The sequence below is a fragment of the Talpa occidentalis genome, unplaced genomic scaffold (assembly GCF_014898055.3).
Source record: "Talpa occidentalis isolate TD23 unplaced genomic scaffold, MPIMG_talOcc4v2.1 talOcc4.8, whole genome shotgun sequence".
NCBI classification, from domain to species: Eukaryota; Metazoa; Chordata; class Mammalia; order Eulipotyphla; family Talpidae; genus Talpa; species Talpa occidentalis.
The window spans coordinates 18,041,781-18,176,913 of record NW_023605194.1 but is presented as its reverse complement, the minus strand read 5'-3'; the positions used below and the strand labels follow the sequence as shown (position 1 = coordinate 18,176,913).

The window sequence follows — 135,133 nt, the reverse complement described above, 5'->3', positions numbered from 1 at the left end:
CAATTTTTACCCTAGAATGCACAAAATGTAGAGATTAAGGCAGAAATCAAAGATGAATGTCATTGGAAGGACATTTGCATTTACTGGTGCTGGATGATCAATGAAACTTAGTAACTCGTTTCAAATCACAACACCTTCTTCTGGAAAGATTCTGGACTTACTGTGGTCCTTGATCCCTGTCATTTTCCACTCTGGCTCCTTGGAGAAATGGACATGCTCCAATTTTGCACTCACACTGCTGAGCTTTTAGGAAATGTGTCATAACATTTAAAAAAAATCAGATGCTATTTTCTCCATCCACCAGCTTTGCCAAAAATCAAGCCTCGAGGCTCTTATAAAAGATTAAAATTTCAAAGCTAGTACTCTGCAGTGGAGGACAGGCATCATTATTTTGTTCTAATCTGCAACCACCTGACAGGCTCAAGAAACAGTCATGGCCATGAACCAGAATCTCAAATATTGTAAAGTCATTGTTGTTTTTCAGTTCTTATTTAATACACTCAAAAATATCAAGTCCGGAAATTTGAGTGATATAATGTTGTATGAAAAAAGGGAATTTGCATTAGCATGATTTGTGTGTGTAACATACTTATATGTATACATGTAGGATATTAGGCAAGTTGGTTACAGTCTCTAAGTCTCCATATTCTCTTCTGAAAAATAAAGATAATAATATCTATCTCATAGGATTGTGGTGAGTGTTAAAAGAAATAATTTACACAAAGTTCACAGCACAATGTCTGGTAAGAAAGTCCACAATAATATGTAGCTCATGTAGACAATACATTATTATTTTTTTAAAAAAGATTTTATTTATTTATGCATACAAGTACTGGGGTATAGGCCAGAGGTATGGGGGGGTGGTGAAAGGATTCACCAGAGACAGAGTGGGGAACAGAACAGACAGGTTGACTGAAATACCCTGCTGAGGAGAGCAGAGGGTGAGACAGGAGGGGTCTGCACCCCCCTGGCAGGGGATTGAACTCATGCTGCAGTGGCTGCAGATTGCTTCATAGTGCTGAGTCTTAACCCCTTGTGCCACCAGGGAGGCTAGACTGTACATTATTACCTATATTTTAGAACAAAGACTGGATGGACATATATCTAAATCCTAGCAATAGTTATTTTGGGGTGGCGGGATTATAGGTGATAGTTACATTCTTTTTTTTCCTTTGTTTTGACAATATTTCTAATTTTTATCCCATGAGCTCATTAATTTTTTTAAATAAGAAAAACTCAGGGGGTAATTTCCCTTGACCAGAAGTACTCAGCTGGTTCTCATTGGAATCATGGGAGGTATAAATGGAATAAGCAGCTTTAATGAAGTATGCCCAGCTGCACAAGGTAGATTGCTACAATGGTCCCCAATGAATCCCAGCACCAACTGCCAGACATATGAGAGACATATGAGAGAGACCATCTTGGCCCCTCCAGCTCCAGGCAGGTGGTGAGATGCCTACAGCCACATAAGTGACCTTAGCTGAGTCCGAAAGAGAGGAGCCCAGATTACCAACTCATGGGATTGTGAGATATAATGCAACCTCCATGTTTTTAAATATCATATTTTGGGTGGTTTGTTATATGGGAACAGAAATCTGAACACTGCTCTGAATGATGACCCCAAACAGCTCTTAATTCATAGAGGCTATGGAAAGAAGGGGTTTCTCTCCAAACAGATTAATTTATTGTATAGTCAGTAGAGAGGAATAAAAAATTCTTTCTTTTACTTTTGACTTGTGACCTAGCTTTAAGCTTACACAATTGTCAATCTATATGGTTGTCACTTGATAGGAAAGGAATGGAGGATTTCTTCAGCCACTACCCCAGAGGCAAGACTTATTTCCAAAAGTCCAGTGCTTGAAACCTTGAGAAACAACATCTCATTCTGGCTTCCCTTTTGTATAATCCACATTCTGGGGGTAGCTTGAGTGGGATATTAAGGGCCAAACATTTGTGCATTCATTCATTAACCCATTTCCTAAATGTTTATCCACCACACTCTACCTAAAAATTGGGTTAAACAATGAAGGAGAAATGGACTTTAAAATATGGTTTCAACTCTCCACAACAGAAAGATAAGACATGTGGATAACATCGGTCATCAATGTCATCTGTGTTAAAGTTCTAAATGACTGAATGGGCAACTCATAAACCATTAGAGTTTAGAGAAAGGAGGTTTTCCTAGGAGGACCAAGATTGGGTTTACAGGAAACTTGCAACTTGATCTTAGTCTTAAAGAATGAATTAAGAATTGCAAGGAGGTGAAAGGGAGGATTGGCAAGATAAGGTTAATCTTCAATGGAAAAGGGCAGGAAAGAGACACCAGACACATTGGCGATGTATCTAGAAGACAAAGAGAACTCCAGTGAAGAGTTCATTTACTGATTCATTTATTGATCTACCAAATATTTACTGAGTACCTGCTAGGTGTCAGACACCTGCTAGCCTTTTAAAGTACAGAGACAAATGACACAGGGCCTGCATCTAAGGAATAAGTAATCTATTGTGTGAGCAGCAAATACACCAGTGTAATAAGTGAGATGATAAGTTTGTGGCTGAGTATCAAGAAAGACAAGTCTGGAAAAGTAGGCTAAGGTCAAACTATAGAAGATCTTGAAATTCAGCACTTCCCCCACTATGTTTCATAGGAATTTTCACTTGATAAAATAGAAACTTTTTTCCCATATTGAGTTTTATTTGGAACCACGTAAGACTTAAAGATAAGGGTGGAACCATTCTTTGAGAGGAGGGAGGTGTCTGGCCTTACCTTTCTCTTAGTCCTATTCCCTGTGGTAGCCTCCTCGAGTGCCTCTACAATTCCAAGGATCTCGGTATGAAAAACAATATTATTGTGCTCACAATAGGTAGTGAATCACCACAGTTCATTCATTTGTTTAAATCAGGAGAGTCAAATAATGTATGTATGGTGCCAGTTAACAAAGTTCACAACTGTTGAGAACTCACTAGGGAACAGGGGCCACATTAAGTCCTCTCCACATATTGTAGCTTTTAATCTTTAGCATAATGCTAACAGGAAGGTAATAATTATTGTTATTATTACCATCATTATCATTATCCTCCCCATTTTAGAGGTGAGAAGACTAAGTTTCAGAGAGATTAAGCAAATTCTCCTAGTTGCACAGTTTGTAAGAGGTAGAGCAGAGGTCAGAACAGAGAATGAGACCTTGGAATCTGTGCTGGGGTTAGGCACAGTGAGTGTGAGGGTCCTCCTGGCTATGCTGCCTCCTAAACTGCCCCCCTCAGCTCCCCCCTACCCCCCTTCTATTATATTCACTATGTCTACTGCTCTTAAAAGAGGACATGGATCTAGGAATTGCTTCTTACATTTGGAAACACAATTTTGGTTGAACTACATACTGGCCTAGAATCACAAGTTTAAAGACAACTTGTTTCAATACAATGACGTGCCAATGTTATTATCATTTACCATTCATTTGTTCTATTGAAATATTATAGATTCATGAAAACATCACTTCCATGGGGTTTAAGCTACTCAGGACAACTCTCCATAAAGACAAAAAGAAAAACAAATGGCTAATACAAATACTAAAGGATATATAGACTTAACTCCTAGTTACAGAAATGCAATTTCAAAGAACTAGGCTCCAGGGTTATCTTGTATTGTTGTTCATTTAAGCAAGGAGCAAAAGTGGCTGAACAAGGTGGTGGTGTGTGGAAATGGGGTTCTGAATGGCAAATACTTTTCTGGCATGACCTCTGATAAAGGGCAGGAGTGGAGGAGGGAACTTTTAAAATTATTTACCCAAAGGGATACCTTTTTTAATTTAAATATTTTATTTTATGTAATTCTTACATCTTTTTTCATCTTTGCATAATGTATGCATTTTCATTTTGGTTATATTCCCCATACACCTGCACCCCCCCTTATTTTGACTCTAGTCCTTCCTTTTCCTCACCCCTTCTCCCCCCCCTTCTCGTAGTGTGTCTCTGGTTTATAGTTGCTTGTTGATTTTGATTTTTACTTTGTATTGATTAGTCTTTTTCCTGGTCTCTTATTTAGGTTTTCTAAATTCCTGCTATGAGTGAGACCATCTGGTATTTTTCTTTTTCTTTCTGGCTTATTTCGCTGAGCGTGATCCCTTCCAGCTCCATCCATGTTGCTGCAAACTGCATGTGTTTATCTTTTTTGATTGCTGAGTAATATTCCATTGTGTATATGTACCACATCTTCTTGATCCAGTCATCTATTTTTGGGCATTTGGGTTGCTTCCATAGCTTAGCTATTGTAAATAGTGCTGCTATAAACATAGGGGTGCAGGTGCCCTTTGGAATTACTGTTTCTGTGTGCTTTGGGTAAATACCTAGGAGTGGAATTGCTGGATCTTATGGAAGCTCTATGTTTAGTAGTTCAAGAAATCTCCACACAGCTCTCCATAGTGGTTGGACCAGTTTGCACTCCCACCAGCAGTGCAGAAGAGTTCCTTTTTCTCCACAACCTCGCCAACATTTGTTGTTGCTAGTTTTTTTAATATTTGCCGTTCTCACTGGTGTGAGATGGTATCTCATTGTAGTTTTGATTTGCATTTCCCTGACTGCAAGTGATGTTGAACATTTTTTCATATGCCTGTTGGCCATTTGCATTTCTTCTTCAGAGAGGTTTCTTTTTAGCTCTTCTGCCCATTTTTTGACTGGATTATTTTCTTTGTTTTTGTTGAGTCTCATCAGCTCTTTGTAGATTTTTGTGATCAGTCCTTTATCGTTAGTGTTGTCTGCAAAAATTTTCTCCCAGTCAGTGGGGTTTCTCTTTGTTTTGGTTATTGTCTCTTTTGCTGTGCAGAAGCTCTTTAACTTGATGTAGTCCCAGCTGTTTATCTTTGCCTTCACTATCACTACTTTGGGTGATGTGTCTGTAAAGATGTTTTTGAGGTGCATGTCATGTAGTGTTTCGCCTATATTTTCTTCTATGTATTTTATGGTTTTAGGTCTTATGTCTAGTTCTTTAATCTATTTTGAGTTGGTTTTTGTGTATGGTGTGAGGTAGTGGTCAAGCTTCGTTCTTTTGCATGTAGCGACCCAGTTTTCCCAGCACCATTTATTGAACAAACTTTCTTTGCTCCAATGCATATTCTTTGCTCCTTCGTCAAAAGGGATACCTTTTTTAATATTCACACAAAGACACCCTGTGAAATAATATTTCTGGCCTATTATTATTGGTAAAGTATAGAACATTAAATCCATACCTGATGAAGATGTAAGAAAAGAGGTATTCTCTTGCATCGATTTGGGGAATTTTTGGAATTTAAATTGGGTTTGCTTTTTAGGAAAGTTATCAGACAATGTCTTTTAAAAAAAATTAAAGGGCCTCCCCTGGTGGCTCAGTGGTTGAGCGCTGGGCTGTGAGGCTGCCTGCGGCCTTTGGTCTTTGCAGCGCCAGTTCGTTCCCTGGACACCGGCGAGGGTCCAACAAAAAAATAAATAAATAAATAAAAATGTAAAAAATTAAAAAAATTAGATTCTCATTGCATTCATTATAAGAATTATATATCAGTAAATTGATAATAATCTTTATAATATTTATGAAAGGGAAAAACCAAAAATTACCTACATATTCATGAGTGAAATTATGATTAGAATTTATCTATATACTGGTAAAATGCAGAACTACTATGAAGATATTTGTATATACTGATATGAAAAGATATACAGAATATATTTAAATGAAACAATCAAGTTGCATAACCCTGTACACAGTATATTCTCAACACAGATTCCCTCTGGGAAACTAGTAAGCAGGGGGACAGAGTTTTAATCTTTCACTTTATATCCTGTTTTCTTGCTTATTATTATTATTTTTTTTAAGTGAACCAGTTGGTGGGTAGTAACTGAGCCAAGATGCTGTGGAATCTGCTGGCTCTTCATCAGATTACCCAGAGGATCTAAGTGTTGCTTCATGCTGGCAGATGGAAAAATAAAGCTCCAGAGAAACAAACACTGTTTCAGGAGGATTGTGGAATTCCAGTGCATCTGAAGGAGGGGTAGCTGATACCCTCCAGTTTAGAGCCACTGAGGTTCTCACATCTGGTGGAACAGCATATGCCATATATCAGATGGTTATGGCTTCATGTTCCAAGAAGATGAATTGACTTCAACTTATTATCCCATCAGTCAGCTAGTTCAATAGACTAGTACTCTGATATATATTCTGAGTTCTTTGGGCATTAATATTTATTGACTTGTATTGCTGACAACAAAGCAGTCTTTACCATAAAAAAAATAACATAAAAACAAATGAAAGGATTTTTGTTTCCCTTGTTCATTGCAGCATTAGTTACAATAGCCAAGATATGGAAACCACCTAAGTGCTAATCAACAGATGAATGGATACAGAAACTGTGGTATATAGATACAGTAGAATATTATTCAGTCATTAGAAAGAAGGACATCCTGCCATTTGCCACAGTATAGATAGACTTTGAGGACATTTGTTAAGGGGAATAGATCATACAGAGAAAGACAAACACTGTATGGTATCATTTATATGTAGGATCTGAAAAAGCTGAACTCATGGGCACAGGAACGAGAGTAAAGGTTACCAGGGGCTGGAGGTTGGGGAAGAAGATGAGATGTTGGTCAAAGATTTAAAACTTCGAGTTATAAGATGAATAAGTTTTGGGGAATCTAATGTACTGCATAGTGATTATAGTTAATAATACTGTATTACAAACTTGAAAGTTGCTAAGAGAGTAAATCTTAAATGTTTTCACCACAAAAAGGAAATGGTAACTATGTGAGGTGAAGGAGGTGTTAGCTAGCTGTGGTAATCATTTTGCAACACATCAGTGTATCGCATCAACACATTGTACACCTCAAACATACACCATGTTATATGTCTACTGTATCTCTATAAAGCTGAGGAAAAAATGGGTTTTGGGGGTAGCCAGCTCTGAGACAGAGGTAAGTATGCAGAAAGTTCCTTTCCTGGAGAGCACTCTTGGGTTCAGTACCCATTGAAGGGAAGAGAAAGAAGGAGAATTGGGCAGGGAGAAAGTAACTGTGTGAAACAGTCTCAAGACCTCAGCTAAGGCCCCTGGTGCTCTGAGCTGGGATGGCCTTCAGTGGTGTCTTGCACTGGACAGAGGGCCTGGCCTCCATGCAGCCTGGCATCAACACCGCTCAGTGAATGCGGCTGTCTCAGGATGAGACTGTCTCAGTCCCCTGTCATGACTCTTAAGCCAGGCCAGTTCTGGAGAGGATGGCCCAGAACCAGGGAGAATAAGTCCTGCAATCCTGGTTGGGTGGTCCAGTGATCGTTTTACTGACATAAGTCAGTAAAACCCCACACTATCCTTTCAAAGACCTCAAATGGAGCTAAGAGCAGCACTAGCTTTTGTCTCTTGCTTTACAACTCTTGCTTCTCACATTAAAACATCAACTGATATCATTCAGTTGCAGGTCATCTTGAGGGCTTAACTTCTCATGTTAAGCAAATTGTAAAATATGAAATGTCTTCTATATCAGAAACATCACTGTTTTGGTTTTAAAATCTGGCTTCGACCCACTCATGGTAGAAGACTTTAAGCAGTTTTGAATCCTCTGGTTAATTTGCAACCTCTCTTGGGAATTAAGGAATATTGGATTTTTCCTTCTGCATAGCACACACACACACACACAAAGAATACTTTAGGGGCCTCCCTCCTGGTGCAGGGCTTAAAGTATTAGCTATTAAGCTATCACCTGCCACTATGGCATGAGTTCGATCCCCAGCCAGACAACTAACCCATATGGTGCAGCAGACCTCTCCTGTTTTGCCTGCTGCTCCCCTCAACAGTGTATTTTAGCAAATCCGCCTGTTCTGTTCCCCACTCTGCCTCTGGTGAATCTTCTCACCCCTGGAACCTCTGGACTACACTCCAGTTCTTGTATGCATAAATAAATGACAATAAATCTTTAAAAAAAGAATACTTTAACTGTGCAGAAGCCCTTGTTCCTTAATAAAAAGATGGCTTATTGAAACTGAGGAAGTTCATCCCTTTATAGGGCTTTTATATTAATAATTGAGTTAGCTTGTTTGGCCAGTTCAATAAAGGGGTGAGTAATTTGAAAATAATTCAGTTGGCCTTGTATATAGGAGTGTACTACAGTGTAAATGAGTTTATCTGGAGAATCTGGATGCTATCAAAACGAAATGGAACATAACCTCTGTTTGGAAAGTAGATCTTGCGACTTGAAGAAAAGACAAAGAAAAGCTCTCTGGAGGAAAGTTAGTAACCTCTGAGCTCATTGGTTTTTTTAGCAGGATCAGTTCTGGGTTTGGATGGCAGTAACACTTGGCATCAAAGCAGGCTTTATCCTTTAATAATTCTCTAATCCTTGTTGTTATGTGGGCCAGGAAACATTTGAAAGGCAAAGCTGGAAAGGCAAAGGATGGAATTAGGATGATCTGCTGAGTGAGGCAGAAAATTTCAACAGAAGCAAAAGGACTTGCCGGGCTCCCCCTGAATCCTATGTTTTGAGAATTTAGTTAATACTAATCAGAAACAAAATGTTCTACCAATTTGAGTATAACTGTTGACCCTAATCAAACATATAAAGCCCACCAAAGTGGCTTCCATTTTATGGAAAGTGTCAAAAAAGGAGGCACTCTTTCCAAGTAGAGGCCAGAATTGTGTGTGAGAGAGGCAGGGTGTTTGCTATTGACTTGGAACTGAAGCCTGAGGGCTCACCTTTAAGTGGTGTTAACATAGCATTTTACATAACGTTGGGGAAAACCATATCTACAGCATTTGTTCATTTTAAAGAATGGAGGAGATGGTTGTTGATGGAGATGAGAGGTGTACTAACGCCATGCTACCATTTTTCTTTCCTATGAAAATGATTTTTCAGTAAACAAATTTCCCAGCTAAATACCATTCCTGATTGTTTTGCTTAGGGGCTGTCAGTATAAACTTAAGTTCACTGCACATCAGTGATGTAAACTTGAATGTATTATTATTGTTAAGGCAAACCTATGATTTGACTTTGAATAAGACAAAAGCTTATAATAATTGATAATTATTCATTGATTAGATAACATAATTAAGTTGTGTTTTTCAGTTTCACTAAAGTACAATTGACAAAATAAATTGCATATATTAAAAAAGTACAATTTAGTAAATTTTGCCATGTATATTTATCAGTGAATCCATTACCATTATCAAAATAATGATCATATTTATCATTTATCACCACCCACAAGTTTCCATGTGATCCTGTGATTCCTCTCCTCCCCACCCCCAGGCAACCACTGATTTGCTTTTTATCTTGAAAATTTACTTTGTATTTTAGTCCTCATTTACTGGAAAGTACTTTTTTTTGGTCAAACTTCTTTCACTTAGCACATCATCTGAGATTCACCACTGTTGTTGCATTATTTTAAGTGATGATTTCTTTACATTGATAACAATCTTCTGTTGTTTGGTGTGGTGGTTCATTTTATTTGTCAACTTGACTGGGCTAAGGGATGCCCAGAAGGTTGACAAAACTTTATTTGTGCTTGTGTCTGTGAGGGTGTCCCAGATAAGATTAGCAGTTGAAACAGTAGACTGAGTAGGGAGATCTGTCCTCACCAATGCAGTGAGCATCATCCATCTGTTGAGGGCCTGAATGAAAAAGGTAGAGGAAGGGTGAATTTGCTCTCTGAATCAGGACAGTAATCTTCTGTCCTCTGTAAGGCATATACAAGATGTACAATTATTTTAGATTTTTTTCTGAAAAAGCATCTCATTAGAAAGGGATCATTGTCTTTGACTATTAAAAAAAAGTTGTGACAGAGGTCAGTGGGATTTGCCTTTATCATTTTATCCATGTTTGGGCATCTGTAAAACAGGCTTTATAAAAGGGGATAATGTTTGGGTAGGTCAGGAAGAACTGAAATTTCTGCTGCGGGGGTGGGGAGGCAGCGGGGTAGGTGACAGCCTCTCAAGTGGAGGGAATAAGTCCATAAGAAAAAAGGGAGAAAGAAAGAATATAGAATCATAGAACTTGTGGGCATGAAGTCCTGTAGAAGTTGCTCAGCCAAATCTCACATTTAAAGACATGTCTGAAATACTGTGGACTAGGATGGAGCCTAAGGCAAAAGAATAGGTAGAAAGAGGACATCCTGAGGCTCAAATAATGACCCTGAGATCTATGTAAGATGCCAGAGCTTGTATTACTTTAGAAATCACCTTTGTTAAAACCAGATAAAAGAGTTCTTTGGGCCAACATAGACTCACAGCCATTTAGTCTCACTAGTGAAATGTGGGCTGGATCTGCCTTTCCTAATCCCTTTGGTCGTGGGCTTTTGTGTGATGAACTAAAGTCAAACACAAATGGTCTTTTCACAAGTAAGAGAAATCTAAGTATCAGAATTGTGATAAATATCAGAATGTGAAAGGGAAGCAAGCACTTGGGAAGTTATTTCTTACTGGGAAAATACAGAATCTTTTGGAAGATAGCGCTGATATTGTTCTGAAAATTTCCATGCATTCACAGCCTCCATGCATATAGCAACTTTTCTATTTCAGGCAAATTGACCAAAACACACTGTTGAGGGGAGCAGCAGGCGAGACAGGAGAGGTCTGCCTCACCGTGTGGGTATCTCCTCTGCCAGCTGGGCTCAAACCCTCACTGCAGAGACGGCGGACAGCTTCACAGTGCTGTGCTCAACTGTCTAGGCCAGAGAGGCCCAGTAAGTCAATTTCTTAAGGGTTACCCCAAGAGTGGTTTTTCAGTGGAAACAGGATTCACAATGAATTTTCACACACATTCTTTTTGAAATTCCTAACCTGCATTTATTTACTCCTCAGTCACAGTTGTGTCAGAAAAATGTACACAATAACCTTACTAGCATATGAGGTAACAAAGTTATACAGTTACCAGGACTCTTAAAGATCATATAGTCATCTTGAAGAAGTGAACAACTTCAAGTGAACTACTTCAAGAAGGAAATATTTATTTACTATTAAGGTAAATATTTGGGGTGGGGAGAGGGAATTGCACAAAGGTGGTCAAAAGGTACACATTTCCAGTTAGAAGATAACTACTAGGGATGTAATGCATGACATGATGACTACCAAATGATGTATATTAAAGTTTTTGAGAGTAGATCCTAAAAGAGTGTTCATTACAAGGAGAAAACTATTGTTTTTCCTTTTTGTATACATATAGACAATGGATGTTAGCTAAGCATTTCATGATCAATGTAAGTCAAATATAGTGCTATATACTATAAAAATTTACACAGTGGTATATCTCAATAAAACTGGAAAAATTGAATTGAAAAAAGAATGAATATATAATTTAAAAAATGGTCAGATAAAATTTACTCTTTTTTTTTTTTTTGAGGGATGGCATTCAAAATTGTTTCACCTGAAATGAACTGCCTGAAATGAACTCTGTTAAATGTGAAACTATTTTGTAAGTTTCAAAGTATAGTAACTTGTCCATATGAGTAATTAATAATAGGATAAATAATTTTGAACTAGTGCTTGAAAGCTATCACATTCAACAAACATCTGAAGAAATGAAAGAAATGTAATACATAAAAGTTGAGAATAGCACAAAGGCTCTTATCAACCCCAAGGATTGGTTGCTGGTAATGCTGCAGTTGAGTTACCCTCACTTAGTTATTGTCTTAATGAAATAAATTCAATGTTGACCGCTGAAGTCCTTGAGCTCAAAAGAGGTTACAGTGTCTAGATGTTTAAACTGGAATTTGAATACCACTTGTAAAAAAAATGCCTGCACAGTTTTTATTCTTTAACGTCCCAAGATTTGAATATGTTAAGACTTGTCATTACACTGCCAAGTACTTATGAATCATTTCAGTAGAAGTCACCGGTTTGAGAAAAGGGTGGGAATGTGCGTAACAATTCTGTATGATGCAGACAGAGAGAGGAATAGAAGGGAGAATAATTTTAGATTTCTCTTTTGAAACAAAAACTACTTAAATCAGTGGGCTGGCTTACTTTGAAAATAGGAATAAATGACCAAAAAGTCTGATTTGGAAATTTCTGAGTGATACACAATCTTATTTTGGGAGAATAATTGTCATAATTACAGGTTACTTTCTTAAAATACCTGAAAAATTCCTTCCCAAAAATATAACTCTACAATGAGAGAGTAATGTATTCATGCCACAGAATACTTACACACAAAATAAATTTGTTGCTTCCATGTAACCCCTGGTAGAATTTAAGGAACTTTCCAGTAAACCTACTGTCTAAATCAGAAATTAAGGAAAAGGCATTGACTTGTAATTTGCTTTCACTAGGTGAAAAGCTTTTCATTTTCTTTCATTACTAAACAAAAATTCATGAACTGGGAAGACATTGGGGTAGATGCAGGGAATGCAAGAATGAGAAAGAAACAGTCTCTGCCCTCAAAGTACTCTCAGCCCAGAGGACGAAGCACACACATATCCACATAGACCCCTACATACATATTCACACACATACACACAACATATACACACATGCTCATATACAAACACATATGTATTCTCATATACTTTCACACAATACAATACTCACATACATGCACACTCATGCACATACACATGTGGGAGCTGACAAAGTGAAGATGAGGAGTAGAATATGGTTTCAAGTTAAGAAGGGAAGGAGAAAGAAGTAGCTTTGGAAATAATCTTATGAGATACCTATTACAGAATTTCAGTGAAGCTAAGGAAATAGTCTTAGTGGAGTTGTTAAGTACTTGGGAGTTTAACTTACCAAGATTCAAGTTCAAATCTGCCATTATTACTTGTGAGGCCATGACCATGTTATTTAACTCTGCCTCACTTTTTCTTATTTTTACAAGGAGAGTGTTACAATATCAACTTCACAGTGTTGATATGAATTTTAAAAGAGATGCAGATAAACTTAGCATAGATTAACAAGCAGTAAGCACTAATAATACCATTAAAAATTTTAATTATATCTTTCTAACTACCATCAGTGAAGTTATCATTAGTTACCTGGTAAATTGTGAAGATAACTTTTTCATCCCGAAACTGCTAGTGAGAATGTCCTAAACTGTTTTTAAGATGAGTGGAGCCAAAAAATTGTGCTTTTTGTATATACATGGTCAGCTTAAACTTCACATTTAAAGGTTACAGAATTTAAGAAAGCCAAGCTATGATTTACAAATGACACAGGCATCTAGATATTATGGTCATTACCAGGAAAATTTGAATCTGTCTAAATGACACCTCACCCAGAATGACTAAATAATTTATGTTCCTATAACTTCATGAAGAAAAAATAAGCTATTATTAGTTCTATGATAATTTCATCAGAGTATGTTAGGTTCGATCATTTCATTTATACAATGTAACAACATCATTTGATATCATTCACTGATATGACAAGACAATTCATAAAATAAGAAATAAAAGTGGCCAATATACCTATAAAAAGATCTTACATCACCAATAAACATAGACTTGTAAATGAGATGTTATTTTGGGCTATCATCTTGGCAAAGATAAACAAGATGGGATAATACCTAGGTGTTATTAAGGGTGTGGCAAAACAGGCACTCTCATAAATTGTTAGTAGTAGGAGTATAAATTAATACAACCTTTTCAGAGGCCAATTTGGTAATACAGGTAAAACAATTTTTAATATGGACTTTGACTCAGCAATTCCACTCTTGAATTTTATCTTAAGGAAAATAATCATACAAATACACAAAGTTGCTTGTATATGCATGCTCATGGCAGTGTTGTTTATGATGAGAAAACACTGGAAACCACCTAAATGCCTGCCAAAAAAAAAATGCTTAAATAAATTATGAAACAGCTATACACTGAGACTCGATGCACCTATTAAAAATTATTACATAGATCTATTAGTCCTGGCAAGTAAAGATGGCCATGATCCATATTGGATAACATTTTTATATTAAAAAATGCATGCATAGAAAAAAATAAAGTTACATATTTATATTTATAGACCTATATCTAGCCTTTTAAATACAGTTTACTGTGGTACAATTTATTATCATAAAATTCACCTGTTGTAAATGCATAATCCAATGATTTTTAGCAAATTTATACAGTTGTAAAATCATTACCACAAACCAGTTTTAGAACTTTTTTTTCCACCCACAAAATTTCCTTTATGTTCACAAGTTTAACTTCAGTTTATAGGAAATTGGGTAGAGGAAAGACAGGAGAGAATTACAGATAGCTTTCTAGTTTGTTTTATCTGTATATATGAATTAATTTACTGCAAAGATATATACTAGTTTTTAATTTGAGAAAATAGTAAAGGTTTTCCTATTTTGATAAGAACAAAAAAAATAATAAATAAAGGAAACTGGCTTATACCCTTTGACCTAAATCTACTTCTTGTGATTTGTCTTAAGGAAATCATCAACTGTGTTGAAAAGGCTTTGTGAACAAAGATATTTATCGATGTTTTAATCTAAAACTGAGAATAGTTGTAAATAAACTAAATATCTCCTGCTGGAAGAGAACAATTACTAATCCTATGGAATATGAAAAGTGGGGCATGCAAACTTTCACATGCAGTATAATTCCCTGTAAGTTAATGCATAGACAAAAAATCCTATCCAGAATTATAATAATATCCTGCCAATGGTTACCTCTGGACGGTGGAAACATGTAGTACTTTTATTTTTATTCTTTGTCTTTTTTTTCATATTCCACGATGAATTTGTATTAACTAGCATTACATCTAGCGCCATTTACATAATGATACTAATTAAGAACAGATAATTACGGTATTGTTTTCACAGGTGTATACATTTGTCAAAACAAAAGTGTGTATTTTAAATACGCACAGCTTACTTTACATCAATTATACCTCAATAAAAACAAAAAATAGGGGAATCCTGAGAAATACAATCATCATATCCCTCTTGCTGGAAGAGGGATTTTTAAATACCATTTTGGGACTGAAAGGCAAAAAGTTGGGGAGGAGTATGTGGACACTATATCGATAGCAACATGGCCTCTGCTCCAGATACCTCCATTCATCTGCCTTCCTATTATATGTCAGGAACGTTGCCAGGTACTAGGACTCCACGCTGAGCAACAAGCCAGGGTCCTAAAAGAGCTCCCTTCAGGTGGAGGAGGGGAAGGCAGGTCGCCATCTGACAGACGCCAGTCAACGCCCTCCTCACCCTGCCCACCCCACCCCACGCCCCGTCCCCCACCTTCCCCTAGTGATGTCCAGGGGGCTGAAGGCAGGTCGGGGAGTCGAGACCTTGGCCAGCAGTCCCGAGGCAGCCGGGAGAGGTGGCACCGGGGTTCTGCCTGTGGAAGTGGCTTTCTGGCACGTCTGGTGGCCGACCCTCCAGGGAGCGTCGCGGTCATCACTTGAGAAAGGGCTTCAGCAGTGTTCCCTTCTCTCCGGGGGGCTTCAAGCTCCAGCCTTAACCAAAACTGAGCGTTTGCGGGTTCAGGAACCAGCAAAATTCTCCCTCACACCCTTCGCTTCCTGCCGCCACAGCCCCTGGGGAGACCAGGATCTCCATTTCCCAGCGAAGAAACTGAGGCTCGGAGAAAGCCGAGCGGCCCGCCCCAGGTGGCCCCAAAGCTGCCGCCCCCACACACCGCCCGCCCTCGCGGCGCCCGGGACCCGCGTGGGCGCCCAAAAGTCCAGTTTTGGGCCCCGGACCCGCCAGCTCAGTTTTCATTCTTGACACATTTTTTCCAAATCCAGAATCGGGGCAACGTTCTCAGGCAAACCAACAGGATTTTTGTCACGGGGGCAATTCCACCAAGGCGGGGGACTAACTAAGATTTGGGGCTGGGGGGGACGTCTGGGAACAATCGTCGGGGGGAGACGCGCGCTGTCGCCTCAGGCTCCCGGAGCCCCTGAGGGCCGCCGCCGGGCGGGGCCCAGCGCGCGTGCGCGGGGCCGGAGCGGCGGGCTCGCGCGCGTGCACGGTGCGGGGCGCGTGGCCGGGCGGGCGCGCGCGGGCGCGCTGCGGCGTCGGCGTGGGCGCGCGCTCCAGGCCGAGGCGGTGCGGGCTGAGGGAGACCAGCGGCGGCGGCGCCCCGGAGCCGAGGGGACGCGCGGGCCTCGCGCCGCGGGAGCTGACGGCTGCGGAGGAGCCCCGGGGCTGGCCGCCCGCGGCGGGAGAGCTCGGCCGGCGCCCGTCCGCCCCAGAAGCCGCCGGCCGCGTCCCTCGCCCGGAGTGGCCGCCGCCCCTGGAGACTCGCCGTGACACGGGCCTAAGCCGCGGCGGCGGCGTCCGGACCGCTCGGACCCGTCGGGCCGGGCCGGGGCCGGCGCCCGGCTAGTGCCGCCCCCCGAGGGCCGGCCGCGGGCCGGGAGCCCCCGCGCCCCGCGCGCCCCGCGGGCCGGACTCGGCGGGAGGGGCCGCCCGCGCCGCCCCCCCACCCCGGGCGGGAGCTGGAGCCGCGCCCCGCCTTCCCGGGCCGCAGCGGCGGGAGCCGGCCGAGCCCGCGCCGCGGAGCAGGGCGGAGAAACTTTGCTTTTTATTGTTGCTTTTAGTCCTCAAGTCCGAGGAACTCCGTGAGGAGGAAACATGTCCTTCTTCAATTTCCGTAAGATCTTCAAGTTGGGGGGCGATAAGAAGAAGAAGCAGTATGAGCATGTGAAGAGGGACCTGAACCCCGAGGAGTTTTGGGAAATCATCGGGGAGCTGGGCGACGGCGCCTTCGGGAAAGTGTACAAGGTGAGAGGGAAAACGGGAAGTTGCGCCTGTGACCTGAAACGGCCGGGCCCCGGGGGCCCCAGGACGTCAGGCTCCCGGGGTGCCCGCCCGGCCCCGCGCCTCTCCCTGGCCCGCGCACCCCGGACCTCCCTGCAGCCGCTTGTCTTCCAGGGGGTGGCTCGGTGGGGTCTGAGGTGGGACACAATGGGGCCTGGATGTGGCTGGGAGAGTTGCTGCCGAAGGGAGGCGAGGTTTCTGCAGGACTCTGTCAAACTTGAGAGGAACGAGGGGGTCCTGCAATCTACAGGAGGGGTCTGTCTGCTTGTGGCCCTCAACTATTTTTAAAATCAGAAACTCACTTTTCACTGGGTGTGTATTTCTCTACTAGCTGTTTGCATGTGTACGTGTGTCTGGTAATAGTTCCCTTTTTAGGGTCCCTGGGCATGTATGTGTTCGGTTGGCTCTGAGCTAATATGTTGGGATGGGAGCAAAATGATTGCCACTTGCAGACTGTTCTTGAGTTGGTTGCTTGACAACATGCTTTAAAATGGAATGGATTTTCTGATAGAAAACTTTCCGAAGAAAACCTGCATCTGGTACTAGTTTCTAAATATGATTACAGTAAGCATGGACTCGAAGGCAGTACAGGCGCCCTGGAAATTAAAAATACATATATTGATACATTTTTATTTCAGTCGAAAGCGGTCTGATGTTTCAACTTGAAGGCATTAATGTTAACTGCTGGCTGTCTCAGGGAGTATAGGAATGATGTCATCGGAATATTTTCATCCTGAAGGGTGAGGTTTTTCGGAAACACAGTTTTGGGGGAAGAATCCACAGGGTTGCCTAGAAGTGAAACCATAAATAATGTAGGTTTATACAGGACTTTGTAGTTTTTAAAGCAGTTTCACATCATTTGGGCCTGGCAGAAGTCCTGCAAGGAAGGCAGGTCAGTAGTTTCAACATTTCACCTATGAGGAGGCTGAGACTCAGAAATTGTTCAAAGTCACCAGGTCACAACCTAGATTTGCATGCAGGTCTTCTGACTTCATATTTATTATTGTTGTTGCCTTGAACATCCTTCCGTAGAAGTGATGGCATTTTCCCTCCTGTCTGAGCACCATTACACTTCTGCCTTTGTCCCACCTCAAATGCATCACAGTCCCCTTGCTTTATCTTTACTCAGGCTGAAGGAATATGCAGTCTTAAGTATGCCTTCAAGACACAATGTCCACACCTCTACTGTAGCACTTACCACATACAGTAACTGAGCTTACATTGCTGTGTAAGACCGGGAGCCACAGTGTACCTGTTTAGGTTCATTGAATGCCCTAGCACACAGTGCATCTGTCTCTAGCTGTTGAAATGAAAGAATGTATGTTATTTACCTGTGGGTGCTGGTGAAGCTATTGTAGGGTGTGAAAGTTTGCAAAGTATACTTCAGGGTTTGTGTGCAGAGCGAGTATGGGTTTCAGCAAGACTTACAGTATAGACTTCTGGTAGAAGGGCTTTTAGTGCAGTGGGACGGTCATTCCTGGGAGTCAAGAACTGCGTTTAGTTGCTGGCTGTCATTAACCAGCTTGACGTCTTGGACCAAACAGCCAACGATTCTGGACCTCTGTACTCTTAGCTGGAAAATAATAGATTTCCCTAAATGTTTAATTCTTTAACCCTTTAATGTTCTGTGAAGATATAGGTGTCTAGGAAAGGCAAAAATAAATCCTTTGAGTATCTGGAATCCCTTAGTTATAAGGGAGTAGGTGACTCTGGGCTATTTCCATGGTGTAAATGTTTTATTGAATAAAAACAGGGTAGTCTTAGGACACTGGCTCTGGAATTGGGCTGTATCACAGCCCCCTCATTCACCAGCAGCATGTGACCTCGCACAGGTTACTTAAGTCACTCCATATCTCTTTCCTCATCTGTAAGACATGCTCCTCAGTGTGTGAGAGTTAAAGGAGATGATAAGTATAAGGCATATACTTAGGGCTCAGTAAATGGTCAAAATTACTGTTACCCCATTTTGAGCTTATAGATGCAAAATATTGGGTAAAGCAGGAAAAGGGATATGTGAATATAATACTGTAAACCATTTTCTTTGGTTTCCCATGGCACAGGCAATAGTGTGGACTAACTTTCTGACTTAATTCTTTAATGACTGCAAAGAGAAATGTTATCTTTCTATATAGTAAGACATAAATTGAAAATTTCCTGAAAAGAGACTCCATGTATTTTAACACTGTAAAATTGTGTCAAGGATAATTTTTGTGGTTTTGATGACTGACTGTGTTAGTGTGATAGATGAAAAGCATAAATTCTTTGTCATTTTCATTTCACTGTTCTGTGGTTCCAAGGAATAGGCTGAGTGTTTTTTGTTGATAAATACTATTTTTTTCAAATGAAGTAAGATTGGATTATAACACTAAATAAGATGAGGTTTTTTTGTTTTCTGAAAATCTCTAGTATGGAATTGTTTGCCTAAGAGGAATTTTTATATTTTCCCCTTAAGAATACTGATTTTAGAAAATGCCTATTTCCTGGTCATAAATGTTCCTGAGAGTAAAGCTTAAATTTCGTATTTTAATTAAAATATAAATACTATTTTATTGCCTTTTTAAATGAAGTAAGATTGGATTATAACACTAATTAAGGTGAATTTTTTTAAAAGAAAATTTAAATTTATCTGACTAGTTTTGCCTCTTTTACCTAAAAGGTTTTGTTTTCCAAGATTCTCTAGAAATTTTAGATTTATAAACTTCTTTCTACAGGGGGAAAAAGCTATCAAAACTTATTATGGTATGTAGGAGCTTGCAGTGGAAAACTATTTCTAAAATTGAGTCTATTATTTGTATATGGAAATTAGTAACTGTTAGAAAATGAAATTGTAAATAGGCGATCATCTTGTATAATTTATTTGAATCATTTTTCCATCATGTAGTTGTATTCCCTCCTTACTTCAGCATTACACAACTCTGTAAGTTATTTTCTTGCCTGAGAAATCTTCATTTTACATTTCTTTTCTTTTTTTAAATATTACTTGACTTAAAGTTATGTTTAGAATTGAAGCAAAACTGACTGCCTAAAGAAAATGATTCTTTTTATGGCACTGATGGGTGTGTGTCTTTTGAAAAAATAGTGAAATATGTAATCTTTCTGTTGAAAAGTACAAAAATATCTATGTATATTTAAAAATAATAATCAAGTGAACTCATATTAGAGCTGTCAGGGTCTAGGAATTTTGACAGCACCCCAAATCCTTCCTGCCTCTTTTCTGAATTGATCCCTTTCTTCCTCTAAAGGAAACCACTATCCTATCTTTAGTCATTTATTTATTTGTTGTTCTTTATAGTTTGCCTTGTAGATATCTACTCCTAAACATTATAAACTTAATTTTGTATGCATTTGAACTTTATATTAATGTAATCATATTGATTGTATTCTTTTCTGTCAGCATTGTGTTTGTGAGCTTCATCTTCATTATCACCTAGAAGTGTAGTTAGTATATTTTCATTGTTGCATAGAATTCCATTGTTTGTGTAATTAATTACCATTGTATTGTTAATGGATATATCGGGTATTTCTACATTTTGACTGTTATACACAATGCTGCTGCATATATGCTTTAGTTTTGCTAAGACTTAACTCAGGAGAAGAATTGCTGGGCTGTAGTGTAGTAGGTCTGAATTTTACTAGATAATACCAAACTATACCAAACTATACTATTTCCACTCTCAGGAGCAGCATATGAAAATCTCTGTTCTGCATCCTCATCAACATTTGGTATTGTCAGATTTGACAACCTGATGTTGGTATATTTCTCACTGTGGTTCTTTCTCTGACTACTAATAAATAAGTTTTTTTTTTTTTTTAAGATTGATTTATGCATACGAGAACTGGGGTACAGGCCGGAAGTGTAGGGGGTGAGAGGATTCACCAGGGACAGAGTAGGGAACAGAACAGGCAGATTGACTGAAATACACTGCTGAGGGGAGCAGCGGGCGAGATAGGAGAGGTTTGCTGCGCCTTGTGGGTCACCTCCCTGGCCAGGGATCAAACTTGTGCTGCAGTGGCTGAGGATAGCTTCATAGTGCTGTGACTTAACCCTTTGCGCCATCAGGGAGGCCCTAAATAAGTCTTTTAATAGGTTTATTGGTAATTTGGATTTCTTCTTGTGTTCATGTTCCGATGGATGTCTTTTTTTTTTTTTTTATGTATTTGTAATGCTGTCTGGATGTAGCCATTAGTTGGTTATGGCTATTGCAAATATATTCACATTTTGTGGCTTGTATTTGCATTTTTTTATGGTGTCCTTCTGTGAACAGGAAATTCTTTATTTTAATGTGGTCCAGTTTGTCAGTTTTTTCCTTTTTAGTTAGTACTTTTTGTATTGTGTTTAAGAAGTCCATTACTGATTCAAGATTGTGAAGATAATTCTGTACTGTATTCTGAAAGTGTTATGATTTTGCCTTTTACATTTTTTCCCCATATGTTTACCCAGTTGTCTCAGAACTCAGCATTAGGAGAGAAACTATTTTCCCACTCTTCTACAGTGCCCTATCTATGAAATGACACGTGTTTGTTTTTTCAGTCTATTTTCTTTATTAATCTGTTTCTCTATTTTGTAGCATTATTCCTGTCTTAACTAGAATAGCATTAAAATAAATCTCCGCTACAGTAATACTTCAGTAGTGTTTAGTAATATTCTTGGCCCTTAGTCCTTCTTTATGCATTTTATTTTATTTTATTTTTTTTTTTATAGAGGCATTTTTATTTATTTATTTATTTGTTTGTTTGTTTGTTTTGTTTATACATGCACTGGGTACAGTCAGAAGCGCGGGAGGGTGAGAGAATTCACCAGAGCCAGAGTGGGGAGCAGAGCAGGCAGAAGGACCGAAGTACACTGCTGAGGGGAGCAGCGGGCGGCAGGAGAGGTCTGCGCGCCATGTGGGACCCTCCTCTGGTGGCTGGGAGCAGCCGGGGATCGAACCGACGCTGCAGAGGCCGCGGGCAGCCTCGCAACCCAGCGCTCAACCGCTGTGCCACCGGGGAGGCCCTCTTTATGCATTTTAGATTAGCTTAATTGAGTTTCACAAACTTTTATTGAATTTATATGTTAGTGTTAGAAAATCTAACAAATCTAACATATGATTGAGAATATGATATATATTTAGTTTTTGTTTTCAGCTCTAGGTCTTTTTTTATTATCATCCCTTAATCATGGGTTTTATTTTTCCTCCCCAGAAGTCTTGGGAGCTACTTCAAGTGTGTCTTAATGCTTTGGTTTTCCTGATGGAATTTCCTTTGTTTTGGTTGTTTACAACCTTCAGTGAATCTTCTGAGGAAGGATTCATGGATGGTCCATTTTTCAGGATCTTGCCTTTATGAACATGCAGTTTCATTATAGAATTCTAGTTAAAAAAATAAGCTTTTCTTAGAATTTTAAAGACTTTTCCCCATTCATGATCTTTTGACTTCAAGTGTTGCTGTTGAATGTCCGATGTTACTTGTTTCCTGATCTTTTGTGATCTTTTTCACTTTATAACTTCAAGGATTTTCTTTTTATCCCGTTTGTGGTAATATACTTTGATATATATTTTTAAAGGTTTTTAAAAATTAAAAAGATATTCTTTCATTTTGCTTTACCTTGGTTAGTCCTTTCAATCTGAAGACTCATATCCTTCGGTGAACACTACTATCTTATTTGACTTCTCAGGAACATTTGATCATTTTCCCTTAAAAACTCATCTTTGGCTTTTACTGAAGCAACATTATTTTACACTGTGGAAGTTCTCACAGTATAGTTCTCACCAGCCCACTACCAAGTTTCCAGTCACCATAAACCACCAACCAGTCAGACCCTTCTGTCCATTCTCTCCTACCCTCCTTACCCTTTCATGTAACCACCATTCTGTTGTCAGTGTCTAAAGGTTTGGTTTTTTTCCTTCATAGTATATCATGGTATGAAATCACATGCTGTCTTCCTCCTTCTGATTTATTTCACTTAGCATAATCCCCTCAAGTTCCATCCATGTTGCAAATGGCAAAATTTCATCTTTTTTTTTTTTTTTTAAAATAGCTGAGTAGTTTGGCATTGTGTATATGTACCGCATCTTCTTTATCTACTCATCTGTCATCATTGGGCACTTGGGTTGTTTCCCTTTTTCGGTTATTGTGAATAGTTTTGCAAAAACATAGGGGGTGCATGTCTTTTTGAGTTAGTGTTTTCATATATTTCAGGTAAATTAAGGTCCCCACACTCTCTTGATTTTTCTTCCATCTCTGTGTCTACTCCTCAGACTATTTTCTTGGCTTTTCTTTCTCTTTTTTACTTCTAAGTGTTGGGATTTGGTTGGGCTTGAGTGTAGATCTTTCTTTTCTTCTGAGAGGCCATGCTCTCCTAAGACTTTAATTACTGCCTTAATGCCATTTATGTATTGATCCCATGGTCCCCCTTTTGAAAGTAAGACCCACACATTCAGTTATTAGAGATGTCCATGTGGATATTTCATAGATTCTTTAAACAAGTAGTCCAAAACATGAACTAATTGAGCATGTGATGTCAGCTCCTAATTTAGCACGTGATGTCAGCTCCTAATTTATTGTTTTTCTCCCTTCAGTAATTGACATCTCCATCTACCAGTTGCCTGCACCAGAGACCTTGAGGTCATTCTTAATACTTGCTTCCTTACCCAACAAACCTAGTCAGTCACCAGGGCCTATTAATTCTTTTTATTTTTTTTAAAGATTTATTTATTTATTTATACAAGCACTGGGTATAGTCAGAAGCGCAGGAGGGTGAGAGAATTCACCAGAGACAGCAGAGAGCAGAACAGGCAGAGTGACAAAGTACACTGCTGAGGGGAGCAGCGGGCGGCAGGAGAGGTCTGCGTGCCCCAGGGGCCGGGGATCAAACTGGCACTGCAGAGGCTGTGGGCAGCTTTGCAGCCCAGCGCTCAACCGCTGCACCACCACGGGAGGCCTAGGGCCTATTAATTCTACCTGTAAATGTTTCTTGAACCTGTTGTCTCCTTTCTTTACTGTCACTATACTAGTCATAACTGCTGTTATATCTTACTCAGTCTACTCCAACTTATTAGTGTGTTTCTGGGCTTCACGTAAATGTCCTTGTACACATTGTGCTGGCTTTTTTCAGCATTTCATTGGTGATATTCATTGTTGTTGCATGTTGTAATCATTTGATACTTCTCTTTTGTTCTATAGTATTGTATTTTAGGAAATACTACAATTTATCCATTCTGCTTTGAGTCAACAATTGAATTGTTTCCCTTTTTTTAAGAATTAGATCATGAATATTCCTTTTTTTTTTTTTTAAGATTTATTTATTTATTTATTTATTTATTTATTTATTTATTTATTTATACAAGCACTGGGTACAGTCAGAAGCGCGGGAGGGTGAGAGAATTCACCAGAGCCAGAGCGGGGAGCAGAGCAGGCAGAAGGACCAAAGTACACTGCTGAGGGGAGCAGCAGGCGGCAGGAGAGGTCTACGCGCCATGTGGGACCCTCCTTTGGTAGCCGGGGAGCAGCCCGGGATGGAACCGGCGCTGCAGAGGCTGCGGGCAGCTTCGCATCCCAGCGCTCAACCGCTGAGCCACCAGGGAGGCCCTAGATCATGAATATTCTTACATATTTTGTGTATATATGCTTTCATTTCTGATGGATATATGCCTGGAAATGGACTTCTTAGGTCATTGGGTATATGTATTCTAAACTTCAGAAGATATATATCGCCAGTCTTCCAAAGTGGTTATACTAATTTACATCCCCATCAGTAGGGTATAGGAGTTTCTCAGTTGATCTGTATCCTCACTGATACTTGCTGTTGATATTTGAAACCCTTTATTTTTCTTGAATGTGTGTGTTTGTTTATAACTGTCTGTAAAGTATATGTGTATGTATGTGTGAAAAAGTAAAGTAAATATGACAAACTGTAACAATTGTTGATGCTGGTTGAGAGGTATGTGGATGTTCACTGTTTTGTTCATTCAATTTCTCTATAAGGTTGCATTTTCCAAAATAAAAGCATACTTTAAATACTTTTCTGCACATTATTTTATTTCAGCTATTTTGTAGTTCTTTTTCACATTTTTTCTGTCTCCATATATTCATTCATTTTTCCCTCTCCTTTTGGCTAGGTAACTATTTCTACTCTATGCTGCTAATGTTAGTTGGCATTTATTAAATGCTACACTGTGCTTTGTACTTATTACCACACATAGTCCAAATTCCTAGCACATGCACATCTATGTTTTAAAAGAGTTAACTGACTTGGACTGTAAAAATAACTTTAGCACGCTGGCAGTTCTTTTTTCTTTCCTTTGCAAAAATTTAGTATTTATAATGAGTTCCTTACTTTAACAACTATGCATTTTGGCCCTTTAATTTTATAACTTAGCATAGAAAATGTTTGTATGGACATGATCTTCCTTACAATTTGAAACCTTTTATTTTTCTTGAATTAATTTTCTGAAGTAGTATATTTTTGTCTTATTTTTAATAAAACTTTTTTTGAAAAACATTTTTTTGGTGTGTTTTCACTTTCCATCTTTTCAACTAAGCATTCTATGCACATTTCCTCAGCTTGTCTCTTATACAGTTACCAAGGATGTTTTAGTATATTTATGGTGCTCAGAGTTAGCACGTTCTTTGAAATAAGTAGAAAACTGTGATCCAAGAATTGACAAAACATTTTGGAAATTTCTTTTTTGCAGTAACTTATTACAGACATTCTGTGGTTGGTATTTTGACTGACCACACTAAGGTTTTGAATAAATGCCCAGCATAATACAAATAAAATGTTTGAAAATATAGAGAATATGAAGCATATTCCTTTCCCTGTTGCAGAATCCAGGAAATGACATGAAAATGCTTATTAACAAAAGGATTTCTGTAATACTCTGTAGGCATTATAGGGAGTGTGAGCAGTGGATCTTCATTAGTTGTGAATTCTGTATTTGGGAATTTGTCTACTTGCTAAAATTTATTTATAGCTCCAAATCCATATACACAGTGCTGTCATGTTCATTTGCATACATGTGCAAAACTGCAAAAAATGTGAGTCCCCAGACTCTCACATTCCCAGCTGAGATGAAACAAAGTAATGCTATGTGTTCTTGTTTAAGCTTTCATGCAGAGGTGACCAGAGGATGGAGACTGTGGAGGCCAGTGTAAACTCCATGTATGGCACCTGTTTGGGGGATAATCTCACAGAAGTCATCTGATACTTCCCATTTTCTCTTTTGTAAACTAATATAGAATCTACCAGGATGAGTTGTTACTAAGATTTAAGATTATGACCTATATGAGGAGTGTGTGTGTGAGAGAGTATATGCAGTGGTTGTATAGTATTTACTAATTCAGTATTTGCAGCAACCTTATAGAACATAACTAACATAACATAACTAACATAACTAACACTTGAAAATCAAGTGTATGTCTTTGTTAAGTGATACTGAGTAATTTTACTTATTTTCTTAGTGTTGAATATCCTTATACACTGGGCAATTTGATTCTTATTTTGGTGGGAGGAAGCCCTTACCCTTGAGATTATGTCATCTAAATAAATGAATATTTAAAGTACTCACTCACATCACCCAGGAAATAATCACTGTTAAAATTAGAGTAGTATAAAAATGTAATTTTTACCTTATTTTATTTAGAACCTGAAACCAGGTAAGGAATCTCAGATAAGTTATGTTTCCCTGCAGCCTCCTATTGGGTTACGTAAAGTGACCAAGTTCATTTCATGATTCATTAAAATAAGAGCATTGTGATTTTTAGGTTATTATGGCTGATCTTTGAAAACTTTTTATCAGTAGAAACTATATGTTCTTTAAATCCACATTTGAAAATTTCTTAATTCCATTGCTGTTTTTATATTTGTTTAGTTATTTCTTTAAGTCTTTTTATGAAGGTTTTTTTATGCTTTAGATAATGCAATTTTTAAAAAGATATATTTATTTATTTATGCATACAAGAACAAGAACGGGGTGTAGGCCAGAGGTGTGGGGGGTGAGAGGATTCACCAGAGACGGAGTGGGGAGCAGAACAGGCAGATCTATTGAAATACTCTGCTGAGGGGAGCAGCGGGTGAGGCAGTCTGAGAGGTCTGCTGCCTCATGTGGGTCAGCTCCCTGGCTGAGGATCGAACTAGTTGCAGTGGCTGTCAATAGCTTGATAGTGCTGAGATTTTAACCCCTATACCACCAGCGAGGCCCCTAGAACTTTTAACACTTTATTTTTAAGTTTATTTGTACAGTTTCACACATTTATCAGTGTCTATTTTAGGTTTAGTTAGCAATAGTGTAAGTGGCACTATACTTTCTAATGTAGCATTTTTTACTTATATTAAGCCAAAGGGTAGCATTGTTGGTTTAATCAGTATACGCAGGAGGATGGAATAATAGAATTTGTTACTTTAAAGAATTTGAGAGATTATTTATTTTAATTTTTCCCCTTCGTGCCATTCCATTGACAAGTTAAAGACACATGTTTAAAATCTCTTACACATCGGTAGAAGCATGCAGGAGCAGGATGTCTCTTGACGTCACAGTGTCCTTGGTCCTCTACCTCAGATTTTATAGTGTTCCTTTCAAAGACAGTTTCTTGGTCTCTTTATTCCCAAAGTGTTACATTCAAATGTGAGAAGGATTTATCTCTTACTGGCTTATTTCTTCTAATTTAGGGTAGGATAAATTTTAATTATTGACCCAATTGTCCTATCTTTCTTAGACAAACTTGATATGCCCTATCTCACAAGTTGTGAAAGATTTTCCTTTTGAACATACCTGTGATTGGGCCGTGTTTTATGGAAGGATGCCCAGTGTTGTTGGGTCAGGTGGTGGTCATGCTGCCATTGCCTGTGCATGTCATACAATGACCTTTTAATCATAAACTATTTATGAATCTTTTGAAGAAAGAATGTGAATCCTGGTTGTTACCAAAAAATCTTTTTTTAGCACCTGTGGTAAAATCAAGAAAGTATTATCATTACAATCACAAAATGTGAGTCAGTGGCGTCAAAGAAAATTTTGGAGACAGTGGTGGAGTAGCACAACTGAGAAATGCTGAATCACCAAAGTTTTTAATGGCTGGAGAATGATATTATGTGGAAAGACCATCATTAAATAACTCAGTCATTAGATAATTGTGAGTAAAAATGTGATTCAGAGTCAAATTTAAATAGGGAGTATTTAACTTTTTTTGGTATGCACAGGGATGATAAATATACAGTAACTGTTTTGTTTAACTATATCCAAAAGAACTTAGGTATAACATAAAAATTCTAAATGATAAAGTATTGTCATAGTTTAATTGGTAGTTTTTCTTTCTTAGTAGAATATAAGATAAGGGCTCACCTTAAAAGTCACCCTAGATTTCATCAAATAGGGTAGATTAGAATATTCTTTTAGAGGAGTAGTGTTGACCAGTATAGTTATTTTTTAACCCACAGCATAGGCTCTGAATCCTAAACATTAGTGTTAATTAATTCGTATTTCTTTTCAACAAAATTTTTTCTAAAGAAGAAAAATATAGCAATTAACAACTTAGGAAAAATTCCTAGATACAGGCTGATACCTTGCTTTGTTCATTCTTTTCATCGTCATCTCCAAGGCTAGGTCCCTAAGAAATATCTCATGTACTGATTTTGAGTACTTTATTACTTCTGTAAAAATAATACATGTCCATTAAAAATCAATATGAAAAATACAGAAAAAGTAAAAAGCTTCATCTGCTTCAACTCCACCATTCTCATTATACTTCCCCAGACATTTCTTGTGTCTTATCCATGTGTGAAAATGAAAGTGTAGTTTTTGTAAAATTACATACCATTCATGTTTAGTAACTTGCCTTTTTTCCCCCATTCAGCAATGTGTTGTGGCTTCTGTTCAGTTAGTTTGATTGATTGACTAATTGATTAACCAACTAATTTTAATGGTAACATAATTTTTTCATTGTGTGCTGAATGATATAAGCAGGCTCCTGTTAATGAACATTTAGACAGATTCAATTTTACTTACTGTGAATAGCACTTTAATAAATTGTTTTGTGTATGTTTTTATTTTGTAAAATCTTTTTTTTTTAAAAAGATTTATTTATTTATTTATACAAGCACTGGGTACAGTCAGAAGCGCGGGAGGGTGAGAGAATACACCAGAGCCAAAGCGGGGAACAGAACAGGCAGAAGGACCAAAGTTCACTGCTGAGGGGAGCAGTGGGTGTGGCAGGGAGAGGTCTGTGCGCCATGTGGGACCCTCACCGGCAGCAGGGGATGGAACCGGCGCTGCAGAGGCTGTGGGCAGCTTCGCAGCCCAGCGCTCAACCGCTGTGCCACTGGGGAGGCCCTATTTTGTAAAATCTTCTATTGATAAATTCTAAATGTAGGCTGGGACGCTTGTTGAAACACTACTAACTTGAAAGTTTGATTTATTTTTTTCTTTTAAGATGGTAGCTATAGTTTTGCTAAAGTTATGATAACACATATCAAGCTAAAATGTCTTTAAAAAACTAAATTATTCTTTTATGATCTGCTCCCTAACTTTCAAAAATGATCTTGAATTTTACTGTATACTTGGAAATTTTTTATTTGTAGTAAATGAAAGTGAGAACTTACTCAGTCAAAGAAAGAAAATGGAAAAATCAAAGTATTAAAAACAAAGAAAAATGTACAAATTGATAGGAGCATAGGGAAACAAGAAAGGGGAATGATTAAAGAAAGGACTTTGGAAACAGATCTGGATTTGAATCCTGATTCTGTCTCTTACAAGTTAGGTGACCTTGAGGAATCTTTTTAATCTCTCCAAGTTTATCCTTTAAAGTAGGGGTAGTAATATATCATGGATTTGTTGCAAGGATTAGTAATAGTAATAATTACAGCTAACATTTTTGAATCCTTGCTCTATACAGGAGACATTGAAGTAAATGTTTATATGTAACCTCAAACCCCTTACTTCCACCTCCTTGTTAAATATTTTATTAATTCTCACCAACTTATGAGATGTAGAAAACTTTTACTGAGGAGAAAAGTTAAACAGGGAGAGGTTTTAAGTTGTCCTAAGTAACACAGATTAGTAAGTGGCAAATCAGAATTTGAACCCTGAGGGGAGCCTATCCCTTATGCACTTGGCACAGCATGCATTGGTTAGAATTTATGTTTAGATTGTCTTTTAAAAAAAAGTTTGTCAAGAATATGAGAAAGCAAGTCTTTGGGAGAAAAGTTTAACATAACACCTATCTGACTAGGGCTATTCAAAATATATAAAGAACTCCTAAAAGTCAGCAGTTGATTACAAAATGGGCAAAAGATCTGGATAGACACCTTAACAAAGAAGATATGCAGATGAGCAGTAAACATATTAAAAAGATGCTTGACAACATATGTCATGCAAATTAAAACAAGGAGATACCTCTGCATACCTATTTAGAGTGACAAAACTCCCACAAATGCTGGTGAAAATAAATGTCACTTTGGAAGACTGGGTGGTTAGGGTCTTATAAAACTAAATATGCTCTTTACCACATGATTCAGTGATTACACTAAAAACTTATGTCTACAGAAAAACCTGCATGTGGATATTGATAGCAGTTTTATATGTAATTGCAAAAACTTGGAAACAACCAAAATTTTATTAGGCAAGTGGATAAACTATGGCATATTTATATAATGGACTGTCATTCAGTGCTAGAAAGAAATGAACGAGCACATCATGAAAAGACATAGAGAAACCTAAAATATATGTTACTAAGTAAAACAGGCCAATCTGAAAAGTTCCATTCAGAGAAAGCTGAACTATTGAGGCAGTAAAAAGATCAGTGGTTGCCAAGGGTTAGGAAGAAGGGAGGTATGAATAGTCAGAGCAGAGAGGAGTTTTAAGCCGTGAAGCTGTCCTACATGGATACATGTCATACATTTGTCAGAACTTATAGGATGTACTCCAAGAGTGAATGCTTGTATAAACTGTGACTTTTGGGTGATAATCATGTGTCAGTGTAGGTTCATTAATTGTGGCAAGTACATCCCTCTGATGTGGGATGTTGATAGTAGGGAAGGCTGTGCATGAGTAGGGATGGGAAGTATATGGGAATTATCTGTACTTTTCATTCAGCTTTGCTGTGAACTTAAAATTACTCAAAACAAGTTTATATAAAATAATTTAAAAAAGAGAATGCATTGCAAATGTGATTTCTCTGATATTGTCATTTTTAGGCCCAGAATAAAGAGACCAATGTTTTAGCTGCTGCAAAGGTGATTGACACCAAATCTGAAGAAGAGCTTGAAGATTACATGGTGGAGATAGATATATTAGCGTCTTGTGATCACCCCAATATAGTCAAGCTTCTAGATGCTTTCTACTATGAGAACAATCTTTGGGCAAGTATTTTCAGTTTGTTTATAGGAGTAGCCAGAATGAGTTAATTGTCAGAAAGAGAGATACACTGTGAAAGGTTATTTTATATGTTACATAATCTCTTCACTTATGTTACTTATGAGTAGATCTGCTGATGATAGGGTAATTAACAACATAATTATTCTTGGCCTCAGCGGATGTACAGATGTCTGTTTCAGATTGTACCATATTCTATGGTTTGGCATTGGACAATTTGGCTAGAATATTAAATTTCCTAAATTACGAAATTAAATGGTGACTCTTATTTGTAATTTAAATTTAAGCATATTTATAATTTTTTAAAGTTTTTGTTTTAGAATAATCTCTTATCTTAAACTTTTGTTAATATTGTAGTGAATTATAAAATACTTACTTGAAATGTTAAATATTTATCATATATTATTTGGCTTAACTTTAGTACATCATGTAATGCCTGATGTAGTGCAATGCCATATGTTGAGCAGTAAACATATTAAAAGATGAGGAAATACTAGGCATACATAGATACAGAAATAAAACATTTTTTGATTCTTTTACTGCTACTAGGGACTTGAATAAATAAATTTACCTTTATGAATTTGTTTATTCATCTGTAGGATATGTAATGTTGTACCTCTTAAATTATTTTTCAAATAGTATAATGAATTTGAAAATAATTTGTAATTGGGAACACCTATAAATAAAATAAAGTGGTATTTATTTTATTTTATAAAGTGGCAGAGGGGAAACAAGCAGGAAATTGTGTGACTTGTTATGATATCTAATTGAAAAAAGTTATCTATAGTTATATTTATGATAATATATTTCTTTAGAAATATATTTCTTTAGAAATATATTCTTGCAGAATGCTTCTGGAGAGCATAGTGAAAATTAACTCCTAGGCAGTTAATAAATAAATAAGATTGTTACTTGAGACTATTGCAAAATAAAAATTTCAACAACTGTATGGGGCATTCTAGTGTAGAGAGATATTAATCAAAGAATCAATAAATATTAAAATTATAACTATGATATGGTTAAGAAGGAAAGGTCCTTTGTGGTATGTACCAGCGAAACCCAGGAAGACATCCATCAGGAAATGATGATTGAGCTAGGATCTGAAGTTTATGTGTGTGTATTTTTATGTATTTAAATTTCATTAATTTTTGTTTTTATACATTTAATTTTTACTTTTTTACTTTTAAAAAAGATTTTATTATTTTTGCATAGAAGAACTAGGGTGCAGGCCCCCAGAGGTGTGGCGGGAGGGGGGAATTAGAAGATTCATTAGACACAGAGTGGGGAGCAGAACTGGCAGATCTACTGAAATACACTGCTGAGGGGAGCAGTGGATGAGACAGGAGAGGTCTGCTGTGCCATGTGGGTCAGCTCCCATTGATCTCAGACCTTCATGGTGGTAGTGCTGAGACTTAACCCCTAGGCCACCAGGGAGGCCCATATTTAATTTTTAGCTAAAAAAAGTCTTTTTTCTTATATTTCAGAAGTTTCCATATTTATTCCTGTTACTGAAGTTAAAAAATTGATTTGATGACTTACATCATTACAGTTACTTTAAAAATGTGTAAGAAAATCTTTCAATTTTGATGAAATATGTATATAGTGCTCTCTTGAACAGAAATTCTGTTAATTTTAGAGAAGCAGGGATGCTAAAAATGGTGATTAAAAAAATATACATAAACAAAAAATAAAAATATACTTCCAGTGTGTTCTCTTTGTGCTTTCCTAACTGTGTATCTTTAAGGCTTACAACTATTTTGACATAGAAAATCCTTATGGTCAGCATAATAGTATTTCTGTAATCTAGATTGATGTTTATTCCTTTATCTTTTTTTGTAAATTGAAAAAAAATTATCAAACGCAATGTAGTGTTAGACATGTGGTTTTTTATTTGCCTGCAGATCCTCATTGAATTTTGTGCAGGTGGAGCAGTGGATGCTGTGATGCTTGGTAAATACTTTTTGTTTGTTATATTTTCATCTTAAATTATACTTAATAAAAAACAAAGTATTTCCAACGTTTATACATATATATCTTTCACTTTTAGGTGAAGTCCAATAAATAAGAAATCAGCTTAGTTATTTTTATATTCCTGGATAATTTAATGATTTGAAAAAAGAAATGTTGACTATAATGTAAGGAAAGTAATCTTTGTGGATAGATAGTTCTTCTAAAATAAATTTGCTTAGTAGTGATGCTAAAGGTGTATACTCTGCTGATTTGTTTTCAAGGTATAAATATACAGATTTGTTTTCTTTTCCCTTGTAGAACTTGAGAGACCGTTAACTGAATCTCAAATACAAGTAGTTTGTAAACAGACTTTAGAGGCATTGAACTACTTACATGATAATAAAATCATCCACAGAGATCTAAAGGCTGGCAACATTCTTTTTACCTTAGATGGAGATATTAAATTAGGTAAGTTTAGTCACTTAAACAATACACTTTTGTGCTCTGTGATTTCCCCCTGTATGTATGTGACTTAATATTGTTTTGTTATGACTCAAATTTATGTGCAACACGGAGAATAATTCCATGTTAATTTTTAAAATACTTCCTTAGTGAAATAAGTATTCATTAATTTCCAGATTTCCTAATTAAGGAACATAATATAAAGTCACTTTAAAAGAAAGTAAGAAAGGAAATGTCTTTATTTTCAAGAAGGTGAGCTTTAAAAATTAACTGGTTAATTCTTTTTTTTCCTCGAATTTTTGTGTGTAGACTTAATACTTATGTATATAATACATTTAGAATATGACATAGTCTGTAAAACTGCTAACTTAGCTTTATCTTCATTTCCAAAACTCATATCTATCCATATGATCCAGCAGTTCTACTTCTAGGTATTTTCCTAAATGACACAGAAACATTAATTCTAAAGGGCACCTGTACCCCTATGTTTATAGCAGCACTATTTACAATAGCTAAGCTTTGGAAACAACCCAAATGCCCAAAAATAAATGACCAAGAAGATGTGGTATATATACACCATGGAATATTACTCAGCAATCAAAAAAGATAAACTCATGCCATTCTCAGCAACATGGATGGAGCTAGAAGGGATCATGCTCAGCAAAATAAGCCAGAAAGAAAAAGAAAAATACCGGATGGTCTTACTCATAGCAGTAATTTAGAAAACCTAAATAAGGGACCAGGAAAAAGACTAATTATAACAAAGAAAAAATCAAAATCAACAAGCAACCATAAACCAGAGACACACTTCGGGGGGGGGGCTGGGGAGAGGAAGCATTAGGATCAAAATAAGGGGGGGTGCAATTGTATGGGGAATATAACCAAAATGAAAATGCATACATTATGCAAAAATTAAAAAAAATAAAACTCATGTCTAGTGGCTAGTGGGTTTCTTTTTCAGTGTTTCATTTTATACTGTACTTTTATAGGTAAGTATTTTTTTAAAGTTTGCTGAAATTTATTATTTTCTTATATATATATACACACATATATTTTACATCATTTTTCATTTTTGTGCAATGTATGCTTGTATGCTTTCTCCTTTTAGGTGTAGTCCCTGTAAAATTCCCACCACCACTTCACCCATGCACCATCACCATAGTCCCTTGTGCTCTTCTCTCCTGTTTTGACTCCTCTTCCTCCCCCTCCCTTGCAGAATGTCTCTGATTTATGGTTGTCTGCTCGTTTTGTTTTTTGTTTATTATTATTGTAAATTGTTATTTTTTTCTCCTGAGCTCTTATTTGGTTCCTCTATATTCCTCCTATAAGTCAAACTATCTGATATTTTTCTTTTTCCTTCTGGCTTATTTCACTGAGCATAATCCCTTCTAGCTCCATCCATGTTGCTGAGAATGGCATCAGTTTATCTTTTTTGATAGCTAAATAGTATTCCATTGTGTATATATACTAGATAGGTATTTTGACTAAACAAAGTACGCTTGAAAAGGATGCCTGAAATCAATATAAGAAATAGGATTTTTAGTTTTATGCTTTATACTGAGGGAATAAATGATAACTTTATAAGAAGAAATAGATTTTAGATGGGAAACTAATTGATTTCATATAAACACATACAATGGAACATATAATCCTCTTTAAGAAGACCCATGATATGAATTAAAATAAAGTCTGGTGATGAAGTCCAAATTTGTATATTTTGGAAGGATATTAAAAGGAAAAATATTTTCAAAGGCCACATTGATACCATTGATCATAGTGATTTTACTTTACTTTGTCGTGACACCTGAACTGAATTTTAATCTTTTTATTTTGAAATAAACGTAGATGTAGAAAATCATATAATTGTGTAGCTTACTACTTTTTAACTTTGTAGACATGTTAAACATTAATCTTTCAATATTATATATATTTTATATATTATATATGGTATGAGATGATTTATGCAGCATTAGGATTTTATGGTACAAATGGCTGTTTGAGTTCCGAGTTGAAAAGGTGGGATTAACAACTCATAAAGCTGTAATTTTGCTGTTCTCTGCCCTTTAAGTCAGAAAACATGACTTCCAGTTTTACAAACAGACTTTCTTTGTAATACAATTTTGTGAGGAAGCTGGCAAGACATATGCTGTCATAAATGCTGCTATGGTGTAATTTGTTTTTCACACTTTATGAAAATATTTATGTGTTAATTTAATTAGAGCACATGTACAAGTTTGCATTTTTTTTGAAGTGGACATACTGGTCTATTTTAAAGTTACTATTTTTTTCAATTCTGGAAAATTATGATTTGAAGATGTGTTAAAATGGTGGTATTAAATGTTTTAATGATGACATCTTTTCTTTGGCAGTTTATTTTTTGGGGGGTGGTAGAAAGAGAGTAGTCAAAATTAGGATGGTGGAGATGTTATTTCTCTTTCTGTTTATCCTACCCTTAAATAAGAATGGCCATATTAAGTACTTGTACTGATTTTCCTCTATATTGAACTACAGTGAATCTTGCTTGAAAGTTATCATTAATACTTCTGTGTGATTGTTTATTTTAAGCGGATTTTGGTGTATCAGCTAAAAACACAAGGACGATTCAAAGAAGAGATTCTTTTATTGGCACACCATATTGGTATGTATTCAGTTTTATGGATTTACGGTATTAGATATGTCAGTAATTATTGCTCATTAATTTTGTCTATATAATCAATTATTCTGTATATATTTAATGAGATTTACGATCACTTGTTAAGTTAAACATCTTAACTTTCAATGTCCTGTTTTCATAGGATGGCTCCTGAAGTGGTCATGTGTGAAACGTCTAAGGACAGACCTTATGATTACAAAGCTGATGTTTGGTCCCTGGGTATCACTTTAATAGAAATGGCAGAGATTGAACCACCTCATCATGAATTAAATCCAATGCGAGTGTTGCTAAAAATAGCAAAATCTGAACCACCTACATTAGCGCAGCCATCAAAATGGTAAAATATTCTAAACAAAGCTTTTTAAGAATCAAAACTTGATCTTTTATTCTTCCAGTTTTCCAAGGCTATTTAAATTTAGGTACGTGGTGGGAAGACTGTGAATTAGAAAACTGAATTTTGGTATATTTTCAAGACTTAAATATCATACAACTCTTATGACTAGTTTTCCTAGTGTATTTCAAAGTATCAGTGATTTGAGTTTTGCGTGAAAACAGTTATTTTCTGTACCATGAGAAAGTGAAGCATGTATGTGATTGATCTACATTTGTGGAATTTAATATTATAGAATTTTTGTGATTTGTCACACTTGTGAATATTTCGCTGTATCTCAGTGTCTAAAACTATGAACCTGTTTACATCTGTTTCTAACTTGTATTTTTTAATAACTTACAAAATCTTAATATTCTTATATACAGGTTCTCTTATGTTAAATAAATACTATTATATAATGAAACATAAGACTAATTTATCTGAATTTTGTTTGATTTTAATAATAAGAAAGTAAGATAAAATGTTAAATTTTTATTTTGAAGGTCTTCAAATTTTAAGGATTTTCTAAAGAAATGCTTGGAAAAGAATGTGGATTCTAGGTGGAATACATCTCAACTACTGCAGGTAGGATAAGACTAATATGACAACAGCAAACCATAAAATTGTTTTAACATCTCTTCAAGAAAATACAATCTCAGATTTGTTCAATATACTCTCTTTCTGCTGACTTTCCCTGTGGAAGTTCAAAATACACTGTAGCAGTAAACATTCGCTATACAAACCTATGTGCTGCTGTTACAAGAAGACTTTTATAAATCTTTCTTCCTTTGCCTTTTTTGATTCAGTTTGTGTCCGTTTCATTTTGTTTGTTATTTCTATTTTGTAACTCCAGCTACTAGAAAACAAGTTCCTTTGGGGCAGGTACCATAAGCTAATTAATTTTTTTAATGTCTCTTACAATGAGATAAATGATCAGTAAATATTGCTGACTTTCAAAAAATGGTGGCAAAGTGATTGGATAATTATAAACAGAATCTGTTTGTAATATGTGAAACAAGAATTTGCAAATAATTAACATTATAAGTGGACAAATAGAATGACAAATCTTGAAGCAGTTACTGTTACGTTGAGATGTGGTATAACATCTTAATTTTAGTGTTCTAGATTGATCTGTTTATCTGGGGTATAAAGCAGGAAGAATTGCCACGTTCTTTGTAACAAGCGTATCCCTGGTATACATTTTCTTTTATTGTCTCACTAACCCCACATTTGAAGACTTTGGTCTATGACAGACACTTAAATGCTGTGTATGCAGAGATCTACAGGTCTTCATACTCTTAAGAATGTTAGAAACTATATCATAAAAGCAAGTGTTTGTAGATTCTTTTAACAAAATTTTAAAGCTTTTTGTAATTCTTTTATTGAGGCTTTATACAGGATTTAGATGTATTGTTACTTGTTAGTAAGAACTAGTACTGTACTAACTTAAAATTTGCATTAAATGTTAATTTAATTTTAGATTTTGAAATTTTCAAACATAGACAAGCACCTATACATACTACCCAGAAGTAATGTGTTATCATTTTTGATATATTTTTTTTAAGATTTATTTATTTATTTATACAAGCACTGGGTACAGTCAGAAGCGCGGGAGGGTGAGAGAATTCTCCAGAGCCAGAGCGGGGATGCAGAGCAGGCAGAAGGACCGAAGTACACTGCTGAGGGGAGCAGCGGGTGGCAGGAGAGGTCTGCGCGCCATGTGGGACCCTCCTTCGGTGGCCGGGGAGCAGCCGGGGATCGAACTGGTGCTGCAGAGGCTGCGGGCAGCTTCGCAACCCAGCGCTCAACCACTGCGCCACCGGGGAGGCCCCATTTTTGATATATTTCCTTCATATTCTTTTTTAAAAGGTACACAATGCAGTTTCAGGTCATCCCTACTCCTACTCAGTCTTTTTTCTCCCTTTTTCCAGATTTAACATTATCTGAAATTGTATTTTCCCTACCCATGGATTTGTTTTAATCACATAATAATGTGCATTTTTATGTGTTTGAACTTACTTTGCAAGCAAGCATTTTAACTATTACTGAGTATGTTCTTTTTAATGATCACCAGCATCCCTTTGTTACTGTTGATTCCAACAAACCAATCCGAGAATTGATTGCAGAGGCAAAGGCTGAAGTAACAGAAGAAGTTGAAGATGGTAAAGAGGAAGAGGATGATGAGGAAACAGAAAATTCTCTGGTGAGTATTTAGAATGAATATTTCATTTGGGTATTTTTCAGAATTGGATTTTGAGGTACAATTACACCTATATTGAGGATTAATTAAAGGGTTACCATACAAAATCTAACTTTAGAGTGTTTAATAGCAAGTTTACTCTTTGTTACACATTTTTGTCATATTATGTGGAGATTTATCTGTTCTTTAAGTTATTTTGATAACTTCAGTTAATGATCAAGTTACTACATCATTATATTTATAAAACATTGCATTAGTTACCATCTTGAAACTATGTTTTAACACTAAAAATGTGTAAAATCTTTTTTCAGCCAATACCTACAAGTAAACGTGCCTCCTCTGACCTTAGTATTGCTAGCTCTGAAGAAGATAAACTTTCACAGAACACTTGTATTTTGGAATCTGTCTCTGAAAAATCAGAACATAATACTTCTGAAGATAAATTTAATAGCAAAGTTCTTAATGAAAAACCCATCGTCGATGAATCAGAAAAAGCTATGGAGGGTACTCATGAACATGTTAACAATAATCATTTAGAAACTATGTCTGCACTCCATCAAGAAGGAACAATTATTAAGGAAAATGGGAGAGAGGAGAAGAGACCCAAGCTTGAAAGTCTACCTGTTACAGAAGACCAAGCAACTGTGCACATTAATTCAGTTAATGAAGAAAAAGAGAATAATATAGTGATAACTTTAGAAACAAATATTGAACAGACTCTGAAACCTGAGGAAGAAAGGGATCAGGAAAAGCAAAGGATGTTTGAAAATAAGGTTATAACATCTGAAGAAATTAAAGATACTACTGTCCAAACAGTGGATTTATTTTCTCATGAGACTGGAGAAAAAGAAGCAGATATTCAGGCAATTGGTAATGAAGTGGAGCTTACAAAGGAAGATACCCAAGAGAAATTGGGAGATGACAAAATTCAAAAAGATGTGATCAGGGATGCAAGTGATGCAATAGGAACAAGTGAGGCAGTAAATGTTGCTCAGGAGGCAGCTGAAAATAATGCTGAAGATGCTCAGAGTAGTGATGGGGAAGGAGTGGTTGAAGTAAGTGAGGAATTAGTCAGTAAGTCCATGGAGGGTCCCAAGGTCTGGGGTACTGAGGAAGTTCCTACTAAAGAAATTGTTGAAATTAAGGAGATAGATCAAAAATCTGTAGAAGGTAGAAGTGAGGAACAATTAATCAACAGTTCAGAGAACATTGTGGAGAGCAGTGAGGAACCAGGAACAAATGAAGTTGCGGCAATTACTGAGTCAAGTAGCACTGAAGAAATAGAGGTCAGAAGTGCTGTGATTCATGCTGACCAGAAGGCTGTAGGAAGTGAAACTCTGGATGCTCATAAAGCTACTACTCAGATAGATACAGAGCAAAAAGAAATTCCATGTGAAGTGCCAATTAAAATAGAACCCCAAGTTACTGCTGCTTCACAACCCGGTGAACCTCAGCTTGTTCCAATACCCATTATTAATATCAACCCCGAAGATGCAGAAAATAAAAGGGAAACAAGTGCTTTATCAAAAACTGAAGCCATCTTGCCAGAATCTGAGAATCAAAAGGAAAATGATACTGATTCAGGCACCGGGTCCACTGCTGATAATAGCAGCATTGACTTGAATTTATCCATCTCTAGTTTCCTAAGCAAAACTAAAGACAGTGGATCCATATCTTTACAAGTAAGTATACTTTGACCCTTGTTTGGGTTTTTCTTTGTCATTTTGGAGTTTAAGTGAATCTGATGTTTTGTAAGTAAAACAGCACAAATCAGTATAGTATTAGCTCTATAAAATTCTTAAGGCCTGTGAAAACAATCAGAAAGACCCACCAGGAGAGATTCTGGATGTGATCTTTAAATTTTTTGGTTTTCACCAGCTTAATATAAACAGTATAATATAGTTGCTTAGTATGATATGAATTCACTTCTTGCACATATTTAGATACTATTTTATCAGGAATTAATTATAATGTGAAAGAATTGAGAAATTGAATGAGTGATATCCTTTTAGAACATTTAGGGTATAACTAGTTCTTGGTGACTGCCAGTCTTAACCACTTCGGTCGTAGCCATCAGTCATAACTGCTATGAGAATCATTTTGGGAAAAGAAACAAAACCTAAACCAAAACTTGGAACTCTTAGAGCTTAATTTTTAAATCTTAGTGTGCTTAATAGTTACTAGAAGGAGCTATGTAGAAGTCTAGGGTGGACCCAAGTATTTCGCATTTGTAACAAAAGATTCCATGAATTCTGATACAGTTGAGTGATAAGAGACTCTGGGTTGACAGTAGAAAAGAAGCTAGTGAAAAGCAGAAACAACTTAGGGTAACTGGCCTTTGGGAAAGGACTTTAGGGCATGGCTGATTAATCTGTCCCAAATGTATTGCCTAGATTGTCATCAATTTTCAGTTTTTGTTTCATTGAAATTCCATGAATCCAAAGTTTATTCACTGGCTTAATGGAATTTATAAGAAATCAAATCCTTCTATGAGAATTACGGAGATAATACTTTGGATACTTTTAGAAGCTAAAGAAATGGAAAAATTAGAAGTTATGGGAGGAAGATCTGTTTTTGGAGCATGCTCACTTTAAAATTTAAAGAAGCCTGGATAAGGTGCTATATAGTCTAGGACTTATGGAGAAGCGTATGCATATCTTGGGATCCTGGAGAATGCAATAGTAAGAGGGTGTGGAAAGGTGATTGGAAAGTGTCAAAGACAAATTTTAAAATTTGAATGCATTTTGGGCCTCCCCGGTGGCGCAGCGGTTGAGCGCTGGGTTGCGAAGCTGCCCGCAGCCTCTGCAGCGCCGGTTCGATTCCCGGCTGCTCCCCGGCCACCAGAAGAGGGTCCCACATGGCGCGCAGACCTCTCCTGCCGCCCGCTGCTCCCCTCAGCAGTGTACTTCGGTCCTTCTGCCTGCTCTGCTCCCCGCTCTGGCTCTGGTGAATTCTCTCACCCTCCCGCGCTTCTGACTGTACCCAGTGCATGTATAAACAAAACAAACGAACAAATAAATAAATAAAACATGCCTCTATAAAAAGAAAAAATAAATAAATAAATAAAATAAAAAAAATTTGAATGCATTTTGAGTTTAGCATTTTCATATTCCACTTTTGCTACCTCTGCTTTTTAATCTGTTCCCCCATATTAAAACCCAGTAATTTTCTGTTATCAATACTTATATGTTTACCAAAATGTATTTGTAGTTATGTTATGCTTCTGTTATTTCTGTTTGAATTTAAATATCATTTGGATTGCCAACTGAGGAGTAAAGAGTTTAATCTTGATAAAGAACTACAGGCAGTAACTTGCAGGCAGATATGGTACTTTGGGGATGCAGTAGAGGTGTTGACTTTCTAGTAATTTTAAAATCACACATCCATATCCATACCCCTGAGATGGAGGAAGCCTGGAGAGATTATTGTTGCTGATGAAATGGATTTTGATATCCAGTCTTGGCAGTGTTCAAAAATTGCTTGAGAACTTTTTCAAATACAGATTCCCAGATACCTTCAGTCCTGTTGATTTAGATTCTTTAAGAGATGAACCCTAGGAATTAATTTTTTAGGTTTTGTTATTGGTTCTAAAACTCAAAAGCAGAGGTATCTGAAAACCTACAAGGTGAAGAGAAGTGATTAACACGTAAAAGTTATGCTAGTTAGTCATATATATGAATTGCTCATTACCGCTTCTACCTAATTATGATGTTATCATAAAAATTATACATGTACATCATCAATATGCATAACTTTACTGAAAAAAATTTTGTTTCATCTGTAAAGTCATGTGAAACTCTAATGAGGTTTAAGATCTCATAAGTGGTTTCACAGGGAATTCTTACTATTTTATGTTCATATGTTGTATGTGTAGTTTTAATAATCTTCATGGCTGCTCAAATTTTTTTTTTTAAGAAGAAAATGTATGCTTTCTATCTGTAGTATTCCCCATACAAAGACTAACTAAAATAAAATCTCACTCAGGAAACAAGAAGACAAAAGAAAACATTGAAGAAAACACGCAAATTTGTTGTGGATGGTGTTGAAGTGAGTGTAACAACATCAAAGATAGTTACAGACAGTGATTCCAAAACTGAAGAATTGAGGTTTCTTAGGTAAGTAGAGATATAACATAATTAAAACTGGTTCTGTGACTTCCTTGTCTCTGAAAAGTTTGAAAATTAAGAAACAAGTAAAATCATGGCTACTTTGGGGTGATTCATTTTAAATATTATTTTTAAAGTTTTCTAATAGTTTAAAGTTTAATGATAGTTTCCTCTGTCCTTACCATTAAATGCTATCAGACGTCAGGAACTTCGGGAATTAAGATTTCTTCAAAAAGAAGAGCAAAGAGCCCAACAACAGCTCAATAGCAAACTTCAGCAACAGCGAGAACAAATTTTCCGGCGCTTTGAGCAAGAAATGCTGGTAAAGTCTTAGATTTTTGTACCATTGTTAATAATGAAATTTAGTCCTGTACACTATAACCCACTAGTAAGCTTTTTTCTTGATTACTAGATTTCTGACATAATGATATATTTCTGGCCTTTATCTCTTTGGTGTCTAGATAGTTTTTTTTGGCCTTTTTGTTTCTTTGTTTGAAAGCATCTTCCATCTGTCTTGTGATCACTGATTTACAGTGTAATTGTTGTCTTCATTTTTCTTTAAATAAAAATTGCCTTTTCATGGAGTCAGTAAATGGCTTACAAAGTTCTTAGATGTTGCCTACTGCTGGACAGTTTTTCGGTGTTAAGTTTGACCTTTCTGATTTTGAATCAAAGATTTTAAGCTAGTGTAGAATAGTTTTCTTCTTGTTCCCTGAATATTAGAACCTCTTGGGTTTTTTTAAAAATACATTTACTTCTCTGGCTCTTACAGTTAAGCTTCTGTGTTCCTTTTCATAGCTGCTAGAGAAATTCATAGTACTGACTATTCAAGAGTAATTGTCACTGAGTCTTTTAATTTTTTATCTTTTGTTTAGAGTTGGAAAAGGAATTAATAATGGGATACAAAATTTCAATAACTTATGTTGAGCATTTAGCTTAATGTAGATTAGAAAAAAGATTTGAAATGTTACAGTATTCATGTTTGGATATAGTTCTTTTGCTGTTCTTGTAAATGGTAAGGATTGTTTTGTAGGCATGGCATTGTTGATTTGTTGTATCATAGCAGAATTTGTAAGAAAATAATGAACTTTGTTTTCATTGAGTATTTTTATGGTACTTAAATTCAGTTTCCCTGAACCTTATAAAAACTGTACTTCTTTTTCTCCCTAAACATTTTCCAAAATGTTTTCCTTTCCAAAAATTTTAAAAATACCCTTTACAAATATTTAATTCTACCTATATCCAAAATGACAACATTATTCAGGTATTATATATGCAGGAATCTTTTGTTGAAAGAGTGGATACGAATTTCCAGAAATTTCTTTCAGTGAAATAGGATGTTCATCTTAAGACTCTTTTTTTATTTTTTAAGATTTATTTATTTATCATACAAGAACTGGGGTACAGGCCAGAGATGTGGCGGGTGAGAGGATTCACCAGAGACAGAGCGGGGAACAGAACAGGCAGACTGACGAAATATACTGCTGAGGGGAGCAGTGGGTGAGACAGGAGAGGTCTGCTCGCCATGTGGGTTGCTTCTAGGCTGGCGGGGATCGAACTGGCACTAGAGAGGCTGCTGACAGCTTCACAGCGCTATGTTCAACCGCCTGTGCCACCAGGGAGGTCCCCATCTGAAGACTCTTAATGAAGAGGAATAAATATGAAAATGACAAGTAATGGTACATTAATAATAGACTTCAAGTAAGCCTTTTGCTTTATTAAAATTTTTATTGACAAATATTAAAAGTTTTTTAATGTTACATAGCAACTAGATATTGTTCTGGAATGTCTAATTTTTTTGAACATTCTGTTAGTTATATAAAAATATTTTTTAAGTTAGTAAACAACAAACTCATATTTTTGAAAAATTTCCTAACATTTTAGTGCTTTTGACTTGTTCAGTATTGCAAGTTTTTATCACATCATTAAATTCAAATGTTAATTGTGTGCTCTTAGTAAAAGTCCTTATTATAATGAGTTCATGAGTGATAGAAAAGTTATATGATCTTGAGTTGTTTTACAGAGCAAAAAACGACAATATGACCAAGAAATTGAGAATCTAGAAAAGCAGCAGAAACAGACTATTGAACGTCTAGAACAAGAACACACAAATCGCTTGCGAGATGAAGCAAAACGAATTAAAGGAGAACAGGAGAAAGAATTGTCCAAATTTCAGAATATGTTAAAGAATCGAAAGAAGGAGGTAAGTGTACCTATTGCTTTTAATTCTTAAAGCTACTCTTTTAATGTACACTTAATATTGTCTAAGAAATTAGGAATAATACTTCATAGTTAAACTTAACATTCCTTCATTCTTTTATTTGGTCTTCCCCAAAACCATGCTGGGTAGTAGTTTGGCCAGGTGTTATCTCATTTTGCTGCCAAGAAAGCTAACTATAAGGGGTTTTAATGGCCAGTTCAAATTCATAAACAACCATTAAATGTTTAGCTTAACCTTTAACCAAGTCTTTAAATTGAGTCTAATTCATTTTCCTTCCAGTTTAACACATCTCCTTTACTAATGCAGCATTTAAGGCCTTTATATAGAAATATTTTCATCAAGAATACTTAACTATATTGTGTGTACAGGTAGCAACAGTTGATTTCATTATTTATTTGTAGTTTTTAATTCATAATTAAAATAGTTTTTTCTTTATTAATTTGATTGCCTCTCGGAACATTGTGCCTGCATTAAACTTAGTAACCTGAAATTAAAAATAATATCTATAATTATGTTCATGACATTGTGAGATATTTTGAAGAAGGACAGGCGGAAAATGTCTGAAAAGTCATTTTTTTTAGAATGAATAGTTTTATTTTCCCTGAAACAGTTCCATACTGTTAGAGAATCTGTGGTATCGCTTACTATGAAAGACTGATATTGGTTCAGAAAGATTTACATATTAGTGTGTCTTTTTCTTCTCAAAATAAAGCTAAGACAGCTTAACATACAAGTAGTTTCAGAGATGCTTTTATGATTTATTCTATGCCTTTAGTGTAGGAGGAGAATTTACTTTGTCATGTGCCATGTTATCCAGGTACAATAATTATGATCAGTTCTACTAAGACTGGAAAAAAAGATTTCATCCAAACTAGTAGAATGCATTTTCTCCTTTTTTGCATATAACAAATACCTAGATTCATTGACTTAGCATTTAAATGTTAAGAAAATTGAGCATCTTATTGCTGAACTTGTCAACCTTCTTAACAGGGATAGAATCAAACATTAATAAACAGTATATTCTATGATTTCTTTAGGTAAAAGTGAATGAGATGGTATATAGTTTGATGTAGCCCCCATTTATAAAAATTACACTTTGTTGCATGACTTTACTGAGACTACATGTTAATTTTCTTAAAAATTATTTTTAAGAGGCTTAAGAAGATATTTTTTAATATCAGATTAAATCAAAACATTTACAGGTAAATATATCATTTAATCCTAAATATATAAAATTTTCTAGTTATTTTACTGTTTTGGGGTAGGAGTTTTAGACATGAAGACATGAACATGTTTGAAATTGTGATATGTATATTTTAAATAACTACATTATATTTTTCTCCTTGTTGCTAAACTTCTTGCATTTGAGGTGTCTCTTCCTTTTAATGGTGATTTGGTTTCATGAGCAATTGCTAATGAGAAATTTTAAATGCACTATGTTAAATCAAAATCAGTCTCTCACGGGCCATCAATAGCATGTGGTGATTTGGAATCTGGTTGCTTTTGGTGCTTCTATTTATTGAACACATGGTTGTTTTCCATAGTTCGATTATAGATCTGTTGTTAAATGAAATTCATATCTAGGATTTTGAAATGATTGGAAGGAACTCTAAATTGCACTTTATCTGGTGTAATAAATTCATAGCTTACTAGAACTGTTATATTATGAGTGCTTGTATTAATTGATTTTTATAGTTAGATAATTAAGTTTGACTTAAATTGTTAGCAAAGGAGAATGGTATTCTACTCTAACACAAAATCATAAGATGTATTCATTCTTATAACACCGTATATAAAGTGGTATAAGCAAAATTTAGTGTCCACTTGTTTCTCCTTAGTTTATTCTAAGGCTTGATCTCATTTTTCATTTTTTTTCTCTCATTCAACTGCATGTATTTCATTTAGAATTATTTCTTTGATTTTATCAAGCCAATTATGAAGTTTTGTACTATTATAACCGGTGTTAGCTTTATGTTCAGTTCTTCAAACAGTGTCAATAGATGTGCATATAATTTTATGATCTTTCAAGAAGGTCATTTGTATCATTCATCTTTAATTCAGCATCAGTACTACAAGTATTCTTCACTGATTATCTTTGGATCTTTAAGAGAGAATAATATATAGGGATAATTAAGCAACTAATTAACCTTTACATGGTGGAATGTCCCTTTCTGCGCTGAGATTAAGCATGTTCTGTCCTTTCATTCTTTTTCACCAAACTAACACCTATGCTAATGCATGTAGAAAGGAACTTTTTAACAACTTTAATATCTGGCTTGTAGCTTGTCTGCTCACAACAATGCTTGCTGTGGAGAAAGTATTATTTCCCCACCTCCTGCATGCTTATACACTGTAGGTTATAAATGAAGTGGAGAAAGCACCCAAAGAGCTGAGAAAAGAGCTCATGAAACGCAGGAAAGAGGAGCTTGCACAAAGCCAGCATGCTCAGGTAACAGCAGCAGCTTACTGCTACTAAAAACAGAAAGCAGCATTATTTCCACAGCTCAGTAAACAATGGTTGAAAGGGTAAATTCTAACTGTACTTATTATGTGACATTGACTTCTCATACAAAGGTTCCCAGGATATTCTTTATGTAATACTAAATTCACGCTAATGGTGACATTTAAGTTACTAATATGAAATTAAGTGGAATGTTTGGAAAGCTGACTCCAGATGAAATAAACAAGTATGTTAATGATTCCTACTTTAATCCTGATAAGCTTATATTTTTAAGTAGTAGTGTCAATATTTGATTGAAAACTTCAGAACAGAAAAATACGGAGGGCGAATATATAAGCTGTGTACATGCAAAACCAATGCTTTTTAAAACACCATTATCTCTATAAGTTCAAAGTTAAAAGAAAAATGTTAAGTGGTAGATCAAACATTTATTACTGTTAAACTTAGCAAAATAAGCAACCTAAATCAGATTTTATATATTAAGCTATTGTTAAACATGTTTTTCTTTTTGATTCAGAATTTAGCAATTAAAAAATAGATTATTTTTAGCTAAGTAAACGATTCTAGGTTATAAGGCTGAACCAATTAAGAGGGGTGTGAATTCTTTATAAAACTAGATAAATTAGTATTTTCAAGAGTTTTTATTAGAATTATCTCATGTGACTTTACAAAGTTGTTTACGGCAGGAATCAACCTTCCTTATAACTAAGCTTGCACTTATCCTGCGAGCAAAGAGAAGTGAGCTTGATTATATTACATGTCAGTGCAAGGAAGGATTATATAGTAATTATTGCTTTGAATTATCTTTCTATTTTGTTTTTTTAAAAATATTTTATTTTATATAATTCTTACATCATTTTTCATCTTTGCACAATGTATGCATTTTCATTACGGTTATATTCCCCATACAATTGCACCCACCCCCCTTATTTTGACTCTAGTCCTTCTTCCCCTCGCCCTCTCATCTCCCCCCCCTGCCATTTTGGTTTTATGTAATTTTAAAAGTGCTTCTCAGAGTTTTGATCTTTATAGAGCAATGAAAATAAACATAGAAACAACTAAAATGTATACTTGAGGGTGATGAGAAATGGATTGCCAATAATTTTTTTTTTTTACTTTGCCAAGTAAGTTTATTTAAAAACAAAAATTAGAATTTTTTTTGTGGCTATCATTTCAAAAGAGAGAATATTTTAAATGTAAGAAACATAAGAAGATATAAGAATATTAGAATTATGTAAGAAAAAAATGCCTCAGAATTTACTAAAAATATCCTATTTGAGTAAATTTAGTTGTGTGTGTGTGTGTTTTGTTTTGCTAGTGCCAGTGAAAAATTTTTCTTGACCTGATGTGGGGATTACTAGTTAAGGTGATCATAACAAAAACAGCATTTGCTGTGTGTCAAATACTATTATAAGTGTTTTATCTGTATGAAGTCATATAATCTCACAACATAAATAGTTACTTTTATTACCCCCATTCTAGAGGCGAGGGAGCATGGGACAGTTGACTCTCCCAAGGTCACAGGTTTAGTTAGTGCTAGAGCCAGAATTCTCATCCATGCAGTTTTGGCTTCACATTTCACACAATGAAACCCCATACCATACTTCTTGTCATGTTTAAGCCACCCTTTCTGTGCCTAATATAAACTGTTAGCAGCTTGGCCCAGTAGTTGTTGGCCATCTCTTGTTAATAAATGAAGAGGAAGTCCTTATTGGCCACACATGTGTTTTTGGGTAGATTGAATTTCAAACCAAATAATAACAATGAGTTCACCTTGTAAAGGAAGGAATATAGACTTTTGAATTCTAAATGGTAATATATCAGCCTCTAGAATTGAAATTGAGAATTTAGTGTTCAGTGAATTTGGTGATCCTGTGCTTTTTTTTTTTTTTTTTTTTGATTCAATCCCTAGCATATTTTTTTTTTTTTAATCCTGTGCTTTAATAAAAACTTTGTTGGTAATTTTTCATGTAATTTTGGGGGCTATCCTGTATTTTCCAGCTAAAAGCTGAAAGCTGAGGTAAATTTCTTTCTGTAACTTCAATAAGGAATTTAGTAATGTAACAGATTTCAAAAGTATTTCTTTTTACCTGTTTTTGAAGATGCTAAAACTTGATTTCAGATCATCTAGTCCAGTGGTTTTCAGAAAATGGTGCTTCCAGAAGCTTTTGATTTTGGAAGATACAGCTTGAGAATCCTTCAAAAAGTGAGAGGGCCTGTGAAGCTCTGCACCCGTGCTTCTATTTTAAAGCAATACAACTTCATGTCTGTTTTATAAACTGAGACTTTTTTGCATGAGTTTAAAAAAAAAAAAAGAAGGTTAGATGGGTTTATAAAACAATAGTACTGAATTGGAGTTTGGAAAACACTCAAATCCTTCATTTTACAGGTGAGAAAGAGGCCCTTCTGTTAAATGACTTACTAAGGCCTCAAGGAACTCAGCATTTGTATAATTCTTTCCATTTACAAAAGGTCATTGAGCTATATTCTCACCTGGGAGGTACCTTGTATTCTGATCCACAGGGCGTTGCCCAGGTCATGATTCAGTCTTTTCAGTTGTCATCTTGTGCAGTCTTCAACGCCCAAATGCAGGACGTAAGTCCCGCGTGCTTATGGGAGTATGCCTTCTCCTGTTTTACGTGTTTTTTCTTTGACTCACATGTGCCTTTTCATTGTTAGTTTCGTGTGTTAAAATCTAAAAGACTGATAGACGATAATGTCAGTAATGACAATAACAGTAATAACCTGAGATGAACTTGATGGTATTGTATTCTTCAAAGAGTTTTGACTCTTCAAAGAGTTTTTGATTCTTACTGCCATCACCCTGATACTGGGATACAGTGTATCTGCTATATAGTGAAGAAATTCAGGCAGGGAAGACTAAGTTATCTGCCCTCAGTCACAGAAGAGATTAATGGTAGAGCTGGAAGTCGAACACTCCTAGTACAGTGTTCTTTTTTTCTAGCTACTCTACCAAAGATTTTAATTTGAGATTTTCATCTTTTTCAAGAAATAGTTTCCCAGTGTTTTTTGAGCTTTGCACATGTGAGAAATTGAATGCTGTGATTAAATTTTTATTTTTGTGTGAAGTGACATTTTGATTGCATATGTGTTTATGTAGATGTTTTAATATGGATATGGTCAGAAAAGTCATATTAAAAATGATTTTAGTTTCATTTAACTCTGGATTTTGCTATTCAAAGTATCCATAATGGGGCCTCCCCGGTGGCGCAGCGGTAGAGCGCTGGGTTGCGAAGCTGCCCGCGGCCTCTGCAGCGCCGGTTCGATCCCCGGCTGCTCCCCGGCCACCGGAGGAGGGTCCCACATGGCGCGCAGACCTCTCCTGCCGCCCGCTGCTCCCCTCAGCAGTGTACTTCGGTCCTTCTGCCTGCTCTGCTCCCCGCTCTGGCTCTGGTGAATTCTCTCACCCTCCCGCGCTTCTGACTGTACCCAGTGCATGTATAAAAACAAACAAACAAATAAATTAAAAAAAAAACAAAAAAAAAAAACAAAGTATCCATAATGAATAGTGACTTTCCTGTTCTCTATGCTGTAGTTGTGAATTAAGTCTGGAATTCCAAGCTGTATTCTTTCTCACAGTTTACATAGGAAAGCAGCTAGTTCATTTAACACTAATTTTTGTTTGTGATATTTGATATACACAACTGGAGTAGATAGAATGAATACAGCTTGATTTCAACTTCTATTTTCCCCTCTTCTGAAATTAGACTCTTTATTTTATTTATTTATTTTTTTGGGTATTTTTGGAGCAGTTGGACTCTACAGTTTTATGAAAGAGTAAATTTGAAAACATTAATTTTTTTAATGAGAGGGAGAAATTATGAATTACTATCACTTTTCTGATCATTACCATTTTTAGCTTTTGAGTTAAAATGATGACATTCTGTGTGAGTGGCCCATTATATAATAACCCTTCCTTAGTTTCCTAGAACCTAAAGTTGTATTTTCTTTTTTTTTTTTTAATTTTTTTTATAGAGGCATTTTTTATTTATTTATTTATTTGTTTGTTTGTTTGTTTTGTTTATACATGCACTGGGTACAGTCAGAAGCGCGGCACGGTGAGAGAATTCACCAGAGCCAGAGCGGGGAGCAGAGCAGGCAGAAGGACTGAAATACGCTGCTGGGGGGAGCAGCGGGCGGCAGGAGAGGTCTGCGCGCCATGTGGGACCCTCCTCCGGTGTCCGGGGAGCAGCCGGGGATTGAACCGCGCCGCAGAGGCTGCGGGCAGCTTCGCAACCCAGTGCTCAACCGCTGAGCCACCAGGGAGGCCCTAAAGTTGTATTTTCAATGTTCATCATTATCTGATTAATATAAAATTCCTTGTCAGGAGTTAAACAGGGATACTCATTTTAAAATTTGTGTCCACTTTAAAATTACTTCTAGTAAATTTCAACAAAAGAAAAAAAAATAAAATTACTCCTAGTGATCAAATTCATGTTTTTTTTTTTTGTTTTGTTTTTTTTAAGGTGAATCTTACTTGTGAATCATTTTGGAATGTAGACTGCTTTCTTGTGGATCCTAAGAGTAATTTCTAATGAAAAATTTTATTATGGATGCATTGTATTTGGCTTTAGAAGTTAGGAGATGTTAAGAAAGCTCGGTAATATTAAAATTTCCTTTCAAGCTAACAAAATATGCTCTTATATAAGGGACCTTTCAGGTAATTTTTAACTTTAAGATATCATTTGTGCAGTATCTTTTACCACATAATCGTCCAGACTCTGCTGAATCATGAAAGTCCATCAGTCTCCAGGGTATCTGCTGTCTTTGCTGACTGAGTGTTAGGAAGCACTTCTTACTTCCGCTGCCTTGACTCTTACGTGTCCATCCTTCTTCATACCTTTTGGAGCAGCACAATGCTAGTTCTCCTGTTTAGATATGACAGTCTTCCCTCTTTTGCCTTGATGTATTAGCTCTTCAGGGCATACTTCTGTGGTTCTTTCAGTTGTTCATTTTGTGGCATGTTTTACTTTTGACTTTGAAAGTGTAACGTTAAGGGAAGAGGCCCACTATTCTTTATGTGGGTGATGGACAAAACCAATTTAGGACCAACAGAGTGGCAGCTCTTTGAGGTAATACTGTCTTTTACTAAGTTTAGTAACCTGTAACTAGTATGGTGCTTAGTATTTAGAAAATGCTTTTAAAGAAATACAGAGATTTTCTTTAAACTGAATGCTTATCTTGTTTACTACAGGTAAAAATATAGTAATAGCAAAAATTGTGTTCATAAGAAATTACATTCATGCTAGTGGCATTTCTTCATTCCATCTTGTAATTTTGCACTTGATTTCTTTGTGTGTCAATATTTATATTTACACTAGTTAATTTGAGCCCATTGTTTCTGTTCACACATATATTTTTCAAAAGTCCTTTATGCAAGCCAGTGGTAAAAGTGTTAAACCAGGGAGAATCATTTCATATGTCTACAGGTTATATTGTTTATTAAACAGTTTGCATGTAGAAATTTTACAGTGAAGTTAGAGTAACAATTTTTATTACAAATGATATTTACTGTAGGAAGAAGAAAAACTTGAACAACTTTCTTTGTTATAATTGTTTAAAAGATAGGTATGGAGATTTTGCATCTCTTTAAAACTCAAAAGATCTTATTGTAGATAGTTCAGTGTAAATATTCAGTTTGAGTCAGTTAGCAATTATATTTTATAGAGATGATGCATTAATCTTTCTGCTACTGTCTATTAGTATCTATGTTAAAATACAAGTTATGATGCAGATGAGACAGTAGCATTTATGAGTCCCAAGTTTATGTTATATATTGTATATATATTGTATAATATTGGTGATTTTTTAAATCGAATTAACTTTAGAAACTTGGTTTAGAGAACTTGTTAATCACTAATCTATACAGTCATATGGATAAATGGATGTTTTGCTCAGTAGATACTTGTTTGTTAACTGACGGTTAACAGGATATCATGAATGGTAAGACCTGATACTCACCTCTGGAAACATATTAGTAAGGCAAGCTCCTTGAGGACCACTGTTAGACTCATTCTTTTTGCATTAAAGACCAGGCTGGTAGTGATCTAGTTCCTGTCAGAGTCTGTCCAAGGCCTATAGAATAATTTCCAAATGGATCTTTGGGTTTTGTCTTTTGGCTGTAAGAGGAGGAATTATAGGTGAAGTGCTGCTTCAACCCTGAATTTCTAAATCCATACTGAGATTGATGAGAGTATCCTTTGAGCTAATCATAAACTGCTGTAACTGCTGAGAGAGGGATGGAGATCCATTTACTGACAAAACTTACATTTCTTCAGTTTGGATATTGCTCCTTTTTCTTGGTGTATGTGTGCTCTAATACAAAAACCTTAAGTCATTTTAAAATTTTCTTGCCTTATGCAGTAATTGAAGAGTTTTTTAAAAAAGCTTAATTGGCATTTGGGCAGAAAATTTGTACTTAGTATTTGTTGAATGAATGTGTGAATCTCAAAACATATTGATAGAATTCTCTGTTTTTATGGAATTTTATTTATAGAGTTATAAAATGTAACTCACTTTCCTATTACTGGTTCATGTTTCTCTGGCTATGAATTATTTCTCATTAAGCCCTCAAACTGTTGCTCTTCTTTTTAGGCACAGGCTATCTCTATTAGTATAGCCGTATTATTTCTTCCTTTATTATTATTATTTTTTACAAAAATAGTTTAAAATTCTTGGATGTTTTACTTATTTGCTCTTTATTGTCTTCCTAAAAGGACTTTATTATTCTTGTATCTTATACAAGACAAGAATAGTCTTGTCTGGTATAGTGGAACATAACAATTTTAGAAGCTGTAGATTTATTTTCACAAAGATGTCAGTGTAATAGGACTTTTTAAATATGAGTGGGTTATAGTTTTTTTTTTTTTTTTTTGAGTGTATTCTTGGTAGTGAGTTTAGCATATTTTGTATTATGGTTTTTTTTTTTTTCTTGGCTTGAATTGGATGACTAATACATTTGTGTTATATATTTATATTGTATAATATTGGTGATTTTTTAAATTGAATTTTTAGAAACTTGGTTTAGAGAACTTGTTAATCACTAATATATACAGTCATATGGATAAGTGGATGTTTTGCTCAATAGATACTTGTTTGTTAACTGATGGTTAACTATGTCTAATAGGAACAAGAGTTTGTTCAGAAGCAACAACAAGAATTGGATGGCTCTCTGAAAAAGATCATCCAGCAGCAAAAGGCAGAATTAGCCAATATTGAGAGAGAGTGCCTGAACAACAAACAGCAGCTCATGAGAGGTATATAAAATTACGCAGCATGTGTACATGTAGAAAGTGATAGCCCAAAAACTTTACTGAGATAGACCTTGGATTTATTTGAATGCTTTCCTTTACTAGAGTGGTAGAGGAAAAGATAAAGAAAATTCAGGTAAATAACAGGAAAATACTTCGTAAATTTAGGAAATTCTGCAATATACAGAATTCCTTTTTGACCATAACCATGTAATCTTTGAAACATCTTTTTGTCCAAATAATCCGGAAATATACCTGTGTACTTTGGAATTCTAATTATGTCTTATAATTTTTGGTGTACTTAATGCCTACATGTTAGAAGGGGATCTTAAGTACTTATTTCCCCTAACAAATAATTAAGATATTTTTTCTTTCTGATTAAGATAATTAAATAGAATTTTGGTGCTGGAGTTGGACTTCCTGTCTTTGGTAATATTTCATTTATAACTCAGGACGGCAATATATGTTTAAGTTAGTGTACATAGAACACGTTTTTGGTAAATATTTAAAAATGAAGACCAAAATACATAGTAAAAAGAGCAAAGAGACATTTTGAAAATTGCTTTCTTTTAGCTCGAGAAGCTGCAATTTGGGAACTTGAAGAACGACACTTACAAGAAAAACACCAGTTGCTGAAACAGCAACTTAAAGATCAGTATTTCATGCAAAGACATCAGCTGCTTAAGCGCCATGAGAAGGTGAATGAAAGGAAATTTTGTTCATTTTTTTTTTGTTCATTTTAAAGTTTGCAGAACAATTCACTTTGAAACATGTTTCTTGGAGAATGAATTTTGGATTTCCTTTCTTTTATCCTAAAATTTCCATTAAGTTTTGAGTTATTAATTGTATCTTGATCATGATTATAAACTTCTTTCCTACTGATACCAAGGGAGGTAACCGATTATAATGCTTAAAGGCATCTTACATATTATAATTTTCATCTGGTCTTTCAAATGTATCTTTTTTGGCTCCATTTATGGGTTTAGTTTTATTTATTTTTAAGGATTTATTTTATTTACTTATGCATATAAGATCTGTGGTGTAGGTCAGAGATGGGGGGAGGTGAGAGGATTCACCAGAGACAGAGCGGGGAACAGAACAGGCAGATTGACTGAAATACACTGCTGAGGGGAGCAGCAGGCAAGACAGGAGAGGTCTGCTGCACCATGTCGGTTAGCTCCCTGGCTGGGATTGAACTCATGCTGCAGTGGCTGAGGATAACTTAATAGCACTGAGACTTAACCCCTTGTACCACCTGGGAGGCCCTGGTTTAGTTATTTTTAAAATATGGATTCTGTATACTTAATAAAAGCAAGTTTCAATATAAGACTCTTATTCCTAATAGTTTTATTTTTCTTTAAAATTATTTTTTGCTTAATATTTTGCTGGTCAGTAACAAGGGAGAGTAATTTTGGAAAATAATGAAATGACATATTTGAACATACATGTGTATGAACATACCTGTGTATGAATATTAAATTATGCTGTATTCCTGGATGCTGTTGTTTTCTTAGGAAACGGAACAAATGCAGCGTTATAATCAACGACTTATTGAGGAATTGAAAAACAGACAGACTCAAGAAAGAGCAAGACTGCCTAAGATTCAGCGAAGTGAAGCCAAGACTCGAATGGCCATGTTTAAGAAAAGTTTGAGAATTAACTCAACAGCCTCACCAGACCAGGACCGTGACAAAATTAAACAGGTAAGCGGACAAATTATTTTAGGTTTAAAATATATAAATCCCAGCATTTTAGGAAATGCCCACATGACTGTTGTAAACATTTAGAGGCATCTTGGGCTTATTGAAGTTTCTTTAGTTCTATGACTAGGTCCAGATACATGGCATATACAACTTAGTCTTCCCATGGTGGGGGCCACAGAGGGCAAATCCCTCCGTCCCTCAACCCCCATACCACATCCTGGGATAGACCAGTCCTTAGACCAGCCCTGGGAGTGAGAAGACTTAGAGAGCTTTTTAAGTCAAAATATATGGCCCCACTATATTCTACAGTTCCAACACACAAATGAACTGAGGTCACTAAGCAATTAGGAGAAACAAGGCTAATTAGAAGTATCCCCCTCCTCACCAAAACCATGATGTAGATTCCAGCTTTGAGCCACAGCATATTATTACTTGCCCCTTTAGCTTACCATACTTTTCAGTTTTGTTAAATTCCTTAATTACACTTTTGAAAAATGCAGAAATTAATTTGCTTGTTAACCATTATTTGTCTTTTGTTTTTCTTATTTATAGTTTGCTGCTCAAGAAGAAAAGAGACAGAAAAATGAGAGAATGGCTCAGCATCAAAAACATGAAAATCAAATGCGGGACCTTCAGTTGCAGTGTGAAGCCAACGTGCGAGAGCTACATCAGCTGCAGGTGGTTATAGAGCATGAAAGCAGAGCTGGGGTAGAAGGCAGCATGGGTCTCGGGTTTTCAGGAGATAGTAACTCACCAAAGTACACTGTACTGTACTTATAAAATGCTGGGGTTTAGAGTTTTTTTCCTATGTAGACCCAGATGGAAGTTAGCATAGTAGGCATTTGTTTAGATTTTATATAACTATGCTCAATATAAACATAAAGCTAAATTAAAATCTAAGAAATTGAATCTTTTGCAACATTTGTTTTAAAAATTTTTAGTTTATTTTTAGTACTTTTAGTTTATTTTTCAAAGAAGATGAGCAGTTTTCAAAGTGATAGGCAGCTTTGTTATCAGATTCTGAAATAGTTTATTTTCTTCAAGGTGTTTGAAAAATATAATAAACTATATGAGAATTTTTCTTCTAAGAAAATTAAAGGTTACTTTAGAGAGTACTGTTTTGGGGTTTTACCTAAAGTATCCAGCCTAAAATGTTCAGAGTTTCAGAGTAGTGTATAAATTGTGCGTACATATTTGCTTACCTTACTAGTTCCTAGAATAGTTTCTAATACCTCATTGTTGCAGCAATAGGTAACATGCATGCAAACTGCCCTCTGAAGTGTCAGTTTTATAAGCAGACCCTTTTAGAAAGGAAAAATAGGATCAAACTAATGCTTTAAGTTCTTTTCATGTGGTTAGAGATCTAGCTTCTAGATTGAGGAATGGAGTTCTGACTCTTCCTAGAAGTCTTGTTTCTAGAGGAGAATTCAAGCCTCAGTACTAATTTGATGTTTGATGAGTAATTTATTGTTTTGGAAGATAATTGTATTTGTGAAAAATTGCCAAATCAATGTGATACTTCTTTAATCCAAATGTTACTCTCAGAATGAGAAATGCCACCTGCTGGTTGAACACGAGACTCAGAAGCTAAAGGAGCTGGACGAGGAGCACAGCCAAGAGCTGAAGGACTGGAGAGAGAAGCTGCGGCCCAGGAAGAAGGTGATTTTAAAAGCTTTATTTAAAATATATTTGCATCCGTCCATCCATCCAGCCACCCACCCTTCCACCCAGCTATTGGCTATTTATTTATTTATATAAGCACTGGGTACACTCAAAAGCACGGGAGGGTAAGAGGGCTCACCAGAGCCAGAGCGGGGAACAGAACAGGAAGACTGACGAAATACACTGCTGAGGGGAGCAGCAGGCACGGCAGGAGAGGTCTGCGTGCCTTGTGGGACCCTCGCCGGCAGCCGGGGATCGAGCTGGTGCTGCAGAGGCTGCAGGCAGCCTCGCAGCCCAGCGCCTAACCGCTCCACCACCAGGGGAGGCCCCCAGCTATTGGCTTTTTACGTAATAAAAATGAAGTGTAGTCTCAAGAGTGGGAGATTCTGAGATGAAGAGATAACGTCCCTGTTCCCCCAAAGGTTCAGAATCTAGTAACAACATTTCCAGGTCAGCAGGGTCATTGCTCTGAAAGGGTAAGAGAAGGCACCAGAGAGAGGAGCACACATAAACAGTGAAAGGAGGAATGAGTGAGTTTGCTTGTGCAGGTCATGGAAGCTTGGAGAGAAGATGCCTTGTAATCCCAGTGAGGCGTGAGGGGTGAATGAGGTTTTGCTGGCCAGACAGTTTGAGGGATGGGCAATTTAAATAGAGGAGAAAATGAGTGGAAATGGTGAATCCAAGAATCATCAGTAGCTCCCTATCGTTGGAGCACTAGGGGAAGTGTGTGCCTTTGTAGGCATTAGGGAGGGAAAGGAAGGAAATGATGGCAATTTAGTCTGGACAGATTAACTGGAAACAGATTATAAGGACCTGGTATGCTCTGTTAGCTGGCAGTCTAATAAAAGAGCAGTGGCCTCTCTCCGCCCCTAGCCAACCACCTTCCCTATTTGTACTTTACTCCCTTTTGGCCTGGTCCAGTTGATCAGCCATTTCAACTCTGCTTTTGCTAGCACTTATGATCCTCTTCATTTAATAACTCTCAGATTTAAGCCTTTATTTTCTCTTGGTTTTCCTGTCTGCTGTGTGCACTTTAACCATTCCTTTTTTCCATTCATCTAATCAGACAATCAGTCCAGGAGGTAATATACTTAGCACCAAGTATGTACTAAAGATTTCCAGAGGAAGTGAAATGACTAAATCAATTGATAATGTGACTTTTTCATTTAAAATTTAGTATTAATAGATACAGTTATGTGATTCAGAATACACAAGGTACAGAAAGCTAACAGTGAGAAGTCCCTTTCTTCAGATTCTTCTTTAACTCTTTGTGGTCTGCTCCCTAGTTGAGCTTGTTGACAGTGATGATAAATGAGTTATTAATAACCTAATCCTGTAGCATTATCTGACTGTTCTCATTAAAAATCTTTCTTCATAAAATTGCCTTCTCAGGTGATTTTGATGTTATAACTCTGTTCTTTCTCTACCTTTATTCATGCTTTATCTTCCAGTCACCTGTTGCTATTTTCTTTATCTGGATGATCTTTAGCTAGTCCTGGCTTCAGTGGTTGCATAGTTAAGGACAATTCCAAAACTTGTCTAGTGGGGATTGTATAAAGTGTAAACTCTAAAGTCGTAAAAATCTGGGTTCTCATATTAATGTTGACACTGATTAATTTTGTTACATAACATTACTAAGCCCAGTTGTCTTCATTTGTAAAATGAAGATGGTAACTACCTACCTAATTCATAGTTGTTAAGATAATTAAATGATGTGTGTTTAACCCTTGTCCTCACACCTGGATTATAGACAGAGTTCAACTAAGTGGTTGCTATTATTATTTTTTATTATTATTGACTCATGCTCCAAATGGCCATTTTCCATCTGGATGTTCCCTTCTTCCTCATTTTATCCAGGCCTCTGTTCCAATATCTTCTCATCATGGATTTCTCTTTTTGATTCCCTCATCTTCTGTTTTTCTTCATAACATTCATCATCACAAGACACATTTTGTTACTGTTTGTCTTCTCCCATGAGAACATAAGCTCCTTTAAAGCAAGAGCGCCATCTCTTTGGTCACTGATAAATACTGTTTCTAGAGCAGTTTCTGGTACATAGCAAATGATCAGTACATTGTGAACTACAAAATGTGAACTCAGTGGAAATAAAACTAAATTCAGTATGCTTTTTCCTTCATCTCCATCTCATCTATCCCACCGCTATCCAGTTCCCCCCATATCAGATTTTTTATCCAGTATTCCAGTTCTCTTAGTTGACATCTAGCCTAGAAACTGGAATTATTTTTCATTTCCAATGTACCCCATGTTTAATCAGATGATAAATAATGTTGACTCTTTTCATAATAATCCTCTTTCCAATTACTGTCATCTTATTGCTTAAAATTGTATGTTACTGTTCAGTGGGCCTTCTGGTCTCTGGTTCCCTTTCCTTTCTTTCTACTTGCCTGCCATCTCCAGAGTATTTATCTCAGGAACACCTCTGATACTGTCATAGTGGTGTCGATAAATCTTCAGTTCTACCAGAATAAAATATAAATGCCACGGTTTGACTCAAAGAGGCAGATAATAGTTAATATAATAGGCACCATCTATTGAATGCCTAGTATGTATTAAATACATCATTATGACATTTAATTCTTACATAGCAACCCATTGAAGTAGATGGTATTATTCTTCTTTATAGCAGAAAAAGTAAAAATTCTGTAATAAAGAGAAGTATCAGTAATTGACCCAAGTTTAAAGCTTTCATAGTACTACACAATCCGTAGCCGGTCTTTCTAGCTTTATTTCCCACTAGCCACTTGGTTCCCAATTCATATTTGAGGACTAGGTATAATCACATTACTCACACCAACTCAGGGGTTTCTAGCCTTTGCACATTGTTTCAGCTTCCTGTCAGGTGTGCCTTCCCTATTCTGTTGATCAAATTATCATCTTTCCTTTAAGGCTAAGCTCATGTTTCACCTCTTCTGAAAAACCTTCCTGTGTCTTTCTGTCTTTTCCTGTACTTTGTACCTCTATAGCAGCACTTATTCCTAAATTTCTTGTCTACACAGTCATTGATATTTCAGATATTTATCAAGCACTTACCATATTTGCTTTGTATTGTGGTGATATAAAGCTGAATCTGCTTTAGGTATTACCTCCAAACAGCGTTGAAGAAAAAAATATGCATATCAATAATTGAAATGAAAAGGAAAATGCTAAGTACTGCATGGGAGCTACAGATAATAGTTAATAATAGGTGCCATCTGTTGAGTGCCTAGTCTCTTTTATGTACATCATCACGTTTAACCCTTACATTGTAACCCAGTGAGGTAGGTGGTATGACCACTATTTTACAGCAGAATTAAATAATTTTGTAATATAGAGAAATTAAGTAATTGATCCAAGTTATTCCATTCAGAAGGCTGAACCTAAGGCTGTGCACAGCCTGTGGTCCTAACTGTTGAGTAGTCTGTTTTTTCTTAGGGTAAAATATGGAGAGTGTTTGCTCTGGATTGTCAGAGTAAATTCTCTTTGTAATATCAACACATAATTTCTTTTCCCCTTCCTTTTCAAGACACTGGAAGAAGAGTTTGCCAGGAAGCTGCAGGAACAGGAAGTATTCTTTAAAATGACCGGGGAGTCTGAATGCCTTAACCCATCAACACAGAGCCGGATTTCCAAATTCTATCCTATTCCTAGTTTGCATTCCACGGGATCATAGCAATGGAACAAATGCATTCTGTGGTTGATTTTGGTGTTTGAAATAAGTCATTCTATCCTTTCATCTTCTGCCACAGTCTATGTAAGAGAGCTCATGAAGACAATCACCTCCCTCACCTTTTAGGTGTTTTTTGTTGTTTATTAGCAAAGATGAAGGGAAAGGAACCAAGACAGATGCTGGGCCATGTTGGCAAAAAAGCATCGTGCAGTAATTCCCTAAGGTAATATTGTATATTACTTTTAAAAATTACAGTTCTCTAGAGATTGTTACCTGAAAAACTGTTAGAGATACAATGTTTAAAGTTATTTAAAAAGAAAACTGTTACATTACTAAGTATTACTGAATATCATTTTTATCTGACCTAACTTGTCAATAATGCTTAAATTCTATAATTGAAACTCTGCTGTAAAGAGCTGGAATAATTTTCTTTTGGTGAATCAGCTCTCACGGAAAAGCCATGAGTTGCTCAAAATACGATATTGATTCAGTAAATAAATACAGTTTATCTTTAAATAGCAACAACTTCTTTTAAAAAGAAAAAAGTTATTTCAATAATTTGTCTAAAATAACCACTTGTTTAGGCATGAACTGTAATTATGGTGCTAGTTTTATTAAAATAATGCCTAAAACACTAAATTTCAACCTAGTCTAAAATAGGATTTTCTTTTTTGATTCAGCAGTAACAAAATACCCATAACATTAAGCATTATCATGTTTTTCCTAATCCATTTAATAGAAATTTTTATCCTAAAATATATACAGTATAAAATTGGAAAGATGAAAGAAAAAATAACCTAAAGGTGTCCAAATTGGAAATGAGTCACCAAATTAGTAGTAAAGATTTAGCTGTCCCAGCTTATTTCATAAAATAATACGTGAGTTGGTTAAATGACTATTCACCTGAACAAATTATGTTCATTTAAAATTCTCTCAGGGGCCTACAGGCTCTGACATGTATTTATAAGTGTATTTTCTGAAATTAATCTAAAAGAGTCATTTGTTCAGAATACTTTTTCAAAAAGAATTTAAATATTTAGGCAAATGTCAGAAATCACTGCTGTTTTGAAATAAAATCCTTTATATTTTGGTTTTATTTTGTTCCATGTTTAAATTATTTACTTTGATATGAGTGGGATAAGCCTGAAACCTTTATCATGTGATTGCTGATATGTGTAACTATTAATGAAATGAATGTTCACTTTTAGCCTCTCCTGAGGCTTAGAATTTCAAGCACGTGTCAGGTCAAACAGTATTATAAACTGTACTTTGGTGTGTAAGGTGGCACATTGGTAAATGATTCTTGCTACCTGCCCTTTGCAACTTAGTCTCTTTTAAGAGTACTAGGTACCAACTTGTAGAAGTTTCAGTTTTTAGTAATATTATGTTTGAGATTGGTGAGAATTTAAGTGTAATTTTGTGAGAACACTGATTCATTAAGAAAATGTAAATATCTGTAGCACTTTCTTGCAGTTAATTTGAAAACTTTGGATGCCGAACCTTTTTTGCCAGTCATTTAAATGATTTAAAAATGCATGTGTGATTTTAATTTTGTAATTATTTGACAAATAATTTACTTGGAAAACTTTGTAGGTAGCCTTAACTTTGGTCAAGTTTTTTTTTTTTTAAATATAAATATATATATACACACACATATATATATATATATATATATATATAAAACGTATGGTTGTAAATTCATACACTTATCACATGGCTGTGTTACTGTATACAAGACTCTTAATGCTTTATTCTCAAAAGCTGGGTTGAAAAATGTTTTGAAAGCCCTTTAAAATGTGTATCTTTATAAAGTAATATTCAGGATAATGATGGAAATTGTTTATATTGTTACGATAAAAATACCCAGTGTATTTAATGATTTATTTTAAGAGGGAGAGAAGAGGAATGTTCTCATACCACTTTCTTAGTTGAAATTTTCAGTTTATCAGTTTTTTAAAAATAATGTTTCAAGCAGTAGACAATTTTTCAGTATCATTTAAATGATCTCCTGAATGCTAAATTGTTTGGCACATAATTTGTTCTGAACATTTGATTCTTTTTATTTCTTTCAACTTGACATTCGGAGTACTGAATAAAGGAAGATACTCAGAGTAGTATAGTTGACATTCTGGTAAGTTTATTAGCAAACCTTGCATCTCCCTTAAAACTGCCCTTTGGATTCAGTGTTTGTGCTTGAGTTCTCTTTCAAATATGACCATATTTATGTGGATGCAGGACTACAAAATGATACATATGTAGAGGTGAAATACTCATTTTAATACTTAAAGTTACGTTTTTTCAGCAAGTGTTTTGTTATAGAAAATATGCTGTGTGCCTGTCTCTGCCCACTTCTTGTTAGGCCATATATTCAAATAGGTAATAGTGATCTTGCATGAAATGGGATGGGGAGTAGAGAAGGGGCACAAATTTCTTTGAAATCAGAGTATAGTCAAATCCATTCCTGATTTGGTTGTTTCGTTGCCATGGCAGCATGCAAGAAATGCAGAAAAGAAATTCCCCATATGTGCACCCTAATTACTCAGCCTCCCCTCTTCTCCCTGCATGCTGTGAAAACACCAGACCACCACACTGCAGGTCTAGCTCACAGAGCTTCTTGTACCAGGTTGCCTTTCCTATCCTGTCAATCCATAATTGGGTGTGAATTGCTGAATTAGCTGCTATTCTATATGGAGTCACAATTAAGCTTTTCCTTACCCTTTTCTATGGGGAAGCTGTAGGGTGGGTAAGGAGGAAATTTAGAGTGCTTTTATTTTGCTGATCAGAACTTTCCTTTGACAGGATACAGCAAATTGTAATTAAGTATAAACCAGAACCAGAGCTACCTCTAAGTAGTGTTTCCTCAAGCACAAAGCTCTCAGGCATATGAGACCTTCTTTAATGGAGGGTCTCTGATTTCTTGAGCATCAGCGAGTTTCAGAAGTGACTGTCTTTTATACTCTTCTAGTTCCCTTGTAACTACACACTTTCTCCCATTCCACACTGTGCTTAAATGACAAAGACTCTTCCAAGAAGCCAAATTCTGTCAAAAGATTAGCTAGAGATAAAGTCCATTAAAGGAAAACTTAGAACTGAGGTGGAAGAGGAGAGTTAGTTCCAGTTCTAATAGTCTTCTGATTAAATAAATACATTCTTTCTTGAGAAATGATCTTTTATAGGATATGGGACATTTTAAATGTTTTTCTTCAGTTGAAGGCACAACAGTTAATGCCTCTATTATTGCTATTCTGTGTCAGACATGGTTTGATATAGCTTTAAATCTCTGCTACTAAGCTTGGGATAAAATGTTATACCAGTTTTAAGTGTTGGCTGCAGCTTTTTGTGATCCTTCTCTGATTTGCAGTGTATTATCTTCACAAGTAAATTTTCAGAAAGAATTTTTGTTTCATATTATGCCTCTTGTCTGTTTGGTAGCAACATGTCTTTTCAATCATGAGATTGACAAATGAAAAATAAAGTTATTTCTTAATCATTTTGGGAAGTGGTCTTTTATTTGGAATTTTGAAACTAGATTGTCCTGCATGAGAGCATTTTGCAGCTTATTTTGGTTTTAATTATCTTTTAGAATTTGCAATCCCAGATCGTCTGGTGCTTTCAGACTTAGAGTTCCAAGCCATCTAGAATCACCACACCCAAGAATGTAGTTTTTACTGGGAACTTGGAAGGGGTGGGGATGACTTTCAAGCTACAGACTCCTCCTCTGGGAGGTGCTTGAGATACTTCCATCAACATAGGTATATGTACATCTTTTTTATTTTCTTTTTTCCTTTGGTAGGGGTTATTTTTCTCACTAAATACTTCATGAAGTATATGATCTCCCGTCTGCTAAAAATAACCTTTTTGTTATTGATATATGCATGCAAGATTCGGTAGACTCTCGCTACCACTTGGCAAGCGTTTGATGCGTCTTGAGGGAAGCATAGCATGTCATTTTCTAATCCAGGAGCTTTGCACACTACTGTAAGTTCATTCTTGACTTTTTTTTTAACGAAACAGAAGAGTCTCAGGGTCACTGCAGCCAGCTGAGGACACATCTGACATTGGACATCCTCTTTCTGGATTCTGTCCAGAAGGAAGCAGGTCTGGACTTTACCCTATTTCACTTGGCCATAGAGCTCTGTGCCCAAAGGTAATTCTAGTAACTGGGTAAAATTCTTTAATTAAGGCAAGAATCATTAAAGGGGATATAATACTTGAGCCTCTAAAGCTAGTATTGTAGAAATAACTGGCGTCAACCTTTAGGTAAAACTAAAAATGTTAAAAAGGGGCGATGCTGTCATTTATTATATACAATAGTGAGTTTTCATTAGGTAATAAGTTGTTTGAAATTCTCAATTTTTTATTTTTTATTTTTTTTTTAAAGATTTATTTATTTATACAAGCACTGGGTACAGTGAGAAGCGCGGGAGGGTGAGAGAATTCACCAGAGCCAGAGCGGGGAGCAGAGCAGGCAGAAGGACCGAAGCACACTGCTGAGGGGAGCAGCGGGCGGCAGGAGAGGTCTGCGCGCCATGTGGGACCCTCCGCCAATGGCCGGGGAGCAGCCGGGGGTCAAACCGGCGCTGCAGAGGCTGCGGGCAGCTTCGCAACCCAGCGCTCAACCGCTGCGCCACCGGGGAGTCCCTGAAATTCTCAATTTTTTAGAATTTGCATACTGATTCATAGCAGGTGGCGATTTGGAATGGAGGAGGCACACATGCCCTGTAGAAACTTGGTGGTTACTGTTGTTTCTAGCAGTTATTTGATGTAGTGAGAGTAATGGTATTTTTCCCTCTGGTAATATGTGAGATATTCAACCACAAAGAAAATAAACAATTCAATCTTTTGGAAGATTAAAGATGTAGAAGTGAATTTAGTTTAACCCTATTTTTAAAATTTTTAAAATTCAGAAGCTCTTCTCTAACAGTTGAGAGTCTCAGCATTTAACAAATTCACAAGTTGGCAAAGCAGAGCCTCTCATGAATTTGAGTCTCTTGATTTTACTATGCAGAAAGTAGGGCATTTGAGATTTGTACATTTTTTCCTTCATAGTTGTTTTGGTATTCCATTTATTACTGCCCTGTGATCATAACTCCTTTGCCCCGGAAAAATCATTACATTCATTGCAAATCTCATTGCTTCTCTGTTGCATAAGTGTTTATTTCAAGTAACTTATGCTTTGGGAAAATCTTCAGATGTTTTATGATTTGCCAGATTGAGTTAGTAGTTTCAGAAAAAGGTCTGCCTTTAAAGATCTCAATGATTAGATGAAATGCTGTCCCAGAATACAGCCAATTTTGTTTCTTTCTGTTTGTATTAACATTAGAGACAAACCCCATTAACCCCACGTTTTTCTTTCTCTATTTTTTTACTTTGGTCAGACAGATCAAACATATTAAAAAAGAAAAAAATCTTTAATTGGAAATTTTACAATTGAAATGACTTTTCATCTAATAGACCACATAAATGTTTCAGACACTGGAAGTGCTTATAAGCCCACTGAGCCCCACCCCCCATGCATATCCTAAATGGAGCACAGAGGTACCGTCTCTCCCCGTGTTGGGCCTTCTCTCGTCCCTGCTCTCCCTTCTTCCTTGCCCGCTGCCCTCTCCCTTTAGCTGAGTCTAGTGCAATCTAATGTATCTACAAACTCTAGTATGGACCATACGGATCAGAGCTACAGTCAAACTTTCTAAGCAAGTAGGAATATGCTATCTAGTGAGAACTATTAGAAACCCTGTCACCACCTTCAGGGGGTCAATTTCTTAATTTTTTCAGTCGCAAAAGTTGCTTCTTAGCCAACTCTTCTCTGTGACTAGAGAATGCAGAGAGGCATAGCATGTCGGGCCGACGGGGAGGAAGGTGCACATAACACCGCCTTGCGGCCAGAACATACTCCCAAGTGCCCCCAGGAAAGCACCCCCATCCCCAGCTTCCATTTTAGGGGCTTGTTTTACAGGCAAAGGTTAAGGACTCTTGAATCAATGTTTATGTAAGTGCCTTTCCTGGGCTGGAGCTTGAATTAAGTGTTAAAGAAGCCAGAACAGTCTCATTCTCCAACTATTTAAAGTCCATCTAGTGATGTGGTTTCAGATTGTGTTTCCTTGACTGATTCATTCTCTCTCTGGTGTTCCTGTTGTCAGTTTGGTATACAATCTCAGTAGGACACTGGTAGATTCCAGCTTTCACACCCTCGAGAGACTGAGGTGCCATTGCAAGAGCTCCTTCAGGGTGCTGTTTGCCAGGTGAGCTCAGGGCTTGTGGGCAACGCTCCTCCTCCTCCTCCTCCCAGCATAGACTTGGTCACCTAAAAGTTAGAAGATGGGTAGGAAGTTAGAAAATATCTTGCGGCCACTGTGGGACTGTAGCTTGGGCAACAGCTACAGTGACTATTTCCAATCTGACTTGAGAGATGCACTCTTTCGTAGGACTATTTAAATTGTTTACCCTCTGTAGTGGCCAAATTGGTTCTCCATTTCCTCTCTGCATTGGCATTCTCCTTCGTCCCTAGCTGCTTATTTGATTATTTTTTATGCAAATCATGCTGTTGGCATTGTCTGCCTTTCAGGGTACCTTAATTTTTCAGGCTTCCTCTGGAACAAATTACCTGCTTCTTTGAGCATGGATTTCCCTGCACTCCAGAAACTGGCAGCCATGGCTTGCTTACCTTTGTCTCCTTTTTCTCCTTTGTGTCCTCGAGGGCCCTGTGGCCCAGGCCGACCTGGTGGTCCAGCTGGACCCCTCTCACCTAGGGAGACAGACAGGGGACATGTTCAGGAAGGCACACTTGTAGTGCCTAGAGGAGACAGCTGGCAAAGTGGCACAGGTTTGCAGTCCAGCACTGGCAAGGGAGCTATGCTTCTCTCTGCCCGAGGAGGGTATTACACAGGATCCCAGTGGCCAGTTCCCTGCTAACACTTACCCTGGGGTCCTGGGAGGCCCATCTCTCCTTTCTGCCCAGGGGGTCCAGGAATAGCTCCATAAGCTGAAAGGGGGGAAGGAAACTGGCCTTAGGTTCAAGATCACTTTGAAGCTTGGGTGATAGTTTGGACTTAGAAGAGGAAGACAGCTTTATCAGACTTTCAGCATTGCAAGTGTTTATAATGAGGTTTTTCAGGACAGATTCCTATGAAGCAGGCACCATGTGAGACTGTGCAACAAGTCTGGTGTTGGGAAAGCAATCGGCAAGGCCTTACTTCGGAAAAAGTCCATGAGATCTTCTGTCACGTTGCTGTAGGAGGAGAAGACCTTGCTGATTCCTGGAGGACCCTGGGGCCCTGGCCGGCCTGGTGGGCCCTGGACAGTGTAGGCCATCCCTTGGAGCAGGCCCTGACCTGCAAAACAACAAAGTGTGGGCACAGGAAGCAGTCTCGCTCAGCACCCTCTTATCAATGGGAGCATGGCCTTTTGATCATCTAACTGCACAATTAAGACAAATGAAGTGGCAGTGAGGGAAAAGCCCTGCTGGCTTCCTGAGTCTCTGCTCTTGACTGGCACAAGTCTGGGCTGTCATCAAAGGCTTTTTGGCTGCATAACTGCTGAGAAGTTGATAAAAGGCTTCTTAGTCAACAACCTTCCCTTAGCCCCACCAGAAAGCCACCAGTCAGAAAGGCTCTTCTGAGACCCAGAACTAGTTAGGAAAGCGAAGAACAAAAACCCCAATGTGTTCTGTTCCCTGCATAATGGGGCCCAGCACTGACTGCAGCTCCATAACTAAGCTGGCTGAGAAGTAGGTTGGGGCCTCCTGTCTTCAGGCATTGCCCAGCTGATTCCAGAATTGCTGTTCTCACAGCCTGGGTGCTCAGAAATGCATGAGTGAGTTTCTGGAGACTAAATGTTAAGATGCTCATATGATCTCCCCCCACTGCCACACAGCATTGAGGATCTGCGTCCCAACTTACGCTGCATGCTCTCAGACACTCGAACAGCCAGTTCGTTGTAGTCCAGGCCTCCAGCCAAACCAGGCCGGAATGATCCGTCATGGCCACCATACATGCCACCTTCTGCTGCCCCATATCCTCGGCCCAGGCCCATGTCCATGCCAAAGGCTCCGCTTTCTCCCAGGTAGCCTCCGCTGGTTCCTCCTATGCCCATTGAATTGCTGTAAGAGGTGTCTCCACTGTGGGAGGAGGATCTGCTCTCCCGGCTGTAGGAGCTTTCCGAGGACAACAGGCGACTGTCTCCAGGTGGTCCCTGGGGCCCAGGAGGGCCAGGGGGGCCAACAATGAAGCTGCGCACATCAGGACCTTTGGGAGGAACCAGCATTAGTGGAAGCTCAGTGAGGGTCCCAGCGACACTACCCAGGATCTGAGCTTCCAGGCCCTTGTATGAGCCAGAGAGCACTAGGGAGATCAGTCCCTGCAAGCACTTAGGGCCCCTCTCACAGGGAGAGGTAAAGTCTGGGAAGGGGCACAGAAGGACAGGGGTATCAGGGGCACCTACTTGTGAGGTAGCTAATGAGTTCACTCCGGAAGCTGTCGCTGTTTTCAGAGGCATAGGTGGCCAAAGCTGCTGAGACACCTGGGGGCCCTCGAGGGCCTGGGGGGCCAGGGGGCCCTGGGGGCCCTGGGATGGATGATAAGCCAGCAGCTGATAGGGAGGTAAGAAAAAGATCAACACTCACCTCTGAGAACCCTGAGTTCCCAGCCAGGGCTCAGGACCTCATGTGGGCTCCTGGGGGGTAGGGGAGAGGAGAAGAGGGAACAGGCAAAAGCCCAGATCGCCCATTCGCTGGCATCTAGGAATGACTGTGCCTCCCAGGTCCAGTCCTGAACCTCATTCAATTCCAGTCATCCACTCCCTTCAGCCCCTCCGCCTCTGAGTGGGAGACCAGGCTTGGCACCTAATCACTCAGGGCTTAAGAATCCTCTAAGGGCTGTACTCAGAGCATTGTCTCTCCCCACTTCTCCCTCTGCCAAGACTGAAAGCACCCAAAAGCAAGTGTGCTCTCTTCAGATCCCCATGCTCAGCCCTGCACAGGTGCCAGGATGACTTGGCGACTGGTGAATGTATTTAACTTTCCACGGGATTCCCAAGGCCAGGCTGTAGCCTCTGCCCTCCTGCTCCTCCCCGGCCTCACAATGCAGGTAAGATGAGAGGTCCTCCGTGCTGATGCTGGACCATGAGCTGCCTGGGCGTCCTGGGGGCCCAGGGGGACCTGGGGGTCCAACGATGCCTCTGAATTCAGACCCTGACACCAAGGAGGAGCAGAGTCAGTCACAGCCTGGGCCAGGTGCTCTGCCTTCTGTCCCAAACCACTGGAACAGATGTCCCCTGCTCAGCTTTACCTCGAAGCAAAGAGACGAGCTCCTCATAGGATGTTCCCGGCAAACCAGGGGGCCCTGGAGGGCCAGGAAGCCCGATGCTGATCCCAGAACCTGAGGGACAAAATGCCGGGTTATGATGGAGTCACATCAAGTAAGAAAAGGCAGATGGAAACACCTTGCCAGAGAGAAAGTAGGACAAGCAATGTGGACAGAAGTGGGGTTCAAGAAAGGGAAAAGAGTGGGCAGCTGGAAGAGACAGGAAGGAAATTGGCTAATGACACCAAAGGGAGGGGCCTCAGGTCCTAGGCAGAGAGCAAGTCAAAAGGTGCCCTATCCTCTATCCTGCTGGCGTATTTGGTGGGGGGGTGTATCTACAGAGAAGTGTGAGAGTGTGTGTGCAAACTCCATGCAGAACGGTATCCAAGCCCCTGACCTGCTTTGTGTGTTCCCTGACCTGCTCTGAGTGTTCAGTCCTGCTCTGTGTGTTCCCTGACCTGCTCTGAGTGTTCAGTCCCTCTGGGTGTGGGGCAGGCTGGCAGGAGAGGCCCACTAGGCCGGCAGACAACCCTTGACCCAGGCCCTTCTGAGCACCCTGCTGTGGCCGGCAGACACTCACTTGACATGTAGCTGAGAACGCGGTTGCTCAGCTCTGCGTAGTCCAAAGACTGGAGGGACCAATCTCCACCGGCTCCTGTTGGTCCCGGGGGTCCCCGTGGGCCAGTCAGGTACTGACGTAGATACTGACGCACATCATCACCTAAAAGGATGGGCTGGGCTAGATGGATGCACCCAAGAGTAGGGCGCCCACCAGGATGCCTGGTCACAGCCGGCTCCCCACAGGGCAGGCTCCTGTGCAACACTGTGACTCACGCTGTAGCGCAGCCAGGATGTCATCAGACGAGATGGAGCCCGATGAGGAGGAGCTGATGGTCTGGCCTGAAGCTGTCGGGAAGGAAACCTCATGTTACCCTGGCCCGTGCTGGAGCAACACCCCTCATTACAGCAAAATCATGAGACCTGGTCAACTAGGTATTACCATTTGAGGGAACTGAATGAAGGTTAACCAAACTAACACTAGGTTAGTTTGAAAGCATGAAAAGTTCAAAAAAAAAATTTGTGTGCACCTGCTTTGTCTTGTAAGAAATGCAGCTCATTTTCTTGAGGCGCCTGGCCTAACTCCTACCAAATGCTACCGGGCAGCAGGCTCTGTTCAGCTATGAGGACATGCATCCAGCATCAAGGCTCTGCTACTAAGTGGACCAGCCCTCGCAAAACTACATCCTGGGGCATATGACTGCGAGTTCAGGACCAAACATCACGTCCAGAAGAAGATGAAGCCCACAGAAGACCAGGCTCTGGAGCGGAAGTGGGGTTGGGCACGGGTGGGAGAAGGTTCAGGGGCGGGAGAGGCTTACTCCGCAAGTAGCTCACGACGAGGCTCGCCAGCTCTGAGTAGTCGAAAGTCTCACCAGTGATGGTGGAGACAGGCCCTGGGGGGCCAGGTGGGCCGGGGGGACCCTGAACTCCAGAAAGGTAAGACCTAATACTGTCACCTGCGAACAAAGAAATACAGCCACGTCAGGTCTCTCTGGAGAGCATCAGCTCCTCCTGCAAGTGACATGAAGCGCTTGATGAAAGGCCGCCCCATCCCAGCACGTGGCCTGGAGCAGGGCCAGCAAGGAGCCTCGACAACCCTTGTTACAGATGGAGAAACTGAGGCCAGAGCCTGTGTTGGATCAGGTGGTTCATGAGGACTGTGGGTCACCCATTTGACAAAACTCTGGTGCCCCCATTTGTGGAAATCGTACCTTCAAACCCATGGGGAGCTCAGGAATGAGGTCGGGAGTACATATGTGTGAAAGTGAGTGTGACTGTGCCATGTGTGCACAGTTGTGGATGAGTGTGTGGGTGTGTGAGCCTCTAGTGGGATGATGAGGACAAGAATAAGTGTGGGGGCTGCTCTGCAATGGTGGGCGTCAGGGTTGCTCATGACCCACAGTCTAGGGTGGAAGACTGTCACCCCAACACACACCCCTCCCTACACTGTACACAGCCACGACACACACACCCTGACCCAGCACTCACTCTGCATGTAGTCGGAGATGTACTTCTGGATCTCTAGGCCAGAGCTGCTGATGGAGCCCGGGGCCCCTGGGGGCCCTGGTGGGCCTGGCGGGCCCTGCATGAATGTGGTGCTCGAGGATCCCCCTGCAGGGAAGAAAGTCTCCGGGTTGGTTCCTCCAGCCTGGGGTCAGACAAAGAGGGGCCCAGGAACGCCTACTGCAGCCTAAGGAGGGCCTTTCTTCATGGGAGAGATAGAGCAGTAGCAAAGAGAAGCGTCCCCCCAAAAGAGGAAAAGAATGATTGTAGAAAGGGGCCCAGAGATGGGAAGCTCTCCCCGGCCAACACCCCCTTTCTTTCAGCTCCCTGCTCCCCGACATAGTCTCCTCATCTCTGAACACCCCTAGTTCCCTGGGTTCTGTTTTCTTCTCCCTTAACTTGAAACCCCCTCAAGGCAGCTCAGCGCTCCCAGGACATGCCCAGTCAGCACTGACATGGATGAACGGTAAGTCAGTGTCGTCACTGCCATAACTGACCTTGCTTAAAGAACGGGAGAGGAATTTTGGGGACTTTTGGTTCTTACCGTGAGAGATACCACCAGGAATGCCAGGTACTCCGGGATCACCTAGAATCAGAATGAGAAGCACTGTTTGCATCACCTCCTCCAGGAAGCATTCCCTGGCTAACACCAACCACACTTATCAGAATATATCTCTTAGTCCCATCTCTGCAATGATATGCTTCTCATCTCTTTCTGGCCTGGCAGCCTGAGAGAAGGAGGCAGAGAATTGTGACTTATACTAACCAGATATTGTGAATTCAAAGGGTCCATGTGGCAGGGCTAGAGCAGACACAGAGCTTGGGGCTCGTATCTCTCTTTCCACTAGGCCAACGGGGTGTGAATTCTTTATAGAGCTCCTGACCATCCCATGTGCCAGGCTGCTGAGCTCCTTGTGCCATATGGCAGGAGGAGGAAGAAACACCCCAGCTCATCTGGCCTCCTACAAACTCTTCTCCCTCCATGTGGGTAAGCAGGGACACATATCAGCTCCTGCACTCTTTGAGGCACTGTTCTCACCTTGGTCTCCCTTGGGTCCCGGGGGCCCAGGTGGGCCTGGAGGGCCAGAGAAGAAGTTCTCTGCTGGGGAAAGAAACAGATTTTGAGTGTGCACACAGTGAAGTTGTGAGCGCGCAGGACCTAGCACAGTGTCTGGTATATTATAGATGCTCAATTAATAGTTGTTAAATAGATGGAGAAATAACTGGATGGATGAAAAAAGATGATGATGGATGGGTGGCTGGAGGGATGGTTGGGTAAACAGATGGGTGCATGAGTGGACGGAGGAGTTTTTCATTAGGAACAAGTTCTGGGTTAACGTGTGTCCTAAAGTTATTTCCATCGGTTTCTATGTTGTATTGCCAACATTATCTCATTTTATATGTATTTGTCCTGCCTACTTTATCAGACTGGGCTTCCCAAAGATAGGAACTGGGTGTCCCCAGTAGGTCCATGAGGGCAGAACTAGCTCTCTTCTTCAGATGAGGCTACCAGAGGCTATCGGGGCATCTGGGCTGGGATCAATCACACTCTCCGTGTGCAGCAGGTACCAGGAGTTTATGTAAACACTCCCTCCACCCCTCTGGAAAGTCAGGTGGAGGAGGCGTGGTGAGTAGGTCAGGCACTCTGACCATAGCACATGGGGCTAGGGCTTAGGCAGAGAACAGGAGTAACTTGGCTTACCTGAGCTGGTAAGGTAAGATCCTGGTGGGCCTGGTGGGCCTGGTAAGCCTTCCCCTAGATAAAAGAACCACCAAGACTTATCAGTGCCAAGACATGGGTCAGGAACCCTCTGCCCAGGAGAAGTGCCAGGGGGCCCAGCAGAGGCCTGGCCTATGGGTCCAGTCTTACACGAGGAGCTCAGCTCATACCTGCTGGGCCTCGGGGTCCTGGTGGGCCTGGAATGGAAGGTCCTGCAGAAGAGGGTGAGGAAGAGGCAATGCTGAACTCAGAGAGTTCATGCCACCCAAGAGCAGGGTCTTGGCTTCCTCACTAGCCATGGGCCCCTGTCCTCCAAGATCCCCACCTACTTTATCAGACTGGGACTGATAAAGTCCCGGGACGCTCACCTGGTGGCCCACGTGGCCCAGGTGGGCCTGGGGGACCTCGTAAATCAAGACCCTCTGCAGAGAGAAGAAAACAGAAATAAGTCAAAGGTGTCATGAGGTGACATGTCATGAGGTCACCAGATCACCAATGCCAGATGCCCTGGCTGCACTCAGCCCAGACAGCAGGCCCGGCCTTGGCATAGCACCCTCTAGGACCCTCTCTCCTAGCGGTGCCCCTTCCTCAGAAGAAGGTAGGGCAGCCATCAAGCTCCCTGATAGCTGATGGGGTTATGGAGTGAGGGGTAAGAACGGAGGATCAGACAGCCTGAGTCCAAGCCCCTGCTCCATCACTTCTGGCTCGTGAGCAGTAAGTCCTTGACCTCTTTCAGGCTGAGGCAGTAAGAGCTCCAGCACAGGTGCCTGGCAGACACCCAGTGAAAGGCCACAGTGTTCCTCAGGGCAGGGGGTGACTGCTGGTCAGGGCTGGCTGCTGCCTTTGCTGTTCAGGAGCCCAGGGATGGGGCACCCAGTGGCATCTCTACTGGGCTTTGGAACCAGCGGGCCCAGGAGTCAGCCCTCCCAGGCCATACCATGACTGACGACCCACCAGCCCTTGTCAGCGCTCCTGAGGTATGTGGGGTGCATTGCCTGCCAGTGATATTCCCAGCACCCAGCTCACCTCAGAGGCCGGGGGTGACCCTGGTCCTCCCGGGATCCCAAGAAACTTTCTGACAGCTGTCTCATCCCAGTGACTCATCCCTCACAGCAGACAAAACCTCCATTGTTACTTCTCAACTAGCATTGCCCTTCCTGGGAACCATCATCCTCTGACCTCGGCTGACCATGACTCACTGGTGCAGCTGCCACAGGCGCGAGCCACCGCCGCCTCCCACTTCCCACCTGCCCCTGCCACGCTGGCACTCACGGGCTGAGAGGACCTCAGAGATGGAGCTGCTGCTGCTCAAGAATGACTCGCCAGCAAGTCCTCGCTCCCCGCGGGGGCCTGTGGGGGACAAAGAATTGGGGTGGTGCCATCTGCACCCATAGGTTAGTGCTTGCCCTTGGCAGAGGTCTGGAGGGGCCCAGGTGCCTGGCGGGATAAGACTCAGTCAGAGCTGACTGTGAGCTTTCCTGGCTGTGCCAGCACACCCCAGGAGGAAGTGGATTGGCTTTTGGTGAGGCTGAGTAAAGTTTTGGGTATCATTTGAATAAATCGCTGGCCAGTGGCATGATTATCAAGGTCTAGTCACAACAGGCCTTGGGCCTATGAAATTAGCCTAGTTGACTTTGATGAAAGGACCACAGACCTTTAATTCCCCTGTCCCAAGGACCCCCTTCTCAGAAACATGGATGGGAGTGAGAGGCAGTGTCTCTCCTTGCTAACAAGGCCCTTGGCGAGGGGCCCTGTTGCATCCTTGCCTCCCTTCCCAAAACACACTCTTTCACTTCTCTTTAAGACAGGCCTTCTCCAGCCTGGGGAGCCAGCCCGCCCCTGTGAGAGCTTGCGGCCCTGCTTTCATTGTGGGTGTGGCTTGTCTCATACCTTGCTGTCCTGGGAGACCGGCTGGGCCAACTGGACCTGGAAATGGGGCGGGGGGAGAAGGGTTTTATCACCCTCCAGATGCACAGCTTGAAAAGGAAAGAGCAGGTGCCTGTTGCATGTGCAGCTTCCTCACAAGGATGGAGAGTGGTGCACCAGTCAGCTTGCTTGTGTGAGCGCGTTGGAGCTCAGCCCTGTGTCCACCCAGTGACAATCCTCTACCGAGCCTGGGGCACCTGGGACAGGCACAACTGCCCTTTATGACACTGTCCTTGGATGGTGAGGACTTCGAGGTGCCCCAAGTGTCCCCCACTACCACCACTGGCACATCAGGTGGCAGACTGGTCCACACTTACATTGGGCATATTAAGTCATCATTTCACATAATTTTTTAAAAGTAATGAGAAAGTAGACATAACAAAATAAGCATTTTAGAAAAGTAGAAAAAAAGGTACCAGCCTTAATTCTTTAACTTGATTCATTTGTAATTTCTTCTTAGCATTTTTTTTATCTTGTAAAAACAGCTGCAACCACAGAACACATTACCCAGCATCTTGCGCTTTTAAAAAACTGTTATCTCCTAACAACTTTCTTAAGTCTCCCTATTTTTTGTTGTTGGGCAATTTGGGGATATTTTCTTCAAATAGACTCCCAGCATTTTTGTTGCCCTTGATGCACCTTATCAAATTGTTTTCTAATTTAGGGCCAAGCACTCTGACAAGTCAGTTCACAGATTCTGGAGGCAGAAGAACCTGGGCCAGATCCTCACTCTGCTACTTTTCAGCGGAGTGACCGTAGACACGTCATGGACCTGTTCCAGCCTCTGCGGTGCTGTGTGCAGGGTTTGGAATGCCTGCTGGGGACTGCTAGGCTGCCTGGGAGCGGTTTTTCTCAGCCTTCCCTTACTCTCCTGCGCAGGTTCCTATCCTGGGTTTCAGGATTTGAGTAAACACTGCTGTCACCAAATGCAAGACCTGATATTGATTTGGGGCAAAACAAGAAATCGAACTGACCTGGGGCACCTGCAGGTCCTGGGGGTCCCATGGCTCCAGGAGGTCCCGGGGGACCTGGGACAGTGATAGTCGATGACCCCTCTGAAACAGAAGGCACACAGAATACTGAGCCCCACTCTGCTGGCTCAGAGGCTTTGGGATCTGGGCAAGGCTATGAGCTGGGCCAGTGCGTTTCTCTCGTTTCTTCTAGTTACCCCCACCTGCCCCACTGATTACCCCAAGAGCTCAGTCTTGCCTCCTGCCCAAAGCACTGCACCTCCAGACTGGCACTTCTTCGGAGGGTGAGAGGCAGAGCCAGCGAAGGAGCCCATTCACGAGAGAAAGACATGAGAAGGACCCTCCTGGGCCTGCCTACCTGAAGTCATGATCCTGCCTGGAGCTCCTGGTTCACCTGGGACGGGAAGGAAAGGAGGTGGTTGTTCCAGGATCAATTAGTGGCTCAATAAATCATTTCCAATTCTTCTGATTGCATTTGAGATCTACTCTCGGGGCTTTTAACCTTCAGGCTAAAGGCATTTTAATGAACTGAAGGGCAGCACTTGTGATGCATTAAGCACCAATCTCTCTGCAGGAGACCCTGGAGGCTGGAGCATCAATCTTCTTGGCCACATTAGCTTTCGGAAGAGACTGAGACCATGTGAAGGGGCTGTGTGGAAGGATGTCTGAGGTTGCCTTTCAGTGAGGCTGGAGGAAGGACAACTCAGAGCTATTCATGCCCCACACTCAGGTTCTCACACCCTGGGAGTCTCAGGCTCATACTGGGAGTCATGTTAGGTGGGAAAAGGACCCAGAGATCAAAGGACAGTGGCTGTGAGCCTGTGAGGTCGAGCCTGTTCCTAGAGCGCTGGGATGTGTAGTGGGTGCTGTGCAGAGTTAAAGGAGTGTCGGTGGTTGGCAGGCTGGGAAATTCTGAGCTCCATTAAGGTTAAGAGATCTCTGTTCTGCCATATCTTAGAAGACTGAAAAATGCAACTGAAAAATGCACGGGGCACTCAGAAGAAGAAAATGTCCGAGTCACACTTCCCCAAACTTCTTGCCTGCTGGAGGCGTCTTGAGGAGGCACCTCCAGGGACTGGAGATTCACAGACTTGGAGGAACCAGGTGAGTGAAGGGACTCAACTGCGGGCTCTCTTGCCATTTCCTAAGGTGTGGGGGCAATGCAATCGTCCACACAAGAAGGGGTGATATTGATTCCCATAAGCAAAGTAGAAAAATGGCCTCTGCTAGCTTTCTGCCTGCCCCTGGGGGTTCAGGGCCAAGAGGAGGAAGCACTTGAGTTTGTTTTGGAACACAGTCTGATATTAGGTTAAAGTTCCTCCTCTTGTGGACACTGTCCAGGGAGAGTCCAGAGTTTCCTCTGGGCAGGGACTCCCCAAATCTACTTAATAAGGTGCCATCAAACCATGAGCAGAGGTTTGTATGTCTGGGATGTACAAACTCAGTTCTTATTCTATTGGAATTACATTTATTTATCCTGGAAAAACTCATTGGTCCAACTAGTCATTGGAAATAGTTTCTGGAAAGCAGTTACTTTGTTACTAAGGTCCCCGCAAGGTGACAGTGACCGCTCATGAAAGCTTGCAACTCTTCAGAATGTCAGGGTTCAGGAATGTGGGGCCACAGGGACTATAGGAGGTCAGTCCCTGAGTGCTGGTCAACCTGGGACTAACTCAGGGTTGGGGTCATCATGCAGAACAGAACAGGAGTGTCACCCACTCTGAGTATTGGGTCACTACATGGGTCATCTAACTGCCTCTTCTAATACTCAGTACTACTGTAAGTGCTCCTAAGTAGCATCTAGATGCTTCTCCCTGCCTGTATTAGATGCCCCCTCACAGAAAGGGCCTGGAATACCCAGGCACACTGAGGCCTGGTGATTGTACTGCTGAAGGTGGTTCCTGTCAGGGAACTAAGCCCGAGCAGGGAGCAGAGCAGAAATGGGGCCCTTTTAGAGACAAGTCAGGAGTGGGAAGGCTGCAGGAGAGGCAACATCCTCACAGATCCTCCTTGAGGAGCCTGGAGACATCCGGGTACCAAAAAGCCTGAGGACTGTGGGGTAGGGAGGTATGGGGGCACTGAGGATTAAGAACAAATCCCCGGGCTCCTCAGCATCACAGCCTTGGCTCAAGCCACTAGATGCCACTGTTGATCCAGGCTCTGGTCAGAGAGGGGCCTCCCTCCTGTCAATCCCTCCCCTCCTGCAAAAACAGCTAGTGAAAGGAAGAATTTGGAAAATCACTTACCTTTAGTCCCTGGTTGGCCGGGGGCACCAGGAAGTCCTGATGTGATGGAAAACCAGTAAGTTAGGATGGTTAAGGCCCAGCAGTTCCTGACACCCGCTGGTAGTGACCAAGGATATCACGCTGCACAGCCACAACCCCGCTTGAGACCTGGAGACCCACATGGCTTTGCTGTCTGCTCTGCCTAGGAGGTCCCTGGGGGGAGCCTCTTGCTCTGAGTTCCCACTCTGGGAAGTGAGGTAATAGCTGGGCTTAGTGAGCAGAGGCCCATGGACTCAGCTGTGGGGATCGTCATCCCCTTGGGTTATAAACCCCCATAGCTTCCCAGACAGAGTAGGGAATTGGGCACTGGGCTTCCTATATGAGATGTAAGACCCCCCCTCCTCCCCTTTGTCTCTAAGCTCTTCATCAGGGAACATCTGAAGGATGTCCCTGTGTTCAAATTTGGAGGGACCTGCTGCCTGATTCCCTCCCACAGCTTTGCCTAATGTCCTTTAGGAGTTGGGGCTGGGGTGGTGACAGTTTCTCAAATGCACTTGGGTGCACACAGGTCCAACTCCAGGGCAGACTCTGACACAGGGCTGAACCAGAGAAACCACACCCTTTGGCATGAGGCGAGCTCCTGTTCCCTGCCATGCCAGTGGGGACGCGGCCTCTGGAGTGCTAACAGGGCTCCTAGGCCAGGGTCCTCCTCTAGGGTTCCTACACCAAGGGGAACAGGGCATAGGCAGACAGACCTGCACACAACCTAACCTTATTTTCACCAGAATGGCTTTCTGCATTGTTCTATACACATTTCTACTCCCTATGATATTTCTCAAGACTCACAGTATCAGGTGTGAGCCCAGTTTTGCTGGGGGAGTGAGAGCAGAGAGGAAGCTCTAAGTGACTAATGGAGAAGCATCTGCTGAACAAACGGGGAAAGTTGGGAGTGGGAGGCGGGCCAGTAGTGCTGGAGGCAGAGTGACTGCTGACTCACCCTGAGGTCCTTGGGGTCCCGTGAGACCTATGGAAAATAAAACACAAGAAAGACGCGTGGGGGTGGGGGACTGGCAGTCTGGAAGGACTGGTGGGTGCAGGACGGCAAAGCCTGTACCTGGGCAGCTGGACTCCAGCATTCTCCCCGTGTAGACCTGGAGGAGTCAGCAGCTCTTTGGGCTTTACTATGAAGTGAGCCACTGCTCCCCTGGGTGAGCCTATGACTGTTTGGAATCTGAGAGCCATGAACCCCAAAGGCTCACACACTTGTGGACCCCTAACACTGTCCCAGGCTCCCTCCTTGGCTCTTGTGCACCCACCAATGGAGTCAGGAGAACCCCTGCTCCTCACAGACCAGCGAGGAGGACCCCTCACCCTCACAGCTTCCCTGGCTTGTTTTGTTTTTCCTGCAGCCCTGCATGTCTTGCTCCTGTGAGGCCTCTGGTGGAGACCCTAAATAACGGCTTCTTTCTTCAGATCAGTGAGTACTGGTGAGGGTCCAAGGTGGATGGGAGGCACAGGCTCAGAGGAGCAATGTATTGAGGTGACAAACTACAATTTTAAAGAGACTCCCGTTTCTTTCCAGAACCCACTGCTCCCAGTTGTTGATCTCTCTCTTTCAAGTTCCCAGACTTGGTGGCCCAGAAGTATCAGGACCCACAGCCACGACACACAGCAAAAGGCAGCAGTGGGGGCTGATCCTGCTGAGCTGCTAGAGAGAAACTGGATAAGGCATGTGCCCACCCACACAGACACACACAGTCACACAGCGAGACAGACAGAGACACACACAGACATACAACACATACATAAGCGCACACAGTCACACACAGCAGGGCTCTCTCTTCCTGCACAGTTACCTGGCTTTCCTGGGTCTCCAGAAGGTCCTGGTGGGCCACGGGTTCCAGGCATTCCAGTGAGACCTTGTTCACCTAGAGACAGCACAATCAACATGGCCGTGATTGCTTTTTAGGAAAGCGGAACTGACTGGCACGTGCAGCTATTTTCCTGGAGTTTGACTGAGTTCCTTGCTGACAGTGGGAAGGAGAAGGGGAGCAAGACCTGGACCATGCCAGTTTCCACAGGTGGGGCCTCTTTAGCTTATGGTTAGGAGGCTTGAGGGGCTGCTCCCTGGGGCATGGCAGGGAAGAGAGCATATTGAGGGGAAGCAGAGAGTGAGGGGAGCACAGTGACCAACCTCTTGGGCCTTGGAGTCCATCGGGGCCAGCGGGTCCTAGGAGGCAGAAGCAAATTCACCAGTTACTCAGGAAGCCCCTCCCCAACTGCCCAGCCCAGGACCACAAGTTGGGTGGAAGCAAGTTGTGTCCCAAGTGGAGAGCCCCGCAGCCCTCCCACACTGCCAGCCAGGGAAGAGGCCCCGTCTTTGTTACACCCTCTGGAACAAAACTCTCTCCCTGCCTTCTCCTAAGCTAGGAAGTGTCTTTTCTTCTGTGGAGAACGGTCCAACCACTCCCCATGGCATTTCTGGTGTCCATGGCAGGACTCAGGTTGCATTGGAAGCCTCATTGATTCAGGGCTGGCAGTCAGGGTCCTCCAGTGCCGTCTCCTCTGCCCCAGGCACTGTCCTGACCTCTGGAAACCTCTGGGACCATACCTTGCTTTTCCCGCCTCTTTGGCTTTTCTCACTCGTGTTGTTGGAGTTTGTCTCTTCACAGAATTCTCCAAATCAACGATGAGTAAGATCTTCCTTACTTTCTAGCACCATCTGATAGGGCAGCCCTTCCATCATTCTGGCTGGGTGGAATGGCTCTCTGCCATGTACTCGGAGCAACCTGAACTTCCCGTGACACCTGTCACCAGTACAAGCTATTGCCCCTTGAGGGAGGGAGAGCATCTGACCTGCCCAGCACAGAGTCCTGCATAAACCTCAGCAGAAGGGCTGAGCTCTGGATCTGGCTGAAGAGCTACCCTGGGGTATCAGGGCTGTGCCTGAAAACCACAGCTCCCAAGGGACCTCAACGCCTGTCTGTCCTCCTAGGCCTGGGTGGTTTAGAGGCAGCAACTGCAGTGGATGACCTGTGTGCCTTACGCAGTTCCCCCTCCCTGAGCAGTGAGCAAACCACAGAGACAGCTACCACTCTCTGAGCCCCAAAAGGATGCCTAGACCCAGAAATGCAGCCTCTACCGGGAGGTGGGGTGGGTGGTGGTAGAAAAACAAGTGAACAGGAGAGGATCTCAACTCTTTGGGTCATGGTGATGGCTGGAAAGGGGCAACCCACCGCATCTGCTCCTTTGGGACACTCACCCATTGCTCCTTTGGCCCCAGGCTCGCCCACGGCTCCAGGCAAACCTCTTAGACCCGGCTCGCCTGCAATGGAAACGGACTAGCTGGTGGGAGGCAGTCAAGCTCTGTGCTTCCTCCAAGGTAGGGACTTCAACACTCCCTACACCCCCCTCAAACCTGTCCCCTCCCCAACCAGAGGAGCTTGGGGTGCCAACATGAGGTCAGGCATGCAGCACTGGCTTTGATTCTACAGGCAGGGCCCCTGCTGCCCTGTGCAGCAGGCACCGAATGGCCCAGAAGCCACACCTGGTCTGAAAAGGCATGTGTATGAGTTCATCTTGGCCACAGAAAGCTGCCCCTTGCAGCTAAAGTACTATTATTATTCATTTCCAACTAACTGTGTTGGCTAAGAAGGTGCAAGTACTACAAACTTTGTGCTACTGGGAAAGTGCTTGATTTCCCCAATTGGATTCCCCAAAAGAATCTGAAAAAAAATCATAAACTCCCTTTTCTGCTCCAAACACTGTCTAGACTATACTTTTTTTTTTTTTTTTTTTTTTTGGTGGGACCCTCACCGGCGGCCAGGGAACGAACCGGTGCTGCAGAGGCCGCGGGCAGCCTCTCAGCCCAGCGCTCAACCGCTGCGCCATCAGGGGAGGCCCTAGACTATACATTTTAATCCTGGCTTATACGCCAATCAGTGCTTCATTTGATCTCATCTTGTGTTTCTCCTAGTTTGCAAGTTCCCTGAAGGTTTAAGGTGAGAGATTCTGTCTCATACTTCTATAATTTTTCCCCCACTTCCCCTGCCTGATGGATTTATAAAATGCACTGAATAGATCAAAGTAGATTTCTGTATTGAACTGACCTGTGAGACCTCGGGGTCCTTTCTCACCCTGGTCACCTAAAACAAACACAGGGTTGGGGGCAGGAAGCATCAGTCAGGAGCAAGGAAAACAAACAGTAAGAAGGACCTGAAGCTGCAGAATTGTTCCCACTGTTTACAAGCAGCTGTAGCTGGAGGCTGGGGAGCACCGACAAAGTGACCCCGCCCCTAACATTGCACAAATGGTACCATTGGCATGAAGAGGGCCAGACTAGAGGGCAGACACCTTGCTGCTGCATCTCTGCCACCTGGAGGATCTCCCAACCTTAGTACAATGACATTGGCATTGTATTTCCCCTCTTTGTGCCTCAGTTTCCCTATCTGAGAAGTTGGGTTGGAATGAGCTCTGGGATCCTCCCAGTTTCAAGGTCTAAGAGTGGAGTTATATGCATTCTCAGACCCTGGGCGGGGTCACCTCTGGGGTGCCAGGAGTTGGGCAGACTGGGGATGTCTAAATAGCATTGGGAGCAGCAACATACCTTTGGGTCCTGCCGGTCCCATAGGCCCTTTGTCACCTGAAAAGAAATAGGAACTTTGGAGTAAAGAGCCCTGACGGGGAGGACTAAGAAGGGACAGTGTCTGGGTCTGAACACCTCCCCAGTCCTCACACACCCAAGAACTTGGCAGGCTGTTTTGCAAGCTCATCAGGCCCTCCCTGCCCCTGACCTCCTTCTGGAGTGAGAGGCATCTACGAGTATCATCTCCCTTCCTGGGCTCCTCCCCCAAGCTTACCTTTGACACCAGGGAGGCCCACTTCACCTCGGATCCCTTGGAGACCCACAGAGCCTGCAAACAGAGGAAATCAAGCAGGTGGAGCTGTGTCCCCAACTTTGAAAGGGGTAGGCATGCACATGAGTGTGCGCGCACACACACACCTACTTACACAAACACACACACACACACACACATGGGTACACAGAAATCCTGGAGCAAAAGTTCAAGGGCTGCTTTCCAGGGACTCACATCCCTGTGATATCATCCTGGCCCAGTTTTGCCCCTGAGGTTACCAGGCCCTGGACATAAGGACACCTCAGGACACCCTAGCAGAAGGGCGCCTGCTTTACAGCTTGGGCTGCAGCTCGAGATCCCTGAGATAGCAGGACCAGCTCTGTGGCTCACAAGGGGTGAGGGAGAGGCAGGTGCTTTGCTTAGAAACATGCAGGCATGAACTGCGGGTCTCCAGGAGGCACTCCTTAGAGCTGCTTCTTGTGCATTAAAAAATGGTTGCTTTTCCCTTTAATATCTTTCCCCCTCCCACACACACCCCAAAAAACCCCAGTATCTATTTAGAAGCAACAACACACTGACCTGGGGGACCTCGTGGGCCAGGAGAACCATTGGAACCTGAGGAGGAGACAATTATCAGACAGTTAGGTGCAGGCCAGGGACTCTGAGCCCATGCTGAAGGGCAGGTGGAGGGAGAGTTGAGCCACATGCAGGTGGGGGCTCTGTGCGCATGTGGCTCATGTACTTCGCATCCCCTAGCCAGGACAAGGTCATTGTTATGGAGAGAGCTTCAGCCGGTGGGTACAGAGACCCTGTGCTCCTTGCGGGTCAGAGTAAAGCATTTGGACTGGGCCATACGTAGGGACAAGAGGTGACCAGGTGGGCATCAAACAGTGAGAAGGCCACCTCCTCCTGGGTTGTCTGGACATGTTGCTTTCAAATACGTGCATCTGGGCCCCAGCTAGGTGAGGAAATTGTTTGCCTTCTGGTTTTCTGATCCATCCATACACTTGGGGACACAAAATGGGGCAATTGAAGTGACATAGATATGTGGCCCAAATCTACCATGGGACTAAAAATTCAGCCCCAATTCTGACCCACAGGGATCCCTTTGTGGGGGGATGCTCCCTGGGCCCATCGCCCCTGCACAGACCTGGGACCAGGGATTATGGATGTCTGGGCCCCCGAGCTTCGAGCTCTGTGGTCCATCCTGGACACAGCTGCCTCCCCGATACCATTCTGGGTGCCTGACTTACCTTTGGGACCCACAGAACCTGGGACACCAGGTGGGCCTTGAATACCCGGTTCACCAGCAGCCCCTGGGGAGAAATGAGCACTCTGAGAGAGTCCCCCAGTTGGTTTGTCCACCCAGCCTGGTGGTGTATGGGGGGATGCTCCCCACCCATGAAGTCCTTGACTTGTGCTCTCTGATACATTTACTGCCTTCATGAAGCTGTGAATCCACACCACACCTTTGGTTTCTACCTCTTGAAATTTTTAATCTCTCAGCATTGAGAGGATTTCTGGCTGGGCCCATGTCTGGGCTTTCTGTGCCTCCTTCCCTGCTCAGCTCTAGTCATGAAAGGATCCAAAACCTGTATCCCACTCTCCTGGGGAAAGCCCTGCCTGCCTCCCAGCTACTCCACTCTCCCCAGGACCACATTCTCCATGGATTCTGAGCACTGCAGGGTCTCAGCTCTAGGCCAGACCTGACAGCCTGGCCTCTGCCCCTCCTTAGACACTGTCTCCTCAGGGACCTGGCTTAAGGCAGGCGTTCAGCCAGTGCTAGTGAATGAAGGAGGGAGGAAGACACAGAAGACACACGGATATTGCTCACTCTCCAGGTGAAGGAATCACTTCTTACCCGTGTCTCCTTTTTCTCCAACCCCAGGAGGTCCTGGTTCACCACGAGGTCCTGTGGGGCCTTCTCGCCCTCTCTGGCCCATGGGCCCCTCCATACCAGGCTCTCCTAAAGACAAAGCAGCCAAGGTCCCCTCAGAGTTAGAGCCCTGGACCATGCTAAGGGCTCTGTGGCAGCACCTTGCTGACTGGGCGCCAGCCTGAAGCTTCTGAGCAGACCTCCCTGCGTCTCCTTTGCCCCTGCAGCCCAGGATCAACCCAGAATCCAAACGAAAGTGGATGGTGTTCATCCACTGCACCAAACCTTAAATGGCTTCTCAACTTCTTTACAAGACCTCCAAGGCCCCGTATGGTCTGCCTCACTCACCCCCTCTTGCCCTGGGTCCCATGGCTGCTTCTGCCTGGAATGATTCCCCCAGACCTCCTCATGTCTCATGCCATCCCTTACCCTTTTCAACTTTTTTGCTCAAATGGCACCTTCTTAGAAGGCCATCCCTAATGGCCCTATTTAAAATGTCAGCCACCCCCACCCCATTCCAGCATTCCTGATGCCCCAACACCCTACCTTTCCTATTTCAGGAACCACTACTTAACTTGCTATATCTTCTCTAATCTATCGTGTCTATTGTCTCTCTCCACCCAAATTCACTGATGTTTCCCCAGCACCTAAAACAGGGCCTGACCCAAGTAAGCACTTAAGTATTTATAAACGGATGAGGAAATGAATGCATAAATGGGAAAGGTGATTCTTACCCACGCTGCCTTTTTGTCCCCTTGGTCCTTCTGGACCTGGGTGGCCCAAGGGCCCAGGGGCGCCTGTGGATACACAAGAAGGCCTCAGCCATGTTTTCCTGGCAGCACCTGGGAGCCAGGACTGAGCACCCACAATAGCAGTGGCACCACCAGATATTACACACCTGGAATCCCAGGGAGTCCTCTATCTCCTGTGGGAACAGAGATAAAAGAGAGACATCAGTCAAAGAGCTCTGGACAGTTCCCTAAGAAGCCTTGGTGGAGATCAGGTAGGATTACAAGTTAACAAATAAAATAATAGGCTGCCCAGTTAAATTCAAATTGCAGATAAACAAATAAACTTTCAATATATGTACACCCCATGTAACATTTGAGGCATACTTAAGAGTGAAAAAAATGTTGTTTATTTGAAATTCAGATTTAACTGGGTGTCCTATATGTCATGGCAATTTCAGGTTCAAGTAGGCTAACCCTTGGGGTGCTTTAAATGGGCAACCCTCAGGAATATTTAAGATTTAAAACTCTCGTGTTTTATTTACCTTTAGGGCCTTGACTTCCTGGGTCACCTAAAATCAGAAAAACAGGAAAACTGTGAGCTGAGGTGAGAACGGAGGACCAACGGGCAGTCCATAACCCACCCGGTGCACCCGCCAGTCCCTTGGGCATGCGGCTGGGCCTCTCTTGGGTGATGCCTGAGGGCCTGTCCTAGTCCAAAATAGGACTGCAAAGCCAGCTCAACCCTCCCAACAGGCTCTTTCCATTGTTCATCCTTCAACTTGGGGAAATGAAAGCAGAGCAGCTTTCATGGAGGCAGGAGCCGGGGAACGGCTCATGCTCGACGTTACCTTTCGGGCCGGGGCTTCCTCGCAGATTTCCTACAAGAAAAAGGAAACCTGAATTAGCTGCGCACAAATGCGGATTTGCGCGCGAGCAGGTGCACACACGCACGCACGCACGCACACGCAAGCACGCACGCACGCGCACAAGCGCGAAAGGGCTTCCTAGAGATCCCGGAAGACGCTGAGGCTGGTCAGATTAGAAAGTGAGCTCGCTGTGAGACCAGGGGGCCCCCGCACCCCCGGGCCTTAGTTCTCCCAGCAGTAAAGTGGGACCCGGGTGCTGGTTCCCTCTGCCCAGCGGCCGCGGGAGGGTGAATGGGGGCGTCTGTGAGCCCCTGAGCCGGGCGCCACAGGCCAGGGGTCCGCATAGGGCCAGCCCTCCGCCCCGCCGCGCGCTCACCGTTTTCTTGCTCGGTCATCAGCTTGTTCCTCACAAATAGCCAGAGGGCCTCCTGACTGCCGCCGTCCAGCCCGGTGGACCCTGCGACGGCCCCCACTCCGGGTGCCACCCCCTGCAGTTTGTCCTTGCTGCTCTTCTCTATCTCCTCCTTCAAATACAGCACGTTTCTCTGCCCCATCTCCAGCTCGTCCACGCGCGCTTTCAGCTTCCTCACCTCCTCGGCTGAAACGGGTAGACCGAGGGGCCCGCGTCAGCCTGCGAGGCCCACTGCCTGCCAGCATGGGACACAGGGCTTGTGGGGCTTCCTCCTGCCCCTGAGGAAATTTCCTGGGGTATTTACAGTCCATCTGCCTCAGTCTCCTCATCTGCACCAACATGGAGCCTCTGCTGATGAATGACCTCGTGTCCCTTGGCCCCCGACCCCGGGATTGCTGCTATCCATCTGAACAGGCGGTGGGGCCACCGTCGGCACGTACCCAGAGCGATGAGGCCGAAGAGCAACCCCAGGAGCAGCAGCCAGGTGAGCAGCAGGCCCAGCAGCCATTTCCACCAGCTACAGCAGGAGCCACAGGGGCACCAGGCTGGTGCTGCCCCCCAGGATCCCCCTCCGCCGCCGCCACCACCTTTAATGCCTCCTCCTCCTCCACCACCACCACCACCGATGTGGTCGTAGCCATGGGCTCCTGTGGAAGAGACGGGTGGGGTAAGGCAGATGCAGGCGGCTCTTGCTTCCTTCCTTCCTTCTGGCTTTTGGTGACTTCCTGTGAGCCTGAGTGGATGTGAGTGGGGCTTTCTGGTTCTTGTGCAGCTTTGAAAAGCATGGGGCTGGCTCCTGGCATGGACACAACGTCATAGCTGGTAAAGAGCACAAGTTTGACAATCCTGGGCTCAAGCTGTGTGACCCTGAGGTCGATTTTTACCCGTTTCATTTTTACAAAATGGAACTGTGTTTACCTACTTCATGTGAGCATTGTTGAAGTGAGCCAAGGCATGTAAAGTAAGTAGATTTGCAGGCCAATCTCTCAGGTAGCCCTTGATTTATATTTATAAATCTTGATTGTGAGCACTGATCTGCCTGCATTTTATTAGATTCAAAGTGAAAGTGCTCCCATCTCCACCTCTCCTTGATCCCAGCCGTGCCAGAGGTGTACTCAGACTAAGGGCTGCCCAGGAAACTGTCTTTTAGGGGAAAGGGCTTTTAGTACCTCAAATAGGATGCTGACCCTTGATTTGCTGCCCTCACAGCTGTGGGAGCCAGTGAGGAAAAGTGCATGAGGCTGAAGGTGTGGGTGGTCTCAGTCCGCTTGGAGCATGTGGGGTCCTGTGTTGTGCTATAGTAGGAGACCCTGGACCTTGGGGCAGATGGTGGGTGCCCAGCAGGGGTAGCAGGGCTGGCGCACCATCCCCTGAGCTAAGCTGCCTCTGCAGCCCCTTCTAGCCCAGGCCTGTGCCCTGCACTGCCCCCTTTGCCTTCAGGGAAACCCTATGCCTGTGTGTGCACAGTCTCCAGGCTGGGGGCTGCTATGTGCTCCACTCACCAGCTGGTTCACCCACCTGAGGCAGCTGCCTTGCCCTTTGTGGACACAGTCTTCAAGTCTCCTGAAAATCAAACACCAAGAACACAGTTTTGACCTGAGCTTTTAAAGTGGAGTTTATAACTGCATGCCTGTGGATCTAGGGCAAGACTTTAGTAAATCTGCCCCCAAGGTACCTTGCAGAACAGCACCATATAGGAGTTAAAAGCCATTAACTCTGTCCTCACTGATCTGATATTTGCAATAATTCCATGAAGGAATATACTTGGCAAATAATTATTGGTAGAAAAAGGTGTTTAAACCCTCTTGTGACCTTAAACTTCTCAGGTCCAAAACATTTTTTGGACCATATTAGGGGCTGCCTTTGCATTCAGGCAGTGAAGGGCTTGTGAGAAGTGACTCTTGAATTTCTGGTTAAGGGACTTTGCAGAACCTCACTGGGGTGGAGGGAATCCAGGAGCAAGAAAGGCTTTGTCAGACTGTCCTTGAGTACCTGAAACTATTTGACCATTGAGTGTTTGTGGGTAAGTGTAGGATTTTCTGGGAAAATTGTTTTCAGCTTTCATCAGATTCTGAAAAGAGTGTTTTGGCTCTACCATACCACCTCTGCCCCTAAAATATAAGAAACCTTTAACTTGGAAGACGTAGAGCCAAGTATTGTCAGGATTGAACCAATTTTAATTTGCATTATCTAAAAATGTTTTATGACTTAACATTTCCTTCCTTTACAGACCTCCTTGCACAGTGATCTGGAAAGAATCAACAGAAGCCAGAGCGTGTAAAGAAGTGCAGTTACCCAGGAGAGAATCTGGATATTTGGGAAGAAGAACAAAAAGAAAGCTTGCAAGTGCTTTGCGAAGTATGAAAATTATGGGAGGATGTGGTAAGTAAGAAAAAATTCACATTTGTAGATGTCAGATGTGCCATGGTGGTGGGGGGATAGGTTTTGGGGGTGCCTTGCTTTAGTAACGTACACACACATATCAGTTAGGGAAGCACTGGACATGCAACCTCTGACTCAGTGTTCTCTAGGCCATGGCCTGGGAGTCCACATTTTTAACACCTCCCAGGAGTTGCTGATGCTGTTGGTCCAGGGACCACTCTTGGAGTAGCAAGGTTTCAGAAGACAAATGAATGGAATGTGGGTTGCTGGAATTTGGGCGTACAGTCATCAGGTTTGCTCTTACCATTAGTTTCTGATAGTAGGTGGGTATCAGCTGTGTAGGCCGCTTGCTTTTCCTTTTTTAGGGTGTCCTCTGAAAAAGAAGCTGTGCACACAACCATGATAATCCAGAGTGTTTTCTCCCCACACCTTCAAACCCACCACCTATCCTCTCCCATCTGGAGAGATAATGGTTGTCCTGATAGGAAGAAAGCCCAGCTTTCCCAGGGTAATTGTCTGGACCTATGTTTGTAGCTAGGAGACTTGCTGTTGTCCAAAGACCCATCTGGGAGTTGTTTGCTAGAATTTTCTGGGCTTGTCTGCATTCAAGGCCAAACCTGGGACACCTAGCTGGGCAGGTATTTTTCATTTCAATGGGATGACTGTGCTTTCATTATTGAAATGGCTCTAACCACCGTGCTAGGACATTCAGTCTCCTGTACTGTCTGCCTTTCTTCTGAACCCGATTCCCCAGGCGCCTCGTACTTGCAGCAATGCTGGCGGGTGAGGCAGTGAAGACCTTCCCACTGTCCTTGGTCATGATCAGCAGCTCCATTTCCTTCTTGGCAGGCACATTGTCTTTCTCCAGGATCAGGAATTTACAGTCCTTGTGCAAGAGGTCATCATTCTGGACGCTTGTGCTGCAGGCTGGACAGGAAGGGCGTGGGCGAGAGAGGTGCAGGCACCAGAGAAGGGAGGGGGAGAAATGAGCAGAGGTGGAGGAAAAGAGAGATTAGCAGGTGTACTGGAGGGTCTCCCAATGTGACAGTGATTACTGTGAAAGGTTTTGGGGACCACAGACACCCTGCTCTGCCTGGCTGGGCCTGGCCATCAGGAGGCTGGGCTTCCAAGCTGCCTTCTATGTGGGCAGTGTAGGGTCTTTAGTGAAAGAACAAGAGCCCCCCTTGGCAGGCTTTAATTAATATGGCTCATTTCTTGCCTGCAGGCCCTACATGTCAGTGTCCTGGGAAGAATCTCCCTTACCACACACACTCGCTGTCGATGCCACCTCACCTACTTCTTCCCAATTGATGCATCTACCGCGCATCCTTTGCCCACTCATTTATCTGTCCCCTCCACTGGAATTTTTAGCTGGGTGAGGGGAGGAATATAGCCTGCCTTAGTCATCTCTGTACCCTGGGCACTCAGAAGATTGTCTGTCCCATACAGAGCAGGTGCTGAGTAAATATTCTTTGAATTAATGAATTGTCAGTTGGAAGGAAACAGACCAGATACGAGCAATGGAGGAAATAGCCCACATGTGCCCTGTGCCTAAGTGGATAATTCTAAGCATTTGAAAGCAGGAAAGGTTTGGCAACTTAGAGAGCTCCCTGGCTCTGTGATGCATGACAGGCAACAGGACCAGAACAGGGGCTTCCAGACAAGGGTGGGGCTAGGGTGCCTGACCCCAAGCCAGTCCAAGGGACAGGAAGGTCTGTGTGAGGCCAGGGGTTTGCCTATCTCTGATCACTCATGAAAACAACCGGGAGCCATTGAGGTGCTGTGTTTGTGGACCTCAGGCACCAGCAGGGTATATCCCCTCCTCCAAAACATGTGTCACTGCAGAACAGTTTTCCCTGCATGCCAGCCTTGCCCTGGAAGCTGGGCACAGCACTCACCAGCAGAGGTGGACACACCGGTGCTCGCAACAGCAGAGCTCTGGGGCATGTTTTTCTTCACACCATAGGCTGCAAGAGAGGAGCACTGAGTCAGCAGGGCCAGCCTAGAAAGACAGCTCCATGCAGCTTAGAGCAGCCTGAGCAGCCCTGGCAGACAGGAGCCTCCCCCAGTGAGAGAAAGATGATAATGACTACTAATAAAAAGAAAAACGAAATCAACTGTCTCTAGCCACAGTGCAGCAACAAGGATTTAGAATGAACTTTCTTTGGTATAATACTCACCTAGGATCATTCCAAAGGCTACCTCCTGTATAAGGTCCTCCTAGATCCTCCCACATTTCCCCGCTTTTGAGCCCCTGCAACCCTAACATCTGTGCTGCACTTGATTCATGCTGTCTCCTAGGCTGCTGTAGACCAAATAAATAGTAAGCAAGTTGGGTGCAATGGCTGAGACCAACAAATCCTTTCTCCCCTCCCCCCACTTTGCGCAAGGGGTGCACCGTAAAATCAGGCAGACGATTGGGGCAGGTAGATGTGGGGATATGCAGGGGACACCACAACACAGGGTTCCTGTGGTTTCACTCATGTCTGAGCCAGAAATGATCAAGACTGGCATCTTGGGGGATGGAGGGCTATTTCTTTGGTGGGAAAGATCCACTGATTTTCAGGAACATTTTTGGTCCCTCTAATCAGTTGCTGAAAAGCGCTGCTAATGAGTTGCAGCTGCAAACCCATGCTGTCAGCAGCCCGTAGGCGCTAACCCTCCACTACAAACCTGTGGACGAGGTGGCTGTGCCATGGCACAGGGTGGTCGAGCTGGGGGCCAGATTGTTCTGCATTCCAAACACTGTGAATGGGGTTAAGGACAGATAAGTGCAGGTGCACAGAAGAGGCCCCCCCAGCTAAGGCAGCCTCTCCCCGCAACCATGAAGCTCCCCATACCACTTTCATGATAAATGCCTTTGCACATGACAGAGATTCCCCAAGGTCCTCAGCTCCCATACTCTTAGCAAAAAAGCAAATTTTATGCCCTACCCTTGGTCAAGTTACTAACAGTTCCATGTAACAGCTAGGTCCATATACTTCTTAGTAGCAGTTCACATGGAGTCTGACAGCTGTTACTGTATCCCTCAAAATTTAATTTAAAAATAGCCCAGGGGTTCCCTGCTTTCTGGGGCACCATGTGCACAGTGTGGGAACTGTGGGTGTGGGAAACACTGGGCTTGCATGAGGCTCAGACTTGGCAGACCCTAGACTTCCCTGTAACTAACTCTTCCTTCTCCTGATGCACACAAATCACACCCCCTGCCCTGCTAATGATTTCAAAGGCTCTTTGGTGGCTTGTGTTTAACAAAGTGCAAAAGCTCATTCCTCCCCAGTTAGCAGCTGCTCTTCTTCCAGCTTGTCCAGGGTTTGGAGCCCAAGATCATGGCTCCCCTAGCAGCCCATCTTCAACCAGGCCCTTCTGAAGCAGTCTGGCAGAGGAAGAAGTGGGAACACTAAATGTGCACTTGAGATATGCCAGTCACGTAGACATCGTTATAGGACCACATCATCACAACTATGTAGTGATCTAGTGGTCGTATCTGTATTCATTAGTCACTATGTCACAAGAAGGCAGATTACTTTTAGAAAAGGTGTGGGCTGGTAACTTATACATTGCAATAGCTTGTACGTAAATGTAGAAATAGAATTAGTAAATGTTTTTCTAAAATGGACAGATACCCATTTTAAATTAAATGAAATTAAAGCCTCTAGTTTAATGCTTTTCACCTGAAAAGGTCCTAAGCTCTGCCTCTTAGCCCCTGGGCTTCTTTTTCCTACCTCTTAAGAAAAGAACAAAAAAAGGGGACTAGCACAGAATAAGCAGAAAAGGCATCCCTGGTCCCTTCCTCTAGAACACTCCCTGGGGTCTGAGCTGCATTGAGGCCGGCTCTGTGCCTCCTGACACAGCTCCTTGCCTGCTGCTCCTGCGTTGCTGTGTGCGTGGAAGTAAGTCCTCACACTCTTGGGCAAAAAGAAGTCTCTCTAGAAACCATTCTGTTCTCCCTGTTAGATGGGACAATCCCTATTTTTAAGCAAAGTGCCTGGAAAAGGTGATTCAAGCTGTGAGCACTGACCTGAGGAGCAGGTGCTGAGTCCAGGGTGCAGAGTGGGAGAGCAGGATGCCATGTTATTCGGAAGCCCAAAGACTACAGGGGAGAAGACAGGCTGGTAAGGGGGCAGCCGGCCCAGATCAGGGATAGAGAAGCAGAGGAAGCAATGCCAGGCTTGTATTAAAACCGTTTGTTAAATTATTGTTTTTTTGGAAAAACTTGGACTCTCGCCTTGCAGCATAGAGCCAAACTGTAGTCTTTGGTATGCTTGGGTCATAGCCAGGAGGTGGTCTTGGCTTGGTCAGGCTGCAAATGGACATCTGGTTCCCTCTTTCAGTGACCCCATTGTGCAGAGAAGGCACTCGAAGCCCAGAGGTCACACAGCTTGCTCATGGTCACAGAGTTGAGCCACATGGAGTGAAATTCGGTTTCTTGCATCCATTTTCACATTCTTTCTCATGATGCTTCTTCTGTATAAACTGTGCCATCCAGTCCTTTCTGTAAAGGACCCACTGGATGAAACAGCTTGGAGACTGAATTGAACTGAAGGCTGGGAGATGCTGAACATTCAGCAGCCATGCACAGAGCGGAGGGGCGGGGGTGAGAGAGGGTGTGTGCCGCGCCACGTACCCGAGCCTGAAGAATAGGCATTGGTGTTGAGGAGGGACGAGCTCTGGGTTGTCATGTTGTTGTGATAGGTTCCCATGGAGGACCCCGCTGGCAAGGTGGAGGACCACACGTGGGAGGGAAGGTTGGCATCCAGGACGGTCACATCATAGGTGCCGGATACTGGAAACAGACATGCACACACATCCCAGTGAGAGACAAATCTACCCTGTGCTGGGGTAAGCCAGTTGACTGGGTTTGCTGGGACTTTCCTGGTTTTAATCTTGAAGGTTTTGTGTCCCAGGAACTCCCTAAATTCAGGGTAACTGGGGTCATCCCACTTACATCTGAAATCTCAGAGCTGGCGAGCACGTGATCTCTTATGAGACATCAGTTCTTGCTGGCTCTTGGTGACATTTGAAGTAGACAAATTTTATTCTGGACTCCACCCATTTCTCCTCCTAAGCTTCCTCCCCTGTCTTAGTGCTGGTCTCACCAATGGTCTGTTGCTGACTCTACCTTCAAGCATGGGAGGGAGCAGTGGATGAGACCTCCCACTCCCGCAGTGGGTCCCTCATAGTGGAATTCTGGGCACTTGGCAAGTGCGGACAGGGGAGCCCTCCCTCTGGTCATGCTGCAGGATGGCGCCCCCCCTTCCCATTTTACCCTCCTTAAACATCCCCATTTCCCAACAAGATGTAAAGGTCCCTCTGCCCCCAAGGGGTGGTTTTCATGCTTTTTCAAATCTGAAGCCTATTCTGCCTGTTCCTTCTAAGAGAGGCAGCTAGCCACATGGGTCATAAAGTACCCCCAAGATTTTGGTTTTATATTAAAAAGCAAAAGATCGCAATTTCAAAGGTTTTCTCAGTGGTGAATGAGAGGCTAGTGTCAAGTCATAGTAAGCTACTTTCTCTCCTTCCATGGCCTGTATAGTCCTCCTCCTGCCTCCCACAGAACCTACTCGCCCTTGTAGGCAGGGGTATGTGAGCACCAGCAGCGCGCGTTCGACCTGACTGCTCCCTTGGTATCTGTTTGACCCCCAGAGGCCCTGAGGGCAGTGCCTGTCTCAGTGCCTACTCCTTGGCATAGAGGAGGCACATGATGAATCTCTGCTGAGTGAGTGAAAACATGACAGCTTTCTCCAGCTGTCCCCAGCTGGTTTGGGGAGCTGGCCATCATATTCCCAGGAGATGTCGAGCTCTAGGGCCTAGAGCCATGTACAGTGTGCACACGGGATAGCTGACCAAATGGAGAAGAAGAGCAGAGTCCACATCTTCACGCTGCACAAACAGAGGCTCAGTGCTTGGCAAAGGCTCTGCCATGTTCCAGGGCACCATGGGTATGGCCATGGCAAACCCGCCACCTTGTTCCCTTTCCCCTGGCAGCTGGGGGCTGTGGGACTCACCTGACTGGGAACTGGCCTTCACTGTTTTGGTCTCCACGGTGCCTTTCTTGGGGATGGGGAGTGTGTTGGAGGAGTTCCGGGTAGGGCTCACGCTGGCTGATCGGCTCCCCTTGAGCAAACGCTTAACATCATCCAGTTCTGTCCCTGGAAAAAAAATGCCCGAAATTTCCCACTGGGCCCAGGATCCTCTCCTGAGTCTGAGTGTGGACGGAGGAACCACTGCAGCATTGTGAATACGAGGGAGGATGGCACCTGTTTCGCATGCGGGGACCTTTTGTTAAGCATTTTAATTTTTACACTTTGTCAATTTATAACCCTATTAGCCTGTACTTTGTAATATTAATGGTCTCATATGTAGGGTGTCTCTACAAGGAGGTCAGAGTCTTCAGAAGATATTTCCTAATTAGAATCTGCTCAGACAGCAGAGAGGTGATTCTTTGGCTAGAAGCCCATCATCCTAGGTGGGACTGGGGGAGACACACCCCAGGGCCTTCAGAGAACCAGGCTCCTTGAAAACAAATGGTTCGATGGTGGTGTCAGCTCCTGTATGTTCCTAGTGTGTCAAAAGGAATTTGTGGCCCATAATGCCTAAATGTTTTACGGCTTTCATGTGAGTTCGGAATGGCTGGTAATATTCGTAGCAAGTGAACTGGTGTAGCAAGCTCTCTGTGCCTACCAAGTTGGTACATGAAGGAGGGGGGCATCAGGCAAAGGCAGTATGGAACAGAAGACAAACAGATTTGCAGACAGCATGTACTGGAGGGTGTCCAGGCACCTCTTCTCCTGAGAACTCTGTCCTAAGGGCTCGCGCCCTGGAAGGACTCGGGTGAGAAGGCCTTAAGCCGTGCTTCAGCCCCAGGGCCCCAGGCGCTCACTCTTTGGATCCAGACTGTTTCCTGAGCCCCAGACCACTTTTTCTCCTCCTGTTATTAGTACTTGGCTTCTGCCCTAACAGTTGACTCATTTCCAAATGTTGTCAGATAATCTGTACCGTGAACAAAGGAGTTAAGCCTGGCAGACACTGGGGAAATCCTGATGTTCGAGATAAAGTTCAAGTTACACTGTACTTCTGACTCTCCTCTAATCTTTCCTATCCCATCGCATCCCCTCCTGCTCCTTTCCCTTCAGCCACACTGCACTATCCTCTCAAGTCTCATCATGTGTTCCTCAGAGTCTCCTGTAGCACTGAGCCTAACTGATCCACCTTTCAGTCTCCCTTCAAGCGATACCAACCCAGGAAGTGTTCTGTGGCCCCTGCCCCCTGAGCTCCTTGAGGGTCATAGTTGGTGACTTGTCTCCCATTAGTCTGTGAAATACTAAGCTCCGGGATTGACTTACTCAGCTCCTCAGCCCCTGCGCCTAGCCTAGGGTCCAACTCCAGAAGAACCTTAGAGATATTTTATGGCTGAGCGAAAGCGCACACATGCATATACATGCACACACATGCACTTGCATGCACATGTGAGCCTGGCTTCCTGGAGCCTTTCTTTTCAGCAAGACCACGACAGTGACCACTTACATCGGGTAGATGGAGATGCACTCTGCAGTCGAACTCGGATTTCACTCTCTGTTCAAGGGAAGAGATGAAGAGAGATGTGAATGAATAAGCTTGGCTCATAGTGCCTGACACTGAGCTCCAAGCAGTAGGTGAATCTTTGGGTTGCGTGAGAGCTCTGTGTCCTGGGAACAAGAAGCCTTAGTGTCCCCAGGATGAGAGCTGCTTAAAAAGAGATGTCATCTCCCTTGCCCAACCTGCCCACTGCGCACCTTGCAGCCACCTGGAGATGTTCTGATGAAATCCCAGGCTGAACTGAGAGGTTCCATAACAATCAACAAGGGTTAACCCCCTTTCCTTTGCCCATGCACCAATTGCCTGGACCATAGAATTCTAAAACCTATTGTGTTTACTTAGCCATTTTGGCCTCTTTAGAAGTGGGAATGGCAGAAAGTGGATAGTTTAACATGTTCAGTTAACTTGGGGTGGCACTTTGGCATCTTTCTACTGTCATCCTACATTTGTGGGTGATGGGTTTGTTCCCGACTTTTGGGTGCCAGCACACAGGCCCATAAGAAGTCCAGGCTGGTCAGAGAGAGCCCGTGAAGAGCTCTGCCTTCAGTGCAGCCCCATACGTGCCCCACACCGCCCTGGCCAGACTTGCCACTTGAGCTTTCCCCAGGACCACGTGTCCCTCCTGGAGCCTTATCCTGGGGGCAGATGAGGAGGGTACAAAACTGTCATGGAGCCCTTCCTGCCCTGGAGTAATTTGAAAGACTTTTGCTTGTTTTTTGGTGCATGGAGGCAATTACAGTACATCTTGTTAAAGTCTACCAGGAGACTAGGCTTGAAACCAGATGTGGCCCAGCATCTTCGGGGGATCCATAGTGGAACAAGCTGTGTCACGTGGTCATTACCATGTGTTTTCATCCTGCCTCTGTGGCTGATTGGACCACTGTCAAAACTATCCCCTCATGTAGATTCCCAGGATGCTGTGAGCCCCTAGAGGGCAGGCAGGAAGCAGGCCTTCTTCAGGCCTTCTACTCTTCTCGTTTCTTGGCTGAAGGATGGGAACACCTTAGATGCTCAGAAAATACTTGTCGAATGAACAGAAGTGAACCTGGCGCCAGAGCTCACCTCGAGTTTGGCTCCGTCCTCTGGTTGAAGATGATGCTGAGAAACAAAGAAAAGTAATCAGGCACATGGAAGAGGTGGCATGCTAAATGATTTCTGATGTGGCAGTAGATCTAGTTGGATGGGGGAAGGGGCTTAATATCTAGGTAGGCGCCTTTAAGGGTAGTGAATGCTTCATAAAAGATGATCACATAGCCAAGGCCCCTGTGCACTTGGGTACTGAGTTAGCTAGGTGAATGTCCAGTTAGCTCACACTTCATGTGTTAGGTCAGCTAGGGAAATCATTTGGGGGCATGATTCATCAGCTGTTTCAAAGACTGCTGGATCTTGCCATGGTTTTTTTGTTACAGATTGCCTTAGGTTTTGCCACTATGAGCAAATAAATAAGATTATAATCATTGTGCAATCTATGATCCTATCAGCAATTCATATAAACAGTGAGAATCCAAGAACGTGGGTCACAGGCCACATGAAGATACAGCCGGGGTCTCACGGGACCTAAAACGTGCCCCTCTGACTCTAGCTGTGGTGGTGGTGGTGGGGATAGGCTGGGTGGCTGGCATTCGTGTTCTAACCCCTGCTCTTTGAGTCTTGTGGGCGGAAACATTCTACAACTATTGCTGGGCCTTAGGCCGAGCTATCCAAGCCTGAGTCTTGTATGAATAGGTGGCTATTTCAATAGTGTTATGAACAAAGTCTTATGACAGCAAGTTAGAGTGGCTTACAGTCCCCTGCAGGTGCTTCAGGATGAAGAGCAAGGGGAAGCAGATGTGCACAGGTCAAACTCCTTCAGAAGAATCTGTTTAATTCCTGATGTCCCCCCACCCACAGACGCTTGTCCCAGCGCCTCCTTTTTTTGGAAAATAAGCAAAGTGCATACCAAATTCCTTCCGAGGATACTCAGGAGAAGAGTTGCCACTGGAACTCCCTGGATAAAGGATAAAATACTTAGTACAAACGGCCTCATCTGTGTGTTCTCTGACTCTTCCCTCTCCTCGCGACGACATCTGTCTTCCTTTGCTCCCTTCTGTTTTTATACCATCTGCCTTCACCAACTCTTTCAATATTCCAACTTCTGCTAACATCTCTTTGTGAATGATTCCAAATTGGGCATCAACTTCATATGCCCCACCACCCACTTGTTACCCCCACAAGGCAGCTGTGCCAGCAGCTCTAACTCAGGACAAATACCTGAACTCACCCACATGGCAGCCTCCACCTGCTACCATCATGAGCTCAACCACCTGTGTTTGAAATCTCAGTGGAATCGCTGGGTCCTTTGTCTCCCTTTTCCCACCATTTAATCAGTCATTGAACCTGTCAGTTTCTCCCCTATAATACCTTATCATTTTTCTGCCTTTAGCCTCATTGCTTCCACCCTAATCCCAATCAAGTAGTCCCTTCCCTGGACTATCAATCACCTTATAACTTGTCACTGTGGTCAGCCTCTTTCCTCCCTATTCTTCCTGCATGTGTCTTCCATAGTACAAATGTTGGACCTCAACCATGATTGACTCTTGCTCAAAAATCTCTGTGGTTTCCCACTGTGTGTAGGATTAAGTCCAGGCATCCTAACTGAACACCAAACCTAAGTCCCTCAATCCCTCTTCACAGAGCACTACTGCTGCTAATTGCCTAAGCCCTGTGGCTCCTGCCTATCATTGCTGGGTTGATGCCCCCGCAGCCCAGCACGCCCCTGCTCTCCAGCGATATCACAGTCTTCACATCATGAAGGCCCAGCTCAGATGCCACCTCCCCTTTGAGTCCTTCCTGAAGACTCAGCTGGAAAGGACAAGACTTAGCTTGCATGGCAGTTTTTATCTGTCACCTTAACTTCTCTATTATAGACAAACTACACTACAGACTCCTTGAAGATAAGATCCACAAATGGATCATTTAAGCATCCATCAAGGCATTCCACATGGTGTCGAACACATGGTTGATACTTGATAAAATACACGTTGACAAAGTGAGTAAATGGATGAATGGATGAACAAATGAATGAGTCAGGGAAACCTCCAAGTAAACCTGAGTCCAGAAAAGAAATGAAGGAAACATGGGGAGAAGGGGAGGGGTAGATACAGGCTAATGCAGGAGGCCAACACTTAAATCCTCGAAGGATAAGCCAAGTTCCTTGGGGAAGAGGTAGTTTTCTTTTAAAGCCTGTGAGGTTCCTACCTTCGTATGTTCCATGGCGGGTGACATGAGTTTTCCTCTCAAAGGTGGAGGCTGGAGAGTTAGAAAGAGTGGCGGCAGGCGAGTGGGCCCTCCTGTAGCTGGAGGTGGAGGCGTTGCCCCGCATGCTTCCACCTGCAGGTGGGGAGAGACATAAAGCCTCTGGTCAGCACAGCAGCATCTGGCCATGCCAAGTGTTCTCATGGGCTGCGTGAACAGAAGTGAATCCTCAGGGGACAGCGCCCGTTACAGGAGTGAGAGGAGGGAAAGGGTCTGCCTCAGCCTTTTGGGGCCCTTAAATAAATGCCATTGCCTGTCCCAGGTTGACTCTGGAAGGTAGGTTGGTCCTTTCTGGAAGTGGCCAGAGCCTGTGGAGACCAGAGGCTGTGGTGGGGTTTCTTTTGAAGACCTGGCATTTAATCCTAGGGTGCTGCTGGTGGGCTGGGAGATAAAAATCTAAAGTGGTCCTCAATGGATAAAGCAGGTGCTTCCCTTGGGCGCCTAGTTGCTTGCATGTCTTGTTCCCTTGGGCGCCCTGTTGCTTGTGTGTCTTGGGTTTCTAGTGTTGCTCCAAGATTTTGTAAATGCCCTCAGGTGTTGTGGATGTGGTTTCTGCTTTCTGTTTTGCATTTTTCCTTGCTTTGTTTTATAATTTTATTTTACTCATTTTTTTAATTTTGGCATAGACGATCAGGGGTGTAGGCCAGAGGTGCAGGGGGTGAGAGGATTCACCAGAGACAGAGTGGGGAGCAGAATAGACAGATTTACTAAAATACACTCCTGAGGGGAGCAGCGGGTGAGACAGGAGACAAAAGAGGGCTGCTGTGCCATGTATGGGCTAGCCCCCCCATCCCCAGGCCCTGATGGAACTCAGGCTTTAGGGGTCATAGTGCTGAGACTTAACCCCTAGGCCACCACCAGGGAGGCCTGATATCGTTCCTCTTTGAAAGCAGTGGTGAGAGTGCTTCCCTAGGAAGCTCTACAGTGTTGAATTGGATGTCCCCACGTTGCCTTAGCACCATAACCTAATTGTTAAGCTTCCTTTGTTGTTGTTCATTCAAATTGTAAACCCTCAGACATCACGCCCCTCTCTAAGAAATGGTGCAAAGACAATGATTTAGTGGGAATGAAGCTGCCTCCCTATGAAGCCTTGTTGATAATTATTATTTATAATGGGACTTAATGAAAAGGCGATCATTTTCATTAAGTGGGATTCAGATGCGGATGACTTGAAAGTCTTATCTTTGCTGGGTTGCGTGTCCTTTATGCAGCTCCCTGGGGCTTTTAGAATGGATGGCAAACAGTGTACTCCTCTTCCTCCTCCACCACCACCTCCTCCTCCTGCTCTCAGGACTCCTCACCCAACTTTCTCTCCCCCCCACCACCACCACCCACGCTGCTCTCCTGCTCACAGGCACTCACTTGAGTTTATGTACCCGCTGCTGCCATGGGTCAGGCTCTGTTTCTCCAGCCGGCTCCCTCCACCAAGAGAGCCCGTTTTAGCGTAGCCATTGCTGGTCCCTCCTTCTGCAGAAACAAGGAGCAAGAAAAATTTACCAGTGGAGTCAGTCCTGGGGGCTCGCTTATCCCCAGCCCTGTGGAGGCCTTCCCTGCTTTCTCCCCTGACGCTCTTGACTGGGGTCCCTTCCCCACTGTACTGCAGAGTGCAAGAGGCCATGTTTCATTTTGTTTGTTTTTAATACAGATATCAAGAGCAAATATTCTTCCATATTTAAAAGCAGTGTCTTCTAGGTAAGGCATAACACATTGCTTATTAGGAAAATATAATATTAGAAAAGGCATCTGAGTGATAGAAGCTGCTTGAGGTCAGGGCCTGGGTTAGGCTTATATTTTCCAAATGCCTGGCCAGTGCCCCAGAAGTGGCAGCCCCTAGAAATGTTGGAGGGGTGAGTACAGCTCTGTGCTCCATCTGGCAGCCCATGCTGCTTCCTAACTGCTGATGTGGCCCCTTCCCCCACCCACCCTGTGAGCCAGGCCTCCAGGGGGGTGCAGACCTCCATTTCAGAATCCACTAAACCTAAGAGCCTCCTGACAAAAAATGTGGATTCAATACAAAGTCTGACTGGACTTCCCCACCCTATGCTCAGGTTGGATGAGATTTCCATTTTAGTGTCCAGGTAGGACAAATCTATGGAGATGAAAAGTAGATTGGTGTTTTTCAGGGGCTAGGGAGAGGAGAGGGAGATAGGGACTGAGTGCTAGTGACCCTGGGTTTCTTTTTGGCGTGATGGAAATGCCCCACAATTAGGTGACTGCAGTAGCTACACAACTCTGTAGATACATTAGGCACCATTGAATTGTACACTTCAAACTGCTGGATTTTGTGGAATAGAAGTGAATGTTGATATAGCTGTTAAAAAAGATTTGGGATATTTTGAATTTACTCAGCAGGAGGGTGAGTCCTTACAGAAAGTATTCCAGGTGGAACCCTTCACACTTGACTCACTGAGAAGAAAGCTCTGGAGATAGTCACTTACTTGGAGGTAAAGACGTAAGTCTTGTAGTTACTGTTTCCGTGATGACTAGAAAAGACAAAGAAAAGATGGAATCCTAATTAATGCATTGATTCCCCCACTTTTTGGCAAAGCCTGTTGTCTGTGATGGGCTCAGAATCTTACATACTTGTGTTGGAAGGTCCGTGCCCCCCTCCACCATACATGAATATATGTGCAATAACAATGTGGCTTACTGTACCTGAACAGTAAGTTACTATCCCTTTGGCACCAAAAGTAGTTAGTTACCAACTGATTTGAGAAAAGAATCGTCCTGGCATCGATGTCTCTCTTTAGCAATTACATCCAGTCCAGGCCTGGATCTGTTTTGACAGAGGACCAGACACTTGAGTCTTGCTCAAGTGTTGTTCTCCCCTGCCCCTTTCCAATAGTCACTGGTCCAGCTGGGACCAGTGCATCATTCTGGCTGATTTCACCCTGATAGGGTGAAATGATTATCATCTTGTACTTTTTGTATGAATTTGGGGGTGTTTGAAGAGCATCATAATTCATTCTAAATTGTCCTGGGCTACCCCGAAGTGTGAGTTGGTAAGGGATCTGGGAAGATCACACTTGGTCTTTAGTGAGATCTAGGATAGTGAATGTCATGACAGACTTGAAGATTCAGCCCCCTTGGGCCTCCCCTGGTGGCTCAGTGGTTGAGCGCCGGGCTGCAAAGCTGCCCGCAGCCTCTGCAGCACTGGTTTGATCCCTGACCACCGGGCAAGGGTCCCACATGGCACGCAGACCTCTCCTGCCGCGCCTGCTGCTCCCCTCAGCAGTGTATTTCATTGGTCTGCCTGTTCTGTTCCCCTCTCTGGCTCTGGTGAATTCTCTCACCCTCCTGCGCTTCTAACTGTACCCAGTGCTTGTATAAATAAATAAATAAATAAATCTTAAAAAAAAAAAAAAAAGATTCAGCCCCCTTGTCTCCCAAATTGAGCTTCATTAGGCTCCCAGTGAGGGTGCTAGGTCCTCGGAGTGAATAAAAGCTTCCTGCATTTTTAAATGCCAGTCAAAAGAAAGACAGCTTGCTTTCCTGAGTCACCCTTCCCCTCTCTCATGGGAAAGTGGGTAGATCCCTGAAACCATAGTGGGGTCAGTTTTGTGGTAGTGACCTTGACCATCCCTGCCACCTCCCTCTGTGCTGGACAAGGAGGAGCACCTAATTGCTAAGGTCGCTGGTCTTTGAAAGCAAACTTGCGCCCTGCCCAGATATGTGCATGTGAGTGGTATGCATGCACGTGTGCATGGGGGCTTAGGGGTGAAGGGAGGAAAGGGTAGAAGGAGATGGTGCAGGATCATTTTGTGCCATTTTAAGCTTCGAGGCTGGAATGGCTCCATTTCACACCAGTCTTACTACCCTCGCCCCACGCACCCCTTCTTCCTTCACACTGCATTTTCCTAGTTAACTTGTCCTGGCAGGAACACAGGGTTATGAATGTAGCAGAAACAGCTTTCAATGCATAAAAAGGAAATGGGTTTTCAGACTAAAATGGCAGCTTGATTTGAATAATAGTCCTTGAGCTTTCACTAAGCCTCTCATTGTATGCACCTTTGGGATTCTTTGACACATAAAAATAAATTATTTCTTAGCCTAAAGTTCCACGGCTGTGGAGTCAGACTTTTTTTTTTATTGGAGATACTTGAAAGTCACAGCATAAGTGAAAGAATTAGAGTTGCTACGGGGACAGTTTAAATGTCTCTGAATTTATCATTTGGGCAGTTTCACACAGGAAATGTATCTTTTTTCAATTTTCAGCAACTGATACTATTGTTATGCCAACCTTGTTCCTGTAATAATGGGGTTTCTTTCTGTCCCCCAGTATCCCTAGATAAGGAAATGGTTAAATAAAACATGGCAAATTTATTCCAAAAGAATACTGTCCAGACATTAAAAATATTGATTGCAAAAATTGCATTGAAATGGCAATCCTTACCTTTGAACTAAAAGCTGAACACATTTTGATGGCAAATAATGCTAATTTAAAAATTAGAAATGTCATTTTACAGGAAGGAATAAAATCTACTTGGGAATGTATTTTAAAAGATACAGTGGAAAAAATCAGAAAGAAAGGGTTCTATAACTAAAAAGCACACACACAAAAATAAAAATAGAAAAAATGCAGTAATTATGGTAGAATTAGGAGTGAATTATTTAGTCTTTCCAAGTGTTTTAGAATTAGGAGTGAATTATTTAGTCTTTCCAAGTGTTTTATTGCCTTTATAATGACATATATGTGCTCTTACGTCTCTCGGTGATTTCGGTGCCTTCTTGTTTGGTTTTCTTGTTTACGTCCATACCATAACCACCTGCCCAAAAAAAAAAAAAAAAAAAGGGCTAGACAGACCATGACTCATGACTCTTACCATCACATTTAGTAAGTATAGGTCCCTACCATTCACGTTGAGAACCAAAGACTTGATACCTAGAATTCAAGGCATAATTATTTCATGTGCATACTTTTTACAAGAGTCATTTCTCCTTCTTGCATCACTTATAACAGAATCCCCCTTTGGAATCTATTCCCCTGGAAATCTTATTTTTCACAGTGTCGTTGGCCAAGCTGCCTCCTGTTGAGCACTAAAAGGAAGAGCTTGCATAGGAGATGTGGCTCAGTGGCCATGGACTGTAGAACCACGGTTTTTTGCCAAAGCCACCAATAGCTGAAGGGTTTTGTCCAAGCACTCAGTGCTTTCAGCTAATCATTCTGATGCATCCCATAATGTTCAGTGTTCTATATGGAGCTCTACACATATACGACATTCATGTTTCATTATTTGGAGGTAAGATGTGAGATGATGTCTGATGGATTTAGATCAGGATAAAAATCATTAAAGTTGTCATATTTGTATGGAAATTTTCACAATATGAAACTTTTTCCTTCTAACAAACCCAGCCCCGTAGATATATTTGCAGATATAAGTAGGAAAAAAATGTGAAGGAAATGTGTAAAGTCTGTGGAAATGTATAGAAAATGTGTGTTTTCATGTGTTATCTGTGTTCTCCCTTCACTCTACTCTGCTTCTGGAAAGGAAAATCACTGCGAGCCCTTCCCCTGTGTCCAGCAGTGCAGCTGGAATGAGGCAGGGCTGACAGCAAGGAGCGAGGCAGCTGGAGGGACTCAAGGCTAAACACCGGGCAGTGTAGCCCACTCTCTGTCCCGAGTGGGCTCTCTTTTCTGTGGTTTCCAGACCCCGTCCTGAAAGGCTTTGAAATCTGGTTTCCCCTGTGGCTCTGTCTAATTCCCTCCCTTCCCCTTCTTCCTAGTCTACCCTGAGTACAGTTCAGAGTGGATCTTAGAATTACACCCCTTGCTTCAAAATCTCTCCTTTTGACCTTTTTTGCCTTCCAGGTTGCTTAAGTGCCGACTTTCCTGTTAGGTGCGATGGGCACAGGGCCCAGTCCCTTTCAGGGACCCGCAACAATGTTTTGATTTCTTTTTAAAATTGGAAGGAAAAATGCACATAATCTAACCTGGATTGCATCCTTCCAAAGCAGTTTCAAAATATAATGTTTAAAAGTTGGGTTTTTGACTTCGTTTTATTTAAATGAATGAAGGGATCCACAAAGGCAGAAGTGTCGAGGACCCATAAGAGTCATAATGAGGCCCTGAGTGACATCTCTGCTGAAAACCAAGACCAGAGGAGACCAGCTGGTCAACTAGCTGGGAAATGAACCAAGATCAACACAGTTAGCTTTAGGGCCTGATTGAATGTGCCAACTTCTTGCTCATCAGAGTTTCTTAAACGCAGCTCTAGGCAAGGAATGAAGCATCATGGAAAAACTGCTGGCTGGATCTGAGAAGCCACAGAAGGTCTTCGCAGGTATGCTCCCCAGAGCCTGGGGGCTGTGGCGGGCGGTGGGGGAACCTCCATAAACAGTTTTACAAGAGAGCCCAACCTCATTAGGAGACCAAACCTGGCCTGTGACTATGTCTGCATTCTAGCCATTACCTGTATGACTTATGTCATACAAATCTAGCTGCCTACAATTGGACAACCTCTTTAAAATCCTTTGTTTTTTAAACATTAGTTGGCTTTGGTAACTTTGCCTTTCTGCCTTTTAATTTTTTTAATTTGTCATGAGCTGTGGGGGCAATCTGGAAATTAAACACACAGATGCACCTGGCTGACCATTGGGACCTGCTTGCAATGGCAACTGAATGGATGTGGAATATTATTCTGAAAGGATCAGTTTCATAACAGCCTATGGGAACTTTCTCTTCCACAGTTATGGCCTTTTTTGATCCTTTTATAAAAGTTGCTGCCGGCAGCTATCAATTTGAGAATCACCAGCTTGTTCCACTTGTCCATCAAGGCAAACTGATGGCAGCTCCATTTTCTGAGTCTCAGAGTCCAGGCAGCAAATCTGGCAAGTGTTCTTGTTCTTTCTGTACCCAGAAAAGTAACAGGTATTTCTAGGTCCTCTCATCTTTTTCTTAAGTTTCAATGGTGGAGCCCCCAGATCTACAGCAAAAGTGCAAGGGTTTCCCAGTTTCCAGAGGGCATGATGAGACAGCCTACTGAGAAACCAGATGTTTCCTGCAGCCTGGCGGTCCTCACTGCCAGGGACATTGGGGCACAGCGTGCCCTTGGTAAGTTCAGGTAGATGGGCCCCTGCCTCTCTCTCAACATGAAGGCCCTCAGTGACTGTGTCCCATGACCACAGGGAATGACTTCCTGGACCTGAAATACACATGGTAAATCTCTATTGTTTTTACCTAACTTCTCTCCCAGGCTGAGAGTCTGAAGTGGCAGGGATGTGCTGGAAGATGGATTCTTTTAAATCAAATGTGAAAGGAAACTCTTTAAATGAGTTATCAAATGGGAAATGAGAGTTGAGGCACAATTCCTGGACTGGGATCATCCCATGGAACCTATGGTATTCCCACAGACTTCCTTTTCAAGCCATTTAAGTGCTGATAGTTTTGAGAAGTGTAATGTTACAGAAAGGAAGGTTACATGCCCAGGTACGTGCCAGAGCCTGCCTCTCACAGGGATGCTCGCCACTACCCTACTTTCCAAAGCACCACTGACTGGAAGCAAATAGCTTGACTTTTAACTTCTTGGCTGTTTCAACGAAGAATGAGCAGGTCATTCAAGTTCTCAATTCCAGAATTATGCTGATTTCCATCCAGACCCCTAAGGGGCTGCTTTGTGATTATTTCATAATGTTCTTTTGAACATGTGAAAAATGATCTCATGTCATTTTTATGCAAGAAAACACAACTCAAAATGATTTATCTACTTTTATAAATATTTTTTCTTTCCACTTCATATAAATGCTGTCACACCCCCCCCCCCAAAATGATTTCGATGATGGTTGATGTAACACACACAAGGGACAAGTCGCTGTTAGCAATAGAAACCCCTGCATTGTGTTTATGCTAAAGACTCAAACACTTGGACTGTGATACAAAGAATGGAATGGAGAAGCTAAGTGTTTTTCCTCTCTATTTTCTAGTTTAGGAATAAATATTTGTACAGTCAGCTAAGGAATAAGAAGTATTCTTATAGCTTCTAAAACTCTGTATACTATAAATTTTAAAACAAAACAACAGAATGGCCAGAGCGTGAGAAACCCTCCGTTATCTATCGACCTCTTCACATAGCAGGGCCAAGCAGTCTGAAGCCAGGAAGAGCAGTGCCCTGGGGCCAGCTGTCTTCACAAAACCCAGGTTCGCCTACTTGCTCCATTTGGCATCCCTGATTTTCATAACTTGGGGTGGGGAACCTGGGATCATTTTGCGATTTATTCTGGTTTGTTTCTAGCTGTGTTTGGTGAAGTCCTGCTACATGTAATATAACAAATGAGCCCAACCACACAGGCACAGACTTTTGGTAACATAATCTAAGGACCTGGTTATTTCTTAGGCAGGTCAATTCCACCAAAAGAGGGAGCGTCTACCCAAACGGAACTCAAGACTGTTTGCTTTAACTGTCCCCTTGTAAACTCATCCTTTGTGTGGGGTTATTAGGGCTCAGAATAAAGCTGGCCTCCTTGAAGTCTCTGAAGATCACCAATCAGGGCTGGACATTTATTTACTTTACTTTAATTCTAACTTAGATCTGTGCCTTTGCTGAAAGACAGAGTAGATGGGGATGAGAAGAAATAATCCCGGTTTTCAAATAAATATCATTTTAAAAATCTCACTACATTGTGTAGGCATAAGACAGCCAAGAATTAGGCTACTCAGAAAGAAGTGATGTGCCAGAGGCCTTGTCTGCACTTCAAAAAGCGAAGGGGTAATTTGTAGTTAGCAATTAATGTGGTCCAGCAAGATACCTAAGCTGGTAATTCTTACCCCAAAATGATTTTTTTTTGGCCCAAATTGGCCAGTAAAAGTATGTACTCAGACAAAAATATTTCTTTCTTTCTTTTTTTTCCTTGTTTCAAGTTTTACCCCAGGAAATTCCTGGACTAATTATATCATTTCAGATAATTCACTTTACTTTAGATTAGCGTCAATAGTAATTTTAAAGTATGATAAACAATAATGGTGGCCCAGCCCCTTGAACTAAATCAGAGCCTGCCAGCACAGAGGCCTGGGAAGCACATCAGTCCTTTGCTCAGAGGACTGCTTCTGGAAGTTTCCCTTCCCATTACTTTAACTTCACCTCTTAGCTGTATTCTGCTGTCCAGGGGAGAGAAGGAAATGGGAAGAGGAAGAAGGTCAGGAGAAGAGAGAGAAAGGTTGAGAAAGGAAGAATAATAATCTCTTACCTTATCTAAATAAAACAGCACAAGTTATCCTACAATACTGAAAAGAAAACAAAACATAAACCCTGACCACAGAAGTCCAATATATCTTAACTGATCTTTTCCTTCTCTTTCATACTGATTACTCTTTCTTAATGCTCCTTTAAAGGACCTACCCTTAACAGAATGTATAAACCAAAATAATCATTTATGATCAATCAATCACTTCAACTGGAACACTTGTAACGACATAACTTCATCTTAATTTTCCCAGCAAACATGTAAGTTTTAAATGACAAACCTCAAATCAAAGTCTCAGAAGTGAGAAAGGTCAGAAATTCTTCTTGTTACTTACCTAGTCTGAGTATTTGAAGGAATTGGAAACAACTTTGAATAAATCCCCCCTTTCTCTTCCCCTGACGTTTTCTTCTCCACAAAGTGCTTCCCACTTTTTTTATCCAGACCGAGTCAAGGTGTGTTAAAGCTGAGTGATCCTTCAAAAATGTTCACTTCTCAGTCTCTCCCTCTTGTTTCTTTCAGTTCTTTGCTTCCAAACAAGTCCTGACAAAGGTGTGTCATGGTTTACAGCGTTACTCCACCCTTCCAATTATCTGACACTTGCTGGATTTAAAAAAAAAAATCTGCCTGCAGGAATCAAACTTTATAGGAGGCAGAAAGCTCCTCTACCTGTTTAGTGCTTTGACCATTTATGGCTCCACGGGGAGAGGAAGCAAAGGTTCGCCATAAAGGCAGTGCTCTTTGATTGCATCTCCTTATTTCCTAGAGCTACAGTACAGGCACAACTTGGTGTTCCCCAACTGCCATGCCATGGGAATAGTCAAGACCCCAATATGCTTGATTCATGGTAGAGCCAGGCATGTGGGGACCTGTGGTTAGAGCTTGGAAGAATGATGGGAGGATTTATATTCAAGAGCTGTCTTTATATGTGTTTTTGCATTCTTCTCCAATCCTGACCCAAATCAGGTTGAGCCCACCTGGGAGAAACAGTGAGCTAATTAGTAATAGGATGTTAATGACTGAAAATATGAAGCAATTGGAACTCCTCCTCATTTTTAAAAAGTGGCAATCAGGTATAGTAATGCTGACTCCAAAGACATGTTAGTGATAGGATTTAGGTGTTCTGTCACATAAATAATGGAGAGAGATTTCTAAGGACCTGCTCCTCAGATTAGGCAGCCAGGTGGTCTCCATACACCCAAAGTTATGTGTGGACTCCCAGAGACCCTGAACCTTCTTTAGAGGGTCAATTTGCACCAATCTAGATAATTCTCATGAATACCTAGATAGCATTTGGCTTTCTGGGACTCTAGAGACTTCCTCAAATCCCTAGGTATTGGTAGTATGGGTATCTGAACTGGAATTCACTCAGGTGGTGGTTTAAAGCCAGAGCATCTTCTGGGGACCTAATGTGAAGTTTGGATATACAGCTCTGAGTCATCTCTCCAAGATCCTGGAAGGGTGCTGGGTGAATCCTGCAGCAGGTCTGCTCCCTGCTAGTGTGGACACTCATATCCAAGCACCACTTGTGGGTTCCGCCTCCAATATATTCTGCAATGGAGGCATCCATTTCACAATCCTTTTCATGACCTACAAGTGACCCTATTGGGTTCTTATTTTCTGGGATGTTTCTTTCTTCCCCAAATATGTGCTTATTCAACACATCTACTGTCAATCTCACTGGAGAAGAGCACTGAAAAATCTGGAAGATGAAGCACTTTCAGCATAAAGTTGAAATAGCACTGCATCATTCATTCACTTACTCATTAATTCATGAACTGCGCAAAAATATTTGGCTACTGCTTGGATCCAGATGTTAGGGGGACACAACTATTTTCTGAGAGTTTGGTAGTGAAATAAGGACATATTCTCTGTCCTTACGGCATTCATTATCTAATGGAGGAAGATGGACTTTAAACAGTGTATTGTTTTGCTGAGGGCTGCTGTAACAACATGAACTAATTGTCTCCAGTTACCGATGCTGAAAGTCCAAGATCAAGGTGTCCGAAGGTTTGGTTTCTCCTAAAGCTGCTCTTCTTGCCTTGCAGATGGTTGTCTTCTTGCTGTGTCTGTACACACAGTCATTTCTCTGAGCATTTCTGGTGTCTCTATATGTCTTAATATCCACTTCCTATAAAGACAGCAGTCAGAGCGGTTGCTGGCCTAGGGCACACCTTAGTGGTCTCATCTTAACCTAATCACTTTTTTTAAAGGCTATATCTCCAAATACTGCACATTCTAAGTTACTGTGGTTAAGTTTCAACATCTGAATATTGGGAACACACAATTCATAACAAATTATATATATAACACACAATTAGGTATCAATATACAATTAAGAGTATGACAACTATTATAAGTAACACATCCGATAAGAGTGGAAGATGAGACAATCTTGGGCTTGGATACAAAGGAAGGTCATGCTAAGATAGTCAAATTTAAATTGATAGATGAAGGTTGAATAGAGGTCACACCAGTGAAGAGAGGGGTTGAGAATGTTCTAGAATATAGACAAGGGACAGTGTATTTGAGAAAGCTCTCAAGTAGAGAAAGGAGGGTGGGTTTGAGAAAGAATAATGAAGCCAGTAAAGTTAAATGCACCAAGCAAAGGGGAGGGAGCAGTGGCAGAGGAGCTGGAGAGATAGGCAGGGTCTGGATCACACGAGGCCTCACGTGTGCTTTTTGGTACTGGCACCTTTCATGGGCACTATGAGTGTTGGGATTATTAAGAAAGAGACTGGAATGTTTTCCAAGGTCTATGGTGTGCCAGCTATTTTACGTGTTACCTTATTGCACAGTTATCTTCATTTATTAGCTGCGGAGAGTGAGATTCAGAGATGTCGAGTAATCAGGCCAAAGGCTTATCTAATAACTGACTCTGGAGCCGGAAAAGGTACAAGAAAAGTGCTGGATTCAGGAACTTCCCATGTCTCCCTCTTGCTCTCTTCACCTGGCTGCTCATTTTGGTCCTTTATATACTTTTGAATAAATTGGTAAATGTAAGTGTTTCCCTGCGTTCTGTGACTTGTTCTAGTACGTAAGTGAATCCAAGAGGGAGGTGGTTTTGGGAACCTCCTGTTTGTGGCCAAATTGAACAAATTGTCAGTGACCTGGGGACTTACTACTTGCTGATGGCATCTGAAGCACAAGAGCCCTGCCCCACCGGACTCTCCTTTCATCTGTGCACGCTGGCGCTGTCTCCATGTGGGCGCTGTCAGAATCCAGTTCAGTCGTGGGACACCCAGTTAGTGCAGAATTGCTTGGTGTGGGGACTCTCCCCCTCCACAAGTCTGAGGTCTGGTGGTGTTTGAGGCCCAGAAAGGCATGAGGAAGACTGGGCGTTCTTTTCCATGCACAGGCAGAATTTGTTTCCACTGATGAGCCCTCATTTCCCACCATTCTGTGTATTATTGAAATTTAAGTCTGCCATGGCTTTGAGCTGAAAGAAAATGGGCAATATCAAAACAGACCACGGAACTAAAAACATCTGAACTCTGGGGATGTTTTCAGTCTACAGCATTATGATGTTAGTATAACTTATTGATGACTTTAGATAGAAAAAAATCTATCAGGACTTGGCAGCCATAGACCAACCAATTATCCAGCGGTAACTCCTGTACAAAACCAAACATGCTAATCAACCACTGGGATCAGCGTGACTGTTTATTTCCTCCCCTTCAGTCCAAATAACATTGATTATCTCCAGGGACAATAGAAAAGTCAGACCCCAAGTAGCTAAAACCTAAAGTAATGCAATCAGGGTCCTCTAAGCTAACTCAACAGGTAACTCAACAGGTAAGCTCGCGTGCATGTGTGTTTGTGCTGCACGTGTTTATATGCGCATGTGTGACCACTCTTTCCACAGGGTACTGGACCAGGCACTTTGGGGGAGAAGAAAATTAAAATCATTGAAGTGCTTATATTCTACTTAAGTTTCATTTAAGCTTGGCAAAATTGTTTATACAAAGATTTGTCTTGGTAGATCAAGCGAAAGAGATCTTACATTCACTCAGCATTCATGTATTAAGTTTCTACCACATGCTTGGTACTAAGAGAATTGTCATTTTAATGTTTTAAATTAACCAGAAAACAGCAACATTCTCACTAAAAAGAAGGAACCAAGAGTCAGGTTTAGGAGATAACAGTGACTAAGACACCGGAAAGGTGTCTCTTGCTTCCTACTCCATTAGGAGCTATGTTAATGAGTCACGTTTAATCAATTTTTGGTGAGCTAGAAAGAAAATTTCCTTAAAGGCAACTGGAGGAATATTCATCTCAAAATTATTCACTTTTAAACAGGTTTTGGAGGAGTGCTATCTGTTTACATGTAGTCCAAATTTGCTCCTGGTGACCAGACTCTCTCAGTTCCGAGCCACGTGAGTACAGGTGGACCCCATTTTATGTGGCTGATGACTGTATACTTGGTAAATCCAGTTTTTGATGAACAGTGTAAGTGTTTTTGTCAAATAGCTATTCACTGTCTCATAATTTTTGTGAATATAGACTTTCCTTTCTTTGTGTGACTTAAGGAAGTGCACCCTATAGATGGATTTCTCCCTATCTGTGACCCTCCTCCCATAATGCAGCCTCACAGGGCAGTGATAAAAATGTTCTCTTGATACTTCCATCCCAGGATCCTAAAGCTTTGGGATTCACTTGCCTTGCATTCCTAGAGACGATAAAAAGTGAAGTTCACTGAGAAGGAAGGGATAGAATAGTATTTTACATTTGGCGAGAAAATTCCATTATCATTGATTCAATTTTTTTTGTTAAACAGTAAATCCACTGATATTAAAAATATGAATTTCTACATATTAAAATAAAAATATGATGGTTTTTATTACTGTCTACAATCATACAAAGTCACTACTGCTATTTCAGTTTACTACTCCTTTTCTAAAACTAGAAGACTCCATTCCTACCTAGCTTTCTCTTTGCTTAGCCTGTACTCCTGGATAATCAGATTTCCCTAAAAACAGTTACAATAACATGTTGCAGTTTATGGAGCATTTTCACTTCAGGAAGGATGCAGCTAAGAAATGGTACTGATTCCTGCCTTCTCATGTGGGTTATCTACTTTTCCCATCTTTAATGGTTTGAATTGTTACCAGATTGTGTGCCTTTATTATAACAACAAAGCACCCTGGTTTCCTTTCTTCCATTTCCAATTTCAGATCTATTCAAAACACACTTATTTACTCTATGAGTAAACAAATACCTATTGAGGGTCTACCGTGAGCAGTCATTGGGTGTGAATACAATCAAAGATGAGATGTAAAACTTGCTTGCAAGGAATTTGCAATGTTAAAATATATATGTATATATATTCATTATGTACACAAAAATTTGCAATATAAGGAGGAGAGTTAAGAACTATGGAAATCCGCTTCTCACTGTGGGAATAGCAAACACAGACAAGGAGTAAGGCTCAGGTGGAGGACTGTGAAACACAGTGCAAAAAGTCAATGGGGGTCTCCCCGGTGGCGCAGCAGTTGAGCGCTGGGTTGCAAAGCTGCCAGCAGCCTCTGCAGTGCTGATTCGATCCCCGGCTGCTCCCTGGCCACTGGAGGAGGGTCCCACATGGCGTGCAGACCTCTCCTGCCGCCCGCTGCTCCCCTCAGCAGTGTACTTTGGTCCTTCTGCCTGCTCTGCTCCCTGCTCTGGCTCTGGTGAATTCTCTCACCCTCCCACGCTTCTGACTGTACCCAGTGCTGTATAAATAAATAAATAAATCTTAAAAAAAAAAAAAGTCAATGGGGAAAGATGAATGTGTAGCATGTGCCAGTGGATCATGGGGACTCTGAAGTGCCAGCCTGCGGAGTGTCTGTGAGGTTCCATGGATGATGGGGAGTGACAGGAAGTCAAAAATGAAGTGATGAGTGCTGGGCCCGAGCAAGCTTTCTGTGGTGACAACGTAGGAGTGACTGGAAAGAGTTGAGGCAGTGAGACCAACCCAAACACTAGGGCCATAGTTTAGATAAAAGTATTAAGGTCTGAACCTCCACGGTGGCGCAGTGGGTTGAGAGAGCACTGTGAAGCTGTCCGCAGCCTCTGCAGAGTGGCCTCTGCAGCACGGGTTTGGATTCCCTGGGGGCCAGGAAGATTCCCACTTGGCATGGCAGACCTCTCCTGTCGCGTCCACTGCTCCCCTCAGCAGTGTTTTTCGGTCTGTCTGCCTGTTCTGCTCACCGCTCTGTCTCTGGTGAATACTCGCACCCACACACGCCCAGGAGTATAGGCTAACCGAAGAGAAAGCTGGCCTGTACCCCAGCTCTTGTATAAAAATAAATAAATCTTTAAAAAAAAAGTATTAGGGCCTGAACTTAAGTAAGGCAAAGATGAAAAAGGAAAAGGAACCATGGGGGCAATATCTGCGAGGCTGGCAGACAAGGAATTCTGTGATTGCTTTCAGGAGAGAGAAGGCAGGGTCTCTAATGATGCCGAGATTTTTCCAAGTCAACCATTGACCATGATAGCTTCTTTCTCCCTCCTGCCTGGGTCCCTTTCTCACAAGTCCAGCTTCTGGCACTTATGTTTTGGTGGTGGGTATGGTGCAACAAGATCGTTCCCTTTGTTTTGGGCTCATCCCTCCCCCATGTTGTGCTATGTTCAGAAGTAAAAATATGGCTTATTTTTCTGTCTTGAAAAATTGAGATAATAAGATGAAATAATATTTGAATAGATCATCTGTAAAATGATACATTTAATTTGTTTTAGAACTGCCATGTGCATCTCTAACATATGCCTCACTAAATTATCTGTGACTTGTTGATTATAGTTCGACATTTAGGGATTATTTTCATCAAAAGACAGCAATGTGCCAAAGAAAAATATGTGATGTGTTGACCTTAGCAGTTGCTACCCATTCATAATCAGAGAAACAGTATCCCTTGGATTCTACAAGATGTCCCCATTCATGGAAGAAATGAAAATCTTATCTGGAGGCATCTCATGTCTAGTTTGATCTTCGGTGTCGTTGACACCTGGCAGTGCCAAGTGTCTCTAAGAATTGGGATAAGTCAATCTGATAAGTCAACTTTATTTGTTCAGAAAAGCTTGGAAGGGATGTCATCAAGGAGATGAAAAGTTCAAAACTGCTCATAGAAGATGTGCCCTCAAAAGTGAAATATTTAATATAAATAGACCAGCTCTTTTAAACTTCTGTCAGGCTGGATCCCTGTTGGAGAACAAGGAAGAAGAACAAACCAGCAGGAAGCCAAATGACAGATGAATTTATTGCTGGATTTCAATGACTGTTAGCCCAAAGATCTGAAAAGTCTGTTGAGGTGATGAGTGTTCTCTTGCACTGTAGGCCTGACTCAGAAGACGGGCGTGGTTTCACAAAACATGTCCACACTAGGGCTATTATCATTAAAATGAGGGCCATACCCTATTATCTGTTTTGTGATTACCACTCTTTTCCTCACAGGTATATCTCATACTGACTTTCAGGCCTCATGGCCTGATATAGGCATTCACTCAACAGTCCACTGATTATAAAATGCATCTGAAAGTTTCTGAACAATTGTTATGCCATCACATCCTCAAATTGAGGTCCATTGTAGTCCAGTTTTGCCTTTTCCAGATTGACCTGTATGAGTTATAGGCTTACAAGCCCTTTGAGTCTCTTTAACTGTACTGGAGATTTATCCATGTCATCGTGTGTATCGATAGCTCATCTAGTTACTGAATAATATTCCATTGTTTGAATATGCAACTTTTGATCATCTATAGATGGACAGTTTGTGTCTAATTTTTGTCAATTATGAACAAAGTTGTTAGGAATCTTGTAGGAACATTTTCAGTGACCTCTCCCTTACCCACTTTGTTGCCTTCGGCTGGCCCAACAATAAATTGACATCTAAGATTAACAAGATTTAATTTCATGTGGTGGGAGATTTATAATATGAAGCCTAGTGAATGACCAAAACAGTCAGGCTATATAGTTTTTAGATAAAGAAGCATTATATTTTTGAAGAACAGACAGGGAAAAAAAAATCTTGGAAGCTTTGGTCGGAGAACTTAGTGAGCTAACCAGAATTTGTGTGCACAACTTCCCTCCCTGATTCTGATGATAAGGGGTCACTGCATTTCTCTGCGGGGATGCTACCTCTCACAGATATTTATTTCCTGATTTCACAGGGAAAAGAAAGGAAGAGGGTCAGAGAAAATTCTGCTTTTAGGAGAAAGGGAGGTTTAGGGGATCATTCATTGATTGATTGTTTCTTTAATTGGAAATAATCCAGATGCTTCTTTGGCACATCTTGGCAGATCTTGGGGCAGCTTGATCTGGGACCTGAAACAACAGGTACAGATACTGTATGAACATAGCTTTCTTCATTTCTCTTGTGCGAATACCTAATAATGATATGCTAGACTACATAAATATACATTTAACTTGATAAGAAACTGGTAAAATTTTTAAAAATGTTCTGTATGGCCACAAAGTCTCTGCCCTATTTGTTTAGTAATCAGCTAATAATTGGATAGAGATTTCCTAAAATATCTGGAACCAATAAGTCTCCTAGTCTTTGCCAAGGGATTTTTATGTGCATGTTGGGGCACAATTTCAGTACTCATCCAGGCAATTGCAAACTCTCCATTAGCCTTCACTTTCTGTTGTCACAAATTATCAAGGTAATTCAGAGGAGAGAGCGTAGGGTACTCTTAGGTTTTTCTTGGTCAAGCACACAGCCTTGGATATGTGCTCATCTCTATGCATATTATCAATATCCTTCTGGATTTCCAGAAATATGTTGGAGCTTTTCAAAGCCTTTATGGATCGCTTAGTCACTTTTTAAAAAGCTTATTATTTGCCCCAGCTGTTATCCATTGCTTCAGGCAGCCACATTGTTGGAGAAGAATTGCTTCTAACTGTTTTCCACAGCTGTTCCAGGGAAAAGGCTTTTCACACTGAATGAGTCCTTGCTCTTATGTCACTGATGTAAGTAACTTCCATTTACTGGTTTTTTAAAATGTAGAACCAACCTTGCATTCCCAGGATAAATTCCACTTGAACATGATGTATTTTCCTTTTTGTGTGTTGATGGATTGGTTATTAACATCTTGTTGAAAAATTTTTGTCTCTATTCATGAAAAATATTGGCCTATAGGCTTATTTTTTTATAGTTTTTCTTTGATATTGGGATATTAATGGCTCCATAAAGAAGTTGGGATTTGTTCCCTTTTGTCTGTTTTCTGTAAGTATTTATTAAGTGTTAGTTCATCCTTAATATCTTGATAGGCTTTTTAGTGAAACCAACTGAGTATAGTATTTTATTTGCTGGAAAGATTTTATTTATTTATTTTTAAGATTTATTTATTTATTTTATACAAGCACTGGGTACAGTCAGAAGCGTGGGAGGGTGAGAGAATTCACCAGAGCCAGAGTGGGGAACAGAACAGGCAGACTGATGAAATACACTGCTGAGGGGAGCAGCGGGCAGGGCAGGAGAGGTCTGTCACACCATGTGGGACCCTCGCCAGTGGCTGGGATTGAACCAGTGCTGCAGAGGCTGCGGGCAGCTTCACAGCCCAGCGCTCAACCGCTGTGCCACCAGGGGAGGCCCTGGAAAGATTTTAATTATGAATACAATTTCATTAACAGATACAACATTATTCAGATTATTTTCTTCTTGACTGAACTCTGATAGCTGTGTCTTTCAAGAAACCAGCCCACTTCAACTAAATTGTAGAATTTGTAGACATAAAGTTGTTTATAATATCTGTAGGATCTAAGGTGATGTCTCTTCTTTCATCCCTGATATTTGTAATTTGTACTTTGCTCTTTTTAAGAATTCGTTGTTACTGGGGTTTTAATGATCTCTTTCAAAGTTGTATTATTTATTAATTTAGTTTGACTTTTTTCTTTTTTTATTAAAACTAATTTTTAAAGAAGTTTTAAGTTTCGAGGGGAAAGATAACAGATTCCCATGTGCTCCATGCTCCCAACAGTGTGGTGCATTTGTTACAGTTTATTATTGTGCTCAAGGACATCTTAATTGCTTCCAAATTTTGGTGTTGCTATAAACATCTGTGTGCAGGGTTTTTATTATTGCTAGTGTGTGTGTGGGAGTAAAGCTTATTTTTAGCTTTCTACGGTCCAGGCATAGGTGGAAAATGTAAAATTTTTTAAAAACAAGCAAAAGAGTAGGAATTTTAGGACACAGAGAGACTTGGACAATCAAAGGGTTACCTGATTCTTTATTCTTTTCCCAAAACAACACCTAAAATCATTCAAATTCTTTGTACATGTTTTAGCCCTTTGCCAGTGAGTTTTCTTCTTTTTAGAACTAGCTGTTCTGGAACAGATTTTGCCTGCCATCAAATCTTCTGACCCCTTTTATTACAACTCTTGTGACAGAAATGATTAGTACTGATTATATCAAACTATAATCCTTTTGGTCTCAAATGAGACCATAGCAACATTAAATTGTAAGAAAGCATTACATGTTCTATTTCTTGCAACATTTGAGATTTGTCCTTTTGGAAAGATGCACATATAAGTTAGGGTGCTTACTTCAAAACAGAGACATCTGACTGCTGGATTTCCTGCATGCCTGATGATAAACACCCTTATTAGTTAATTTTAATTTATGGAACTTGAAAGCATCTTTACTGATACATAATAATAAGAGATGTTAGTGTTCTCTGGACATTTGTAGATCCTAGTGTGCAGATTCATTCTAAATGGTAATGGAGTCAAAGTCACCCTCTTGCATTGCCTACATTTTCAGTCAATTGATTCCAAAAGTACAAGTACCATCATGTGGAGCAAAACATTTTGATCCTACAAGAGATATCTACTTTACAGTGGTTCTGAGTGATTCATGAAGAGATTTAATATTGTTAGAAGATGCCAGAATCTTTGAGACAAATTTTACTAAAACCTTGGAACTTAGAGAGGTCTTGGAGATCACCTAGTGAAGATGCAAATGAGGAAATTGAGATCCAAATCAACCAAATAAGTTGCAGAAAGTGATTAATGGCAGGATCAGGATGTAGGTTTTTGTTGGCTTGATTGTTTATGCTGTGGTGATGGGGAAAGACATGATTCTAGGCTCTCAACTACTCTCAATACTTAGAAGCTTGAAAAATTACCAAAAATTGTGGACCAACTCTATGCCACTAGACTGTTGTGCAAATTTTAGCAATTCTCAGTAATGAACTTAGAATATGCCTGCTCTTGATGATTTTTAAGATCATGATCTTGAAACTGTTCATTTCTTGTTCAGATCTTGAAACTGTTCATTTCTCTTCTGTTCATTTCTCTCAGCAGCAAGTATGCTATTTGTCCTGCATAGTTACAGGACACTTCAAAGGGTAGGATAGTTAATGTGATATAAAATCAAATATAAAAGCTCCCAAGAATCCAGGACAAGGAAAAAATAATGAAGCTGACAAGAGGGAAGAAACAGATAACATTCAAAGGAAAACCAATCAGGCTGACATCAGACTTCTCTGAAGAAACACTACGGGCAAGGAGAGAGTGGAGGGACATAGTCAACAGACTCCAAGAAAACAGATGCCAACCAAGAATACTCTATCCCGCAAAGCTCTCCTTCCTCTTTGAAGAAAGAATATGGACTTTCCCAGACAAACAGAAACTCCGGAATTTCATTACGAATAAACCCCCACTCCAAAAAATACTACAAGGAATCCTAAAGCCAGAACCTCAGAGGGACGAATAACAACGAAAGAAGACCAAAAAAAAAAAAAAAAAAGTTATTAAAAGAATAAATAAAATCAAAGGAAAGACAAACATAATGGCAAATACAGATGCTAACATATCAATATTAACTCTAAATGTAAATGGACTAAACTCTTCAATAAAAAGACACAGAGTTGCAGCCTGGATTAAGAAACAAAACCCAACCTTTTGCTGTCTCCAGGAAACACATTTAGCTACAAAGGATAAAAATAGGCTCAAAGTCAAAGGATGGAAAACAATCCTACAAGCAAATGGGCCAAAAAAGAAAGCAGGAACAGCTATACTTATATCAGATAAAACAGACTTCAAACTCAAAAAAATAAAAAGAGACCCCAATGGTCACTACATTATGATTAAGGGGACAATACTTCAAGAAGAAATAACACTCATTAACATATACTCACCAAACGAAAGAGCACCAAAATATATCAGACAACTGTTGTCCTCTCTGAAAACAGACATCAGAGAAAACACATACGTAGTGGGAGACTTCAACACACCACTATCAACAATGGATAGATCAACAAGACAAAAAATAAGTAAAGAAACTAAAGCTCTAAATAAGGACCTAGAGCATTTGGGCTTAACAGACATCTATAGAACACTAAACCCCAAAAAAACGGAGTACACATTTTTCTCAAGCGCACACGGATCATTCTCCAGGATCGATCACATACTGGGGCACAAGACAAACATCAACAGATACACCAAGATTGAAATCATACCAACCATCTTTTCTGACCACGAAGGCATCAAACTAGAAATAAATCATAAAAAGAAGGCAAGGAACTATCCTACCTCATGGAGATTAAAAGCCACACTACTGGAAGACCACTGGACTAATGAGGAGATCAAAGAAGAAATTAAAAAATTCTTTGAATTGAATGACAAGGAGGACACCAATATCCTAAATGTATGGGATGCAGCAAAAGCAGTAATAAGAGGAAAATATATAGCAATAGAAGCTCACATCAAAAAACAAGAAAGAACTCAAAGAAACAACCTAATCTCGAAGCTCAAAGATCTAGAAAAAGAACAACAAAAAAACCCCAAATCCAGTAGAAGAAAAGAAATAATAAAAACCAAAGCAGAAATAAATGAAATTGAAACTAAAAAAACAATCCAAAAGATCAATGAAACCAAGAGCTGGTTCTTTGAAAAAATAAATAAAATAGACAAACCCCTAGCCAGGCTCACAAAGGAAAAAAGGGAGAAAGCACAAATACACAGGATCATAAATGAAAGAGGAGAAATCACAACGGACACAGCAGAAATCAAAAGAATAATCAGTAACTACTATGAACAGTTATATGGAAACAAGTTCAACAATCTAGAGGAGATGGACAAATTCCTACAACTCTACAAACACCCAAAGCTAGATAAAGAAGAAATAGAACACCTAAACAGACCAATTACAAGCAGCGAAATTGAAATGGTAATCAAAAACCTCCCCAAAAACAAAAGCCCAGGACCTGATGGATTTACAAATGAATTCTACCAAACATTCAGAGACGAATTAGTGCCTATCCTTCACAAACTCTTCCAAAAAATTGAGAAGGAAGGGACAATACCAAACACGTTCTATGAAGCCAATATTACACTAATACCAAAACCGAATAAGGACAACACAAAAAAGGAAAACTATAGGCCAATCTCCCTAATGAACACTGATGCAAAAATCCTCAATAAAATTTTAGCTATCAGAATCCAACAATGCATCCATAAGATAATTCACCACGACCAAGTTGGATTCATTCCAGGGGCACAAGGATGGTTTAACATCCGAAAATCAATCAACGTTATCCAACACATCAACAAAAAGAAATATAAAAACCATATGATAATATCAATAGATGCTGAGAAAGCTTTCGACAAAGTGCAACACCCATTCATGATAAAAGCCCTTGAAATTCTTGGGATACAAGGAACATACCTCAACATCATAAAGGCCATCTATGACAAGCCAACAGCCAGTATCATTCTCAATGGTGAAAAGCTGAAAGCAATTCCATTAAGATCTGGAACAAGACAAGGATGTCCACTCTCACCACTGCTTTTCAATATAATACTGGAAGTCCTAGCCAGGGCAATAAGACAAGAGAAAGACATCCAAGGAATCCAAATAGGAAAAGAAGAAGTCAAACTATCACTATTTGCAGATGATATGATAATATACATAGAGAACCCCAAAATCTCCACAGAAAAACTAATTCAACTCATCAGTCAGTTCAGTAAAGTGGCAGGATACAAAATCAACGCGCAAAAGTCAGTAGCCTTCCTATACACAAACAATAAATCTGAAGAAGAAGAAATCAAAAAAACCACCCCTTTTATTATTGAAACAAAAAAAATCAAATATTTGGGAATAAATCTAACAAAAGAGGTAAAGGACCTATACAAAGAAAACTATAAAACACTGTTAAAAGAAATAGAAGAAGACACAAAGAAATGGAAAGACATCCCCTGCTCATGGATTGGAAGAATAAACATTATTAAAATGGCCATCCTACCAAAAGCAATATACAGATTCAATGCTATTCCAATCAAAATCTCAATGGCATTCTTCAAAGAAATAGAACAATTATTGATGAAATTCATATGGAATCACCAAAAACCCCGAATAGCCAAAGCTCTACTGAAAAAAAAAGAAGGAAATGGAGGCATCACACTCCCAGACTTCAAACTATACTACAAAGCCATAATCATCAAAACTGCATGGTATTGGAACAAGAACAGACATACAGACCAATGGAATCGAATAGAAAATCCAGAAATAAACCCACAGATTTATGGTCAACTAATCTTTGACAAAGGAGCAAAGACTATGCATTGGAGCAAAGAAAGTTTGTTCAATAAATGGTGCTGGGAAAACTGGGTCGCTACATGCAAAAGAATGAAGCTTGAACACTACCTCACACCATACACAAAAATCAACTCAAAATGGATTAAAGAACTAGACATAAGACCTGAAACCATAAAATACATAGAAGGAAATATAGGCGAAACACTAAGGGATTTGCACATCAAAGACATCTTTAAAGACACATCACCCAAAGCAGTGATAGTGAAGAGAAAGATAAACAGCTGGGACTACATCAAATTAAAGAGCTTCTGCACAGCAAAAGAGACAATAACAAAAACAAAGAGAAACCCCACCAACTGGGAGAACATTTTTGCACCCAACACTAATGATAAAGGACTGATCACAAAAATCTGCAAAGAGCTGATGAGACTCAGCAACAACAAAGAAAATAATCCAGTCAAAAAATGGGCAGAAGAGCTAAAAAGAAACTTCTCTGAAGAGGAAATGCAAATGGCCAACAGACATATGAAAAAATGTTCAACATCACTTGCAATCAGGGAAATGCAAATCAAAACTACCATGAGATACCATCTCACACCAGTGAGAATGGCACATATTAAAAAAACTAGCAACAACAAATGTTGGCGAGGGTGTGGAGAAAAAGGAACTCTTCTGCACTGTTGGTGGGAGTGCAAACTGGTCCAACAACTATGGAGAGCTGTGTGGAGATTTCTGGACCTACTAAACATAGAGCTTCCATATGATCCAGCAATTCCACTCCTAGGTATTTACCCAAAGGACACAGAAACATCAATTCCAAAGAGCACCTGCACTCCTATGTTTATAGCAGCACTGTTTACAATAGCTAAGCTTTGGAAACAACCCAAATGCCCAAAAGTAGATGACTGGATCAAGAAGATGTGGTACATATATACCATGGAATATTACTCAGCATTCAAAAAAGATAAACACATGCAATTTGCAGCAACATGGATGGCGCTGGAAGGGATCATGCTCAGCGAAATAAGCCAAAAAGAAAAAGAAAAATACCGGATGGTCTCACTCATAGCAGGAATCTAGAAAACTTAAATAAGGGACCAGGAAAATGAATATAAGAAAGTGAAAATCAAAATCAACAAAAAACTATGAACCAGAGACACTTTTTGGGGGGTGGGGGGCGGGAGGGGAAGGATTGGGGTCAGAATGGGGCGTTTGCAATTGTATGGGGGAATATAAAAATAAAATTTAAGATTATAATAAAAAAAAAAAATAAAATCAAATATATTTTATAAGGTGATTTTTTGATGTGTACTTTATATTTATCTAATTTTGTTCATCTCATTGATAGTAAATGAAAGTCACAGCAGGAATAGTATCTGCAATGATATACTAAAACTTAAAAGAAAATGTTATCATTTCTGATTTATCTCAAATCCTCTACCTCTCTGACTATGACTCGATGACTTAACCCACATTTTAATGGCAATAAAAAGGATAAAGATCTAGTAAACAGTCCTTCCCTTTCCCCAGACCTAATATGAAGCAACTTTAACTTCCATATAAGAATTTTATAATAATTCTATGTAACTTGCAAAAGTATCATAAGTAAGCTTCATGAAGTAACTAACTAAAATGTGTTTTTATCATTTAAATAGTGTTTGGAGGGGTAATTTTAGAAGGAACTCAATAATCTAAATTGAAACCTAGACAAACAAACCCAAACTGAGAGGAAGCATCCAAGTTGTTGCAGTCCTATCAGTTTATGTATATGGAAGCTCATGTCAGTGGCCAAGGCTGTATTTTCTTAGCAATTACTTGTGGGTAGAGAGCAGTATTCTTGGCACAGGAAAAAAAACAAAAGGGCATTTTTCCTTTAAAGGGTAAAAATGAGACAGGTATGTGATCTTTGGGTTCCCATTTTTGGCTTGTCTGGGTTAATTCAGGCATCTGAGAAAAAAACTGCAGAGTTAAGTCATTTATATAAACCTTAATTTATTTAATCAGTCTGTGAGGATTTTTTAGGTTAGGAGAGATAGGCACAAAAAGGCAGGAGGGTTTTCTCTGATGCTTAGACTAATCGGGTAGGATAGGAGGGGATTTCCATTACTTTCAAGATCTGCTAAGTTGACAAGTCAAAGGGAATCTAGTCACAAAAGCCAGAAGTGTTTCTGAAATAGAAAGTTAGTTTTGTCAGATCCTGCAGGACCCCAATAATGGAGCGCCCAGCAATGATGGACTCATGCCCTCTGAGACTGTCCACTTTGTCAAGTCTGCACTCATTCTGGAACAACCTGGGGGTTGTTCTAGAACCCAAGCAGTACAGGGGAAGAAATGGAAGAGATCAATGACTATTTTTCAAAATTAGCATAGTATTAAACCTGACAAAACAGCTTCAAAAGCGCAGATTTCTTTTAACAACTTGGCAAGGATGTCTTTTAGGTAGCCAAGAATTTCCCCTCCTCGTATTTGAGATGGAGACTGTTCTGCTACTGGGACATCAGTATCCAGTTAGAGAAAGAACACAATGTTAGCATCCCCTGGGTGAGACTGGCTAGAACATTAACAGAACTTGAAGGGTCAGCCCGAAATCTAATGCCTGTGAAGACATTCCTGGCTCCTCTGCGCCATGAAACTGAACACCAGCCCCACCTTTTCTCTCCTTACTCCTAACCATGAATGCACTTGTTTGTTTTCTTAAAAGTCCTTGGAGAAATGGGCTGGGTTTTATCTTTTCATTGTATTCCCAGCACCAAACACAATGCATATATATATGCATATGCATTTTATATATATATAAAAACAGGCATCCAATGAAACTTTCTCCCTTCCCAGCTCCTCGATAGTACTCCCACTACAACCACCCACCTCCGAAGATGGTCTGCTGTTACTTCATACGCTATGTATTGAAAAACAGGCCTGCTGTCCTCCCTGTTTCTCCCTCTCTTTGGCCCACAGTGTTGTATTCATCTTTGTGTCTGCAGGGCCTAGTCAGGCAGGCTGAGTATTCAGAAGATATTTACTCGAACTGGAGTGAGTAGAGAAGTGAGAAAAAAAGAGGACAGAAAAGAAGTATGAGGGGGAAAAAATTAAAGAGGAAATCATGAAGGTGACAAAGGAGAGAAGTGGTGGGGGTTGGACAGAGTGTTGCCTTCAGGCCTGGTGCTCACGCCGGAAGTTAGGTAACTTCCTAGTCATTAGGGTTTAAGACACCCCCTTGCAACTCAGAAAGAATAGAATGCATGTAGGACCCTCAGAAGAAGAGCTAGAACACTTACCAATTCATTCCACTTTCCTTCTAGCATTTTCTTAACTGCTTTCAATGTGAGTTAGTTTTCTGAGTGTGAAGAGAGAAGGGACTTAACGAGCATGTTTCCAGCTTTATAGCCATGCCTGCACACACAGACAACATCAGCAGTTGGGCTAATTTCCACTAATGGATGGTGACTTTGTATAACAGTTGGCAAAAATAAAAAATGTGATTGGACTCCTCATTCCTAACCTCACAGTTCTTAAGGTGAGGCTCTGAAATGAAGAGCTGGGGTTGAAGTTCATTTGTTTTTCCCATGGGGAATGATTTCCTATTTTTGTCTTAGATAGGTACAGGGACAAGATCTTTTTTTTTTTTTAATTTAAATTTTATTTTTATATTCCCCATACAATTGCAACCCCTTATTTTGACCCCAAGCCCTCCTTTCCCTGCCCCCCACCCCCCCATAGAGTGTCTCTGATTCATAGTTGTTTGTCGATTTTGATATTTTCTTTCTTATAGTTATTCTTTTTCCTGGTCCCTTATTTAAGTTTTCTAGATTCCTGCTATGAGTGAGACCATCCAGTATTTTTCTTTTTCCTTCTGGCTTATTTCGCTGAGCATGATCCCTTCCAGCTCCATCCATGTTGCTGCAAATTGCATGTGTTTATCTTTTTTGAATGCTGAATAATATTTCATGGTGTATATGTACCATATCTTCTTGATCCAGTCATCTATTTTTGGGCATTTGGGTTGTTTCCAAAGCTTAGCTTTTGTAAATAGTGCTGCTATAAACATAGGGGTGCAGGTACTCTTTGGAATGGATGTTTCTGTGTGCTTTGGGTAAATACCTGGGAGTGGAATTGCTGGATCATATGGAAGCTCTGTGTTTAGTAGGTCAAGAAATCTCCACACAGCTCTCCATAGTGGTTGGACCAGTTTGCACTCCCACCAACAGTGCAGGAGAGTTCCTTTTTACAGGGACAAGATCTTGCTTGTTCTGCTGGCCCTGGAGTTTTTACAGTCCGGTAACTTGTTATATGTTTTCTTTCTGGGCTCTGTTGCCAGTTTATTTTGTCTGATGCGCTAATCTCTTTGAGTGGTGACATGTCATAACTGTATCCCCAAGACATTTTTCAGGTAAAGGCAAGATGCAGGCACTCCTTGATTTTATTTGTGGGAGGTACATTCTAGCCCACAGGGAAATGTGTAAGAAATATTCCATCATTGTAAAGAGCTTGGTAAAATCATGCTGACATCTGGTAGTTTTGAAGGGTGCTTAGATCTGCGAAAAGAGTATTTTTCAGAGAAATTGTATTTTCGAAACTTATTCCAGAAAAAGGCTTAAAGAACCCCTGTGATTTTTTGTTTAAACCACCTGCTATTCCTAAGGCAGCTGTCCTCCTGTGCTGAGTATCCATCTATATACCAGAGATTTCTGGCATCCCTGAGAGAGGTGTTTATTTTTTATTGGAATGAAGAATTTTAGTGAAATACAAATAGGCAAGAGTTTGTTAACTACCTCTGTAAGGCCAGGGGGCAGATTGTGAAAACCAACAACAGAAGTTGTTCCTGCTGAAACTCCTGAGACTTGAAGCATATTCATTTTTGCAATCTTTTAAACAAAACAGAAATAAATTATTTATATGGTACAAACTCTATTAAGAATTTCCTGCAAGTTTCTAATTAAATGAATATTGAAAACACAAGTCATTTTTTGCCTTCAGGCCTGGTGTTCATAAGGAAGTCAGGCAACAGTGTAGATTCAGGCTTAGGACAACCCCATGCAACTCCAGGGATTGTCCTAAAAAAAACAGAGTTCAGAGGCAAGAATTCTTCCTGTGTAAGAAAAACAACCAATTCATTCTTAATAAAACAAGTAACATCTACCACACTACACATGAAATGAGCACATCGTGCATTTATAGATGGTCCTAATATTCCACGAATAATGTGAATAGCATAGATGAACTCTATTTTCCATTACCAGTACTTTTATCTCTACCTTAATATATCAGCGAGACAAATCAGAGGGCAGACTTGGCCTCAGAATGGAGAAGCCTGTTGGTATTGCAGAGACCCTTCTGATTTCAGTACATATAATTCTCTTCTTGCTTTGCAGTGACTCAAATCCAGGTAACACACCGCTGTGTTGTAGCTTTCAAAAGCACTAATTTATTGAAGAAGTAATCATCATCATGACTGAAGAATACAAATAGGTCTGAAGATGTTTAATTGTAGTTTTATTTTCTTAAAGTTCTAAATAACCTCCCATAGCCCGTTTTACTATATTTCATGAAGATAATTTAAAAGTACAGCATAATACGTAAGTATAGCATGTCAATCTAATCTTTCCCAATGTTTTGCTTGAATAAAATTAGTATGAAAATGATCCTAGTGGTAAGGGTATCTGGCTTCAAATGTTGGTAAGCCCATCCTTGGAGCTGCCTTTGATGTTATTCCTGACTTTAGATTTCATCATTACTTATGGATTGTTTTACATGACAAGTTGTTTGCTTGTTTCTGAGATTGAATTTATCTGCTTTCTTTTCTTCCAACATGTAACCAACACTCTCAGTATGTCCTTCTTTTCAATCGTTAAAAAGATTTATATCTAATCCAGTGCTCATAATTACACATCCAACAAAGCTCACCCTGAGACCAAAATGCATTCATTAGATTTTCACCTTTAGTCCTGTGTACTTACTAGAAGCCATCACTACCTGTTTCATTGTGAACTAGAGCCAGTGCGAACAGTCATCTTCCTTTCTTGTCAAAATGTTAGTCACTTCTGAGATGCTTCCCTGAGGAGTGCTGAGGGAGGAGTGGAGGAGAAATCTGTGGTCCAGACCATCTCCAGATTGACTGGTCGATAAGCACAGGTTAAGATTTATGAAACCTTTGGAGAGGACTGTGCCAGGAATAGGAACATGCACATCCTGTCTCAAGTCTTGTGTTGATTCAGAGCATGACTCAACAGTCCTCTGTGTAGGGGCTGAGGGTAAATTGGCCAGCGGCAAGTCTTCCCTGGAACATTATAATAGAGTCTTTCACCAAAACGTTGAAACATCTAACTATCAAAAACAAGTGGAAGGTGGGCTATCCCTAAAATTTTAGGCCTGGGAAGCCACTTCTTTTGCCCAAATACTTGGCCCTAAATTGTTAACTTGATATTACTTAAATGATTAAAAAATGTTACATTATTTTTTTCTGGAAGATAGCTTTACTTGTAAATAAGACAAAATTAATCAGCAACAGGAAAGAATAATCATTATGGAAATTGTATGAAACTAAGAGACCAAATACTAACTTAAACTAAAAATAAATTTAAAAATCCATTCAACTGTAATGGTGGCTATGTCATTATACATTTATCAAAATCCATAGAGTGTACGACACAAGGAGTAAAACCTAATGAAAACTATTGGCTTTAGTTGAAGTGTATTGATACTGGTTCACTAATGGTAAAAAAATATATATATACCACACTAATGATGCAAGATGCTAAAAATAGCGGTAGTGGTGGTATGGAAGGGGAGGGGATACATGGGAACTCTTGGTACTTTCTGTTCACTTTATTCTAAAAGTCTAAAAGTACTCTAAAAATTAAAGTCTATTAATGAACTTTTAAAAATCAATATATATAGCTCTATCATCTCTCTCTGCATCTGTCTGTCTGCCTGTCTACCTACCTATCTGCCTACCTACCTACCTACCTAATCTATTGTAGCTAACTTGATATATAGAAAAATGCTTGTTGTTGCCTCAAAAATCCTGAAGTCAATGAGTAATGTGAAACATATAGTTGAACGGAGTAGACTTTGAAACATGTAAAGAACATTATTGATTTGTGGGCTGCTTTTTCTTTTTATTTATTTATTTGTAAATAGCACACATACCGATAGGTACACAGGTCACAAATATACAAGTCAGTGAACAAATTAAAAGTGAACAGGCCCATGTAACCACCATCAAGGGCAAGAAATAAAATACCATCAGCATTTCAGATATTCTGCTTTTCAGAAACTTTTAATACCATAAATAATATGTCTGCTTTTGAAATTTAGAAAATGGAATGATATATAATCTTTTGTGCCTGGATTTTATTTTTTTTTTTTTTTTTTTTTTGTGGATTTTTTGTGGATTTTATTTTTTTCCCCAATATTATGTTTATGAGGTTCATCCATTTTGTTGTGGATAATTTATTGTTATTTCTTAACAGTTTTCTATTGTATAAATGTGTTACAATGTATTACCTGTTGATGGCTTTGAAATTATTTCATTTTAACTATTATAAAAAATGCCTCTACAAACATTCTGGTGCATGTCTTTTGTTGAACATATGCACAAAATTTCTGCTGATCTATACTTAGGGACACACTTCATGGGTGGATATTAGTGTATCTACACACTTAACTTTAATAAATAATGCCAGACAGTCTGCAGGAGTTTCTTCAATTTACACTCCCACTAGCAGTGTATAACAGTTTCAGTTGCTCTGTATGCACATTAACACTTGGTACAAGTCTTTCTCATTTTTTACATTTGTTGAGTTTGTCATGGTAACTCATTGTGGTTTTAGTTTGAATTCCCCTGATTATTAATGAGGTTTCCTATTTTGTCACATACTTACTGGCCATGTCGGTTTACCCTTTTGTGAAGTGCCTGTTTGAGTTTCATGATCATTTTAAAATTGGGATTGTCTGTCTTTATCTTACTTCCTTTATTGGTGATATATATTATAAATATCTTCTCCAAGTCTGTGGTACTCATTTAAACTTTCTTAAATTTTTGTTTTATAAGCAGAACACTTGTTCAAGCTTCTCCTTAATAGTCTAAGTGTTTATAGTTTAAGAAACCTTCCATTCCCATGGTCATGAAGAGTCTCTTCCATAAACTCCTAAATTGTTATTTTGTATAACCTTTCACATGTGGATCTGAATCCTCTTGAAACTGATTTTGTATATGATATGAGGGAGGGGTCAAGTATAATTTTCCCCATATGGCTATCCTAACAATCTATCAGTCCTTGTTAAAAAGATAATTCTATTTTCCGTTCCTTTCTATGCCATCTTTATCATAAATCAGTCTACCTTTATCTCTGCATAGGTACCTTTTTGGACTTTATTCCGTTGGTATTCAGCTATCCTTGCTCCAATTGCATGCAGCCAATATGCCATGTCTAACAGAGCAAGTTCGTTTTTGTTCTTTTTTTTTTTTTTAATACATCTTGGCTCTCCTCTGGTTTTTCTAGTTCTGGTTGAACTTCAGATTCATCCTCTCTCTCTCTCTCTCTCTCTCTCTCTCTCTCTCTCTCACACACACACACACACACACACACACACACCCACACTCATCTGCCAAGAATGTTTTTTTAAATGGAAATTATACAAAATCCGTATATCTATTTGAGGGAAATCAACATCTTTAAATGGAATGGACTGAAGGATTTCTTTGTAGTCTTTTTAGCAATATCAGGGCCCATGAAGCCATAAAAAATTTGTTTTCCAGGAAAATTTCCCAAGAGGGTATGGAATTATCTGTGTTTTTATAACCAAAGCTAACCATCAATATTTCTTATAACTCCAACTGTAGTCTGGGTCTAGAAACTTTAGGGCGGGATCTTGCTACTCTTAATTTTTGTTAACATTTGAGATACACTTCACAGCAATAAAGCCAGCACTTGAGATAAACAACTAATAAAATATAGTTAAATTTATGATCATGGTAGGTCCTCAAATGTGAGGCACAACTTGCAAAAATAAAACTTGATTCAAACAGAAGAGATCATGCATGCCCTCAGCAATACCTGACAAAGCCTAGACTTGGGTCGCAAAATGTATGCCATGTTCTTTAAGGCCTTTTTTGTGTGTATCTGGATAATAAGATTCTCATATGCTTGTCTTCCATGGTTCTGAATAAATGTGGAAGATTTGCTGGTATTAACATGGAAAAAAAAAAAAAACCACAGAGCCATATATGAGATGAGAGCTGCCCAAGGCTACACAGCAGATCAGTTTCCTGCAGTCCTTAGCCATCAGTCATGCCAGTCAGCACCTAGAAATGTGCTAGACTCACCTACTTATCAAGAACAGCAATAGACAAGTTACTCTGAGCCTCAGAGGATTTCTGAGAGGAAGGTGAGTCAAGCTTTAATCATTTGTGCTTTCCAAAGTTTTCCAAAGGATTGACTTTGTTCAGTCATTAGCGGTGAATAG

General features: G+C 41.1%; 3 protein-coding genes across 4 annotated transcripts in view; 2 read left to right on the top strand and 1 right to left on the bottom strand.

The window, feature by feature from the left end:
- Window positions 1-16,005: 16,005 nt before the first annotated feature.
- Window positions 16,006-65,277, top strand: SLK (STE20 like kinase). Of its 2 annotated transcripts, XM_037497972.2 has the most exons (19): window positions 16,006-16,674; window positions 30,881-31,045; window positions 32,960-33,008; window positions 33,327-33,476; window positions 36,036-36,108; window positions 36,266-36,460; window positions 36,997-37,078; window positions 38,568-38,696; window positions 39,005-40,375; window positions 42,678-42,808; window positions 42,998-43,121; window positions 44,823-45,002; window positions 47,377-47,469; window positions 54,629-54,758; window positions 55,326-55,450; window positions 56,267-56,455; window positions 57,008-57,133; window positions 58,001-58,114; window positions 61,641-65,277. In XM_037497972.2, exons 1-19 carry the CDS (start codon window positions 16,525-16,527, stop codon window positions 61,785-61,787), a joined length of 3,723 nt encoding a protein of 1,240 aa, XP_037353869.1. In that variant the 5' UTR covers window positions 16,006-16,524; the 3' UTR covers window positions 61,788-65,277. The 2 variants fall into 2 exon arrangements, with proteins under 2 accessions (XP_037353869.1, XP_037353870.1); XM_037497973.2 differs by lacking the exon at window positions 47,377-47,469 and having other exon boundaries at window positions 16,411-16,674.
- Window positions 65,278-67,130: 1,853 nt separating this feature from the next.
- On the bottom strand, window positions 67,131-111,647 carry COL17A1 (collagen type XVII alpha 1 chain). The gene is made up of 53 exons (XM_037496686.2): window positions 111,493-111,647; window positions 106,685-106,747; window positions 104,420-104,464; window positions 103,344-103,448; window positions 101,925-102,056; window positions 100,627-100,674; window positions 99,750-99,785; window positions 98,637-98,684; window positions 97,118-97,261; window positions 95,737-95,895; window positions 95,131-95,202; window positions 93,786-93,857; window positions 93,011-93,079; window positions 91,878-92,039; window positions 91,417-91,497; window positions 90,249-90,293; window positions 89,171-89,377; window positions 88,695-88,916; window positions 88,301-88,330; window positions 87,995-88,021; window positions 87,620-87,646; window positions 87,456-87,518; window positions 86,707-86,811; window positions 86,099-86,161; window positions 85,425-85,460; window positions 84,849-84,902; window positions 84,596-84,631; window positions 84,099-84,134; window positions 83,252-83,314; window positions 82,184-82,219; window positions 81,846-81,917; window positions 80,987-81,013; window positions 80,011-80,046; window positions 78,123-78,158; window positions 77,768-77,848; window positions 76,758-76,793; window positions 75,236-75,289; window positions 75,038-75,079; window positions 74,850-74,903; window positions 74,187-74,246; window positions 73,692-73,733; window positions 73,133-73,255; window positions 72,463-72,600; window positions 71,918-71,989; window positions 71,664-71,804; window positions 71,069-71,158; window positions 70,861-70,971; window positions 70,224-70,370; window positions 69,683-70,027; window positions 68,978-69,115; window positions 68,704-68,766; window positions 68,449-68,529; window positions 67,131-68,088 (listed from the first exon to the last, which is right to left on the bottom strand). The coding sequence occupies exons 2-53, from the start codon at window positions 106,734-106,736 to the stop codon at window positions 68,033-68,035; spliced, it is 4,320 nt and encodes a 1,439-aa protein (XP_037352583.1). The 5' UTR covers window positions 106,737-106,747; window positions 111,493-111,647; the 3' UTR covers window positions 67,131-68,032.
- Window positions 111,648-115,454: 3,807 nt separating this feature from the next.
- The window catches only part of SFR1 (SWI5 dependent homologous recombination repair protein 1), a 33,085-nt gene continuing 13,406 nt past the window's right edge, over window positions 115,455-135,133 (top strand). Inside the window, exon 1 of the mRNA XM_054690131.1 lies at window positions 115,455-115,531. The gene's annotated coding sequence lies outside the window, so the exon portion shown is untranslated. The remainder of the gene's footprint in view (window positions 115,532-135,133) is intronic.

Coding starts and splice junctions, on each gene's coding strand:
- COL17A1 (XM_037496686.2), bottom strand. CDS start 106,736: ATGGACGTAAACAAGAAAACCAAACAAGAAGGCACCGAAATCACCGAG. Junction 86,812..87,455: donor GGGACAAAAAGGCAGCGTGG/GTAAGAATCACC, acceptor CTTTGTCTTTAG/GAGAGCCTGGTATGGAGGGG. Junction 69,116..69,682: donor AGTGTCTGAGAGCATGCAGC/GTAAGTTGGGAC, acceptor GTTGTTTTGCAG/GTCAGGGCCTGCTCCAAGGG.
- SLK (XM_037497972.2), top strand. CDS start 16,525: ATGTCCTTCTTCAATTTCCGTAAGATCTTCAAGTTGGGGGGCGATAAG. Junction 36,461..36,996: donor TTAGCGCAGCCATCAAAATG/GTAAAATATTCT, acceptor TTTATTTTGAAG/GTCTTCAAATTTTAAGGATT. Junction 42,809..42,997: donor GAAGAATTGAGGTTTCTTAG/GTAAGTAGAGAT, acceptor AAATGCTATCAG/ACGTCAGGAACTTCGGGAAT.